Raw genomic sequence first — 142,439 nt, 5'->3', positions numbered from 1 at the left:
TCTAAACCTCAACAGGATTTATCTTCTGTGCTGGATTATTCTATATTATGGAAACCTTTTGAATTGTACCAGGTACAGCAGAATCTCTGGCCTCCATTCAATAGAAGGGTCTCAATGACACCACCCAGTTGTGAAAATTTTATTTTTTTGATTTGGATATATTTTAGTGTTTCTTCTGATTACTACTTTAGACTAATATACAATTTCTATATCAGAATTCCTCGTGGGCTGGGGATGTGGCTCAAGCGGTAGCGTGCTCGCCTGGCATGCGTGCGGCCCAGGTTTGATCCTCAGCACCACATACAAACAAAGATGTTGTGTCCGCCGATAACTAAAAAATAAAATTTTAAAATTCTCTCTCTCTCTCTCTCTCTCTCTCTCTCTCTTTAAAAAAAATCATTCTCATATTTTTTATTATTATTGTTTTGTCTCTCATGAACCAACTTTGGGCCATGCTCTACAAACTTATTTAGATCAAGTTCTCTTTGTCATATATCTCTATAAACTCATATAGTCCTTTCAGATAAATTTATTTAGATACCTATTTCCCATGCAAACTCCTTTAAATTATCCCTCACAGAAGAAGATATATATTCCTGAAAACTTGCAGGACCCTAAGTTCTCCCACTCCCAGGATACTTCTTCTAAGCAGGTTCCTCTAAACAAAGCTCTGTAGAAAGAGCATTCTTCCTATTACCTCAGTATCCACATGCATAATATGTGCAGTGGCACAAAATTTCCTCAAAAATATTTTTCCCATGAACATCTGACAAAACCTGGGTCATCTGCTAGAAACCTTCCATGGAAAACATCATTTGCACTTCCCCAGATCTGCAGACATGCCTGCTGATGGCAAACCAGCCCCTCTGGCCTCCGGAGAGCTCATCTGGGGAGACACAGCACCCTTATTTCTACTCCATCTCCCTTTGGTATCTTGTCCTAGACAAAATCAGTTGCTTTATTCTCTGGGGGCTTCAAAACAGCAATTAAAATTAAATTCTCATTTCTGATGTAATTCTTGTTTCATGGAAAATGTAAGTGAAGTCAACAGCAGCTTTAGAAACATTTTTTATGAAAGTTAACTCAGTCGAATGACATCTCCCTCTGCTCCATGATTATTATCATAGTCCACAACTTTTTTTAGAATGACAAAGTATAGCAAAAATTATAGTTTTTATTTGTTCAACAATTGTCTCTTAAATTTCTGCTATGCTCCTGTTCTTTGCAAAGTTGAAATACCCTTTTATTACTCTAACCCCATAAGAGAAGCAGGTAGATTCTAGTATTAAGTCCCTTGATTACTTACTTTGTTATATTCTTTCCAGAGATATCATATGCATGACTTTTTCATATATATTGAGGAAAAGACTACAAGTGCTTGAAATTCACTTCTCTCTTTTCCACAGGAGGAGACACATCTAGCTAGAACAAGTATTTCATCATGTCTAATGTTATTACAATATCCCAATATCCTATAAAAATAGGTGCTGTTCATTATTCATAGAATGATTTCTTCTTTGTTTCACACTATTTTCAGCAATTCATTCTGAATCTCATATGTCTACAAAATTCAAAATTCTTGATTCATTTCTCCATCTTCAATGGTATTTATTTAGATTCTGCTTTTATTACCTTTATCTTTATACATTCATTTTCATATATGCCTATGATGATGTTACTAAAATCACTCTTTACAAAATACTAATAGATACAAATAAAAATCATTGGATATATATAGTTTTTTTTTAAAACATGGCTGAGAAGAGAAAATAGACAATGTGATTATATCACTTGTTCCAACAGTAATTGTTTCAACTAAATCAATACAAATCGGTGAATGCTTTAAATAATGATGAAGTTATTCTCCAGTTTGTGAATCTGAGTGCATGTTTAAGATCCTAATACTGGCTCCCCATGTCTGCTCTAGTGAACTTAATACATCTGAATTTTCTTTACAAATTTCAGTTCCGGTAATTATCAGTAACTATCCATGAACCTATTTACCATTAATGCAACTTCTCACCTATCTTTCGGGTACCATTTATTTTATTTATATGTCAAAACATCACAGAGGTGGGACAACTAGAAGTTTTATTAGGCAACATTTTATTATTCCTCAAGACTACATTCATTATTCACATATTGTCACATTTTCTGTGAATTAGTCCACACTTAACCATGACTCGGACCTTGGTGAGATTGAGTTATCCCTATATACATTGGCATAATTTTCTCTCCAATCAAAATGTGGATTTCTGGTGACCAGAAAGGGTTTCCCCTGCATCTGCCCTCCTCATAGAATCCCATGCTCTCTCAAGAATGGACATTATATAGGAAAGTATCAAGAGGAAAACTTGTCTTTATTCTCTTCATCTGTAATATTTGCTCTCACTCTGATCTTTGCCTTGTTAGGAATAAGAATATGCCCAGAGTTAAAGAACATGTATTAATTGCCAAAGCCACTCTGAATCACAAAGCTTATCTTCTACTCTTCTAGGTTTTTCTTAACCAATATTGCCCTTGGTATTATGGTATAATAGTCATGAAATGGAAAGTCTTGGGTGAAATATGAAAATTCAGTATACAGTTAATGAAAATATGGAATCAATATGGACTCATATTATTGTTTCTCCTGACAGAAATCTATATAAACACCTTGATATTTGAATCTGTACCACATTTTATCTATTCTAAGGGAGTTTCATCTCTTATAAAATCTCTGTGGTTGAATATATCTCATAATTAACAGTAAAAACATATTTTTATTTCAAATTATTAATTAGCAAAGTTTATTTCTTGTGTAAATAATGTTAATAGCACTGAATATATATTGTCAAAATTTAATTTCAATTAAATCCCTTAATGTTAGAACAATGAGTGGTGTTGAAATGTAGAGAACCAAGAATTGAAGAAGTGAAGTTAGATTTTCCAAATTAAAAAAATTAGGGTTGAAACATCAATCCTAGTTTTTACAAAATCAGTCTAACATTTCTCTAACATTTTCTAACATTTCATAGTTACAAGAAGTGCTCCACATGAGAAAAGGCAGAATCAAGAAATGTTGCTTAGATATACAAAAAATGACAAAGATATTTTATGAAGACCAAATATACATGCATAGATCACAATACATAGGAATCTACTTATAAGTGAAAGTATTTTATCCTCAGTGCATTATAGATGGACATGAATGTAAGAAGTTCAGACATGATAAAAGTAGAAATCTGTCATAAATGTAGCTACTTGTAACAGTGATTATTAACTGATTAACAGTGATGAATAAGAAAAGATACAGAACATATAGGGACAGAGATAGAATGAATTATAAATAAGTGGTTATAAAAAGTGTTTGCACATACATGTAACATTTCTCCTAAGATTCATGTGAAATTACTATTATCATGGTACTTATTTTTCATCCTTTAACCAAATTATGTTAATATAAATGATAATATTTTGGAATCCAAAACTTTTCTGAGAGCTTCTTTCACATCCTTGTTCCTCAGGCTGTAGATCAGGGGGTTCAGCATGGGGATCACCACAGTGTAGAACATTGTGGCCACTTTATCAATATCCAGACCAGTGCCAGAACTGGGCTGGCAATAAATGAACAGGATTGTTCCATGGAAGACAATGATGGCTGTGAGGTGGGAGGCACAGGTGGAAAAAGCTTTGCGCCTCCCCTCTGCAGAGCGCATCTTCAGGATGGTGATGAGAATGAACAGGTAGGAGGTGAGGATGATCATGATGGTAAAGACCTCATTGAAACTGACCAAAATGAATAACAGCAACTCATTTACAGTGACATCAGAACAAGCAAGATTTAAGAGTGGGGGTAAGTCACAGAAGAAGTGATTGACCACATTTGAACTGTAGAGTGGTATCTCAAGGGTTAAGCACAAGTGAATCAGAGCACACACTGATGCTAACAGATAACAGCCAGAGACCAGCCCTGCACAGAGCTTCTGGGACATGATGACCATGTACAGCAGTGGACTGCAGATGGCCACAAAGCGGTCATAGGCCATCACTGCCAGCAGGAAGACCTCTGTAATTGCATAAGTACAAAATAAATAGAGTTGCACCATGCAGCCCTGGAAAGAAATGGCTTTGTCCTTGGTAAAGATGTTGGCCAGCATTTTGGGCACTATGATTGAGGAGTAGCAGAAGTCCACAAGAGACAAGTGGCTGAGGAAAAAGTACATGGGAGTGCGCAGCTGAGAGCTGACCTGGATCAGTGCCACCATGCCCAGGTTGGCCAAAACCGTGACTCCATAGATGAGAAGGAACACCAGGAAGAGGAGGACTCTCAGCTCGGGGACATCTGACAATCCCAGAAGAATGAACTCTGTCACAGTGGTGCAGTTTGTCTCAGCCATTTGTCACAAGTCAAGCTAAGGAAAACATGGAAAATTTTGAGCTAGTTTGGGGAGGAGATCAAAAAGAGAATATCATATTAATATTAAACACATAATCATGGATTGCAAGACAAGCATAACTTTCAAGTTTTCAAAATGTTCAATAATTTTAAGAATAATCTGGCATATGTGTCACTCTAAATCTCACTAGTAAAAGTTAATTTAAGCATCAGCAACAATCTTGTATGATTCTGAGTCAATAACTACCCATTGCAGTTCAGATGATCCATTGAAGTTGGTGGTTTGGCAGACCTTGAAATATATTTAAAGACATGCTTTAAGGCTACACGGAGATTAACTTGGATTCACTAAGGGGTTATAGTGAATAATTATAAAATGAGTATAAAAAATATTGTTATACTCATGTTAAATCATGTTAAATATTTCAGTAACATAAATTTGCCCATACAAGTTATCTAAAATTCTATTGTGTGTGTGAACATTTTCTCTGAAACTTGAAGTCCATGAAGACTCTAAAATTGGAATTACTCAGAGTGTAAAAGGAGACTTACTACGCACACTTAAGAGTTTTATTTATCAAACTAGTAACATTGTGAATTCATTGTAATGATAATTAGGAAGTCCTATAATGTCTCAGAAAAAAGAAATGCTGGTGTAATTATTTTTAACAAATTGTAAACATTTATTGAAAGTATTAACATTTTGAACAATAAAAAGTCAATTATTTTTAATTAGATATTTTTAGTAATACTTTATCAGAAATGATTATACTGAAAAAATATGAAAAGCTATGTTCAATGATACATTATTGTTTGTGACTGTTTTGAAATAGAAAAAAATGGAGTTGAGTCTGGGGCTGTGGCTCAGAGGTAGAGTGCTCACCTAGGACGTGCGGGGCACTGGGTTCCATCCTCAACACCAATAAAAAATAAAATAACAGAAAAAAAAATCTTCAAAAATGGAGTTGTTAGCTGAGTGCAGTGATGCACACCTATAATCTCAGCAGCTCGGGGGCTGATATAGGAGGATCTAGAGATCAAGGCCAGCCTTAGCAAAAGCAAGGTGCCAAGCAACTCAGTGAAACCCTGTCTCTAAATAAAATACAAAATAGGCCTAGGGATGTGTCTCAGTGCACGAGTGCCCGTAGATTCAATCCCTAGTATGCCCTCCCACACACACAAAAAATGAAGTTGTTAAACTATGATTCATCATATCTATGGTACAAATATAGTTTCAAGTTATGTTTTAAAATGACCAATTTTAAAAAACAGACAGCAGTAATATATAGGGTGAGAAGGTATAGTTGTAAATGAGAATATATGTGTAGAATTTTGAATACATATAGATACACCAAGTGTCTTCATCTTAATTTGGATATAAACCTGATATAAAATATCTTAACCACATTAAAAAAGAGGTAAGTGAAAACTTTCTAAGGTCCCTTATTTGAATAAAGGGGGAAAATTATGTATTTCATGTAAGTGGAAACTCCTATTCAGACCTTTCCCTTAATGAAGAGGCCTTTGAAAGTTGAATGATCTTATTCTCTTCCTTCTTACCTTGTAGGAATAGATGTAGAGCCCAGGGTTAGTGATAAAACCTATAATATAGATGTTTCTTTCCTTTAACTGAAGGCGTTAGATGTGGATAGAATGCAATAAAATATTTTATACTATAAATTATGCTCCTGGGAAATGGATCCATTGCCTAAAACAATTACTGATCTCAATGGCATAAGAAAATAAATAAAACCTGAAGTAAAAATTAATGTCATAGGAGGTTCAAACATAATTAATCTCTGTGGAATGTGATCAGAAAATCTGTTTTTAAACCATAATAACCTGGTGTTCTATCGCAGAGTAGGATGGACATAGTTAAAAATAACGCACTGTACACTTTAAATGCCCAGAAGAAACAGTTTTCAATTTTTCACCACAAAAAAGTGACAAATGTTTGAGCTGATAGATATACAATTGCACTCATTTGATCATTACATCATGTACATATGCATAGAAATAGCACACTGTGCCCTATAAATATGTACAACTATTATGTGCCAATTTATAAGGAAAAAATACTAAATTGAGAAACAATAATTTGAAATCAAACCTTCTTTTTTCCAGACTTCATGGGTGATTGGAATTCTGTATCTTAGTATCCAATATGTGAGGCACAGCTTGTATTGCCATTTGGAATTATTATGAATATTTCTGATGAACTTTCCTTTTTTCATAAGATTACAAAATCCCTTAGCTTCCAAGAGAGCAGACCATGTAGAGCCACACTGGAGTTTCTTCAAATATAGTAAAGGTGATGGGTCTTCTGACCAGATAGCTCTAATCATAGGACTCACTTATTGGAACATGCATTGTGTTAGAATCTATCTAAATCTTTTTTTTTTTTTTTTTTTTTTTTTAGGAGGGGTGATTATTGAGCCCAGGAGTGATTTATTATGTAACTAAATTTCCACCCAATTTCTGTTTTTTTTTTTAATCTCACTAAATTGCTTAAGATCTTCCTAAGTTGCTGAGTCTGGTTTTGAACTCTCAATCCACCTGCCTTAGACTCCAGAGCCTAAGGTGGAATTAGATGAGTGGACTACTGCACCTGTCTCTAAATCATATCTAAGTGTTAGCTCATGTAATCTTAACACCAAATGAAGATAAAATTTTGTTTTTATGCATTTCTTACTAAGGAGGTGATGAAGGTATCATCAGTTGTAGTTTGAATAAAGCAATGAGGGTTGATGGAAAAGGCAACTTCTTCCTCTTTTTTTCCCAAATATGTGACTGTATGGAGCAGAGACTGAGAGTCAGTGTTAAGACCTGTCTCATTCAGATATGTGGAATGTAGACCAAAATAAGAAAAAAGAAAGATATACAAGGGGAACTTTTCATGCAACATTTTTGGATTCTTTCAGACCATGTTTATTCTTCTATAATAGTCACAATTTCTATGAATTAGCTCTTATTTTATTGATGCTACCAGCTCAGTGAAACTTTGTTATTTGTATATACATGGGCATGGTTTTTTTTCTCCAACCAAAATGTGGGTTTCTGGTGTTCAGAAAGTGTTTCCCCTGCATCTGTTGCCCTCCTCACATATTCCCATGCCCTCTCAAGAATGGACACTCACATAGGAAAGTACCAAACAGAACACTCGTTTTTATTTCCTTTACCTGGAATATTTGCTCCCACTCAGATTTCTGCCTTATTAGGAATAAGAATGTCCCTGGAGTTAAAGTACAGTTATTAACTGTCAAAGCCATTATGAATCACAAATATTATCTTTTACTCTTTTTGGTTTTGCTTACCCTATATTGATCTTTATTTTAATTTATTTTATTATTTTATATTTTTTGAGAGAGAGAGAGAGAGAGAAAGAGAGAGAATTTTAATGTTTATTTTTTAGTTTTCGGCGGACACAACATCTTTGTTTGTATGTGGTGCTGAGGATTGAACCCGGGCCCTGTGCATGCCAGGCAAGCTTGCTACCACTTGAGGCACATCCCCAGCGCCCCTATATTGATCTTAATATTAAATGGGTGATAATATGAACCTCAAGGTGTTCTCTTTCTCCTGACAGGATTTTATATAAGAACACTGATATTTGAATCCCTATGATAATCTATTTTAAGACAGTTTCATGTGTTATAAAATCTCTATGATTGACTATATCTTACAATTAATAGTAAAGAAATCATTGTAATTTCAAATTAGCAATGAATAAACTATTTCTTTTGAGCATGTGATCACTATTGAATACATGTCATTAAAATTTAATCTTAATAGGTGCTGTGACTGTCTCACACATACTAGCACTTGCCTAGTATGTGTGAGACAGTAGGTTCAATTTTCAACACCACATATAAATAAATAAATAAAATTAACAGTTCATTTACACATAAAAAATTAAATATTTTATCTCAATAAAATGCTGTGAATTAGCCATTGTTAAAAATGCAAGACACAAAGGATTGAAGAAATTAAGTTCCAAACTAAATAACTGAGGTTGAAAAAAAACAATCCTAGTTTTTATGAACTGGGTGGGTCTTGTGATTTTCTAATGTTTTATGGCAGGAAGAATCTTCATTTAAACAAGTGAGCACAAAATGAAAATTTAACTAAATTATAAAGGGTTTATAAAAGAAGACTCAATGCTGCATATGTGTCAGGACTGAATTGAGAAATGCTGCTTAAGTACATAGAATACAGTAATAAAAGATCATAATATGAAGTACAAATCACATGCAAAGAACAGAAACAAAGGTTAGAAATGCATTTAAAAGGTACAATAAGTATTTCCTCCACAGTGTATTTAAGAGGTACCTTGACAATAAGAAGATAAGACAAAGTTAAAAAAGGCTAAGTTACAGATGCAGCTACTCATAATAATAGTTATTCATTGACTAATAATGATGAAGAGATACAGATACAGAATCAAGGGAGAAAGAGATACAATGAATTATATATATCGGGTTATAATAAATATTTGCACCTGACATGTAATTTATTTCTTCTATGATTCTTGTGAAATAATTATTAATATTTTTCTTTTTTTCCAAAGAAAATGATGTTTAAAGTTTTAAAAATAATGTACACTGGAACAACTACAAGAGCAATAAAGAAAAGGAGAAGAAATAAAACAGTTACCCATACATGTACACATATAGGATTCTATGCTTGCATTAACTAGTAGACAAAGGGGTGTTTACAGAAGTTTACTAAAACAAATAACTCTTGGGAGTTCTTCATGAAAACCCCATAGATTAAAACAAATTAAACATTCATGTCATCACAGTGCTAATCCCCATATCACTTTACAAGGTTGTAAATTGAAGAACAATAAATCAGCAGACTGAATTTTTGAACATGCTGAATCCTATCTTTCTGAATTGAATATTCCCAAACATTAGAAAACAAAAAGACTCACTAATACCTGCCTAATTCCTCCTCATCTTCTGCATTCCAAATTCTCTGCCCACCTATTTATTCTTTACCCAAATTATGTTTTATCAAATTGTCTTTGATAATATTTTGGAGTACAGCACATTTTTGAGAGCTTCTTTCACATCCTTGTTCCTCAGGCTGCAGATCAGGGGGTTCAGCATGGGGATCACCACAGTGTAGAACACTGTGGCCACTTTATCAATATCCAGACTAGTGCCAGAACTGGGCTGGCAATAAATGAACAGGATTGTTCCATGGAAGACAACTATGGCTGTGAGGTGGGAGGCACAGGTGGAAAAAGCTTTGCGCCTCCCCTCTGCAGAGCGCATATTCAGGATGGTGATGAGAATGAACAGGTAGGAGGTGAGGATGATCGTGATGGTGAAGACTTCATTGAAATTGACCACAATGAACAACAACATCTCATTCACAGTGACATCGGAGCATGCAAGATTTAAGAGTGGAGGTAGATCACAGAAGAAGTGATTGATCATATTTGACCTGTAGAATGGAATCTCCAGAGTTAAGCACAAATGAATCAAAGAACAAATAGATGCATAGAGGTAACAGCCAGAGACCAGCCCTGCACAGAGCTTCTGGGACATGATGACCATGTACAGCAGTGGGTTGCAGATGGCCACGAAGCGGTCATAGGCCATCACTGTCAGCAGGAAGACCTCTGTAATTGCATAAGTACAAAATAAATAGAGTTGCGCCATGCAGCCCTGGAAAGAAATGGCTTTGTCCTTGGTAAAGATGTTGGCCAGCATTTTGGGCACTATGACTGAGGAGTAGCAGAAGTCCACAAGTGACAAGTGGCTGAGGAAAAAGTACATGGGAGTGTGCAGCTGAGAGCTGACCTGGATCAGTGCCACCATGCCCAGGTTGGCCAAAACTATGACTCCATAGATGAGAAGGAACACCAGAAAGAGGAGGACTCTCATCTCAGGGACATCTGACAATCCCAGCAGAATGAACTCTGTCACTGTGGTGAAGTTTTCTTTGGCCTTTATCATCAGAAATCATGTTACGAAAAGTTTGGTAGGCGTTTTGCTCATTCAGGGAAGAGAACACAAAGAAAATAGATTAACATTAAACACACATATTGTTGGATTGTAAAAGAAACATATCTGTCACATTTTCAAAATATTAAGTAATCATGAGAATAATTTAAAATCTGTGTCTCAGTAGAACTGACTTGTGAAACTTAATTTAAGTATCAGCAATAATCTTACATGATTCTCAGTCAGTAAATACCCTGTACAGTTCTGATGATACATTGAATTAGGTTTTTAGGCAGGCTTTAAAATAGATTCAATGATATGCTTTGATGGTACATGGAAATTTACCTCTATTTACAAAAATATTTAAAATTTAAAACCTATAAGTGTAAAAGTTATCACACACTTTTGATTTTTCTTTAAAAATCAGTTACATATTTTTTAATTATAAAGTTACCTAAAGTGTATTGTTGGAAAATGTATTCTCTTTCAAACTTGTGTTTCATGAGGACTTGTTAAAATTATAATTATTTGGGAAGAGAAAGAAATCAATGTGTACACTCAATTTTATCAAATTATAAAAATTATGATTTCATTGTAATGATAATTATGAAGTACTATAAAGTCTCAGAAAGAAAACACACATATATGTAAATGTATATATATATATATATATATATATATATATATATATATATATATAGTAAAAGCAATTAGGCAACATTTATTGGAAGTCTTAACATTTCAGCAATAAAAACTAAATGAATTTTAATTAGAGATTTTATATTGTTAGCAATATGTTGTTGGAAATGGTTGTATGAAAAAATTATTAAAAGGCACGTTCAATGGTACATTGTTGTTTCAGACTATTTTGACAATAGTCAAATGTGGAGTTGTTAAACTATGACTCATCATACCTATGGTAGAAATGTACTTTCAAATTTTGTTGTAATATGATATGATCAGTTTTAAAGAACAGACACCAGTAATACATACAGTTAGAGGTTTTCATTGTGAGAATCTATGTGTAGAATTATGAATACATATAAAAATACCATGTGTCATCAACTTAATTTGGCTACAACAATGATATAAAAATATTTTAACCACATTAAAAAAGAGGTAATTGAAAACTTTCAAAGGTTCTTCAAAGAGTTATTTGGGTAAAGGGGTAAAACTATGTATTTTATGGAAGTGGAAACTCTCATCCAGACCTTTCCCTTAATAAAGAAGCCCAAGGAAGTTGTGTGATCTTATTCTCTGCCTTTCTTCTTACCTTGAAGGAATAGATACTAACTTAATTAAACCATTTTAATCAAAACTGAGTGAGGGCAATCTGGGCCAGGAAAACTGCTGGTTTCTCTGCATCTTGAATCAAATTTAGTGAAATGAAAACACATTATTCTCCTGAAGTCATGCTTTTCTTGTGTTTTATTCATTATTAAAATTAAGATATTTGACTGAATAAAAAATACTCTTTGAAATTTTTATTCTCAATAGTCTGTGGTAATAGGAAACAAGTCTATGATGAATCCATATTAATTCCAAAAGTATCCTCCTATGCTGAGCAGAGAAAGTTCATGACCACCTGCAGACACATTCACACAACCCTTAAAATTGAGGTAGTGGTGGCAATAGTGAGCTCAACTTTGGTCATTGTAGATCTCATGAAGGATTCTGGTGTGGGCAAAGTGGGGAAAAAGAGAAAAAGAGAAAGTCTACCATTTTTAATTTGTATTTTTTAAATATATTAGTGTTTGATATTTCAAAAAAATTGTGACTTTTCTCTTGTCTCTTAAAAGAAAAAAAATTAAAATATAAGGCATGAGATAAGTGTTCTTGTAAACATTCTCTGAGTCAAAGACAGATAAGTTAAACATATTAATTATTTTTTCCTCAGAAAATATATGTCTTTTCATTTTCAAGTAACTAGAGTCTATATTTAGTAAACAAACCTGTGGTATAGACATTTCTTCCCTGAAGGTATTAAATGTAGACAGAATGCAATAAAATATTTTATACTATATATTAAGCTCCTGGAAAATGTATCCTTTACCTATAACAACTTCTAATCTCTGTGGCATAACAAAATTTAAAAAATGATGTCATGGAAGGATCAAAATTAATTAATCTCTGTGGAAGTTGATTAGAAAATCTGTTTTAAAACTACCATTACTTGGTCTTTATTGCAGAGTAGGATGAATATAGTTAACAATTATTCACTGTATACCTTAAATGGCCAAAACAACAGATTCTTAATGTTTTTACCACAAAATAATGGCAGTATGGCACAGTGGGCAATACCTGTAATCCCAGCAGCTTGGGAAGCTGAGGTGGGAGGATGGCGAATTCAAAGACAGCCTCAGCAAAAGTGAGGTGCTAAGCAACTCAGTGAGACCCTGTCTCTAAATAAAATATAAAACAGGGCTGGGGATGGGGCTCATGGCCAAGTGCTCCTGAGTTCAATCCCTGGTAGAGAAAAATAAAAAGACAAATCTTTGAAGCAAGGAATATACAAATCACACTGATTTGATCATCACATCATGCATATATGTTTAGAAAGAAAATGCTGTGCCCTATAAATATGTATAGTATCTGTTTTTTTTTTTTTAATTTGTACCAGGGATTGAACCCAGGGGAACTTAACTATGGAACGACATCACCAGTCCATTTTCTGTTTTATTCATTTATGTATTATTTTGAGAAAGGGTCTCACTAAATTGTTTAGGTTCTTGTTATGTTGCTGAGGCTGGCTTTGAACTCATGATCCTACTACCTCAGCCTCCTGAGCCATTGGGATAACAGGCATGGATTATTATACCCAGCTGTAAATCCCATCTATTTAAATGTTAGCTTGTAATCTTCCTAACAACCAGTGAATCGGCAATTTTGTTTTTATACATTTCTTACAAAATAGGTGATATGAACAAAGCAAAGAAAATTGCTGTTTTTTCCCAACTACATGATTTTACAGAGAAAGAAAAATGAGAGAGCCAGTGTGAGAACCTTCCTCATTTCAATATGTGAAACTGAGACCAAAAATAAGAAAAATAAGACAGAAAAGAAAAATGAGAGCCAGGGGGAACCATATATAACATATTCTGTTTCCTCCAGACTGCATTTTATTCTCTTGTAGTTACAATTTCTGTGAATTTGTTCCTTATTTAACCATTACTCAAACCTTGGTGTGATACAATTATGCACAGATACATTGACATGGTTTTCTCTCCCATCAAAATGTGAATTTCTTATGATCAGAGAGGGTTACCCCTGATCTGTTGCCCGCCTCATATATCCCCATGCCCTCTCAAGAATGGACGCTTACATAGGAAAGTATTCAGCATAACACTTCTCTTTATTCCCTTAAGCTGGAATGTTTGATCTCACTCTGATGTTTGCTTTGTTAGGAGTAAGAATGTGCGCAGAATTAAAGATCATCCATTAATTGCCAAAGCCACTCTGGATCACAAATCTTATTTTCTACTCTTTTGGGTTTTGCTTACCCTCTACTGGCATTAGGTTTTTAGTGCAAGGATCTTATAGTCATGAAACGGAAAGTCTTGGGTGAAATGTGAAAATTCAGTATAAAATGGGTGATAAGCTGAATTCAAATGCTGTTCTTTCTCCTGACACAATTCTGTAGAAGATCATTGGCATTTGAATCCCTATAATATTTAATCTATTTTCAAACAGTTTTATCTGTTATAAAATATCTGTGGTAGACTGTATCTTACAATTAATAGTAAAGAAACTATTATTATTTCAAATTATTAATTAGCAAGGTTTATTTCCTGAAAGAATGTAAACACCACTGAATATATATTGACAAAATTTAATCTCAAAAAATGCTGTGAGGTTAGTAGATTTAGGCAGTGTGAAAATGCAAAAAATATAAGGATTGCAGAAATTAAGTTACTTTCCAAATTAAATAATCAAGATTGAAACCAATCCTAGTTTTTAAAAATATCTTTATTTATTTTTATGCAGTGCTAAGGTTCGAACCCAGTGCCTCACATGTATGAGGCAGGTGCTCTACCACTGAGCCACAGCCCCAGCCCCCAATCCTAGTTTTTATGAACTGGATCTTGTGATTTTCTAATGTTTTACAGCTAGAAGAAACTTCATTTAAAAAAGCAAGTGCAAAGTAAAAATTCATATAAATTATAATGAATTTATAAAGGAAGACTCAATGCTGTATCTGAGTCAGAACTGAATTAAGAAATGCTGCTAACATCCACAGAAAACAAGGACAAAAATCATTATATGAACAATAAATATACATGAAGTTATAAAGTACAGTAAGTATTACATCCAAAAAATATTGAAGAGGTATCATAAACATTAGAAATTAAAATAAAGTAAAAAAGAAAGCTACTCATGATGATGGTAATTCAATCACTAAAAATGATGAAGAATGACGATATAGAATCCAGATAGAAAGAGATAAAATGAATTATATATAAGGGATTTTACTGATATTTGACATGCAATTTATTTCTTCTAAGATTTATATGAAATGATTATTAATATTGTCTCCATTTTTCAAATAATATGTTATGAAGTTATATAAAGAAGTTGTATAATGTATGATGAAGTTGTATAATGTTCATTGCAATAACTACCATAATAATAAAGAAAACAAAAAGAAATAAAAACAGTTAACAATATATGTACACATGAATCCTCATGCTTGTGTAAGCTAATTGACAAGGGGGTGTTTTTTACTATAAAAATCAGGAACTCAATTTTTAAAAGTATTATATTTTCAATAAAGTTTACTGAAACAAATGAATATTATGAGTTCTTCATTAAAACATGTGATAGATTAAAACAAATTAAAAATTCATGTCATAACAGTGCTATTTACCATATCACTTTACAATGTTATATATTGAAGAACTACAAAACAGACTAACTTGAGAACATGCTAACTCCCATCTTTATGAATTCAAGATGTACAAAGATTATAGAACAAAAAGACTCACTAATACCTGCCTAGCTCTATCATTCTCTGCATTCCAACTCCTCTTCCCACCTATTCATCCTTAATCCATATTATGTTTTATCACATTGTCTGTGATAATATTTTGGAGTATAGCACATTTTTGAGAGCTTCTTTCACGTCCTTGTTCCTCAGGCTGTAGATCAGGGGGTTCAGCATGGGGATCACCACAGTGTAGAACACGGTGGTCACTTTGTCAATATCCAGACTAGTGCCAGAACTGGGCTGGCAATAAATGAACAGGATTGTTCCATGGAAGACAACGATGGCTGTGAGGTGGGAGGCACAGGTGGAAAAAGCTTTGTGCCTCCCCTCTGCAGAGAGCATCTTCAGGATGGTGATGAGAATGAACAGGTAGGAGGTGAGGATGATCACAATGGTCATAGATTCATTGAAAGTAGCCAAGATGAACAGCAGCACCTTGTTCACAGTGACATCAGAGCAAGCAAGATTTAGGAGTGGTGGTAGGTCACAGAAGAAGTGATTGATCATGTTTGACCTGTAGAATGGGATCTTAAGGGCCAAGCACAAGTGAATCAGAGCACACACTGATGCTAACAAGTAACAGCCTGAAACCAGCTCTGCACAGAGCTTCTGGAACATGATGACCATGTAGAGCAGAGGGTTGCAGATGGCCACAAAGCGATCATAGGCCATCACAGCCAGCAGGATGATCTCTGTGATCACACAAGTGCAAAACAAATAGAACTGTACCATGCACGCGGGGAAGGAGATGGCTTTATCCTTGGTTAAGATGTTGGCCAGCATTTTGGGCACAATGACTGAGGAGTAGCTGAAGTCCACAAGGGACAAGTGGCTGAGAAAAAAGTAAATGGGAGTGCGCAGTTGAGAGCTGACCTGGATCAGAGCAACCATGCCCAGGTTGGCCAAAACTGTGACTACATAGATAAGAAGGAATACCAGGAAGAGAAGGACTCTCATCTCAGGGACATCTGACAATCCTAGGAGAATGAACTCTGTCACAGTGGTGCAGTTTTCTTCAGCCATTGCCAACAGATGTCAGGATAACTTACATATTATAACTATTGGTTTACTTCTGGGAAGATATGAAGGAGGAAATGGTAGGTGGACATTAACTTCTGTATCAAATAACATTAATATGAAACACATATGCATGAATTATAAGAGAAACATAACTATCAAATTTATTTAATGTTCCATAATTATAATATTATAACCTATGTTTCTCAGTAGAGTTCACTAGTGACAATTAATTTCAGAATCAGTAATAATCTTGAAGGATTCTCAGTCTTTAACTACCTTGTATAGTTCAGATGATCTATTGGAGTAGGTGGTTTGGTTGACTTTTAAGCACTTAGAATCTAGTTTTAGTGAACAAACCTGTGATATAGATGTTTCTTTCTTGGAATTGAAGGTGATAGAGGTGGATAGCATGCAATTAAAGACTTTATATTATAAATTATGCCTCTGGGAAATGAATGCCTTAACTAAAATAATTATTAATCTCTGGGGTTTAACAAAGCAAGAAAAAATTGAAGTAAAATTGATGTCATAGAAGGCTCAAAAATAATTAATCTCTGTGGAATGTGATCAGAAAATTGGTTTTAAAACCACCATAACTTGGTATTTTATTGCAGAGTAGGGTGAACATATTAAGAATAATGCACAGTATAATTTAAATGGTGAGAAGCAAGAGTTTTCAACACAAAAAAAAATGAAAAAATAAATATGGCAAATGATTGAGGTGATAGTTATCCAGATCACCCTGATTTTTATCATCACATCATATACATGTATACAACCAGCACACTGTGTTCTATAAGTACAACTATCATGGCCAATTAAAAAGAAAAAATATTCTAAATTTGGAAACAATACCAAAACTTTTTATTTCCATATTTCATGAGTGATTGAAATTCTGTATCCTAATATCTGATATGTGAGGCACAGCTTATATTGCCATTTGAAATTACCATGAATATTTATGATGAACTTTCCCTTTCTCATAACATTACAAAATCCCTTAGCTTCCAGGAGGGCAGACTGTGTTGAGCTACACTGGAGTTTCTTCAAATACAATAATGGTAATAGATCTTCTGGTCAGATAGCTATAATCACAGGACTCACCTATTGGGCATACATTGTGTGTTACAATCTATCTAAATCTTATTTAATGCTTAGCTCATTTAATCTTCCTAATAACCAGCCAAAACACAATTTTGTTTTCATGCATTTCTTGCAAAGGAGATAATGAAAGCACAATCAGTTGTAATTTGAACAAACAAATCTGCTGGAGAAGGCATATAGACTGTATGGAGAGAAGCACATATTCAGAGTCAGTGTTAAGACTTTCTTATGTAACATAATTGTGCCAAAGGCAGTAGGGAGGGCTGTGGGTAGGCCAAAGAAAGTGCCTGGAGACAGCATGGGAGACACATGGTTTATTGGAAAAACTTTCAAGAGATCACTGACTACTCCAAAAAAGAATTCAGTGGCAACAGGCAGAAAACACCTCCATCCCTCTTGGTACTTTGGCAGGCGCAGCCTCCATTCCCTGGTGGAGTTTTGTCCAATGGCAGCTATCTGGATGAGCGACATACATCCTTTCCACCCTGTTGAGAGCCACAGCCGAAGGGGCCCCAGCAAACTTCCAGCTGCCAACAAACTTCCAACTGCCAGCTGATTGTCTCCTCTGCGGTGATGCTCATTGGGCTGTTTCCCCGCCCTTTCAGACCATGGAGCTGTTCATTGGGGGACTATTTTTGGTTCCATCCACCGGCCTAGCCAATCGGCCTCAAGAGCAGGAGGAGTGGGGAGGTTGAGAGTCTTGTGGGAAGCCTGTGGTGGCAGTTGGGCTCTGAGGGAATTCTTGAAGAGCTCCTGTGTTGTGGCCTGTGTGTTCTAAAAATAAAGTTTATTTCTGCTTGATAAGTGGCTTGTGAATTGTGCCCAGCCAAGACTGCAGCACCACCCAAAACCACTCAAACAGGGTTTTTGTAAGTTAGGCTGCAGACACAGTGACATTATCAACATTCCTTTGCTTAGTTTTCTGACCAGCATCCAAATACAAGGAGTGTCAAGAACCAGCACGATTTTGATCAGTTCCCCAAACTCTAGGGCAAATGAGAGGATTAGAAATTACATATATATTTTATGAAACTGAGGCCAAAGAGCAGAGGCAGATTTGTCTCAAATATCAGAGAATAACAAAGGAAAAGTCTGCAATAGAAATGCAACTTTAATTGGTAGACTTGTATGTTTTGTATGTTTTTAAAATAAATATAATTTCTTAGTCATTTAAAAATTTAAAACACACTCCTCTTCCTAGTTAAGGATGATTTTATTCTCACTTAAGCATTAAATTTTATGAACTAGCTTCCATTTCAAAGCTGGTTTTACTTAAATTGCAAAACCTTCATAATAGTCTTAAGAGTTAAACTAGTTGGTGGATAGGATGAATATTTCATTCCATGGGTCATTTTAATTCAGCAATATGTTTCTCCAGGGCTTAAGTAGGACAATAATTGAAATGTTTAATGGATTTTTAAAAATTTCTGAAGATAGATTTTTATTATTTATTTTTTATTTTTCTCTTGTAAATTGATTTATAGCCTAGAACAAATATATACTCAGATATTTGAGCTAATTTATGTCTGGGAAAGTGAGTATTGAAACACATCTACTACTATGCCCAAGTATTTTTTAGGAACGACTCAATTTATTCCCAAGTGATGTTGAATCTTCTTTCATGTTATATTGATTCTCTTCCCCTTCCAAGTATTAAAATAGCAAGAAAAAAGGCATAGTATAATTATGACTAGGCATTAATATGCCAACACTTCATTTAAATGAGACATAATATATCATTGTCTTACATAATGGTGGTTCTGTCAGATGAAAATTTGAATATTAATGCTAACTTCCTTTTTAAAGTAACATAACCTTACTTTTCCTTCAGAAAGGTCGATTGAGATATGGGATATGATCTGACCATGACCATGACAGCAAAATCAATGCTAGAACATAACTTTTAAAAATTATAACATATAGTAATTGATATATTGCACACCAAGAAGGAAATAAAAAATTCTCAATAAATGATTTCGTGGGAACAGCGGAATATTGAGGAATGTTTGTTAAAAGAGTTACCTTATAAGCACTCTCTCATTCAACATACACAAGTTAATCAAATGAAAACCAATGAGAGTTAAGACTTCAAAGTATAAGTAAAATCTACTAATACAAGTAAAAGCATGAAATAAGCAGGGCTTATTCTCATTGTGTTTATTCTCTAAGTTGCAAAAACTTGAGTAAATATATTACAAATGTAAACTACATATTTTAAATATGCCTCATGCAGAAAAGTGAATGATATTTCCTAATTTTGTCATTTTTTTTTCAAATTGTATCCTTATAAGCCAATTCTTTTCAATTGGAATGTCTTGCAAATCATTACTAAGAATATTAATACTTTTTTAAATTGTGAGCACAGTACTGGAATGAAAATCTTGTAGAAAATAACTGAAAATGTCATTGAAGATTAGATGTTTCCACTTTGAAAATCCCTTTTTCTCCTCTACCCCTAATTGTGTAGCTGTCAAATAAATAAATATATTACCTTATATAAGTCATTATTAGGATGTTTTCTTAAGTGATATCACATCAAAATCTATTATTATAGAAAAGAATTCCTTTCCAATTTTCTTATTGAATTTATCAAGAACAACATATGAAATATAGGTGAACATAACACCAAATCTGCAAACTTATGTTTCAATCATATGTGCCTTTTCTTTGCCTCCTTCCCAGATTTGAATCACCCATCCCATTCTATCAGCACAGCAGATCACCAATAAAAGAAGTTATTGCCAATGGTTATAATTCCTTTGGACATACGCTTCCCAGTAGACCCTCATATTAGTTACTGTGACCAGAACAACCAAGAGAAACATATGGATAATTGCTTTATGGAAATTGTGGGAAAAGTGCTAGGTTTACATGATTTGGAACCAGAAAGTTTTCCTCAGCTACACTGTAGTAAACAGTGGCATTACCTTTATCACATAAGGTGTATGGTAACATGGGTCATGGCTATTACTAAAAATCAACCTTATCTATTTTTATCAATCTCTCTTATAATTAAGAAAATGTGATAAAGACTGAGAGTTTTGGTGTTTACCTAAGTGTTCAGATATAGAGAGATACACAACACACTCCTCAAAAGATGAGGAGAATCCAAGCCCATTCTTCTATTATAAATGGCAACCACCTAAGCCATTTATAATAGAAGAATGGGCTTGGATTCTCCTCATCTCATGAGGAGTGTATTAGATCTGATCTCTTCTAAATGCCACACTTCTGTTCTTTGTGATGCTTCTGGTGGGATTTGTCACTGTGTTCCTGGGTACTGTTTCTATGGGCTTCCAGTTACAGTCTATGGAAGGAAGGAAAATACAAAGAGTGAGAAAGAAGGAATATGGGGAGGAAGGATGAAGAACAAAGACATGAACCCCTTCTTGTTTTTGCAATCCTTTTAATGTGAATACAACCACAGTTGATACTCAAAGATTTCCTATCTCAAGATACTCTCTTCTCAGGTAGGAACAGCAATCTAGCATCACCCACTTTGGTTTCCAAAGACACTCCCTTAGGGTGTGCCTGCAGAGAATTTAACCCTGCTGGGTCCTAGTCTGGTCTTATTGGCTGATCTGAGAACAACATCTCTTCTTCAAGCCTTCCAAGCCAGCTAACAAAAGTGTTTCCTCTTAGCTCTAATGTTCTGGTGAAGATATCTCTTCCATATTGTACCCTGATATCAAAAACTGTAGCCTCTCTCTGCAGTTAGTAAAACTGAAATTAACAGTGTTCCCTTCATGCTCTTTTAGATTTTAATACTCTTCACACCTTACTTTGAATCTTGGTGAGATTTTGTTTTCCCAAGTGACCTGATTAATTGAACATAGGTGTAAATATATGGGCAATTTTGAGCCAATTCTCAATTCTTGATGGCTTCCAAAGTGTTCTGTATTCATCTGTTTTTCTCAATATGAATACTGTTCAACCGTCAGTGTTGAATCACCTATCTATTCAGTAAAAAGATAACTAAAGAGAATTTACTATATGCCAGAGACAGTAAAATAGACAAAAAATTATATAGCCCCAGAAACATATGATACACACCAAAAATACTTTCCAGAATTTGGTGAGTAAATATATATTTTCAAAATTTAATTTTAATGAAATACTGTGAGGTTAGTAAAGTTCGTAAACATTAGGATGGAGGAAATTGAGGACTGAAGAAGTTAAATTCTGTCAAACTAAAAAAATCAAGTCAAAGTACCTGTCCAGGCTTTCATGAACTGGAGCCTATTGTTTTCAAACAATTATTATACATAAAGCTTCATTGAAGTAAGTGAATATAATTGAGACAATGAAATCATAATGCAGCCTTAAAGTGTCAGCGGTGTACATCAATCAGGAATGAATGAAGAAATATGATTTAGATGTGTAAAGAAAGGTGCAAAAAAGAGTATTTCATCAAGACCAAAGATGCATCCTAGGAATGTGAACAGAGCTTAGAAATACACTTGTATCATTAATCATTTAATCTACAGTGAATTGAAGTGTTATCAAGAAAATAAGAAGAAAACATAAAGTTAAAAAAGAGACAATTCAGAAATTCTGTTACCTTTAATATTTTTTTTTTTAAATGGTTACAAGTATATAAGAGGAGGAGAAAGAACGACAGATATAGGGGGACTAATCATCTACTAGGGATCAGTCTAAGCTGATGTTCTGAGGTTCTATAACACAATGTTCCTAAATACTTATGAAATTATTATCATATTACACATGAAATGAGATATTATCCAAGGTTCAAGCACTGGACATTAGGACAACTGCAGCACAAAAAGAAAAAGGAATATATAGTAAATAATATTATACATGTGTATATATAGCAACAAAAGAAAATAAAAGTATAGGTTTACATATATATTTCTCATTCTGTGTACACACTGTCAATTGTGTGATCTTCTTTACAAAACTACTATTTTTAAAAGATAGTTTTGTGGGTCAGGGATACTAATATAAAGTACGATTCTTATGTTATTCTTTAACTTACAAAGGCTTTACACCAAAACAAGTATGTGTGTCTTAATCGTGCCATTATTCATTTAAACTTTACTGATTATTTTAAAGTTAAAACCAGAAAAGAACAGTCTGAAAGTTTTGAAACATGTTTAATCCCACAGCTGGAAATTGAAAAGACACTAATATAAATAAATCAAAAGACTCACTTGTGACTCCTTGGCTTGTTCCTGTGTTCTCTCCATTTCAATGCTACAGTCCACTAATCATGCCTTCCACCTGCCTCTACTTTGCAACCTAAGTCCTGGTAAACACATATTTTCTAGGAATGCATTTTAGAGCTGACAACTTTTCTGAGAGCTTCTTTCACATCCTTATTTCTCAGGCTATAGATGAGGGGATTTAGCATGGGGATCACCACAGTGTAGAACACCGTGGCCACTTTATCAGCATCTCCACCATTGCCTGAAGTGGGTCTGCAGTAAATGGAAAGGATTGTTCCATGGAAGACAATGATGGCTGTGAGGTGGGAGGCACATGTGGAAAAAGCTTTGCGTCTCCCCTCTGCAGAGCGCATCTTCAGGATGGTGATGAGAATGAACAGGTAGGAGGTAAGGATGATCACAATGGTCATAGATTCATTGAAAGTAGCCAAGATGAACAGCAGCACCTTGTTCATAGTGACATCAGAGCAAGCAAGACTTAGGAGAGGGGGTAGATCACAGAAGAAGTGATTGATCACATTTGACCTATAGAATGGGATCTCAAGGGCTGAGCACAAGTGAATCAGAGCACAGACTGATGCTAAGAGGTAACAGCCTGAAACCAGCTCTGCACAGAGCTTCTGGGACATGATGACCATGTACAGCAGAGGACTGCAGATGGCCACAAAGCGATCATAGGCCATCACAGCCAGGAGGAAGACCTCTGTAACCACACAAGTGCAAAACAAATAGAATTGTACCATGCATGCTGGGAAGGAGATGGCTTTGTCCTTGGTTAAGATGTTGGCCAGCACATTTGGCACAATGACTGAGGAGTAGCAGAAGTCCACAAGAGACAAATTGCTGAGAAAAAAATACATGGGAGTGTGCAGTTGAGAGCTGACCTGGATCAGGGCAACCATGCCCAGGTTGGCTAAAACTGTTACTCCATAGATCAGAAGGAACACCAGGAAGAGAAGGACTCTCATCTCAGGGACGTCTGACAATCCCAGCAGAATGAACTCTGTCACAGTGGTGCAGTTTTCCTCAGCCATGTTCCTACTATCTATGTGGCTGGGGAGGAAAAAGAAACCTAAATATTATACTTTATTATGCAATTCAAATATGATTTGGCTGGTAAAAATAAGTAAAAAAATAAACAAATAACAACAGACTCAATAGGATAGTTTAATTTTACCTATCAAGAAATTAGAAATCTTCCACATGAAATTTGACATAAATTATAGCATTGCATAATAGAGATGTATGAAGCCTATAGTTTATTTCAGAGATCATATGAAATAATTAATATTTACAAACACTTGTATACATGCCTTGATTAGCTTTTCAAAATTGCAAGCTTGGCATAGAATCATGAGGGGTGATTCCAAAATATTATTTGATTGGACTCATTTCTCTATAAATTTCAAAACCATTTTACCTAGCTTACTCTGTGATCAATACTCTAACTATTATGATCCAAGGAAATAGATTTTAAAATCTAGGGTAACATTTTCTGAGTTTTACACTCTGACAACTGATAAGATAGGCAGCCTCTTTGTTATTATTTACCTACAGGTGTTTATGTTTTATTGATATATTTTAGAGATTCAGGGAAATAGTTCTCTTGAGAATAGCCTTCCTCTATTTATGAGTTTTCTTTCTTCAAGAGAGCTATTTGATAATTTATTTCTCTGATTCTATCTCAAGAACTTGTCAAATGTGTGCATAGGATGTGATTGAGAATAAAGACCATGAACATAGCAGCATTATTTATGATACAGAAATTTCAGAATTGAAGTATCAGATAGAGGGAAAATGTCCAAAATTATAATACATATATGAGAGAAAATACATTTCTCTTTAAATGATCACATCAAATAATTTTAATGACATGATAATTGCCATGATAAAGTGAGAGTAATAAACAGTAAAACTGAGGGACAGAGATATTATGTATACGTAATCATATGGTTTTCTTTCTCTAAATGACTAGGAAAAGTGAGATGTCTTTCTCTGAGTTCAAAGTAATGCATAGTTTTAAAAATGTTTTCCTGTATTTAAAAAAAAATATATCAGGGGGTTGTTTGCTCACAGACCACTGCTTACTAACCAGGAACGAATGTGACCACTTTGTGACACTTTATGACATTTGTCAGTGACAGTTTTGGTTTTCCCAATGGTCAGTGGGAAAATATATATATTGTTTAGCAATATATGTAGATGTGTATATTGTTGCTAAACACTCCATAATGCACATAGCCATCCCTCTCCATCACCCCAATGACTGACACCACCAAACACTCCCAGGATGATACTGTCAGTCATTTCACACAGTTGAGAAATTCTGCAAGGGACACTTCATTTGGGCAGAGCTAAAGTAATTCCTCTCTTTTCCACTTCAGAGATGATTCACACATCTATGTGTCTCAATGGAAATCCTCATGGGTTTCTCATGGCTACTCTCAGCATTGTGGTGACTGTCAGGAGACTCTTCATACAGGCTCAACCAGGTTGCAGAGATGGAGTTCTTGTGAGAGAGATGTAAAGGAAGGATGGTAAAAGGCATTCATTTGCATTATTTATGTTGACTTTCCTCTCACACTAGCCTTTCTTATGATACATGTGATTTTGCAGATTTGTTCCCATTTCCCGTTGAGAATGTCATTTACTATAGAAGCAGCAGTATATTTTCTTAAAGGAGTGCTTAAAATTTGGCATTTCTCAAAGCATTCTCTAAGAAAAGGATAATATATACACAGATTTTTTTAAAAAAATTATAATACTATTTCCCTCCTTTATACATCATTCTTCTCTCACATGTGATTACAATAGATTTCAAACTTAGGAAAATATATCAAGTTTTCAGGTCCCAGAAAATATTATTAATAACCACAGTCCCCCCAAATAATGAGCTTGTAATCCAACCTACCTGTATAGTAGACATTCAACGGTTTTCTCTTTTTCTGAAAATGTTATGATGGAAAATGTCATAGAATTTATGTCTATGGATGTTCTTCTGGGATCTGTGTTCCCTAAAATTCTCAAAACAATCACTGATCTCTGTAGGATATCAACACAATATCAAGAAAACTCTTGGGATCCAAACAATTTTTTCCACTATGAGATACAAAATGGGGAAAATAAATAATGTGTTACATATTATAATTCTGATTTTTTGTATGTTATTAAAAGCTAACACTATTCATTGAGAATTTTGATGAATTTGAAACACTGCATGCTACATCCAAGCATTGCCTCTATGAGACCTCACATTGCTATTATGAAATATATGAATGCATCTTGTAAGTTTGTCTGCCTATCTAACAGCTCTTTCCTGCAAGGTAATGGGTCTGAAGATACATTATTCTCCAAAGAAATAGTGGGGATAATGAACCTCTATTAGTGAGAATAATAGCCATTGCTTACATTTAGTGAGCACTTTCTATGTGCAAGGTACTTTTATAAATCCAACTATTAAAATATTTCTTCTTTATTTTTATAAAAATAAAAGTATCAATGATTTTATGTCCCTTACAAATGAAGTGACTGAAGCACACCCAGGTGTAATTCGCCCATAATTACAGAGAATCCTTAGTGGAGATGGGCCCCATGATACTTTTCAGTTTGTACTACCACTTGACTATGGGAAGAGCATAGTTTCAAGGTCTCTGGGAGGACAGACTCCATGTGCAATTCCAGAGGCCATTGTACTGGGGTGCGTCACCATTCTTCCTGTCTTCTCCATTCCTGAATATAGAACTTTAACACGAATTCAAGATGTTCAAACCACAGTCTATGTGCCCCTAGGTAGAACAAACATTTAACATTTTCATGGAAGTAAGTAGTTTCATATAAGCCATTTCTAAATTCCAAAAAGAAAAAAAAAGAAAAAAAAAACCTCTTCCAAATTTGATCTGAAGATTTTTTTAATTTAAGGAATCTTGGGTTTCCTCTTAAATTTGCAGCTAGAATATCTACATTCCTTTTACCCTATACTTTAATGGGATTTTCTCTTATCCATCACATTTTCTTTGTGAATTACTCTAATGAGAAAAAATTACAAAATCTAAGACACATCATCAAGAATACAGGCAAGAACAAATATTGTCGAGGATGTGGGGAAAAAGGGAAGCTCATTCATTGCTGGTAGGACTGCAAATTGGTGCAACACTATGGATAGCAGTATGGATCTTCCTCAGAAATCTCTTGGAATAGAACCACCATTTGACCCTGCTATCCCACTCCTAGGTTTATACCTAAAGGACTTAAAATCATCATACTACAATGATGCAACCATGTCAATGTTTATAGCAGCTCAATTCACAATAGCTAAACTATGAAAGCAACCTAAGTGTCCTTCAATAGATGAATGGATAAAGAAAATGTGGTACATACATTCAATGTAATATTAATCAGCTTTAAAGAAGAATGAAATTATGGCATTTGCTGGTAAATAGATGGAGTTGGAGAATATCATGCTAAGCAATATAAGCCAATTCCCCAAAACTGAAGGCTGAATGTTCTCTATGATGTGCAGATGTGAATTCACATTAAGTGGGACACTAGGGAAGAATAGAGTTGCCTTAGATTAGGTAGAGGGGAGTGAAGGAAAGGGAGAAAAGGGTATATGGGGATAGTAGAAGGAAACAGAATGAAACTGACACTATTACTTTTATCTGCATGACCAATTTGATTCTATAACATGTACAATCAGAAAAATGAGAAATTATACCTCATCTATGTATGATATATCAAAGAAAATAAATGCATTCTACTGACATGTATAACTAATTAAAATGAATTAAAACATTTTTTGAAAAGGACAACTTGAAATATTCATGATGTCTGAAGTCTTCTTCAGCAAGACAATTCAAATATTATTTTCCCCTGGGGTATACAAATGTATTTTCATGGAAAAGAGCATGTATTCTAGTTCATGGAGAAATATTTTGAAATCAGACATAAAGTAGACTGATGGAAATATTTGTTGAATACTAATTCAGTGTGCTCTTAGTAAACTCTAAAACTTTTGTCACAAGATGAATACTACTGAAGAGAACGTCACATGATACCAAAGCAAAAAGAGTATTTGCAATGAACATGATTGACTATGATGAATGTCATCCAACAAATGCCACACAGCAAGCTATTTGCATTTCAATATCTCATACTTAAAGACCAGTGAGGTATTTGTAAAAGTTGGTTGATTTTTATTTCTGGAAGAAAAACGTAGGGTCAACACTAAAACATATTTTTACAGGAATCAACTTCCTTAACAAGATTCCTAAAGTGCACAATAGAAAACTAATAAGTGGAATGGAATTAAACTAAAATTCTTCTGCATAGCAAGAAAAACAAGTAAAAGCATGCACAGTGACACTCTAGAATGGAAGAAAATTTTTGCCACCTGTTCCTCAATAATTAATATCTAGAATATATAAAGAACTAAAAAAAAACCTTAACACTAAAACACCAAATAATTCAATTAATAAATGAACAAAAGACCTATACACATACTTTTCAAAAGAGAAAATGCACATGGCATACAAATACATGAAAAAATCCCCTCAAATTTCTAGGAAACAGGAATTTATTTCTCCTGTCTGACTTTTCTCCCTCCCCACTGCCTTCTATTCTTCCCAGTCTCTGGTAACAATTATTCTATTCTCAATTTCTCTAAGATCAACTTTTTAAATTCCACATAGAAGTGGGATTATGTGATAACTGTGTTTTTCTGTCCTACTTTTCCACTTTATATAATATTGCCCAGGTCTATCTGTGTTTTTGCAAATGAAAGTTTTTCATAATATATATCTAAACCACACAATATCATACAATATGCACAATATCATATAGATAAAATAGTATATATGCAAGGTTAAATGTGAATGTTAAATCTTATAAACTGTTTAATTACATTGTTTTGAATAACAAACTTACATGTAGAAGAATGATGGATATCTTCAATTTGCATATGGTAAGACCTGAGAAATCTTTGCAGTAAACTTTAATGAGATTGAAAAAGTGATTAACTCTAGTAACTTTGAAACCAAATGCTCTAAAATTTATTTGTTAAAAATAACAAGCCTTATTGAATTGGTCAGCTGCAATATTGTCATTTACAACAACATGAAATAGAAATGATACTGAAAACACTTGACTCCTTAGAATTAAGTTAGTTTTCTACAAATACATTATTTAATTGAAATTAGAAATCCAAACCCATATCCCCATGAAAATAAATATTTTCAGGAATATTTAAGAAGTTTAATCATATTTTATCAAAATGTATAGTTCTTATATTTAATTAGTGATGTAATGTGATTATTATTAATAATTACAAAACAAAAATTATAAAGAACAAAATAACATTATCAGAATTAATACTTTATTTGGCCATATGAAATTGTGTACCAGATTACTCTTTTTCTTAATAAAATAAATGGAAATTTAAAAAAATATATCAATGATTGTTCAGAATTTTATCTAAACAAATTTAGTAAAGAAGAGAAAAATGACACCCAAGTTATTTTTTAAAAAGTGAGTTTATTAAAGAAGAAATTTGGTGTTTTTAATCTGCAAAGTGAATGAGACTTCATGATTTTATCTTATTTTGAATAATCATATGGTGATATTAATTATCTTTCAACATTTAATACAATCCAAATACTTTTCTTTCAAGGTGAATGAGAATTCTGTTGGGAAGAACTCATGAATTATGCCTTTATTTAAAAAAAGTACATAATGCATTGATAATATCTGTGACATCTTAACATATAGAATGGCAGCATGAATAACAAGTTGGGCAGGTGTGCATCAACATTGCTTTTGCTGGTAAGATCTTCTCATATCCAAGCCGTGAGTCATAAATCTCTGGTGAAGTATAAAATAGATATTGTGCTGCCACATTGGAGCTTCTTTACAAATGCATTGGGGATATAGACCAGATTTTACTCAAATTTCATGCTAAGTAACCTGTATACACTACACAACAGATGCACACACATATACAAGTACATGCAAGTTATATCACATTAATTTATAAACTATTTGTTGGTTCTTAGATTCAGTATCACATTCTCTCCAAGCTGAGTATATTTATTCTATTTTACCTTGAATAAAATTCTTTCTTAACTGAAAGATATCGGCAAAACTCTACTCATTCTCATTTCCAAGGCAAAGTCCAAATTACACCTACTTTATGAAGACATTGTTCAAATAAACCTTAATGCATTTTAGCATTATCTTTATGATAAATCTTTATGGGTCTTATTATTTTCAACATCATGAAATGATCATATGCTTCAGTGTTGTACTATGCATTATTGTAACTATTATTTCTAATTTGTAAATAAAATTCCTATGTTTATTTATAGGCTGGATTACAATAAGTATCTAATAAGGAAGTGAGATTAAACTAATATTGAGTTATACAAAGATCACAGATGAAATGCATGATGTCTTTTAATCTTCACAGTTTAGAAATTATATTGTGCTAACTAAATTTGTGATTAAATATATTAATGATAAGAGAGATTGCTGACATTTTCAGTACCGAAAAGAGCCAAGTTTATTCCTTTGGAAGTAAAATCCATTTCCTCTCCATTGCACAATATTAACTAGGTCAATATTAATGGTATCCTTAAAACCAACCTTCAAGAACACACTTTATATATGAGAACAAACTTTATGATACTATGATGCTCAAAAAGAAGGGAATTTACCAAAAAATAATTTGCTGACAGTGTCCTTAACATCCTTATTTCTCAGACTGTAGATCAGGGGGTTCAACATGGGGATCACCACTGTGTAAAACACAGAGGCCACTTTGACCGTGTACCTGGAGTTCTTGGAGTTGGGCACACAGTAGAGGAATAGGATGGTGCCATGGAAGATAGAGATGGCAGTCAGGTGAGAGGCACAGGTGGAGAAGGCCTTGCGTCGCCCACTGGCTGATCGCATCTTGAAGATGGTAATGATTATGAACAAGTAAGACATGAGGATGATGAGCAGTGTGCTGACTCCATTGAATGTGGCAAAAATGAAGAGCAGCAGAGAGATGATGTGGGGATCTGAGCATGAGAGGGAGAGCAGGGAGGAGAACTCACAGAAGAAGTGGTCAATGGTGTTGGAGCCATGAAAAGACAGCTGCAGAGCAGAGCACGTTAGTATCAGGGAACAGGCCACCCCCCATGCATGGGATCCTGCCACCAGCACAGCCCAGAGTTTCTGGGACATGGCCACTGTGTAGAGCAGAGGGTTGCAGATGGCCACAAAGCGGTCATAGGCCATCACTGCTAGCAGAAAAGCTTCAGTTACTACGAAGGTACAAAAGAAAGAGTATTGTACTATACATTCTAAAAAAGAGATGCTTCTGTCTGTTGCAATTAGGTTCACGAGCATCTTGGGAGCAATGGTGGAGGAATAGCAGAAATCCACAAAAGAGAGGTGACTGAGGAAAAAGTACATAGGGGTGTGAAGTTTGGGATTAATTTTGATTATGACAATCATCCCAATGTTCCCTACCACTGTGATGCTGTAGATATCCAGAAAAACTAAGAAGAGGGGCACTTGCAGTTCTGGGTAATCTGAGAAGCCTAAGAGGGTGAACACGACCCCACTTTTATTTCCATCTGAGAGTACCATGGCTTCTTTAGGTAATAATATTAAAGTTAGTCTTTCAAATGAAAATAATAATGAATAATGTGAAGAAACAGGAACCTTGTTTCATTCCTTTACAGAACCTGTAGGATGAAGCAAATTTTCTTTAGGATCTAGATTTTCATTATACAAAATAGACCATGAGCTCAAAATATTTATGGCTATTTTAAAAAGATCCTTGCACAAAAATTTCAGCTATTATTGAATTTTGCATATTCATGAAAATGAAGCCTACCAGTTTTGTGATTGATTATGTCAGCTCTGTATCTATGAGAAAGCTTTCAACAAATTAATTTTATATTATGTTTACATGGTACTGTTTACTGCCAGCACTATTTCTTGCTGCAATATTGCTAATTCCATATAGCACTTTAATCTGTTTGACCCAATAAATATGATGCTGAAATATATAACAATCATATTTCAGAGGATACTCTTTTCAACTCTTTTAACACTACGCACTGAATAACAAATTTAGAACAAATTTTAAAGATGGTCTAGTTGATTGTTTCATTGTTTTTGAGTTGACAAAAAAAGCCAGGGAAAGTCTGACCTTCCAAATGACACAAAAAGACCAATCTTCACCTCTGTCTTAAGCTCTGATCCACAGACTCCTAGTCATGAGTCCATTCCCTGCACTAGACTAATCCACATTCTAGGTCTAGATGTTAAGACATTTCCTTTGTTAATAATCACACTTTTAATTTGTGAGCAAACCGAAGACTTTTATGCATAGAAATAAACCCATGACTGTGAACCTGTCACAGAGCACCAAAGGAAGGAATAGAATGAGATCCAGGGAAATGTTTTCACCCAGGAGTATCAAGAGTAACTAATTATATTTAGGAATCTGCCAGAAACTTTCCAAAGACAATCTGTTTACTCTGTGTCTCTGTCTTTCTCTCTCTCTGGTTCCTTGTTTCTGTTTCTGTCTCTTTCTCTTTCTCACTGGACCCAGTCACAATTAGATGCTACCATACCACAAATGTCTTTCTCTAGTTTTTTTTTTTTTTTTTGGTAACATTGTCTATGTTCACATAACCAAAGAGATAGTTTTCAGGTAGTGCATCAATAAAATTGGCAAAATATATGCATGATTAAGACATTCAAAGGCTCCAAGCTTTTTTATATTCATAAATACAAATCATTAGTGTAAACTCATAACGAAAATATTTAGTGTGACCTCAAAAGGAGCAATCACAAAGCCAGAGACTCTGAGTATCACATTTTTAATAATAACATTTTATTTATCTAAAGCTTTAAAAATTCATCTTAAACCTGTATTACATAGAAGATAATGACTCTTATGGTCCATATGCTGTCATATGGCTAGTAACATTATATATCTTTGGGTTAAGGAAACACAATGGCACAAATTTTCTTCCCCATTGGTTTTTCTTTTCAGTGTGATTACTACATTTGTTCACAGGAATCACATTTCCTATATTATAATCTTAATAAAGTTGATAGCTTTTACTTTTTTTTCACTAGAGTCTATTCTATCAGAATGTATTTCATTTTACTTATACCCTTGCCTATTCTACATTATCCATGCCTCTAAAATTTGCAGAGGTGAAACAATACACATTCCCCAGCTTTTCAGTGCTGTTGTTCCTCCCTGCACCATACCTTCTTTGAGGAGCTTGGCTGAGCCAGGGCCTCTAATACAAAGTCTGACAGTCGGTGCTTTCTTGTTCCTTGCAAATTCACATTTCTCAAGGATCGTGTCATTCTAGTGACTTTCTTCCATCTTCACTTGTCCTCCTGATTGAAATAATTTTAAATCTTTCTTTTGAATTTTAAACCTGATAAACCAAAATTAGGCTTTCTCCTGGTTGGGAGGTAAATGTGTGTTGTTATACCTGTAAGACCCTTGGAGACAAGAACCCTAGAGACCAGATATTGTCCCCATTCTCTAGAGGTGACAAAGCAACTATTAAACTAATCACCTTATCTGATAGTTATTTTTTAATTATGTATTTTAAAATTATCAAAAATAAATTCTGCATTATGGACTACTCTGTGAAATTTCAATATGTGTACACAATATGTAATGGTCAGATTAGGGTAGATGTCAAATCTATTACCTCATGCAGTTATAATTTCTTTATTTTGGGAACATCCAAAACGCTCTCCACCAGTTTAGGAAATGTTCACTAATTATCGCCAACTGTATTCTATCATGCTATGGAGCATTAAAAGTTCTTTGTTCCACACATCTCTAATCTATGTAATAGCCTTTCCAAACTCTCCTTCCCTGACACCCTTCCAAGGCTCTGGTAATGCTTTTCTGTTCTTTACTACTGAATCAGCTCTTTAGCTTCCACATATAGGTAAGAGCGTGCTGTACTTTTTCTGTATTAGTTTGTTTCACTTAGTATCATATTTTCCACTTCCATCCTTGTTCCTGCAAATTATGTGATTTCATTTTTTTCTAGCTGAATATTACTCTATTGTTTCCTTTACCACTCCCCATCCATCAATGGATACTTAGTGTGATTCCATATCTTGACTCTTGTACATAGTGCTGCAGTAAACCATGAGGGCAAAAGTCACTTGTACATACTGAGATTAGTTTCTGATTTAACTTCCCAGTAGTGGGATTGCTCAATCATATGTTAGTTCTATGTCTGGTATTTTGAGAAAACTGTTCTTTTCCATAATGGGCTGTATTGATTTTCATTCCCACCAACAATGTACAAGAAATCCTCTTACTTCTCACGTTCATTAACAATTGATACTTCTCTTCTTTTAGGTAATTGACACTCCAAATGGGATGAAATAATATATCACTGTGGTTTTCATTTGCATTTCTTGATAATGTTATTGAACTATTCATATCATTTGCTCAGAGTTAATGGAATTATTTTTTGGGTTTTTCTGAGTTGTTCTAGTCCCTACACATTGTGGATATTAATCCCATGTTGCAGGGATAGTTTGCCCCTATTTTCCTTCCATTTGGGATGTTGTCTCTTTGCTGTGTTGGTCATTTCCTTTGCTGTACAAATGATGCTTTAGTTTGTGTCATTTCATGTGTCATTTTTTTCCTTGTTTTGACTGTGCTTTGGAGATCATACCCAAAAAACAATTCGCCCAGACCAATGTCCTGATACATGTCTTTATGTTTTCTTCCATTACTTTCATAATGAGGGGTCTTTAGTTTAAGATATTAATGAGTTTTCACTTTGATGTTGATATATGGTGAATGATCAGAATTTGTTGTTTGTTTTTTAATTTGTTTCTGCACATGGATATCTGGTGACCTCAGCACCATGTATTAAGGAGGATTTCCTTTCTCTAATGTAAGTTCTTTTTTTTTTTCTTTTTCTGTTTTGTTTTTGTCGTTGCAAAAAGTCAATCAGTTGTAAATACTTGGACTTATGTTTGTGTTCTCTGTGGTGCTCCTTATGTGTATATTCTCATTCCCAGTAGCATTTTGTATATTTCTGGTACAATTCAGCAATGGAGACATGTATCTGATCCTGAGCTTTACTTTGCTGAGAAGTTTGTATTACTGAAACAACCTTGGTAATTACCGTTGTTCTGTCAGGTTTCCCACGTATACATGATTCAGTTTGCATAGTTGTATGTGTCCAGAAATTTATCCATTTGTTCTGGGTTTCCTAATTTGTCGGTGCATAGGTGTTCATCACATTTCCGAATGATCCATATTTTTTATGTAGAATAAATAATTTTGAAGAGTTCAATATTAAGAAATAATAAACATTTGAGGACACAGATATATTTATCCTGATTTAAACATTATACAATATATACATGGTACCCTCATTTATCTACAATTTGTTTTCATTATTATGTATAAGTAAATTAATTTGAACCAAATGTGATGTGGAATGGAGGAGGGTTGATATTTTTGTTTTGTTTTGAATAAAGGACATATAGCTTCATGGCCTTCAACATATTATAAATGCAAAGAGGGTGAGATGCCTCACATTCATTCTCTCTCCCCAGCCCTTGGTAGAAACACCCAGGTCTAATGATATTTTTCTGATTACATGCTTTTTCTAGTATCAAATGGCCAGGAAAATAGATTATTTGTCTTTCCTTGAGTTCAATGCAAAATATAATTCTGAAAATTTATTTGTATTTTCAAGACTGAAGATGGAGAATCAGGCTTCTGGTTCCCCATGGAGTACTGATCTTTTACAGAAGAATCTGATTGCAGCGGGACATTTGTCAGTGTCTGAAGAGAGTCTGGTTCCCACAACAGGGAGTAAGGGCTACTGATGCCCAGGTGCAATGCTGCTTGGATCCTTAGTATGCACTTCTATTCTCTCCCACTACACTACCTAACTCAGCACACAATGCATTATCTGAATTGATTTCATGGTCACTATCAAGAAAGCGAAATATAAAAGTTCAACTTTAAAATTTCTCCTTGTATTTAATTCTTTATTCTCATAATATATTTGTATGCATTTATGAAATGCAATGTGAGACTTTTATTCATGTGCATATTGCGTGAAGATCGACCTAAGCTAATTTTCATCTCCATCACCATTTATCATTTCTTTATAGAGAGTGCATTTGAAAACATTATTTTTGAACTATTTGGAGATATACAATATTTAGTTTTAATTAATGTCACTCTTCTGTGCCCTAGAGCACTGAAACTTCTTCCTCCTTCAAGGATTAAAGCTCCACTTTCCCTGAACTCCCCAGCCAATGGTAATTGCTATTCTATTCTTGTGTGTGTGTGTGTGTGTATGTAAACTCAGCGGCACTCTACTACTGAGCCACATCCCCAGCCTTATTTTGTATTTTATTTAGAGACATGACTTCACTGAGTTGCTTAGAACCTTGTTTTTGCTGAGGCTGGCCTTGAACTTGTGATTCTTCTGCCTCAGCCTCCCAAGCTGCTGGAATTACAGGCATGCACCATCGCATCCCACTGCTATTCTTTTCTTAACTGGCATGAAATCAACTGCTTAATATTTTACACATGAATAAGATTATTAAGATCTTGTTTCACTGTGCCTCCCATATTTCACTTAACAAAAATCCTGCAGGTCTATCTCTGTTGCAAATGACAGTGTTACATGAATTACAGTTAAGCCCTATAATGTTATACCTTATTATTAAAATATTGAATTGGTGAAGTTTTATTGAAACAGATGAATGGATCCAGATGTGGTATGTATACACAATAAAGTTCTACTCAGCCATAAAGAAAGTGAAATCATATAATTTGCTGATAAAGGGATAGAACTGGAGAATTATGGTCAGTTGAATAATTCAGACTGAGAGATGAAAGCTCAAGTGGATACTTTCCTATGTTGAAGCTAGAGACAAAAAGAGATATAAAATTGGGGAATTCATGAAAATAGAAGGAGAACAGCAGAGCAGAGAATGTTTAGGGAGGAGAATTGGAGGGAGGTAGGCACTTGGGAACTAAATCAACAAAACTCTGCTGTTTGTATATGTGATTATATTACAGTGAATCCCATTTTTATCTGTAAATACAAGGCAACAATTAAAAAATAAACTGGATTATTATGTTTCTGAAAATGCACTAAAAGTAATAAAAATAAATGATCAAATAAAGTGAAATATCATATTTTTAATAGGTAAGCCATTATGCTTGAAAAATCTTCGTGGCAGCTTTCCCAGATTTGAGAAAGCGAGTGACTGTAAAATTTGAATACCAAGGCCCTGTAAAACCCACTGGGTAGAGATAGCAAACATCTATTTGGATGTGTCAACTGGATAATTTAATGCAGATCTGATCTGGACATGGCAGGTGTTGGCTTGGTTTGTTTATTGATATAGAACATGAAATATTCAAAACATTCTTTATTACATTTAAAATGTGTCTGCTTATAAGATTATTATTATTTATTTCATGTATGTGGTACTGAGGTTTGAAACCAGAATCTGCACAAGCTGGGAAAATTCTCTAACACTGAGCTACGTCCCCAGCCATTTTAAAATATTATTTTGAAATGGGACCCTACTAATTTGCCCAGACTGGCCTAGAAATTCTGATCCTCTTGCTGCAATCTCCTAAATAGCTGGGATTTCAGGTCTGTAGCATTGTGCCCAGGTCACAGGATTATTTGTTTCCTTGTCTAATACTGTACATGGAACAAATATTTTTCGTATGGATAAAGCATTTAAAATAATATCAAAATAACAAATAACTCTATTAAACTCACATAAAAGTATACCCGGGTTTTTTTCTCCATTAATAAAATATATGGAATTTTTTTTTGCTTTGTATTGATGAATATTTGGAATTTTATCTGGACACATATAGGTAAAGAGAAGGAAAAGGCAGAGCAAGTTATTCAAATAAAAGTAGTTATTAACACCAGCATTTTCATATTTTAAGTAATGATATTAATTAGAATGATGCATTTTTAAAAATTTATTTTGAAGAAGCTTATATAGATAGTTAGCTTGGAACACTTAAAATGAGATAAATGAAATTTTTTTGAGAAGAATTCAGAGTTTATGTTCATGCATAGAACAAAAGTTTCTGTAAAACTGAGAATATGTGATAGGTTTCAAGACAGAATAACAGCTTGAAGTACATGTTTAGAAGGAACCCATCAACCCACTCTCTTATAGCTTAATGTAAGAGATTTTCTAAGGTTCAGTCTATCACTCCTGAGCCTCTGGTGGGGTCTCTCATAGATTATCACATTACCATGAAGAGCTACTTTAGAAATATTTCAAGACACACAGCATCTCTTTTTTTTTTCAAATTTCTATTCATACCAAGGAAATTGTTCACATTGCACAATGCACATAGACACATAGCTGCACATACACAAATGTGTCATATTAGCCCAATAAAATATATATTAGAACTTTGACTTAACTCCTGTATTTAATGTATATATTGTCTGTCTTTTCTTAAACAAGTTCACACAATACATATTCTACAAAAAAAATATCTTTCAAGTTCCTCAGTGCATTAAAACAATCATTTCTCTGAAATTCCCTATGATAGTTAAACATTTTCTGATTTATGAATTGGCCACTTATTTAATGAGATAATTGAGAACTTTGTTTTTGTCAGATATCTTATAAGAAATGGACAGTAGTGATATTTATTAAGCTACAAACTGTATTCATATGATATATATGTTTTTCTTTAATCTTCACAATATGATTATAAGCAATCTCATATTATTCCAATTTTATAGGTAAAACAAGGAAAATGAGAAATATTACTAATGTTTTCCAGCAAGAAAAAGAACCAATTTTATTCTCTTGAAAGCAAAATCAATTTATATTATATTATACAATATTAACTATATTAATTTAATGTTACCTTTATAAACTCCATGATGATATGATGCTCAAAAAAAGAGACTTTACTACCCAATACTTTGCTGACCGTGTCCTTGACATCCTTATTTCTCAGACTGTAGATCAGGGGGTTCAACATGGGGATCACCACTGTGTAAAACACAGAGGCCACTTTGGCCGTGTGCCTGGAGTTCTTGGAGTTGGGCACACAGTAGAGGAACAGGATGGTGCCGTGGAAGATGGAGATGGCGGTCAGGTGAGAGGCACAGGTGGAGAAGGCCTTGCGTCGCCCAGTGACTGATCACATCTTGAGGATTGTGACAACTATGAACAAGTAAGTCATAAGGATGATGAGCAGTGTGCTGACTTCATTAAATGTGGCAAAAATGAAGAGCAGCAAGTAGTTAGTGTGGGGATCCGAGCATGAGAGAGAGAGCAGGGAGTAGAACTCACAGAAGAAGTGGTCAATGGTGTTGGAGCCATGGAAAGACAGCTGCAGAGCAGAGCACGTTAGTATCAGGGAACAGGCCACCCCCCATGCATAGGATCCTGCCACCAGCACAGCACAGAGTTTCTGGGACATGGCCACTGTGTAGAGCAGAGGGTTGCAGATGGCCACAAAGCGGTCATAGGCCATCACTGCTAGCAGAAAGGAATCAGTTACCACGAAGGTACAAAAGAAAAAAATTTGTACCACACATCCTGAAAAGGAGATGCTTCTGTCTTTTGCAACTAGGTTCAGCAGCATATTTGGAGCAACAGTGGAGGAAGAGCAGAAATCCACAAAAGAGAGGTGACTGAGGAAAAAGTACATAGGGGTGTGAAGTTTGGGATTAATTTTGATTATGACAATCATCCCAATGTTCCCTACCACTGTGACACTGTAGATAGCCAAGAAAATCAAGAGTGGGACCTGCAGTTCTGGATAATCTGAGAAGCCCAAGAGGGTGAAGGTGGCCCCACTATTATTTCTGTCTGTCAGAACCAAGTTTCTGTTGTTTGGAATCTGAGTTGATCCTGAAAACAAAAATATTAAGTTTGTGAGGACAGACACAGTGTGGTTCACTGCCCAGTTGAAGTTTATAAATTAACACTTCCAGAATCTGCACATTTATTTATATGTGGTAGACAACATATCTACAATTTAAAAATATGAACCCATTTTTTAACATTAGAAACATTCAATTATTGAATTAAATTATGAATTTCAAAATATAATTTTTAATCCAAAGGTGAAAAATTTAGATCAATGTATTAATGACTATTTTAACAAGTCTTCGCATAAATCATTCAACTGTCATTGAAAATTATAAATTCATACAAGATAAATCTAATTATCAAGTGATAGCTGATGATCTCAGCCCTTTAACCATAAAAAATCAGAATTTTCCAAATAAATTAATTTTTGTAAATGATCATTGACAGCCTTACATGCAAACTCTTAACCTTGTGCATTTGTTTTTAATTCCACACATCATTTAAATCTTCCTCTCTGACCCAATAGCCATTATATCAACATAAATCTGAATCCATTTTTTAGTAGGTGTGCTCTTTGACTTAAGAAGTTCTATTACCAGTCTTTGCATTGGCCTGAAGGGGAAAAAAGTAACTAGAACAGCTTATAGAAAAATTTTAGATTACGTTCTGATTCTAGAGTCAAAATAACCTTGAGTTTCCCAATGACATGCAGACTAAGAATCCTCTTCACACCAATGATTGAAGCTCAGATCCTCAGGGTAGGGATGTATCAATTTCTCCACTATCAGTCTCTGTTCCTGATTCTAGATTTTGATATTAGCATGTATCTTGTATTAATAATCACATTTTCAACTAGTGAGCAAACTGGAGATCTTAATTCTGTGAGAAATAATTCTGTAGCAGGCTATCCTATATGCCACAGGAATGAACTAGAAAGCAGTATCATGATGAAACACATTAGAAGGGGAAATAGATACTTTTCTCAGCCAGGAATAATTAACAAACATAAAACTCTGACATAGAAACACCCCTTTCCTGGAGATCATGCTCTCTGTCTCTCTTTTTCCCTCTTTTAGATACTCATTATTTTCATTCTGTACCTATATTATCTGTGAAAGTGATCCACTAACAATTTTAGGTAGTACTGCACCATAAATACATTTCAAGGGGGGTTGATAATAAAATAAACATAATTCTGTTATTATTGCCCAAATCTGCCGCAGTCTGGCTGGGCACAAATCACGAGCCACTCAAGCAAGAACAAACTTTATTTTTGAACTCCACCAGCACATTCCACACACGCTCCCTGGGAACTCTCCCGAATGCCACACACACACACACACACACACACACACACACACACACACAGAGCTCCTCCAGGAACCCCACACACCAACCGGAACTCCCACCACTGGAACTTCACCAACCAATAGGAACTCTTCAGGAATCCCCACAAGAGCTCAACTGGAACTCAACGGGAACTCCGGGAGAACTCAAAAGTCATCATCTTAATGGCGTCACCTCTCATCCACTACTTCTGGCAAAAATGCCATGCGTCATCCCGACTTGGCTGTGACCCTCAACACAAATCCTCTCACATCTATCCATGCCAGCAACCTTGCTCTATTATTTCTACAAAACTTATCTTTAGTCACACAATCTAAGAAATAGTTTTCATATAGCCCAACAATAATGATGTATGGTCACATGCAAGACTGAGACTTTCAATGACCATATCTGTTCCTGTGCTTATGAAATTATTTATTAAAGACAACTTCAAAGAAAAACCTTACAAGACAGACATTCTAATTACCACATATATCTACCACATTTTATTTATCTAAATAATTTTAAATTTTATAAAACACTATTATTATATTTAATGCAATGGCTATTATCACAAATGATATTATTAAATCCCTGTAAAAAATGTTTATTTTTTTAATAAACATTTCTTCTCACTATCATCTTCTTCTCACTATTTTTTAAACCAATTTTGGTTGTTACTTTTGCTATCAGTGGTTACCTTGTAAACTTAATCAAATGGGGTTCTTTAATATTTTTAATAGATAGTCTATTTAGTGTCTATTTTATTTTACTTAAATATTCTATCTTGAGAACTCCTTCAAAAATTTGCCAAAATGAAACAGTACATAATACCAAGATCCTCAGAGGTCTTTCTGAACTTCCTGGTAACTTTTCTTGTGTGTGTGATGTTGTTGAGGGACTATTTGAACTGGCCCCCTAGCATGAATCTTTGAAGCAAGAGTATATTCACTGTTCCTGGATCATTTATATCTATTTCTCAAGAAATTTAAGAAATTTCTGGTTTAAAGAGGGTCAGTTTCCCATATTGAAATTTAAGTCGATCTGTCTTTTGAATTTGAAAATATACCTGCTTATGGCTAAGACAGGAGCTCTCCTGGTTAGGGCAATGCAATTATTTTTATATCTATCTTGGAGATATCTATCTTAGAGACTATCTATCTTAGAGACTATCAATTGCTTCATTCTCTTGAGGTGAGACATAAACAATTAAAATTAATCACCTCAACTTGTTGCAATTTTGCCATCTGAGAAAATATACAGCAGCATCAGGAGCATTTCATATAAAATATATATTAAATTCACCTTTCCCATACTCTGATCACTGTCATATGTACCATAAATTTCATAAATTTTATGCTTCACATATATTTCATAAATTTCCATTTATAAATACACAAACACACACACACATATATACATATATATATATATATACATATATGTATATATATATCATGATCATTTTCAAACTGATTTGCTAATAATGCTTTTCTATCATATTAAAGAATTTGTTCATATTGGAAAATTGTGACTATCCAGCTGTTCAGGTTTTAATGCTTCATTGAAAGAGAAACCAGAAAGATTTACAAAAGTTAACATTCAAATGGTCAAGTCACTGTTAAGTCTTGGACCTATTTACTATTCCTTTCCCCAACTGTTGTAGTTCACATGTTGGCCGGTTGCCGGGGGTGGGAGAATGATTACATATTGAGAGGTGTGGATTAGATATTGGATTAATCCACTAATATCAATTATCTGGGCAGTAAGTGTAGACAGGATGACTAGAGGAAAGTGTTCAGTGGGATGTTCCCTGGGGGTTTATATTTTTTTAATGAACAGAATTCTCTGCTTCCTTGGTGTCTTCTCCTGTGCTCCTTCCCTCATCACGACCTACCACCATTCCATTCTGCCTTACCTCCAGCCCTCAGCTGCAGAGTGGGCCAACCATGGACCTAACCTCTGAAACCGTGAAGCTAATAAACTTTTCCTACTCTAAGTTGTCCTTGTCAGATCACAGTCATTAAAAGCTGACTAATACACCAGCTGTGCATGCAGATACTCTGACTTTCTCATTGTTTCTTAAAAGAAGAGCACACTTCTTCACTATTGGCTTTTACATTTCCTCTGACTGTACTTCTTTAAATTTACGCTCATATGTCTTTTTAGTGAAATCTTATATGAACCCACTACTATATTGAACTGGATTACTCTATTCCCCAATATTACCATTTAAAGTGCTTAGCACAGAAAAAAGTATTTCTTAAATTTGTTTGTACTGCATTTAAATATATAGTTTGTTTCCCTTTGCTAAAACATTTTTTTGAGGAAAGTGAGAAATTCACTTTTGAGTTCATTAATATATAACTAGCAACAATTGTATGAAGAACAATTATTTAATAATAAATATGACCTTCCATGCAGCTGGGATAGAGCCAAACCTACCATAATTGTGGGAACGTTAGAGAGCAGGGAGAAGAGAGCTCACAAAAAGAAATTCTGAATATTTCTACATTAAATGGTAATTTAAAGTAAATATATACAATTATAATTTACCTTTCAAATAATATTTTTTAAATGGGGAGTCAAAAAAGTCTTCTGTACCTATATTTCTACCTCTAGTAAAATTTATTTCAATAGAAACATTGTATTTTCAAAATAATATGTAAGATTTATGGTTTTTATTAAAGTTGAACCTGCACTATAAAACGGGCATGTTTACCGAACTTAAGTTTCATGTGTAGAATTGAACAATCTTAAGTTTGAGAACCATGTGGTCAGAATGGAGCCATTTTAAAAATTCCCTAACAAGTATCCAATCACAACTGTAACTTTTCTTGCAATTTTGCCATCTGAGTTAGTTTAAGTTAGCTAATCCTGTAGATTCTAACCTAGAACTCTTCCTATATGGAATGAGGAACTATGCGTAGTACCTCTTTAGGGATTAATATTGATGTGGCTAAGTGGTTAAGTACCTGGTATCAATGAATAAATAAATAAGAAAGAAAATGAAGAAGAAAAAAAGGACTGAATCAATGAAAAATTTTATGAAAAAGTGTAATTATTCATAAAAATAAACATTTGATTAAACACTCATGTCAAGTGGCTGGATTGTAGGTTAGGGGTGAGTATGTGCAAGGACAGGATTTCATACTCTACACCAAAACCAAAACAAAGAACAAAAATTACTGATGTCAAAATTGAACATAACAATAATAAAAATGTATTCTTAATAATATTCAAAACTCAAACCATTATTTAAATTCTTCCATTTGTCCCAAATGTGTATTTTTCCAGTGAGGTTGAATCATGTCAAATTTGATTGTTACCATTATGTTCCATTTATCATGTCACCAATCTGTGTGCAAGTGAAAGAATGTGTGTGAGTGTGTGTGTGTGTGTGTGTGTGTGTGTGTGTGTGTTTGGGAATTTTGGGGGTGGGGGGTTGGAAATCGGACCATTTGTGGAGCATTTTGTTTTCTGTATTTAACTGACTGCTTCTGCTTCATTTGATGTCAATTAATTGTTTCTTCCCCAATTCTTTTAAAGGGATATTCAGATGAAATATCATTACTGGTTCAGATTCACTCTTAGTTTCTTTTCAGCAAGAACTCTAGCAGTGGGTTCTGAGCACTTCCAGGTACAGCTCACTGGGAACCACCTGTTAACTGGCACTTTGGTTTATGGCAATAATACTCATTCTTATTTGTGGGTTCAGTTAGTATCAAGTTGATTACTTCATTTTAAAATTACCCACCAACATTTGCCTAATAATTTTAATACCAAGTAAAATTATTGCCATGATCCTTTTTTTCCCCAAATTAACAATTCTAGAGTGGTGATTTTATAATTTCATGTTTTTTTTAACAACGTTTGAAGTAAGGAGTTGCTATCCCAGTAACTTTCATAGTAATCAAATGATTTACTTATTGTATTTTTAAATATTGAGATTTAAAATTATTTGGTACCTTTAAATCAACTGTGGTCAATATAAGTTTGCATTAAGCATTTCTCACCATGAATCAGTAGAATTCATTTCAAATCATCTTCTATGTCTCTTTGAGATGATCTGAAGAGCTTTTATGGCATTCTTACTTTCCAGACAAGTAAAACATCCAAGGTTCATTTTATATATTTCTTTATTTAGACTTAAATTCTGCTGTTTATCCAACAAGCTCTATTTCGGGACAGGACAAGTTTGTTTTTAGAGGAAAGTTGTAGAATAAGGATGTTGAATGCTACTGGTTTGTAGTTTTTTAATGATCCTTGTTTTTAAGAGAAAAAAACAATACTTCAAACTAAACTCCTAATTCAAATTAAGATTTTCACTTATCTTCTTTTTAGAACTTGAAGTCATTTTTTTTATATTCCGGAAATTGTGGATTCCAAATAATTATTTATTTGTTGTTATTTATTTTATTATATTTTAGTTCATATTTCCCTAATTTTATTAGTCTTTGTTTAATATTTTCTCTACTTGCACAAATTTTAGGTTTTTATTTAATATGTTTTTAGTAGTACATCATAGTACTTTGTAGAAACATTTCTCTTTTATTCAGTTAGAGACTTCCTAATTACAATGATATATAAAGTATTAGTTTATATTGGTATATATGTTAGACATATATTTGTTCATCATATTTATTCAAATACCTTCATAGTGAATTTCATCCTGTATTTTACTGTGATAAATAACACCTGTAAATATGTGCGTGTGTGTATGTGAATATATATATAATATATATATATATATATATATATATATATATATATATATATATATTTTTTTTTTTTTTTTTTTTTTTGCCACTTCATCTTTGGGATAGATTCCTAGAACTGTAACTCCTTAAGAGACGGTTAAGTGCATATGAAATGTAGCTCATACTTCAAATTGCCAATGACAGGTTCTGTAGCTTGTAACCTTCTGCCCAGATGTATAAAATTGTCTGTTTCCCTACCACTGAACTCATACAATTTCTGCTATTCTGATGGGTGGGAAATGATATGTTTACATTTGTGTTTCAATTGTTATGAGTCCAGTAAAACAACTCTCCTCATGTTTAATAACTTTTTCTATTTTGTATAAAGACTTTTATTATCCTTTGTCTGTTTTTCTATAGGAGTGCCCATTTTCCACTGTTGTTCTTCATATAAATAAAGAATGTCTCAGTTTCATTTTATTTTCTGTTGGTTTATAGAGAATGTTTAATATTCACATAATCTAAAATTTATTTATTTGTATATTTATTTATTGATACTAGGGGTTGAAACTAGAGGTGCTTTACCACTGACCACATCACCAGACCCTTTTAAAAAATTAGCATTTTGAGACAAGTCCTCACTAAGTTGCTTAGGGCTGTGCTAAGTTGTTGAGGCTTGTCTCAAATTTGTTATTCTCCTATCTCAGCCTCCCAAGCTGCTGGGATTACAAGCCTGCACTACCGCATCCAGCTCTACTCAAGGGCTGAGCACAAGTGAATCAGAGAACACACTAATGCTAACAGGCAACAGCCAGAAACAATCTCTGTACAGAGTTTCTGGCACATTCTGACTATGTACAGCAGAGGGTTGCAGATGGCCAAAAAGCGGTCATAGACCATCATGGCCAACAGAAGGACCTCTGTAATCATACAAGTGCAAAACAAATAGAATTGTACCGTGAATGCTGGAAAGTAGATGGCTTTGTCCTTGGTTAAGATGCTGGCCAGCATTTTGTGTACTGTGATTGAGGAGCAGCAGAAGTCCACAAAGGACACGTGACTGAGGAAGAAGTACATGGGAGTGTGCAGTTGAGAGCTGACCTAGATCAAGGTAACTATGCCTGGTTTTCCAAAACCATGACTCCATGAGAAGGAACACCAGGAAGAGAAGGACTCTCAGCTCAGGGACATCAGACAATTCCAGGAGCATGAACTGGTGACATAGGCTTCTTTGTGCTTATTTACCCATAAATGTTTATGTTTTATTGATGCATTTTAGATGGAAAAGTACTTACTATACTCCATATAATTTTTATTGTTAAACAATTAACTTAGTGTTTTAGTTTAATTGAGAGTCTAATGTTGGCTATGGTTCAGTTAATTAGTACTCTTGAGAACAGCCTTTCTGTATTTATGAGTTTTCCATCTTCAAAAGATCTATTTGCTGACTAATTTACTTCTCTGAATCTATCTCAACAACTCATCAAAGATGTCCACAGGATGTGATTCAGAAAAAATAACCAAGGAACATTGCAGCATTATTTATGATATGAAAATTTTAGTAATTAAGTATGAGAGGGAAAATATATATATATATATATATATATATATATATATATATATTTTTTTTTAATGACATGAGAATTGACCATGAAAAAAAATGAGACTTAGTGAACAATAAAACTGAGAGATTTATCCTGTATTATGTATATGTAATAATATGGTTTTCTTTCTCTAAATAACCAGGAAAAAATGAGTAGTCTTTCTCTGAGCTCAAAGTAATACATAATTTTGAAAATGTTTTTCTGTTTTTAAGTCTTTCAAAAAATGGATAAATAAATCAGGTGATTGTTTGCTTATGAAGCACTGCTTCTATACCAGGAATGAATGAGACCACTATGTGATATTTGTAACACTTTTTTGTCACTATGGTTGGTGGGGTGTGCTTCTGCCATCTACTAAGGATGCTGCTAAACACCATACAATGCACATGGCCGACCCTCTCTATCACCAACACATCCAACACAGCCAAACACCACCAGAATGATACAGTCAGTTGATCCACACAGTTGAGGAACCTGCTTTCAAGGGACATTTTAAAGTGCTTTGTGCAGAGCTAAAATAATTCTTCCCTTTTCTACTTCAGAGATGGTTCACATGTCTGTGGCCCTACATGGAAATTTCCATGGGCATCTCATTGCCACCCTCAGCAATGTGGTGACTGTCAGGAGACTCCCCATGCAGGCTTGACCAGGTTGCACAGATGGAGTTGTGAGAGAGATAAAAAGAAAGGATGGAAAAAGACATTTATTCCCACATTGATGTTCATTTTCTTCTCACACTAGCAATTTCTTATGAGATATGCAGTTCTGCAGATTAAATTGTCCCCCTTTTCCATTGAGAATGTCATTTACTACAGAAGGAGAAGTATATTTTCTTAAAGAGGTGCTTAAGTTGATACTGACAGTTACCAGTGATGAGTTCTGCTTCCTCACATACTGAAGTATAACAGTAGAGAAGCACATCAAGGCAAGCATGTAAAGCAGGGCTTATTTAAAAAGGGGTAACATAGACTTCTCCTGGGAGGGAAAAGGGGTCCAGAGCTGGTATCCTGGTATCCCAAGAAGCAAGGTATTCTGCCTTTTTTTTTTTTATATGTCCTAGGCTTTGTTTGTTCTCCTGTTCTCTTCTCCTTACCTCTCTCCTTCTGGTATACCTGACTGGGCCCAGGAGATGCTTGGTGGGAAGGCCAAAAAGTGAGAAGCAGTTGGGCCAGAGGGGCTAAAGTGGTATTATCTGAGCAGGAAGGGGGCATAATTAACAACTCCCTGTAGGGAAGGACAATCCCTGGGACAGGTTATTTTAGCAACAGGTTGGAGCAGGGGCAGGCTATCTTGATAAGGGTAGAGGAAGGGCTCTGATGGCATTAGCATTTCAATCCCTCTCCAACTTCTGGGACTCACTAAAATTGGCCTCCTTGATCTGACCCGACTCGATTTACCTATTTATACTGACTGTCTATCTAATTCTGGCTTCATTCCCTCTCTAATTTTAGGAAACCCTTAGTGCTGTAAGGACAAGGGGAGACAACCTCTCTGGCTGCGTAGAGCTGAGAGGGGCTACATGAGGTGGGGCAAGCAGCTTTGGCGGTCCCTTTTAGAAGTTGGGTCAGATCAGTAAAAGACTGGTTGGGAAAGAACAGGTTGTAAAGTCATCTGGGAATGGGTGTTTCTGTGAAAAAGAAACAAAAGACTTTTATTGAAATGAGAACAATACAAAAACAAATGTTGCAGCATCTGGAACATGTTAATAAATATCATGAAGATGACTGAAGCCAATATTATTCACCAGGATGTATAAGATCTGCCAGTTTTTCTTGATAGTGATCAGGCATTCCTGCCTAAGAATGTCTCTTTTGTAGCCTCCAGTCTTACTTATTCTTGGGGGCTTGGCCGTTCTCAAAGGATTCTCTAACAGAGGAATTTTAGTTTTTTTTTTTTTAAACTGTAATACTATTTCCCTCCTTTACACATCATTCTTCTCTCACATATGATTACAATAGATGTCAAACAGAAAAATAAATCAAGTTTTCAGTTCCTAGAATATGTTATTCATATCCATATCCCTCCAAAATAATAAGCATATATTTCAACCCTGAAAATGTTATGATGGAAAATATCATGGATCTGTGTTTCCTAAGCTTCTCAAAACAATCACTGACCTCTGTGGGACACCAAAAAATTATCAAGAAAACTCTTGGAATTTAAACAATTATTTCCATACTGCTTTCCGGAGTGGTTGCACCAATTTGTAGTCCCACCAGCAGTGTATGAGAGTACCTCACTCCCTACATCCTTGCCAACATTTATTGTTAGTTGTATTCTTTAATTGTCATTCTGACTGAAGTGAGATGGAATATCAGTGTAGTATTAATTTGCATTTCTCTAATAGCTAGATATATTGAATATATATATCCATCCTATTTCTTCTTCTATGAAGTGCCAGACCAGTTTCTTTGCCCATGTATTTTCTGGGTTATTTGTTTTTTTAATTTTAATTTTAATTTTCTTTAGTTCTTTATATATCTAAGAGATTAATGCCCTCTCTGAAATGTACTGTGGTAAAGATTTTTCTCTCATTCTGTAGTCTCTCTCCTCACATTCTTGATTGTTTCCTTGATAATAAAGAAGCATTTTAATTTGATATCATTTCATTTATTGATTCCTGATGGTACTTGTTATGCTTCAGGAATCTTGTTGAGGAAGATGGTTCCTAAGCTGACATAAGGCCTACTTTTTCTGCTAGTGAGCAGAGGGTTTCAGTTCTAAGGCCTAGGTCATTGATCTACTTTGAGTTGAGTTTTTTGCAGGGTGAGAGATAGGGGTTTAATTTCATTTTGTGACATATGGATTATCAGGTTTCCCAGCATCATTTGTTGAAGAGGCTATCTTTTCTCCAGTGTATGTTCATAGTGCCTTTGCCTAGTATGAAGTAACTGTATTTGTGTAGGTATGTCTCTGTTTCTATTATTCTGTTCTATTTCTCTTCATCTTCATGTCTGTTTTTGTGTTAATACCATGCCATTATTGTTACTGTAGTTCTGTAGTATAATTTAATGACTGGTATTATGAGGCCTCCTGCTTCACTTTTCTTGCTAAGGATTCTTAGGCTATCCTGTGCCTCTTATGTTTTCAAATGAATTTCATGACTGTCATTTCTATTTTTATGAAGTATGTCACAAGAACCTTATTTTAGGAATTGCACTAAATCTGTATAGTGCTTTTGGTAACATGGCCATTTTGACAATATTATTTCTGCCTATCCAAGAACATGGGAGATCTTTTTCATCTTCTAAGGTCTTCTTCAATTTCTTTCTTTAGCATTCTGTAGTTTCATTCTAGAGTCTTTTCATCATTATGTTAGATTGAAGACATATTATAAATATGTCTGCTTTATGCTTAACAGCTCCTTCCTGTATATTATACAGTCTGAAGACACATCATTCTCCACAGAAAGAATGTGGACCATGAAGCTCCATTAGTGAGAATAATGACAAACATTTATTGAGCAATTCCTATATGCAAGGTACTTTTCTAAATCCAACTATTATAATATTTCTTCTTTATAATATAAATGATATCAGTGATTTTATGCCCCTTACAAATGAAGTGACTGAGGAATAGACAGGCATAATTTGCCCACTGTCACACAGAGAATCCTTGGTAGGGATGCATCACATGCTAGTTTCAGTTTGTACTACCACATGACTGTGGAAAGAGCATATTTGCAAGGGCTCAGGGAGGGCAGACTCCCTATGTAATGCCAGAGACCATCATACTGAGATGCCTCAACACCCCTCCATGTCTGTGCCTTTCCTGACTATATATATTTAACATGAACATTGTTTAAACCACAGTCTGGGTGCCCCTACATAACACAAACATTTTAAAGTTTCATGCAAGTAAGTAGTTACAGATAAGCCATTCCTAAATTCTCAAAACAACTATTCGTAGATAGATAAGATTTTCTGAATCTAAAGATTCTTCGGTTTCCTTTCAAAGCTATCATTCCCAGAATAACTTTTCTCCTATTCTGCAAATTCATGGACTTTTTCTTACTCATTTTCATCTTCCTTTGTGAATTACTCTCATCAAAAAACAAGACAAAAACAAGCAAACAAACAAACAAAAAATGTTATTTTGAAATGAGACGCTTCTAAGTTGCCCAGGCTGGCCTTGAACTTGTGATCCTTTTGCTGCACTCTTCCAAGTAGCTGGGACTACAAGAAAATAGCATTGTGCCTAGGACACAGGATTATATGATTCCTTATCTAATAGTGCACATAAAATAAACATTTTTAGTATTTGTGAAACATTTAAAATAATATCACAATAACAAATAACGCTCTTAAACCTTTATAAACATATACCCCAGGTATTTTTTCTCACTTAGTTAAATATATTAAAAATGTATTTTTTCATTGTATTGATGAATATTTGAAATTTTATCTGGACACATTTAGTAAAGAGAATGAAAAAGCAGAGCAAGTTATTCAAATAAAAATAGTTATTAACACCAAAATTTTCATATTTTAATTAATTATGTTAATTAGGATGATACCTTGTTTTCAAATTTACTTTGAAGAAGATTATATAAATAGTTATCTTGGAACACTTGAAACAAAATAAATAAAATTTTTGTTGAGAGAATTCAGAGTTTATGTTTATGCTCAGAACAACAAGTTTCAGTAAAATCGAGAATATGTGTGATATTATCCAAGATAGAATAATAGCTTAATAATAGCAGGAATAATAGCAGGAAGCCATCAACCCAGTCTCTTAGCTTAATGTAAGAAATTTTCTAAGGTGAAGTCTACCACTTTTGATCCTCTGGTGGGTTCTGTCATAGATTATCACACTACCATGCAGAGCTACTTTAAAAATATTTCAGGACACACAGCATCTTTCTTTCAAATTTCTATTTATACCAAGAAAATTGTTTACATTGCATAATAAACATAGACACCTAGCAGCACATACACAAATGTGTCATATTAACTCAATAAAATAAAATATCACATTCTTACCTCCTGGATTTCATGTATACACTGTTTTCTTCTGACTAAAACTCCTTCTTCACTGAACTATATCTCCAAAATCCTTTCTTTCTCTTTTCCTTGGACAAGTTCACACAATACCTATTTTAGAAAAACATCCCTTTCGAGTTCCTCAGTGCATTTAAATACTCCCTTCTCTGAAATTCCCTATGATAGTTAATATTTTCTGACTTTTATCCCATATGATATGTAGGCTTTTTGTTAATCTTCACTATATGATTGTAAGTTATATTATTCCAATTTTGTAGGTAAAACAAGGAAAATGAGAAAGATTGCTGATGTTTTACAGCAACAAAAAGACATCTAAGTTTATTCTCTTGAAAGTGAAATCCATTTCAATTCCACTGCATAATATTGGCTCTATTCATTTTAATCCTATCCCTAAAACCAACCTTCAAGAACACAATTTATACATCAGGAAAAAATTCCATGATAATATGATGCTCAAAAAGAAGAGATTTTACTGCCCAATATTTTGTTGGCTTTGTCCTTGACATCCTTATTTCTCAGACTGTAGATCAGGGGGTTCAACATGGGGATCACCACTGTGTAAAACACAGAGGCCACTTTGATGGTGTACCTGGAGTTCTTGGAGTTGGGCACACAGTAGGGAACAGGATGGTGCCATGGAAGATGGAGATGGTGGTCAGGTGAGAGGCACAGGTGGAGAAAGCCTTGAGATGCCCACTGGCTTATCGCATCTTGAGGATTGTGACAACTATGAACAAGTAAGACGTGAGGATGATGAGCAGTGTGCTGACTTCATTAAATGTGACAGAAATAAAGAGGAGCAAGGAGGTGATGTGGGGATCCAAGCATGAGAGGGAGAACAGGGAGTAGAACTCACAGAAGTGGTCAATGGTGTTGGAGCCATTGAAAGACAGCTGTAGAGCAGAGCTCATTAGTATCAGAGAACATGCCACCCCCCATGCATAGGATCCAGCCACCAGCACAGTACAGAGTTTCTGGGACATGGCCACTATGTAGAGCAGAGGGTTTCAGATGGACACAAAGTGGTCATAGGCCATCACTGCTAGCAGAAAGGACTCAGTTATCACAAAGGTACAAAAGAAAAAAATTTGTACCACACATCCTGAAAAGGATGCAACTAGGTTCAGCAGCATATTTGGAGCAACAGTGGAGGAAGAGCGGAAATCCACAAAAGAGAGGTGACTGAGGAGAAAGTACATGGGGGTGTGAAGTTTGGGATTAATTTTGATTATGGCAATCATCCCAATGTTCCCTACCACTGTGACACTGTAGATAGCCAGGAAAACCAAGAGTGGGACCTGCAGTTCTGGATAATCTGAGAAGCCCAAGAGGGTGAAGGTGGCCCCACTATTATTTCTGTCTGTCAGAACCATGTTTCTGTTGTTTGGAATCTGAGTTAATTCTGAAAACAAAAATATTAGGGAGAGTGAGGACTGACGCAGTGTGGTTCACTGCGCTTTCAAAGTTTATAAATTACCACTTTCAGAATCTGTGAGTTTATTTATATGTGGTAGACAACATATCTACTATTTAAAAGTATGAACTGCTTTTTAACATTATAAACATACAATTAATGAATTAAATTATGAGTTCTGAAAGATAATTTTTAATACAATTATGAAAAATTCGGATCAATGGTAATGGCCATTTTAACAAATGTTCACATAAAACTTTCAACCATTGTTTAAAATTATAAATTTGTATAAGATAAATCTAATTATCAATGATAATGGATGATCTCAGTTCTTTAACCAGCAAAAAGATTGTAAGCTTTTAAATAAATTAATTTTTATAAACATTCCTTGATATATTGACACGCTAATGCTTAACCTTGTGCCTTTGTTTTTAATTTCACATATCACTTAAATCTTCTTTTTTGACCCAATATCTGTGATATCAACACAAATCTGAATTAAATTTGCAGCAAGTATGCTGTTTGACTTAATGAGTTCTATTACAAATCTTTGCTCAATGATTAAAAGAAAAAAATATAACTGGAACAATTTGTAAACATATTTTAATTTACTTTCTTATTCTAGAGCCAAAGAAATCTTGAGTTTCCCAATGAAATGCAGACTAAGAACCCTCTACACATCTATAACTGAAGCCCAGATCCTCAGGCCTCCAGTGATATATCTACTTCTTATCTACTAGTGTCTGGTCCTGATTCTAGATTTAGATATTAGAATTTTTTTTTAATAATCATGTTTAAAACAAGTAAGCAAACTGGAAATTCTAATTCTATTGGAGGTAATTCTGTGATGGGCTATATGACAAAGAAATATACTAGAAAGCACTATCAAGATGATATATATTAGAGGGGGAACTAGGTACTTTTTCTCAGCCAGAAGTAACTAACTATAATATAATTCTGACATAGAAATATCCCTCTCCTGGGAATCATGCACTCAGTCTCTCTTTTCTCTCTCTTTCTCTAACTTTAAAATACACTATATTTTTATTCTGTGCTTATGTTACCTGTAGAAGAGTACAATTAACAATTTTAGGTAGTACTATACCCTGAAGATGTTTCATTGCAGGGAGAGGAGGGTAATATAAAAGAAACATATTTCTGTTTTTAGTGCCAAAAACCTCTCATATCTAACCATGCCAGCAACCTTCCCCTACTACCTATGAAAAGTCATCTTTAGTCACGGAATCTATGAAATAGTCATTACATAGCCCATCAATAAAGATATCTGATCATACACTGAGACATTCAATGACCATATCTGTTCCTATCTTTATGAATTTACCTATTAAAGTCAACCTCAAAAGACAATGCACAAGCCATACATTCTATTATCTATTTTATTACTACCATGCTTTATTTATCTAAAGAATCTTAAATTTTATTTAAAACTATTTTTACATTTAATGCAATGACTGCATTATCAAAAATGCTATTATTAAATCCCAGGTTAAAAAAAAAAACTTATATGAACTTCCAGTCCAGGAAGAAATCATAGCTGAAATCTTTATCCCAGTATTTTTTCTCAATTGTGCTTGTTATTTTTTGCTATCAGTGGTTACATTCTTCTAACTTTAATCAAATAAGATTCTTTATTTTTATAGACATTCTATTCAATGTCTAATTTATTTTATTTAAATGAATTTATCTTGATAACTCCTTCAAAAATTGCAAAAGTGAGACAATACATGATTTTTTTGTTTTTGTGATTCTGGTGAGGGGCCAGTTAAGATGGTCCTCTAATATGAAACTCTGTAGAAAAAGTATACTCACTGTTCCTGGTTCTTTCACATCTATTTCTCAAGAAATCTCTAGTTTTAAGAGGATCGGTTTCCTACATTGAATTTAAACCAATATGTCTTTTGAATTTGAAAACAAACCTACTGACGCCTAAGGTAGGAGCTCTCCTGGTTGGCTCAATGCAAATATTCTTATATCTATAGTTAGTTTTGGAGATAAGAACCCTAGAGACAATCAATTGCTTAATTCTCTTGAGGTCATACACAAGCAATTAAAATTAATCACCTCAAGTTGATATAATTTTAATATCTGAGAAAATTTAGAGAAAAACATCTAGCAGCATCAGGAGCATTTTATATAACACATATTAAATTCACCTTCCCCATACCTTCATTACTGTCTTTTGCCCCATAAATTTCATAAATTTTATGCTCCATAAATTTCATTTATAGAAACATATATAAGAATCATCAATATAAAAATGATTTGTATTTGTTAGGCCTAATTATTTAATTTCTACCAAATTAAATAATTTGTTCATATTGGAAAAGAGTGAATATCCAGCTGTTCAGGTTGTAATGCTTCACTGAAAGTTAAAGCTGAAAGATTTAGAAAGGCCAATATTCAACTGGATAAATGATCAAATCACTGTTAAATCTTGGACCTATCTGTGGTTTCTTTCCCCCAACTGTTTGGTTCAGATGTGGGGGGGTCCCTGAAAAGTTCATTTGTGAGACTATGCACAACTTTTCAGAGGTGAAATGATTAAATTATGAGACATGTCATTTAAATGTTGGATTAATCCACTGATATAAATTAACTGGGTAGTAAGTGTAGACGGGTAAAAAGTGGCTAGAGAAAGGTTTTCAATGGAATATTTACACACTTTAGTGTGTAGAGTTCTCTGCTTACTGGGTGCCTTGTCATGAACTCCTTTCCTCCAAACTATCCTGCTACCATGTTGATCTGCCTTATCTCTGGCCCTCAGCTTCAGAGTGGGCCAATCATGCACTGACCCTCTGAAACCTTTTCCTCCTGTAACTTGTCCTTGTCATATCACAGTGAGTACAAGCTAACTATTACACTAGCTGTGCATGCAGATACTCTGACTTCCTTGTTGTTTCTTAAAAGAAGACCACACTCCTTCATTGTTGGCTTTTATACTCCCTCTTACTGGAATTCTTTCCTTTTAATATCTGCTTATATATCTTTTTTTTTTTTAGAGAGAGAGAGAAGACACACACATACACACACACACACACACACACACACACACAGAGAGAGAGAGAGAGAGAGAGAGAGAGAATTTTTTAATATTTATTTTTCAGTTTTCAGTGAACACAACATCTTTATTTTATTTTATATGGTGCTGAGGATTGTACCTAGTGCCTTGTGCATGCCAGATGAGCACGTTACCACTTGAGCCACATCCCCAGCCCAATATATATCTTTTTAGTGAAGTCTTATATGAACACACTACTATACTGAAGGGATTACCCTATTCTACAATATTACCATTTAAAGTGTTTAACACAGAAAAAATGTATTTCTTAAATTCTTTTGTACTGCATTTTAAGTATATAATTTCTTTTCCTTTGCTAAAATAAATTTTCTGGGAAAGTAATAAATTCATTGTTGAGTTCACTGATATATTATAAGCTGCTAGACGAATAACCAGCACAAAGTATACCATGAATTATTGTTGAATAATAAATATGACCTTTCATGCAACTGGGTCAGAGCTAAACCTACCAAAACTGTGGGGAAGTAGAGAACAGAGAGTTTAAAAAACTTCTGAATATTACTATATTGTAATTATTTAAAGTAAATGTATACTATTATAATTTACGTATTAAAATAATATTTTAAAAGTTGGCAGTAAAAATGAAAAAAGGTCTTCTGTACTAATATTTCTTTAGCCAAGCTTATTGCAATAGTTATATTGTATCTCTAAAATAATATATGATATTTATGTTTTCCTTTCTATTATAGTTGAACCTGCAATGTTGCACATGCATGTTTACTGTAATATGTTTCACCTGTAGAATGGATCCTTCTTAAGTTTGGGAACCCTGTGGTCAGAATGAAGCCATTTTTACAATTCTCTAATATGTATCCAATCACAACTGTAGCCCTGTTTAATGCCCACCCCAGATTTTAAATTAGCTAATCCTGTAGAGTATAACCAGGGACTCTTCTTATCAGGAGCCAGGAACAATAGGTGCTATCTTTTTAGGAATGAATATTATCCTACTGCCTTCCTAGATGAACTTGTCCTTCAGATTCTCTTTGGGAGTGCACCTTTCTGCAGAAGTACAATTGTGCTTTGCCAACCCACTTCCCACCATGTGTTTTATTTTGTGGCACCTCAGTATTTTTAACAAATGTACAACATGGAGAAATTATTTGCAAATGGAAACTGATATGTCAATTATTCTCCTTCAGAAAATACTAAAATAGCTTCTTTAGAATATTTTCATGTCCAGTCACTCAGCGTGTTTGCATACCAATTATGTCCAAGGATATGCTTTTGATATAAGAATATAAAATGAAATCTCATTAAAACATTCCTCTCCAAAGATATCTAATCTTTTTCTAGTAATAAGCCATAATAAGTAATAACCATTGAGCACATACTGTTTGAAAAGTATGCATTTCATAATCAGTATTAAATTAATTATTATTCCATGATCATTGTTTTCTGGGACAGGAATCAGGGAAAGAAGATTGAGTTCATAATGATGATATGTGATTTACTCATTTAATTGTTCATTGATTTATTCATTCAATAAATATTTATGACAGACTTACCTTGAGCCAGGTACTATCTTAAGAGTTGGTGAGACAGCATTTCTTTGCTCATCAAAGTTATATTTAAAGTAGGATATAAAAATAGATAAATATGTGATCATTTCCTTTAGTGCCAAAATAGATGTTAACGTAGTTGTCATTTTATTTAGACATGTCAGGCAAGGGGCTTTTGTGAAGGAGCACAGTTTTGAGTTTTTGAGTTTGAGTTTTGAGTTTGTTTGCAAAGAAGAGAAAACCCATTTATTTTCAAATAGAAGGTCTTTTATTTATGTATCTTAACTCTGGAGTAGGTGAGCTTTCTGTATATTTTCTCAATTTCTTTGTAAATATATAACAAGGACAATATAGGATATATCTGTATTTGTCCTTCAAGGCTGTATTTATGCCACTAACTTGGTTTTTCATAGGACAAATGAAGAAATATTGAATGGGATTAGTAGAGTGCTATTGTGGCACACTTTTGTTAGTCCATTACTGATAAAAATTTCAGATCAGCAGAAATAATCTGTAATAGTAAAAACAGAAACAATACATCAATATTACAGCAAATCTTTAAGTCATTTTAAGACTTCCAGGGAAACAACAATGAAATACTTTCCTCAATACTGCAAGCCTCAAACCAAGGAACTCCAGGAACTGTTGATGCATGGATTAATTTTTCCTGTCCTACATGTATTTCTTGAGCATTCTTGTATGAAGCCTATGTGGAGTGCACCCTGCATGTAGGGACAGCGTCAGGTTGATTACTTTATTTTAAAATTACCCACTCTCTTTTGCCTAATGATTTTAACACCCATTGAAATCATTGTGATCACCATGGTCTTTTAAATTTTTTTCAGATGAACAGTTCTAGAGTTGTGATTTTCTTATTTCTGCTTTTTCAGGCTTGATTTCTTCTGAACTTCCTCTCATGTTTACTGTTAAATGACCTTAAAATGCAATTCATACAGGAAAGATACACTGAATACAGTTTCTTTATTTAACAGAGTTGAGAGGAATGAGTTGCTATCCCAGTAACTTTCATAGAAACCAAATGATTTATTTATTGCTTATATTCTGGATAAACTGGATTAGACAATGTTAGAGATTCCCAGGTATGAAGATTCTGGGACTGCAACATTTTGACTAGTAGTACCAGTGTGCTACCTAGAAATATTGAAGATTCCAATGTTTGTCTTTTCCGAAAGACATAATTAATTTTTATGCACTCTTCCACTAAAAGTCTCAGCAGCACTAAACAGAAAGGGCACTAGATCTGTAGTCAGAAATAGAGTTCAGTTCCTGTTTCAAGTCACATCAGTCATTCGAGGTTAGTGTAGCCATGTACCCAACATCTCAACAGAAGATGATTTGAATGTTTTAACTGTGAGACTCTTAAGTTCTAAAATTCACAGAACCATGGCATGAAGGTATCAGAAAGGATTTTATTTTTTTAAATCTCAGAGCATATCTACCTTTATCTCCCCACATTGACACAATACTTCTGTGACACAACTCAAATGACCTTAAAGGCCAGGCACTCATTGTCATACACATTAATAAATGAGAAAAAAATTCTGTGGTAGTTAAAATTATTCTTGTATTGACTGTATCCCCCATACTACATGATCTATCATATTTTGTGCTTTTTAAAAAATATTTGAGTTCAGAGGCTTCAAAGAAGTAGATGTTTCATGGATCAGAATCTTATGAAATTCATCTCAATATTACACTTCTTTCTTTTCTTCATGAGATTTGAATTGATCAGTCCACGCTTCCCAATCATCTATACAAACCTCATAGAAACACATGCTATAGGCTTAGAAACAGGTTCTGTTCCATTGTCTTATTCATTAGGATAAAAACGTTTCTTGAGACTGGTTCAGTGAAACGGTACTTTCTTTCCTACCAATTTCCAAACAGCCTCTTTGACATCTTTGTTCCTCAGGCTGTAGATCAGGGGGTTCAGAATGGGTTGACAACTGTGTAAAACACAGAGGCCACTTTGACTGTTTGCCAGGAGTTTTTGGAGTTGGGCACACAGTAGAGAGAAAGGATCGTCCCAAAGCCAAAAAGCAGCAAATGTGGGACACAGATGTCAGAGCTGGAGACAGCAATGAGGGCAGTATATTCACAGAAAAAGTGGTTAATTACATTAAATCCAGAAAAGCTCAGCCGAAGAGCATAGCAAAGGAGGACCAAGGGGCCAAACATACCCCAGACATATGACCCAGCCACCTGTAGGGCACAGGACCACTGTATACAGCAGGGGATTACAGATGGCCACAAAGTGGTCATAGACCATCACTGCCAATAGGAAGGACTCAGTCACTACGGCTGTGCAGGACAGGAAGTACTGCAGCAAGCACCTGGAGTAGAAGATGCTTTTATCCGCCAAGACCAAGTTCTCCAGCAGCTTGGGGGTAACGATGGAAGAGTAACAAAAGTCAACGAAAGAAAGGTGACTGAGGAAGAAGTACATGGGGGTATGGAACTTGGAGTTGATGTCAATGATCACTATCATCCCAAGGTTTCCCACCACGGTGATAATGTACATGAGCAGAAAGATGAGAAAGAGAGGAATCTGAAGCTCTGGGAAGTCTGTGAAACCTAAGAGAGCAAAAGTTGTCGCCAGACTCAGATTTCCTACAGCCATCACATAACTTCCTTCCATGGGAGAGTGTAGTTGAAGACACTTGCTCCTGTCAAACATAAGATTTATGGGGATGAGTGGCAATACTGTCGATAAGCATGAAAGGCACATAACTGATAGGAAATGGATATAAATTCACAAACCAGGGACGAGTTCGTGAAAAAAAATGAATTATTTGCTTCAAAGAATAATATGCATTGCAACTGTATTTTATTTGCACAAATCAATTAAAGTCAGTGAGAGTGAGAGAATATGCTTTATATTAAACAAAAATAAAATATTAGGGGGTCATCGATAAAGAGAGGAACAATCCCATTTCAGCACTTTTTTCTCTCATAAGCTTATTTCTTTAATAGAATATATTAACTGCTGAGTGGTCAAGGAGAACAATGAACACACACTTTATTAGGGCTTATGGGTTAGCTTCCAGTTTAGTTTGACACCAAAGAGATAACTTGTAAACAGCCCAAGTTGTATTGGGTCCAAGATTTCTCAAAATTAACTAATTTTCCTTCTTACAAAATCCACATACCAATTTATGTTTCATATAAAACGAACATAACATGTTTATTTTCTTTGTGAAATGGATGTCTAGATACCTAGAGGCCAAATATTTAAATGCGTTTGAAATATTTACATGATTATTCCATGGATCAGAATTCAATTGCATTTATAGCAACTTAGCATAAAAGGAAAAAGTCAAAGAGAATCCCAGTTACAATATTAGGAAAATAATATTTTCACAATTTCATAGGAAACCTGAATAAACTTACCTGCCACGGAGAAACAGGTCACCCCCTCCTGTTTCTCTGTAGGCTGAGTATAATGGGTCACCAAACATCTTATATCTAACTTTACAACCCCAGGGACAGTAACTCTAGAGAATCAACAGCAAATCATTCCTCACAAGCACCTACACAGGCAATTAAGGCAAGTCTCTTATACCATCCTTAATAAGTGGTATTTTCTTGAAATCACACAGAAAAATGGCAGCATGGAGTTAACTATCATACTTTGTTTACATATAATTAAAATGCCCTCTCTGATTAAAAATAAATAAATAAAGCTGAAATAATGCCTCATCTACTTCAAAAAATCAGGGTATCTCTAGAATTTGAAGTAAGCATATAGGAGATTCAGGTATGTTACTCTAGCCTCTCTATAAAACTCATCAAAATGTGGTTCCTACTAAGTGGGTACCATAACAAAAGAAAACTCTATAACAAGTGCAGTCTGCCATACAGGCTGTTCAGTTACTTGGGGCACAAAACCCAGTGTATATGATTGTCCTTGGAGGATACATGGCAGATAGAAGTTATCAGAATTTTAACACATCCTGCTAGCAACAGTGATTGGTAAAAGGTCCCCAAGTTACCATGCAACCCAAACATCCCATTTTGAGCAGGATGTTGGTGATCCTACCAATCTATCATATTAGGCATGGGCAGCAATCAATTGCACTCCTCTTCTTAAAATCACAAGAGAATGTGGCACCAATATCCAGGGTTCATACTCTTACTTCATGGCTTCCTTCTGCTCAGCCTCAACTCATAAGTTCAAGAGTTTATGAACTCATTATCCTGACAACTTGAATATGCAGACAGCACTGAGACCTTCTTTTCCTAATATTCCCCATGATATGCTGGCACAACCTAAAGGTAGATAGCTACAGCACAATCGTCCATCTCTGGGGTAGCCATGAAGGACAGCAGGGAACAAAGAAGGCTTCGAGGAAGAACTGGAAATTTAAAATGGGGTTGTCTTTTCAAATTTGGCTGAGAAAATTTGCATGGTAATATTTCAGAAGAATGGAAAAATAACCTCTAGAATACTATCCACTGGAATGTGATACATAGGCTCAATATATAGACTCTTCATCCAATATGCATTGTAATTTCTGTAATAATTTCTGAGACCAAAATAATATATGAGCCCAAAGTGTAAAGGGGGTGGCTTTTCTACCTATTGATGATCCACCCACTGAAACCTTGCTTCCTGTGAGTGAAATCATGAACTCCAGTAGTTAGGAGGTCTTTTCTCTCCAGAGAGTATGTTCCTGCTGGGGCACACAGTACAGTGATGGACACATTAAGTCAGAATTGTGACTTTCTTGACCAAGAAAGTGTGGTATGAGTGTCTTGCAGATTCTGGAGGGAAGCAGCAAGATGTCTTATAGCTTCTACTTTCACTCTCTTCCAACTCTGAGAGCATCATATAAGGAAACCAGTGGAACTTAAATGCAGGTTAAGTTGCTGCTAGAAAAAGCACCCTGGCCAATACCCAGCACCAGATCACCTAACTATAAGCAGATACCATCTTGGAGTGGAAGTATTAGTACTAGCTCTGTTCACATAATCGCAGCAGTGTTCATGGGCCTTGGTGATAATGGCACAATATCTACCCTGTCAGTTTACAGAATGGCAAGAGATCGTTTTTAGTCACTAAGTTCTGAAAGTTTTTTTCACCCTCAACAAAAATAATTTATTTAGCAGAGGACTTTCAAAAAGCATGAGCTGCCCCAGATACAGAAAAAAGAAGCAGCAGGGAAGCCAGAGGGCAGGACAGAGGAAGGCAGGAGAAACCACAGGGGGAAATTCTAAGCTTACTCTGTCCAATATGGTGGCCACTCACCCCAGGTGGCTTTTGAGACCTTGTAATGTGTCAGCTCTTAATTGGGGTGTGCTGGAAGTATGAACTACACACTTGCTTTCAAAAACTTAGTTAGGAAAAGAGAACGTAAAAATATTGCAAATTTATTTTCTGATTTTATGTGGGCATTATAATATTTTACACATATTAGGTTAAATAAATGTATCATTAAAGTTAAATAATTAGAATATATTCTAGGGTACATTTCAATGAATTCATTGGTTTAAAAAATATTTGTAATGTGCATGTGGTAGATTCCAAAGCAACAAGTTTATAGGGCAACCACACACACACACACACACACACACACACACACACACGCGCGCGCGCGCGCGCACACCCCCCACACATACCCTTAAACATGCACATTTATATATAAATATACAAACTAAGAAACAGAAATCAGAATATAAGAAGACTATACTAATCATTTCTTGTTATTAGGAAATTATTGAAGACTAAGATAGAATTGTATAAAATGGAGATGAATAGATACATGCATACCTTATATCTTTAATATGTCCAATGTGTGTACTGATGTGGTTGTATTTTCATAAATAACATTTGGCCAGAGGTGTGCATATGTGTGTATGTGTGTGTGTGTGTGTGTGTGTGTGTGTGAGAGAGAGAGAGAGAGAGAGAGAGAGAGAGAGAGATTTAAAACAAATAAAACAATATCACAGTGAGCCATTCTGTTAGTAGTGACTTACAAAATGGAGCTGTTTATAGGTCATTACTATCCTTGTGGAATCAGAAAATAATACAATATCGGTTATCTCTACATTAATAAATGAACTCACTGTTATCTATTTTTTCATCTAATTTGCATAATATATTGAAAGTGCTAATACATTTTACTTTTCATATAGCTTAAAACATTTTTGCCAACTGTATGAAACCGTATCTTACTTTCTAGTTGCTTCTGTGAGTTATTTTGTAATTCTTTGTAGGCTTTGAATAATATTCAAATGTATTTTTTTTATATGTCAAACAAAGTTTTAAGCCTTTTTTGATTGATGATGTTAATTGAGAGATTTAGACTTCTCTGCCAGTTTCCTGAAATGGTATAGTGCCCCCTCTCTGGCATCACTACCACCTGGTGCTCTTCACAGGAGCAAGTACTTGCTCCATACTCTCTTCAGGAGGCCACTCTCCATTTTCTTCATGCTTTTCCTGATTGGAGGTCAGGCAAAGTAGTGGAGAGCTGGTTTTAACATCATGTCATGGAATGGGAGCAGCAGACACTCTTCATGTCACTCAGATGTCCTGATTTGCTTGTGTTCTTTCCTTATTGTCTTCAGGTAGTAGGTTCATCAATGTCTTGACTTGTGCTATTATTTACTAACATTTACTAACTACTACCTTTTAGAAATTTAATTTAAAAATATTCTTACACAGTTGCCTCACTATACTGAACAGCACACCTGGGCCTCTGGTCTGTTACCTGATATTTATTCTCTTCTTTGCTGCCTATTATGGGTCCAACATAGTTAGATTTGATATAAATATTCTGTTGACCTTTTGTACAATGTTCATTTCATCCAAATAGCTTTAAAATTTTAAGTTTAGCCAATTTTGATGAGTTAAGAAAGCTTATATCCCTTGCTTCTTTGCTTTTATTTTCAACTCAGTCCTTAAGATACCTCCTACCAGTGGGCAGCAGAGTCTCTGAGTGCTCATACCCATGTTGAACTCACAGACATTTAACATGAGGTATGGAAATGTGAGAGAGTCTACATAGAAGTAAGTAGACTCAAAAACATTTTAGCACTACATGCAATTTTAATAAATATATTTCTGTGAAATTTTGTGTATTCCTTTGTAAATATCTATAACTAACAAATTATGATCAGAGGATAAACCATTCTTATTATCTTACCTAATTTATGTACTTTCAGAGTTGTAGAGAAATATTTTAGTACATTTAATAATTTAATCAGTAATTAAAGATGTTGATTACCTTGGGTCTGATAATTTCTGCTGATTTGTGCTACTAATAATTAAATAATCACAGATTTTTCTGACTTCTTTTCTGCATTGTCTTTTATCATTATCTTATTGTATTCACAATAAAAAGATCAAAAGAAATTCATCCCCTCTCCATATACAAGCCAATATACCATAAAGAACTTAACAAACTAGTTTATTCCTAAGGATATCCATTAAAAATACTCAATTTTACATCAATGTTTCAGAAGAGGGAAAATATGTTTCTCATTCTTCAATAACTATAATATCACACCCCTAACCCCACCACACATACAGAAGTTCAGGCTTCAGTAGTGGAATTAACACTGGAAGTTTCATTTTGTTCCTAGAGTGAGCCATTCTTGAGTTGCTTTTCCATACCTCATTGCATAATGTGTAATCCAGTATAACACTAATTGTCCAGAATCATGGTGATGTGTGTGTGATCCCTGCATTACAACTAAAATATAAGTGAAGTACCTATTAAGTTTATGCTTTATAATTATCTACTCTCATATAAAAGGGAAGGTTTGGTGATACATTTTTTTTAATAACAAAATGAAGTTAAAGGTTTGTTTGAGATGAAAACAGTTATTCTAGGGAACTAATTAATATTTAATAATTAAGATTATGTAGGCTAAATTGGTGCAATCAATCTGGAGAGCAGTATGCAGATTCCTTAGAACACTTGGAATGCAAGAACCATTTGACTCAGCTATTCCACTCCTCAATCTATACTATAAAAACTTAAAATCTGCATGCTGTAGTGACATAGCCATCTCAATGTTTATAGCAGCACAATTCACAATTGCTAAACTGTGGAAGCAACCTAGATGCCCTTCAATAGGAGGAATGGATAAAGAAAATGTGGTACATTTACACAATGGAATACTACTCAGCATTAAAAGAAAATAAAATTTTGGTATTTGCAAGTAAATGGATGGAGTTTGAAAATATCATGCTAAGTACAATAAACCAATCTCAAAAATACAGGGGCTGAATGTTTTCTCTGATGAATGCATACTAATAGATAATGGGCGGGGGATGGGATGAGTAGAGAAACTTTGAATGGGGCAAAGGCTGGGGGTGGGCAAAGGGCTAGGAAAGACAGTGGAATGAGACAGACATCATTGCTCTAGGTACATGTATTATTGTACGAATGGTGTGAGTCTACTTTATGAACAACCAGAGAAGTGAAAAATTCTTCTCCATTTGTGTACAATGAATCAATGAGCTTTCTAGTGTCATGTACAACTGAATAGAAGTAATAAATAAATTTTAAAAATATATTCAAAACACTGGTTAAATTTCAAAACTCTGACATCAAACAAGTCTGGATTGGATCCAGTTTAGTTGTGTTCCTTTAGTAAAAAATCTACCAAAATTAATTTCACTAGTATGAGTAATGCCCTAATAAAGGTAGACATATTTTCTATTAAAAGAAATGATGCAGAGTAACATATCAGATGTATGCACAGGACATACCCTTGAAACTTGGTAACACAAAGTATAATTCATAAAGGAATAGAAAGATCAAATTTTGTTTGATCTTTTTTCAGACTCAGACAATCTCTGGTTTAAGCCAAACATGTGAATAATCAATTCAGAGGATATTTGTATCAAAAGAGTTTCAATAATGCCATAATTATCTAGCAAACAAAGTTATTCTATGCATATTTAATGTGTAATCAACTAAATCTTAAAATTTTTGCAATATTTATACAAACAGATTATTAATTTCATTGTGCTTTCTATTCTATTAGTAAGTGGAATTTACAGAATCAACTGTGACAATTCAGGTTTTGAGACCAATATTTTCTGCTCCCCCCCCCTCCTCTTGGTAATTTCTGAGGAACATCACATAAATCCAATGTTGTATTTATTTATTTATTTATTTAACAGTGCAAGCTACTACTAAACTTCATCCTCAGCTGAAGTAAACATTTTTAGTTGAAAGTGAGATGTTATGTCTAACATCACTTTCTATAGCATAATACAAGTATGGCAGGCTGTGGCAGGGAAAGGAACAAAGAATTTGGTAGAATTTTAAGATAAGGTGTTCCAGCTTCTCCTCAGTAACTCTTCCATACACACATTCCTATTCAGCCCTGATGGATCTCTGTATGTGCAGACTTCCACTGTAATTTTGACATTTTCATGGTTAGAATGAATTTAAAGAATATTTTAAACATTATTTACCAAGCCACTGCATAAGATAAGAAACTTAGATTTTATGATTAGATATTTACTTATTTCCTACATTTCCTAGGACTGCTGGAATAAACTACCACAAAATTTGGTGACTCTAAATAACAGAGATTCATTTTCTTACAGACCTTATGACAAAGAGTCTGAAATCAAGGAGGTGGAAGGACTATGATCCCTCTGAAGGTGCTGAGGATAATCCCTCCTTACTCCTTGGTTGGTGACTAAAATACCAAATGGCTCCCTTCTTTCTATGGCCCTCTTCCTCATTTGTCTCTGCATTTTTTCTTTACTCTCTCTTATAAGGACACTTTTACTGAATTTAGGTTCCCCTAGACCTGCAGGATTTCTTTATTGCTCCTTACCTGAATTGTAACTGCAAAAATGCTATTTCCAAATATGGTCTTTAGAGGTTCTGAGTAGATATTTCAGGGGAAACTATTCAACTTGTAACACATTAATTCATGGAGCTATTTTGCTAAATATTGAAATGGGAAAAAAAAATACCAAATAATTGTCTTAAAACAGATTTCAACCTCTGACCAATGAACCGACTAAATAGTTTGCATCAGGGAGCATGAGAAACACCTAAAACTTCAGCCAGCAACTCAAATTCCTTTGGAAATCTGAGCCTTCAACAGTATAGTGGGAGGTGAGTCATTAACTTCCTAAAATTCTCCTTCACATCTTTGTTCCTAAGGCTGTGGATCAAGGGGTTCAGCATGGGGATGACCACTGTATAAAATACAAAACCAACTTTGACCATGAGCCATGAGTTTTTGGAATTGGGTACACAATAAAGGAACAAGACAGTCCCGTGAAAAATGGTGATGGCAGTCAGATGGGAGGCACAGGTTGAGAAGGCTTTTTGGCGTCCACCAGTGGAGGGCATTTTCATGACAGTGACAAAGATGAAAATATAAGTACTGAGGGTGATACAGAGGCTGCTCACCTCATCAAATATGGTGATAACCAAACAAAGCATTTGGCTGACAGAAGGGTCTGAACAGGAGACAGAGTCGATGGCAGAGTGCTCACAGACAAAATTGTTGATGATGTTTGACCCACAGAAGGATAATGCCAAGACAAAATAGGTGAGTGTCATGGAAGAAACTATACCCCATGTGTAGGTCCCAGCCACTAATGATGCACACAGCTTCTGGGACATGATGACTGTATAGAGGAGAGGGTGACAAACTGCCACGAATCGGTCACCGGCCATCACTGCCAACATGAATGTTTCGGCTACTACAAATATACAAGCCCAGAAGAATTGTGTGATGCATCCTGCAAAGGAGATGGTTCTGTCTTCCACAAACAGGTTCTCCAGAAGTTTGGGGGTCACCGTAGTGGAGTAACAGAAATCAATAAAGGACAAGTGACTGAGAAAACAGTACATAGGGGTGTGAAGTTTGGGATTGATCCTGATAGTCAGGATCATGCCCAGATTCCCCACTGCTGTGACTGTGTAGATGATCAGGAACACCAGGAACAGGGGCACCTGGAGGTCTGGGTATTCTGAGAAGCCCAGGAGGATGAAGGTGACTTCAGAAGTCTGATTTGCTTCAGTTAACAGCATGATTGTTGTTGGAAGAAAAAATCTGAAATAATAATAAAAGTAATAATGATCAAATATTCATAGAATATTTACCCTATATCAGGCAATATTCTAAAACATTAAAAATATTCATTTAGATCTCTAAATGGAACAATGAATTGTAAACAAGTAGCTCCATAGATATGTGAGGAAAATGTGGCAGATACAAAATGTGGCACTTGTTTACATTTAGACAGTTTGTTAACTATGAGCTGAGTTGTGGAGTGGATCCTCAGTGGCATCAGTTAAGAGAATTTGTTTATGTTAGGAGAAAGAGAAAACTCTTCTGCCGTGTTATAGAAAACATGTTTTGTAGTTCCTCATAAACTAAGAAGCACTAATGAAGCAATGAGTATACATTTAGCACTGAAATGTTTAAAGGAAGCAGTGGGAGAGGAAAAGCAGAGAGGAGTGGGTACTGCTGCAGGTAGGATGCCTAGACTGAGGTCATAAATATTTATGAGTTGCCCTAGAAATCTATGAGACATAAAACATGTGGACATTAAAGAAAACCTAGACTTGTATGCCTCCAAGCTTTCTGTTGATTCCTACTTATGTCACAACACTTGCCTCAGTGTTCTAGAATAAGGTAGCAACCTATAAAAGGAGAAGGACATACTTTTGACCTGTTCTTTCACTATTTTTTTTTTCTCCTTACAGGTTTTCTCATAAGCCCTGATGCTTCTAATGTGCTCATCCAGACCTAGTTTTATTTTTTTAAACTTTCTATTAAATTTCAATCTCACAGCTTTACTAGTCAAATTATGTCATTATTTTGCAGAATCTCATTATTTAAATAAAAATAAAATGCATTTTTCTCAAGTCATCTGTGTTCTATAGAGCAAGTTAGAAAATACGGAATAATGACCAATGGCTAGATAATTACCCTCACCCTCTCTGGCAACAGGGACATTTTTACTCCAGATATTGAAGAAGGGTTTGATTGAAGACACATATGTGATTATCTTAAGAATTTTGAGTTATGCAATCATCGTTTTGTTTGTATATGTTGAGAAAGAAAAACATGTTCTGTTTGTAGCAGTTCATAATCACAATTCATTTCATAGTTATTTAAAAAAGCAAATTGATTAATAATAAGTGCATCTCTGAAATGTTCAAGTTTACACAAGATCATTTCTGTAAATCCCATAAACAGGAGACTCTAGTTTGAATTATGTACTACCAGCTCAAGGTAAAAAGAACATGCACCTCCTTTATACCTAGCTGCTATATTTTACACTCAACAATGTACTTCCTTCACAGAGAAAAGAAAATTATCAGGAGAGTGCAAACAGCTCATCACAGACCAGCATCAGGAGTGAAGCACAGGCTTCCCCCACAGAGATTTACTATCATTTCCACACTTTGGCATTTGCCATGTTATCTTTTATTATTTAGATTTTCTGAGCTCAGCTTCTTTATCAATAGAACATGACTAATAATGGAAAGATAATACCTATTTCAAACATGTGTAAGTATCAAATTAGGAAATAATGTTCATGTGTTTAATTAGGTCTAAAAATTATGCAATCCAGGAAACAGAGGGTCCCAGGGCCTGACCCATTTTAATTTTTAATCAATAACGAATTAGTGCTATTTCTCAACCTTCATATTATTATAAAAAACACTGCAGAAACAGAACAAGCATCATCGAGGGCAGCAATAAACCTGTGGGTGCAGTTTAGTATGTCAAAGCCGAGTTCAGCTCTCATTCCCGGGTTTCCCTCACCTTCTAATTCACAGTCATCCTGCAATAAGCATTTTCTGATTTCCCCTTTGTTTTCTCAGGAGAATCTTACTCTTTCTGGTTGTCTACTTCTTATCTCAGGTTTTTGCCCAGGGAAGATTTATCAAACTGGGAGCAGAGGCTTGGACTCAACCCTGTAGTGCTTCCACCTTCCTGTGAAACATTGTTTCTACACCCTCAATTTATGTGGTTCTTAACAAGCTATGGCTTTAAACACTTCAATTCCTCTCTATCCCTTAATTTATTCAATTTAAATGTATCACTTGGGGTTTACCTAAGACCATAACTCACTGATCCCAGTGTTCAGCCTTCTTCAATCATGCCAATATTCTTAGTTTATTCTTTGGTTTATTTAATTATCTCTCACTTTTACTTAAATACACTGTTTCCTTGGATTACTGATGCAACATTTGTAATACATAAGGTCTTAGATGAAAATCAATATCACAAAGAGATATTCAGTTTTTACTTCAATAATAGCTTCTTGGTGTAGCTACAGGTGTTATTATCAGGACATGAGAACATCATGATATGTCTGTTTCCTATTACTTACATATAACATACTCTTATTTCTATAAGATTTTGAAATGTTGAGAGAGTACTCCTAGATTTTATACCATCATTTCAAAAATTTTCAGCGTGACTTTATTAGGCACATGGTAGATATCCCAAAAGCAAAAAGCAGAAACAAAAACAAACAAACAAACAAACAACAACAATGAAAAACCAAAATTGATACCCAAGAGAAAGAAAGAGAGATCAGAACTTAAATATCAGTTCCCCTAGAAGACAACTAGGTAGTATGGCCTTCAGTATAAGAGAGTTCCCTACTTTAAAAGGTTCAGGACTTCAATGATTCATAAATAGTATAAAATAGCAAAAGACATATTGTCTTACATATAACATCCTCTTATTTCTACAAGATTTTGAAATGTTGAGAGTACTCACCTGAAAACTTTGTTCTTATTTTTAATAGACTCCAGGAAATTCTTGTTCAGATTTCAAATATTATTTAAATATTAAGAATGAGCAGATACATCGGGCACCTGCAATGAGTTTTGGTTAATTTTCTAGGAATATGTTTCAGAAAACACAAGGTTAAAGGGGACAGACAGGAGCAGGAGGAGGGGTGGAGGAGAGACAGAGAGGGAGGAGGGGGTTGGGGAGAAATAGAAAAATTTAGAAGTTTATTCTGACTTCTAGGTAGAAAAGAAAATGAAGGTCTTACTTATACCTCTATGACCTGGGGGGATTTAGACCCTAGAGAAAGTTTACTAAATTACTTTGAACACAGAAATTAGACTTAGTATCTTATGTGGCATTGCACAAGAATTTAATTTCTTCTTAATCACTTGAGACAGTGCCTCATCAGGCCTACTCCATTAATTTATTTTACATATTTTAACTATGGAAAATTTACACATTGACTTGTCAAACATGCTAACTATAATAAAATATAAAAGAAAAGGTAAATAAATGGTAATGCAATGATTAATAATTAACCAAAAATTGTTAGCAATATGAGATGAGGTTAATTACCTTAGTCATGGTAATCATTATGCAATGCATACTTATTTTTTTCTTTTCACATTTTTATTGGTTCATTATAGTCGTACATAATTATGGGATTTGTTATTACATATTCACACATGCACATAATACAAAATATAACAGTGTAATTTGGCCACTATCACTCCCCAGCACTTCCTGCCCACCCTCACCTCACATATCCTGGTCCCTTTCCTCTGCTTATCTCCCTTTGCTTTTCATGAGATCCCTTCTTCCCCATCTTTCTTTTCCTTTTTCCTATCTTCTACATATGAGAGAAACCATGTGACCCTGACCTTATGAGTTTGACTTACTTCATTTAATATAATCATCCCTATTTCCATTGATTTTCCTGCAAACAATATAACTTATCTTTGTGGATGAACAAATCTCCACTTTATTTATATACCATGTATTCTTTATTTATTCATCCATTGATGGACACCTGGGCTGGTTCCACAGTTTGCCTACTGTGAATTTTGCTGCTATGAACTATATGCATGATACATGCATATAACATGCTTTAATTGTATTCACCTCTCCTGTAAGCCCCTCTCCGCATTAGTAAAAGTTCCCCTTCTACTTTAATATTATATTTTTGTTATTGTTGCTCTATTTTAGAATCCACATATGATCACAATGGTTATACAGCTATGATTATACATACAGCCATACTAGTGTCTGTGATCCTGCAATCTTTACACGTGGAAAATAAGAATTCATACCCCATTTGAATCAAATGTATAATATGTCAAGATCTTTGTAATGTTTTGAGCAACTAATATAAATAAATAAATAAATAAAGATTTCACATATGAAAGAAAAAGAATAATACAATACTTGTCTTTTTGAGTCTGGCTTATTTCACCTAACATGATCTCCAGTTCCATGCATTTTCCTTCAAATGACTTGGTCTTGTTCTTCTTTATGGTCAAATAGTACTCCATTGTGTGTATGTAACAAGTTTTCTTTACTCATTCTTTCATTAGTGGGAATATCGGCTGATTAAATAACTTGGCTATTGTGACTAGTTGGTATCAATCTATATCAGCTTTTCAGATCTTAGGAAGGCACATCCATATTAGGACTCAGTGAAAACCCCTGGATAGGATAGCCATCCCTAATACACACAAATAAATTATGAGATGATTTGAGTTATAAAAATTTTTGTTGCTCCATTTTAACGGTGTCTTAGTGCTCCATGGAAGTCCTTTTTCTCTCCAGCAGTCCTTTCAGCACTTTTAGGATAAATCACTCTTCTAAATACGCTGTCTTAACAATGAATAGCAGTCATTTTCTTATATTGATAAAACATTGGCTGATACACAGTCTATCTTTAACAGAATTAACAGCAATGGACAAACCATTTGTTTTTGAACAAATTATACTTCTTACCTTCAATCTCTGTTAGGGCAATTACATGGGAGGAAAATTATGCCTCATCAGTCAAATTCTTCAAAGTATAAGAAAGTGGTTATTATGAAGAAACTGTAAAAAGCACAGTGCTGGTAAAGCTTTACAAATGTTACTGAATATTTTTACATTGTACCATATATGAAATGTGCACAATTATGATTATATGCTTAAATATGTATATACATACATATATTATATAATTACATGCAGTGTATATGTAAGTAAATAAGTAAATTATAACTATCTACATCATTTTCTATGATAAAATGATGATTCATCTATATTTTTTCTACTTTTGCCCATTTATTCTTGATAGGCCTACAGCAAAAGTTCTTCATGAAAAAAAATAAAAGTTGCATCTTCCAAGAAAATCAATTTTTAAAATATCTGGGCAGAGAAAATCTCAGCAGTATCTCCTACTACACTCCCTTCTCTTTTCCTTATATTGCTGAACAAGCCATAGAGAAGAATTTATCCTGAAATATTTGATTTCACTTATCATGGACAGACACTATGAAAATAAATTGCTAAGTTCTTTGAGAATTTTTTTCTAGACCTTCATATGGCATTTTAAAGCTTAGAGTTTTTTTTTTTTTTTCTTTTACCCTCATCTGAAATGTATGAGCATTCCTGGTGCTCACCAAGAGTTGGTTTTTCAGTTGTTCTCATTTCAATTATTCATTCATTTCTAACTGAAGAATCTGAAGTTTAAAAATTGTTTATTTTTTTAGACGTAGAATAACAAATATAATAAGATTATATTGAGTGACAAAGAGATTTGGTGACAACTAATTTTCGGAAAGTGTCCTTCACATCTTTGTTCCTACAGCTATAGATCAACGGGTTCAGCATGGGAATCACCACTGTATAAAACACTGAAGCTACCTTAACTGAGAGCCAAGAAGTTTTTGGACTAGGAGCACAGTAAAGAAATAGGATGGTTCCATGAAAGATGGTGATGTTGGTCAGGTGGGAGGCACAGGTGGAGAAGGTTCTCCGACGCCCACTTGCAGAAGGCATCCTCATAACAGTGATGAAGATGAATACATAGGACGTAGTGATAATTATCAGGCTGCTCACCTCATTGAATACAGCAATAATAAAACATAGCATCTGGCTGATATAAGGGTCCGAGCAGGAGACAGAAACAATGACAGAGTGGTCACAGATGAAGTTATTTATGATGTTAGATTCACAGTACGACAGGGCAAGAAGAAAATATGTGAGTGTCAGGGAGCACACTACACCCCATGTATAAGACCCAGCCACCAGAAGAACACAAAGCTTTTGAGACATAATAGTGGTATACAGCAGAGGGTTACAAACTGCCACAAAACGATCATAGGCCATTGCTACCAGCATGAAAGTTTCTGTCACTGCAAAAATGCAAGCAAAAGAAAACTGCATGATACAACCAGAAAAAGAAATGGTTCTCTCTTCCACAACCAAGTTTTCTAGCAGTTTAGGTGTAACTACGGTGGAGTAACAGCAATCTACAAAGGACAGGTGGCTAAGAAAAAAGTACATGATTGTGTGGAGTTTTGGGTTGATCTTGATGATTATTATCATCCCCAAATTTCCCACTATGGTGGCGATATAAATGGACAAGAAAACCAGAAATAGTGGCACCTGGAGACCTGGATATTCTGAAAAACCCAACAGAATAAAGGTGGGCCTGCTGCTTCTATTTCCTTTAGAAGACATCATAAATCCTCTTGGCTGAAAAAACAAAAGAGAACCACAAGTTAATCCTGACAATCAGAATTAATAGAAAATAAAAAGTAGAGGGAATAAAGAGGTGTCCTGTGTGATGAGTGACATGAGAAGTGTGGTACCCAAAGAACAGCCACAGCTGAACCTGGCAATTTCTTAAGATATAAATTCTCCAGTCCCATCAACCTTCTGAATCAAACACCCTGAGATGATGCCCACACTTTGTGATTCTAGAAAGCCTCCAGAGGGTTTCTATCTATGCTAAATGTGAAAAAATATGTGGTAATATTTTTATTATTTAAAAGTCAGCCTTCATTACTATCATTCATGTGTAACTGAAATAAATATAGCATAAAGTAATCATAAAATTGAAAAGGGAAGCAGAACCAAAGAGCACCTTGTTATGATTTGAAGATTTACACTAAGGATTGAAGAGAGCTTGACATCACCATTGGTGACCCACATATGGTAGTGTTAATTGCTTTTGCATTTTACACCTTTCTAAACATAATACAAAATCAAATCACCATAGAATTTAGTAGTTGGACTGTGCCTAGACCAGCGCAGCCAAATTAGCAGGTTCCATCAAGGGGCAATGGGAAATCGGAAGAAATAAGAGTCAACACATGCAAATCTTGAAGATAAATCTGGGGTCCAATGGAATGCTGCTCTCTGATGGAGAAGCAAATCTAAAGAATTACACCAGCAATGTTTATTATATATGTCTCTAAGTCAGATTAAAGACTATGCAAGCATTATTCTTTGTATTCATGAAAGTTACAGAGTTAGCAACAGTATTAAGCAATTTCCTCAATTACAATTTACAGTTGCAATGTGCAATATTAGGAGCATTGTGCAGCTCTCAAGAATGTTCATTGTTTAAAGTTACTGATTCAGTTGAACTCGTGAATTGTTGTTTTCTTAGCAAGAAGTTTCCTTCATTCCCAGGAGCTGCTATGCCTGAGATTAAGGTCCAGGCTGATAAGATTCTAACATGGAGGACATTTCCCTAGCAACCTGGCATCCTATGCCTTTGCACAGAAACTTTCATAGTCACCAAGTATGCCACAGCCATGAAGTTATCAGAGACTCCAATCTCAGACACTGGTCTCCCAGTCATTGTCACCAATCTCCACAGGAATATGTCTTAAAATGTCTATATTTCATAATTCCACATAGATTCCTTTCAACATGATTGATTCTGTAGAATTTGCTACAGAAGCTCAATTATAATGTGTTCACATCGTTGCCATTCAAACTTCAATGCACACTGCTTCCTTGGATATTTTTATGGGTGTTTTATTGAGACATTGAGTCAACTTTTTTTCTTTTATTAGAGGTTTTCAAACAAATTTTCAATAAATTTATTGTGCTTTAATTCAGGTATATATACACATATATATACACATAGAGAAGATCTAATGAGCTGACTTAAAGCACATTAATAAACAGTTAAAATATTAACAAAATTATATATATACACACACATAGAAAAAATGATCTTATAATCACCCGTAATATTTCCATACAAAATATATTCTATGAAACAATGAAAATTTTGTAATAAATACTACACATGTTCTTAGCCCCAAAATATAATCCTTTCTTTAAGATGAGCAAACTTGGAGAAGAGGAGGAAGTGTAAACAAAAGGCAATGAAATGAGAGGTCTTGATGTGCGAGAAGAAAAATGTAAAAAGATAGACACAAGGCAACAGCAGAAATACATCTGCAGACGGTCTTCCACTTTTTCACCTTTACCTGGATTGAGTGTCAAGATGTAGCCGTGGCCCCATAAGTTCCCACCCTCACTTAAACAGAAACTTGACACTTAAAGCATCTCTTAGGAGCAGGTTTTTCCCATAGCGAGGGGCCTGGGTGGGCACAGTTTAAATATCCATTATTTTTCATTCTGTTTAAATACATAAACTTCCCTTCAAAATTTAAATATATTAGTAAAGTCAGCTACTACTACTCTGGTCATGTGGCATACTTTTTAGGTTAATAACAAAAAGATACTCAGAAAAAGACTTGATAATTAAATCCTAGCAACTTCCAATAGATTTCATAAACATAAATGTGTCAGGATTAGGCTTGTACCCAAAGCAGAACTAAACCTAGGGGAGCTCAAAATTAACAAACATCCCACAAACTTTCTGTGACTTTCTGCATTGATACCTGGTAGTGTCACTGTCGCCAGTTTCTGTAGAACAAAATTAAATTTTGAGAAACACTTTAAGTACTGTTCGTGAAAATCAAGAGGTCCCCAGCCATAGAAAGATATCTACTTAATTTTATAGCCACCTATGTGAACTGAACCCCTGTTTTCCACCTGAACTGAAAGATCAAAAGATAAATGAACTGACCTGGAACCAGAAGTTCTTGATTAATCCACTAAAAATTTCTTCTTAAGACTAATGAAGTTGAGGTACTTCTGTCCACAGTGAGCAAATATTACTTAACAGAGCAATATGCTTAAGATTTGTTATGAAAGTGGAAGTGTTTCAGTGATCATGTCAGTAAAATGGATTTTTACAAAGAAACATCTGAAAGTTGAACTCATAGTCTGAACTCTGCCAAACTCCAGCAATTATACATGTCCCCAGACTATGGAGATAGTGACATTAGGGAATTATAATTGGAGTGGGCTGCAAAAACATAAAATTAGTTAAACAGTCTTACATCATTGTATATCTGTGTTTTCTTTTGAAGCAGTAGGGATAATTACATCATAGTATTTATTCCATTAACCACTTTGGGGTATTGAATTAATTAAATAGTGAAAGTTCACTCGTGGAAGGAAACATTGACTTTACAGCTTGAACCATAACTAAAAATAATATCCCATTTTTTAATTTGCCTTTCCCTGATAATTAATAGTGCAGAACATTTTATTCATAGAAATGTAGTTTATTTGCATGTCTTCTCTGGAGAATCATCTACTCAAGATCTTAATCCAATATAAATTGTGATATTAAGTCATTACTTGTTATTGAGTTGTAGGAGCTCCTTACATGTTTTGGATGTTAGTCTCTTATCAGATATAAACTTTGCAAATATTTTCTTTGTTTCTATTTTCCTCTATGAAAAACCTCAAAGATAACTTCTCTCATTAGCTACATTTATTTAGGCATTGAACTTCCATTTAAATTATATTTTTGAATTAAACTTTTTTATAGCTTTAATTTATTTTATTTTTTTAAAATTTTTTTGGTGCTGAGGATCGAACCCAGTGCCTCACATGTGCTAGGTGAGTGCTCTACCGCCAAGCATCAACCCCAGCCCCTGTATGAATTCTTAATGCCAGTTACAAGATTTTTATTCATTTTCTATTTCTTTTTTTTTTAATAAAAACACTAGTGTCTAGTTTTCTAAACATTTTTAAATGTTTCATTTTGTTGTATCTTTTTTATTGTTTAGATATTAGGTGTCCCTCAAACACTCATGAGTGAGAAAATACAAGAACTTCAGAGGTAAATGATTGGATTATGAGAGCCTTAACCCAGGGACCAACTGGGTACCTACAGGCACCTGGGTGGGGGTGAGTGAGGTAGTTCACAGGGGACCTGCCTTTGGGGTATACATTTTGTCTCTGGAGAGCAGAGCTTTCTCTCAGCTTCCCAGTTCTCAAGTCCTGAGCTGCTTTTTCTACCACACCCTCTGCTGGGATATTTGTCTCCCTCAGGCCCAGAGTAAAGGCGTTGGTCATCTGTGGACTCAGAACTCTGAAACCATGAGCCCCAAATAAACTTTTTCTCCTCTAAAATTGTTCTTGTCGGATCTTATGCTCACAATGATGGAAACACTGACTAAAATAATCTTCTTATTTAAGGAATGTATTGTTGATGTATAATATGTTCTGAAGAAGTTTTGATGATTTCTAAAGGTTATTGTATTTTATTTCATAGGCTTTCTTTATACCCCCCCTCTCTCTCCCTCCCTCCTTCCCTCCCTCCCTTCTTCTCTCTCTGAAACAGATTTATTTAGGAAATCAATAATTAGATACACATGAAAGGTAGAATGCAGATAGATACACCTTAAAGGAAGAATGCAAGAATACAACAGACACTAGTATGACAATATGTAAATCAATGGATGTGTAACCGATGTGATTCTGCAATCTGTATACGGGGTAAAAATGGGAGTTCATAACCCACTTGAATCAAGTGTGAAATATGATATATCAAGAACTATGTAAGGTTTTGAACAACCAACAATAAAAATTTTTAAAAAAGGAAGAATGCAGGCTATCTCAAGAGAGAGACATCTTTTGGAGTAAAGCAAGAAATACACATTTAAAGGAGAACTGGTGCCATCTTCAGAGAAAGAAACTCTGGGCTGAAGCAAAAATAATACACTCAAATAAGATTGCAGATTCTCTACCTCCAGAGGTAGAGACTGCCCTTCTCCTATCTTTGATGTGCTTTGCAAACTTTGAAAATAGTGAACAATATGTTCAAAACTCAGGTGTGAAGATAATTTGAGGTCTCAAAGGATTTAATCAGGACCAAAATGTTTCTGCTTCTAATATTTATTTAGAGCACAGGCACTCTAGTACGCTTTCATCCAATCTCCAGGCCTAGGGTGTCCTGGCCCCTGAAATGAGTCACATCTCAGTTTCAGTACAAGTGTGGACTATCATGTGATACTTTTTATACCTGTGGCATCAGTTCAGGGTCTCAATCTGGAAAATCTTCAACTTTGATTACCCTTGAAATTTTACCCTTTCCCTATATATGTCTATATGACCATAAAACTTGTAGCTTATACTTTCAGTGAATGGTTTCCAGGGAAATACAGGTGCAGGTATCTGGCTCATCTTTCTGTGACCCTGGTTTATTGTCAAAATTGGCCTACCATACATTTTTCCTTGAATTATATAAATTCATTTTTCTACTGACTGTACATGATAGCTATGCTTGGGTAGAAATCATACTATTTCATGTACTTCATAAATATTTCAGGTATATAAAAATAATCTCTCTCTCTCTCTCTCTCTCTCTCTCTATCTATCTATCTCTATCTCTATCTCTATCTCTATCTCTATCTCTATCTCTCTCCTTTAATTTGAGACTGAGTCTCACTAAGTTGCTTAAGTCCTTGCTAAATTGCTGAGGCTGGCCTTGAACTTGCATTCCTCCTGCCTCAATCTTCTGGTACATTGGGATTACAGAGTACTCCACCATAGCCAGAAATAATAGTCTTTAGAAGTGTGGGAAAGCCAGGTTTGGTGGTACACTCTTGTAATCCCTGTGATTTGTGCAACTGAGGTGGGAGGATTACAAGTAAAAGGCCAACAAGATCACCAAGCAAGACCCTGTCTCAAACTTAAAAAGAAGTGGAGTAAATTCTACAATATACATAGCATGCAAACTACCACAAACAATTGAAATGTGAGTTGAGGATTTTTTTAATGTTGAGGACTGAACTCAAGGGCATTTTATCACTGAATCACATTCTCAATCTTATTTATTTATTTATTTACTTATTTATCTATTTATCTATCTATCTATCTATCTATCTATCTATCTATCTATCTATTTATTTATTTATTTATTGAGACTGGTACTCACCAAGTTGCTGAGGCTGACATTTTGGAAGTTCTTAGTATAGACTTGGGAGACCTTCAATATTGTCTCTTGACCTATTATTTTTCTGACACTTTCATTAGTTTTTTTAGGTAACTTTTTCAGTGCTGTGACCAAAAGACCTGAAAAAAAATTTTAGAGGAGAAAAATTTTATTTGAGGGCTTGCAGTTTCAGAGGTCTCTGTCCATATGTGGTCAGTTCCATTGTCCTGGGCTTAAGGTGAGTCATAATATCATGGCAGAATTGTAATGGAAAGCAGCACAGAATATGCTATCAGAGAGAGGGAGAGAGAGAGAGATCCCCTGACCACAGAAAAAAATATGGTATACTCCCAAAGAGTACCCTCCTCCAGATACACCCAACCTTACTAAGGTCAACATTCAGTTAATCCCTATCAGGGGATTAATGCACTGATAGGGTTAACATTCTCATAGACCAATGATTTCACCTCTAAAGTTTCTTGCACTATCTCATATATGAGTTCTTGGGGGACACCTCACATCTAAACCACAACCCATAGAGAGCCAACAACTCTAAAGATGATGAGAGAGATTTGAGAAAACCCATACTCACAGCAATGTGCTAGGACATAATGCTTTCCTGTACGACATAGCATGAAACAGAGACACATAAGGTTACTGGCAGTTTCTGGAAAACTAATTAATTAAACTTTTAAGCCACTGACTCTGGAATGGTTTTGAAGAGTTGCTGAGGCAGTAGCTTATGGTAACACTGAAATCACAGACATGGATGTTTCCTTCATAACAAAGTTGGCATTTTTAGAGCAACAGGACAGAAGCAATATTTTATTGAGTGAACAGGATGTGACAATGGGATATGGGTATGAGTAAAAATGCAGTAGTTAAAGAGTGTTGATGCTGACTGCATCTCTGCTCTTCTGGAATTTGCTAAGGTTGGTTAGTTTCCTATAAATGTCCATTCCAGAACTAGGGTTGAAGGAATGCTCGCTCTTTGTGTTGTGCTTCTCTCTAGGTGAAAGGCATAAGCTCCAGGATGAAAGAATCAACCATGAAGAGACATTTAAGACCTGTTCTATGTACTAGCTTCCAACAAATTCACCAACTTCACATTGTGTAGGGTGAGTCACAGGGGAAATGTCTGTCTACCCACAGGATACATGTAGACAAGAGAGTACATAATGATGAAACCTATATCATTTGCCTCTACCCAAACCTCACACTTTCCACAAAAATGACATACATGAGGAAATTCATAGAACAAAATACAAAGAATTAAATAAACTCCTAAACATGGTACAGTAGAAATTTTCCCTCACTTCAAGGTAGATAAGTAAAATATTAAATAATTATAAAATCATTTTTTAAAAAGATATGTTTGAGTTAAATTTAACTTTCTCCTTATCAAAGGATATAAATCATTGAAAAATAATGCAAAATATAAAAAGTTTTCATGTTGTAAAAAGGAATAATATCCAAAATTTACATAAAATAATTTCAAAAAGAAAATAATTCAATGGGTTGGTAGCATGGCATACAAAAACAATTTGGAAAAAATATATCCATGCAAATATTAAAATCTTCCCAACTTCAGTAACCACAAATATTTAATCATGTTCTATAATGAGCAAATTATTAAATTTCCAAAGGCCTGAAAATACTAATAGCTAATGGAGTATATTATAACATTGGAATATTCAGACACTGCTATTTATTGTAGTTTAATATGCCCTTTTTGAAAATTTGGACCTACAAATATGTGAACAATACTTCTAACTATAAATCTCATTGTCATAAATATTTCTGAACATTGTAACCATATACATGTACTTATAACTGAAAAAAAACAAATGAACTTCATAATTGTCTGAGTAATAGAAAAGTATTTGAAACTTTTACAACAAAAAGTTACATAGGGACAAAAAGAACAAATTATAAATATATATAAAATTTTGAATGATTTTTTCTAAAGTCATAGAGTACATAAAGTAGTACACAAGAAATAAGCCCTATATCATTGTAAAGCATGCAATCAGGAAATATCATTTACTATTTTGGGGGATGTATCTTTAAATAGATAGTGAATCTCTATACCAAGTACAACTTCATTGTAAAAGTCTTAATTTTGTCTAATGCAGGAGCCAGAGGAAATAGCTTGGCATTTATTTTTATAGTGATGGAAATAGTTTTACTCTGATCTATTTGGGAGTTACTCAGTTATTTTCTTAAAAAATGCACACCTGTATGTCTTAAATTTTAAGTGCTGATACAAGAGAGGCAAATGCCATTTTTTCAAAGATACTGATTTTCATTTTATGTATTACACAAAATGGTTAGATAATTCTAACCTAGGGAGGGAAATAAACAGATTGCATGTTTTACAAAACCATGGACAATCTATGAAAAGTAAAGAAAAAGGAAATTAGGGTAATTTTATATTAACTACTATAAGTCAAATGTATTATTATGATAGTTTTGAGAGCAGAGAAGTGAAGAAATTTCCTATTTTGTAGATGTAAAAAAGTATGAGTTATTGGCAGATACGTAGAGACTGTGTGGGAATCGTTAAAATTTTCCAAATGGTTTAAGTAATTAAATAGATGCAGATGTCATTGATAAAGAGTAGATAAGCTGATGGTGAGAATGTGTAAACAAAGGTACAGTTTTAAAAAATATAGTTTAGTATCACTAAAAAATGGATATAAGTAGAATTAGAAGTGAACTGGTCTTAATTCTTGATATCAGTACTTCAACATTTATTGAACTGTAACATATTACCTTTATATTTGAGGAAAATGAGTGACACATAGATAGTAGCTACTATTTCCAACATGTTTGCTTAAATCAGAGAATCATTTCTTAATATAAACCTGATATTCCTATTCTACTTGAAATAATATAAGATGAAATTAACAGTTATGTTCTGTAGAAACTGCTGAGTCAAAAGTGTGAGTTTCAACACTTGAAGACATTTATAATGTGTGTGTGCATTATTTTAAGAGCAACATAAACTGGGCAGGGTGGCACATGTCTATAATTCCAGCAGCTTGGGATGCTAAGGTGGCAGAATCTCAAGTTCAAAGCCAGCCTCAGCAAAAGTGAGGTGCTAAGCCACTAGTAAAACACTGTCTCTAAATAAAATAAAAAGAAAAGGCTGAGGAAATGGCTCAGTGGTCAAGTGCCCCTGAGTTCAATCCCCAGTACCAAACAAACAAACAAACAAACAAAAACATAAAATTATGCCATAAGATGCAAATACCAAAATAAATATTTCTTCATTTTTCCTTCCCTAGTGTACAGTGAGGAAATGTTGAAACATAATTGTTTCATAATCTCAGATGAAGTAGAGGTAAGGGCACTATATTTGTATGAAAACAGAGAAAACAGTAGGTCAATTTGTACACTGAAAACCACTGCATTTTTAATATTCAATTGATCTAGAGTATAACCATATATTAACTTAAAGCTAAAGTACCATCAATATTCATTTGAAAATTTCAATATGGCTAGAACATAAATAGCCTTTTTAAAAATTAAGTTGGATGAGAATGCAGTTTGGAGTTGATCAGCCTCCTGACTGTCTCTTTCACATCTTTGTTCCTAAGGCTGTAGATGAGGGGATTCAGCATGGGGATCATGATGAGTAAAGTGCAGTCGCCACTTTAAACAGTAGCCAGGAGTTTTTGGAGTGGGGCTACTGTTTAAAGCAGGCTACTGGCTACTGTTTAAAGGAGGAGGATGATACCATGGAAGATGCTGATGGCCATCAGGTGAGAGGTACAGGTGGAGAAGGCTTTGCGGAGGCCCCCCTTGGAAGGCATCCTGATGACAATGACAACAATGAAGACATAGGAGGCAAGGGTGATCAGGAGGCTGCAGGCCTCACTCAGTATAGAAATGACTAAACATGCCATCTGGCTGAAGGAGGAATCAGAGCAAGAGACAGAGATGATGGCAGAGTACTCACAGCCAAAGTGGTTCATGGGGCCTTAACCGAAGAATGACAGTTGCAAAAGGGAATATGTGATTATATTAAGGAGCAGAGGACACCCCACACGTAAGTTCCAGCTACCAGAAGGGCACAGAGCTTGTGAGACATGACAACTGTATAGATAAGGGGTTTACACACGGCCACAAACCGGTCATAGGCCATCACTGCCAACATGAACATTTCTGTAATCACACATGCACAGCCAAAGAAAAACTGTGTCATGCATCCATTGAAGGAGATAGTTCTGTCTTCCACAAATAAGATCTCTAACAGCTTGGGTGTAAATACGCTGGAGTAGCAAATATCCAGAAATGAGAGGTGGATGAGAAAAAGTACATGGGTGTATGAAGCTTGGGATCGATCCTTCTCACTACAATTATGCCCACGTTCCCCACCACAGTGATGTGTAGATGCTGAGGAACAGCAAGAAGAGAGGTGCCTGGAGCTGTGGGAATTCTGAGAACCCCACCAGGATGAATGTGGCCACAGGGCTCTGGTTTCCTGTGTGGTGTACCACAAGTACCATTATTATTTGTGAAGATGTTGAGAGAGAGACACAGAGAGAGAGAGAAAGGGAGAATAAAATTGAGCATCAGAACTTGAGCATTTGGAGATGCCCAGTATAAACAAATGTGGTCAAATTGCTCCTGAGTGTTCTGCTTCACTTTGGATTCTCTTTAGAACACTCATTGACTTTTTATAACAGAAAATAAATTTTATCCTTCTTCAAGTCTGCAGATGCTGTGTAAACAAATGTGGTCAATTTGCTTCCTAGTATTCTGCTTCACTTTGGATTTACTTTAGAACACTCATTGACTTTTTATAACAGAAAATAAATTTTATCCTTCTTCAGCATTGCAATTTTCTGTAAAACACAGTAGTACCTATCAATATTATTTTTCTACAAAGCATTTGTAAATGTATATGATGCTTAGAATGCTCATGATAAATATAATTCTGTAAAAGAAAAATATATATAGCAAACTCAGGAAGCACTGGGAAGATCATACCAGGTATCAGTTGATGGAAGGGCAGATCCTTTAAGAAGAAGAAATATTCTTAAAGGAAAAGAAAATAAAAGAAAACCTTAGTAGTAACCAGGCGAGGCAGAATATTCAGACAAACTGAAGTGTTTGGGAGGAGGATGACAAGCGGTCATGATTTCAAGACCTACTATGGCAACACAGCAAGATCTCATTTCAGAAACAAGCAACAATTAAAACAAACAAACAAAACGTATTAAGCAAAAGAGTATGAAATGTACTTTCCACACATTCACAGTTGTGTATTAATGGATTGAAATTTTACTTCTTCTACACATATTCTATTTTCAAAGACTCATCAAACATCCAAGAGCATTTTTAAATGACCTGAACAACAACAACAACAACAAAAATTCCACTGTTTGCCTTGAGATGTGGCTTAGTGGGACACTTCCCTGTCACCTGTGAGGCTCTGGGTTCCATCCTCAGCACTGTATAAAAAACAAACTCTACTGATAACAATGTTCAGTAGAATTATCACCATTTTATAATATTTTTAAGATCATAAATTTAATATATCAAATAAATCCTAAGGAAATATCTGAATATATTCTTAATATATTCTTCATGTAACTTTATAGTCTTATATAGTCTGATTTTAGTATATAACCTATAAAACATGAACATTGGCTTTTTATCAGCAATTAAATACTACCAAAATATGTACTACTAAAAATTAATACTTCATACAAATCAAAACAAAGCTCTTTTTTCCACAATTAGATCCACAAGCCCAGGTAATTCTACCTACACTTGGGAGGATTAAAGTCAGGAAACTGCTGTTATTTTCTATATACCAAACAACTTTAAACTACTTGTGCTTAACTATGTGAAACAAGCACAATTCACTACAGAAGCATAATTATTTCAAGAGTTACTGGTTAATTATGAACCCCAAGCTTACGCATTTTGAATTTTGAGGTCAAATTTGAGGATTATGCATTATTGTTACATTTTATGCCTTGTGAATCTCCTGTAATTTCCCATTACTGCCTGCATGGTCTTTCATGGTACCTGGAGGAACCATTGAGATCCTTCTTGCCTTAATCATTACTCTCTGTCTACCAAGAATCCCTCACTATAATTTCAGTTTCCCTTATTCTTACTGATCATCTGTGACCATTCTGGGGTTCTATACCTTAATATGACTTTCAAAATGTATGAAACCTTTTCAAAATGTTGTGTCATCTCTACTTTGTGAGAATACCTGCATTGTATAAATTATATGATTTAGTTTAATAAGTACAGAGACGTAAATATGTGAAAGGATTTCAGACAACATAAAGGTTGTCAACTGACAATTATTTTGAGTGTAATGTGTGCATTGTGTATTTATTTGGTTATAAATTATCAGGTACATAAAAATGCTCAGAGGGCGTCATCATTGCTAAAGTATCATTTTGGTGGTTGTTTTGTGAAAGGAGTTAGGGTGGTCCTTGCAGCTAATTAAGCTAAGTACTTTCAGGACTTCTGGGATCATATATAATAACTACATGTATATTAACCACATTTATGTCTTGGACATTAGCTAAGAAAAAATAAAAGGTCTTGGGAATTTACATTCTATAGTTTTTAGTTGTAACTGACTTACTGTCTAGTCTAGGCCTCCACGGTCCACTCATTACTCAATCCAGTTGTGTATAATCTTTGTTTCCCAGTTTCCAGTCAGTGTCCAGTGCTTTCTGCTCATGACCTCATGTCGTGGCTACAGTAAAGGCAATCAGGAAAAAGTGAAAAGCAAAGAAATTTGAAAGTATTTCTTCTTCTTTACTTCTAGTGTGATCATCTGCATTTATCTATGAGGTCCTTGCAAGCATCAAAATTCAACCTAGATATCCTTTCACCTTGAATACAACAGCATAGTTGTGACTGAAAGCAGTTCATCTCAAAAGCATGAAATCAACAATGTTCTATGTGGGTCTCTATAATATCCTCAGGAAGTATTAAATACATTAATATGTCACTAAATATAATGCTCAAATCATATTATTGTTTTAAAATTTTACTCTATAAAAATAATTGTTTCCTGTAACTGTCTGAAATGGCCCCATTTTTTCCCCTAGTATTTTATAGTATGTCCTCCTGCAATGACAAGATCCTTAAGTAGCTCTCCCAAGAAAACTTTTCTGGTTATCCAAACCTCATTGTTTCTTCTGTCTCAATTTAAGGGGTATCCAAATATCACTAGTTTTTCTGGCTCTATTTATTTTGCCCTTATGTTATTACACCATTCATTAAATGCTTGACACATTTTGCTATTTTATCTGCATATTCATGTTTGTGCATGGTATTTTTCCTGAATTCATTAATGCAATGAGGACAAAGCTTACAATTAAAAACCTCTCATGTATCTCATACATTAAAGAACATAGTTTCATTCTCAGTAAAATGATGTTAGGAACAATGAGAGTAAAGTTTGACACTTTTTATAGGTGAACTTTGTAGACATTTCTCTCCCTCAATCCACATAGATGTTTTTTTGACCACAATTTTTTGGGGGGATTTTAATATACCCCAAAAGAAAGAAAAAGATTCCCAATACTGAAGCAACTCACCAAAACACAGATTTTCTTAATGTACACTTTTAAATTACTGACTTTCTTGCAAATGTTAATGAGCTGATGCACAATCACCCTCTAAATTATAATGTTTCTATAATATTTTTATTCCTTTAAAGGCAATGAGTGACTCTTGCAAAATAGCCTTCAATGAAGAATCCAACTCATGATTTTTACCCAGCTGTTAAACATTTTTAAAGGAGCATAGAAATTTCTTTAGTGAAGAAACAAAACATTGGATTTGTTTTCCATGCTCAAATTGCTTGTTTTGTATCTAACTGCTTAACTTTGGGGACCCAGACCCTGGAGAATCCTGACCAGTTTGTTGTCATGAACTGCATGCAAAATAATTGGAGATATTTTCCTCTTCTATTAGTTAGAACATAAGTTCTGTATATCAGTTATATGTTGATATTCACATTAAATAAAGCAACTTACCTCTATATAGATTGTAATTCTAAAAACTAAAGGGAAAAAATAGCAATAAAACATAGCCATACTTTCTCTTTTAATCTCAATACAGTAACAGTTCATGTGTTGTTCCTCCTCTCTTTGTTGAATATTTGTACATTATTTACAGGGAAACATACTAAACAATGTATTATACCTCTTTTTTTATACTCGATTTTATAGACCCAATATAATCCTGATTATGCCTTCACTGGAGAATCAGAGAATTGAGATCTGTTTGGTGTCAAGACTGTGCTGCAAATCTGCAGCTCCTTCTCTTTCTCACCATACCCCTAAAGTTATAGTGTTGATATTTCAAATATAGCCAATGTAATTCACACAACACTTCCTAGAATAAAAAGCAGTACAAAAAAAAAAAAAACAGTGGTTCCAAAGATTGACCCGTTAAAACCATGAGACTGGGTGCTGACCATAAAATTTTGAGAAGTACACATACATACAAGCATTTGGAAATAAAATGTAAAAATATTAATTCTACAAATTGAATTATCTGCTACAGGTAATTTGGATCATCCAGAACAGCTATTCTGAAATTAAGCATCAAATTAATGTTTGCCTTTATATGTAAGAATTTTTTTAAAACTATGGATAGCAAATATGAAATGTTTGGTTGAGATGCTCGAATGCCTGACCAAAACCAACACATTTGGTCTGGTATGTCAACTGAAGCCATGGAAAAGATTATATCAATGAGAATACTTTTAAAGTTTTAAAGCACTACTTTAAATCTGATCCTTAGAAACAACTGCTTTTTTATTTTTCCTTTTCTTTCTATTTAAAAATTTGTTTGCTATTGTCTATAAAGCAAATCTAAAACAATAAATATAGCTGAAATCTACGTGGGCCCAACAGCAATTGTACAAGTTACATGTTTGAAATTTTGCTTATATAAAAAAGTTTTAATGGCACATTTTTTTCCAGAATGATATGCAGGTTTTTGGTTTGATAATCTGGGCATATGGTGTTAACTTCTTTTCATCATCCAATATGTGGTTTCTTTATGATTTTAATTCATCATTTTTATAAACTATGACATTGCTTTTAGATTCAGAAACCCAGTCACTGTCTGTATCAATAAAGAAGTAGAATTTTATCATATAAGCAGATAGGAAGTACAGATGTTAACTGTGGATTACATGTCCTCTGCTTGACTTAAAATATAGAAATATCTCAATGATATCCTGCATAATCAAAGGCAAAATTTTTTTAAAAGAAAAATGTTGCTTAGGGAGGTGGCTCCCATCTGAATAACCAACTCTGGAAACAGAGATGTGAGAATTGCATGTTGGATTCAAGGTTTGGCAACTTAGGGACATGCTGTCTCAAAATGAAAAATAAAAACCTCAGTGTAACTCAGTGGTAGAGCCCCTGCAACCAAAGAGAGAATGGACTTAGTTCTACCATTGTCATTTTCATTCCCACAACAAATATAAACAAAGAAGAAAAAATAAATAAAAAATAGGTTACTCAAAATATTTTTTAAGAAGGAATATGATCCAAGAAGCAAGGCTCAAATTATAAGAAAATTCAATGTACCCAGTCTTACTGACAAAAATATTAGAACAATATAAAACAGTTTTCAAAAGGAAGAAAATATCTTATTTGTTTAAAGTGCCAATTTGCCCTCACGGAAAAGGACTCTAATAGAGGAAAATATGAAAGCAGACTTGGATCATAAATCCCAGACACTCAGTCTCAAGACCACATGTTCCATGCCTTCTTGGATTTTTAATAAAATTTTCATGACAGTAATAATTATCAATCAATTAATGTTAAACAACTCTAAAACCAAATAAATTTAAAATGTAAAGACACATGTCCATATAAATATTTTCAGAAACTCTACCTTTAAAATGTAATAGCAATTCATGTGGAAATTTTTTCAGCCAAAACAAAATAAGAAGTGTCTCATTTTGATAAAGTATATTCACATGACAACTACAGAAATAGTATACCTTCTAATGAAACATCAAATAAGTTTGAAATTATAATCAGGTATTATTCTCATTTTTTCATATTTGATCAATTATTATACTATGAATTTTAAAATGTATAGTTGAAAATATAGGTATACATTTAAACAAATGATAAATAGAAGATTATATAAGTAGATAAGTGTACCATTGTCAGAAGACATGATATCTTACAGATAAAATACATAACAATGCACAGATAGATGTTATATAACTGATGTGGCAAATACTTCAAAAGCATGGATCTGACCGTTGTGTTAAATACATGTGTTTTGAAAAATGACACTATTTTTAAAATACGTAAAATTGTACACAATTATAAGCAAAAATTTCAGAGGTCTTTATTAAACTATGTACACTCACCTATACATTTTCTAGGATAATAGATTGGCAGGTAAACCATAATCAATGATTGACAATTTAAAAATTGAAGTGATTTTTTTTAAAAAAATTGCAATACTTAATAAGTTTGAATATATGTAAATGGTAAGTTGTATAAGACATGTGTCTTGGGATAGTGTTATAGTAAGAATTTTTCAAGTTTTATTTGGTAGAAAAAGGAAATCTTGGGAAAACAAGTATCTCCTAATAGGTTAGAGTGAACCTATGAAGTATGGATATGTTCCCTATTCTCCACTGGTATATGGTGGACAAGACACAATGTCAAATGAGTTTTTATATTTAATCTCAATAAGCCATTAAGTGAAGGCAATCAAGTAAACCATATATATATGAATGCTTCAGGAAATCAAGCTACATTCATGGGTTATATTTTACCCACAGTAAAATTATATGGCACTATGAAGCAAGAATGTGTTCAGAGTTGTACTAATTTTCATCAGTTTGGAAATTTTGAGCTAAATTCCTCACTCCTAACAGTACTCCTGACTGATAATATATAAATTTCTATTTCCATAAGAGGGGGATGACTTTCTCCCTACTTTAATTTTTAATTATCCATGTTATTTGTACAGACTCATTAAATGTTACCATTGAAGATTGAATTTGTGACATGCAGTATTTAATTATTGCCAACACCTATAGTAACTTCTGCTATAAACAAATACAAGTAAGTAAATAGTCCAGGGAGGATGCAAGAAAGAGCTAAACTGAAGGTAGCTGAGCAATTCAGCTCCTTCTCAAGCCAGAGCAGCTCAACTGATATCAGCAGAGCTACCTCAGTCATTGATCCAATAGTTTATGCATGCATATTACATTTTCATCTAAAAATAGCTGATAACTGAATAATATTTGGATGTTACATTAGCATTCTTGTTTCACTGAAATAAATAAAATGGGGTGTATATATACACATCTATTCCATGATCTCATGGAATAGATGAGATAAAAAAAATTGAGATCTCTACATTTTTTTTCACAAATGAAAATGAATCTAAAATCATTCTAGTCAAAGTTTTAAAAATGATGGATAATTGATGCACAACTATGTTAACATGAATAGCAAAATTATGTCATGAATGAACATTTATAAAACATTTTACATTTTCTTGTGCTAGCACATAGAAAACATGATTTACAGTGCCAATCAGAATGGCGATTATCAAGAATACAAGTAACAATAAATATTGATGAGGATGTGGGGAAAAGGGAACGCTCATACATTTCTGGTGGCATTGCAAATCGTTTTAACCTCTCTGGAAATCAGGATGAAAATTCCTCAAAAAAAAAAAAAAAAACTAGGACTAAAACCACCATCTGACCCAGTTATACTATATATATATATATATATATATACATACATATATATATATATATATATATATGGTACATATATATATATATATATATATATATGGTACATATATATGAAGAAGTTAAAAATCAGCTTACTAAAGTGACACAGCCACATCAATGTTTACAGCAGCTCAATTCACAATAGTTAAGCTATGGAACCAAACTAGGTGCTCTTCAATAGATGAATGCATAAATAAAATGTGATGTATATATACACAATTGAATATTACTATCCTTAAAAAAGACTTTAGACATTTGCTGATAAATGGATGTATCTGGAGACTATCATGCTAAATGAAATAAGCCAATCCCCAAATACCAAAGGTTGGATGTCCACTCTGACAGCAAGATGGGAGAGAGAATAGAAGTTAAGTGCATTAGACAAAGGGGAGTGAAAGTAAGAGAGGGAGGATACAGTGGAATGAATTTGACATAACTTCCCTGTGTTCATATATAAATACACCACAGTGAATATCAGCATTGTGTACATCCAAAATACTGGGACCCTACCTAATTAGAATAAGATAAACTCATTGATTGTATAAATATGTCAAAATAAACTCTACTGTCATGTTTAGCTAAAAACAAAACAAAAAACAAAAATAAATACATAAAATTCCAAATAAAATGTGACTCCTTCAAAATCTGACATTTTAAAGACAGATGAGATTTTATTTTGGTTTGTCTCCCAAATGTTCAATGCTAAGAACTAAAGATTAAATAATTTTAGAAGTTTCATGTTTTATGATAAGCAGCTCTTAAAATACTAGTTTTATACTATGTGGTAAATTTTTAGACAAATTATAATTTTTGAGAACAACCTGCAAAAACTAATGTTTCACAAGATTTAAATTGAACTTAATATTGGCCTGAAAATGACATGGTAAAATAGAGTAAAACAGAAACCTTTGTTATAACATCTAAATCAAAGATTTGATTTAAGTCTTCTGAGACTTGAAGCAAGATAATTTTTGCTATTGAAAGTATTTTAAAGAATAGAGCCAACAGACACTGGGATACTTCTTGGAGATTTACCATAGATTCATGGGCTGATTTGTTGTTGAAAAACTGCACACTAGTCTCAGAAATAATTAGTGTCTCTAACATGTTATGATGTAACAATTGGGTTTTGGTAATCTTCCTGATGTCTTCTTCACACCTTGCTCCCATGGCTATCCATGGTGGACAGAGCATGGGTATGGCCACTCTATGATAGACAGGTCACTTGGCAACAAGCCATTGCATTTTAGAAGGAAGAACACAGCAAAGGAAAAGGACCATGCCAACAACATAGCAGTGGCAGTGAGATAGAGATTCAGGTGTAGGAGGATTTGTAGCTCCCCCAGTTGAAGACATTTTCATGATCAAAATGAAACATGGGACAGACAGTAACCAAAATCTTCCATATTTCATTAGAAAATTAGAGGCATAAGTGCTCTTCTAAATTATGTAGGGGACAGAGCAGGAGAAACATCAAGAGCACCATGCTCACAAAGTTAGATGTCAACATAGCCACACAAAAGACAAAGCCAATCAAAAGTACAGGGATATAAAGGGAGTAATGATAGCCCTAGAGCATGTCACAGTTGATAGAAAGGTCAGAGCTTTGGGACATTGCAACTGTGTGGAAAGGATGGTGAGAAACACCACAAACCACTCCTGACACATCACTGCTGATATAAATATATCTGTCCCCCAGAGAATGCACACAAAGAATTGCTTAATGCATCTGTAAAGGAGATGATTTTTTTCCCTTCTACAAACAAATTTTCTAACAATTTGTAAATAACTCAATTAGACTAACAGATATCAACAGAAGACCTTGAGAACAATGTTCATGGAAACACTTTCATTAAGAGATTGAAAAGAAAACAATGCTAGACCAAAATAAACAGAAGTACAAATAAGCTAATTCTGGTAAATACATTTGATGAAACACAATTCAGTTAAAAAATGAAGAATAGTTACAATTTATGAAAAATTCCTCAAAAAGACACCAGATAAAATGGAATGTATAATTTAAATGCATTTCAAATGCAGAAAAAAAGTAAAATGTAAACATTCTAAACCTATACATAGAGATTGGAGCTGGGAAGAAAAAAGTTATGAATTCCACGATCTTCAGGCAAAGCAGGTAAAGGGAGTGGGAAAGTGCTTACATGCAAATCGAATAGTGTTGCTCATGTTCTTTCTCTACTTGGTTGGAGGAATAAACAGAGAATTATTATTAATAAAGTTCTGTGTATAAGGTTGCCACATTGGGAGACAGAATAAGAGAACACTAAAAAAAGGAAATGAAAGATTGGGTGGGGAAAAAATGAAGAGGAAAGAAAGGTTGAAATAAAAAGAAACATACTTAAGCTCTAAAAAATAGACTATGGACATCATAGAAAACCATTGTTTAACCTACTACATTCTAGTTGAGGCAAAAAAAAAAAAAAAACACACACACACACAGAATTTCCTTTCTCATTGTTCCCCTTTGATCATAAGTGGTTATCAAAGTATAACTCGATTTAACAATCAGATATATTTAAATTATCTCACAAGTTCTCTAAACAATTGCATACCATTATTTGAAGAAACAATTAAAATCAATGCAATGTTTAATCTACATTAAAAATTTTGAGGTTAGCAGGGAAATGTGTGTGTGGGAGGGGTGTAACTATCACGAGTGAGAAAGCACTTTAAAGTGCATTAACTTGCTTAAGGTCTCCTTGACATCTTTATTTCTTAGGCTGTAGATGAGGGGATTTAGCATAGGGATGACCATGCTGTAAAACACAGTGGCAAATTTGACGAGGAGCAAGGAGCTTTTAGATTTGAGCACACAGTAGAGAAGGAGGATGACTCCATGGCAGAAGCAGATAGCAGCCAAGTGGGAGCCACAGGTGGAGAAAGCTTTTCTGAGGCCACCCTTGGAAGGGATCTTGATGACCGTAATGACTATGACGACATAGGAGGTAAGGATGATCAGCAGACTGCAGATCTCATTGAACATACAGATGACTAAACATGCCAACTGGCTGAGGGAGGAATCCGAGCAGGATGCAGAGATGATGGCGGAGTACTCACAGCAAAAGTGGTTGATGATTCCAGATCCACAGTAAGATAGGGCCAAAAGAAAATATGTGAGTGTGGAGGAGCAGATTCCACCCCATAGGTAACTTCCAGCCACCAGCAGAGCACAGAGCTTTCGAGACATAGCAACTGTGTAGAGTAGGGGGTTACAAACAGCCACAAACCGGTCATAGGCCATCACTGCCAAAATAAACGTTTGTGTAATGACACATGTGCAGCCAAAGAAAAATTGTGTTATGCATCCTTTGAAGGACATACTTCTGTCCTCCACAACCAAGAAATCTAAAAGTTTGGGTGCAATTATGGTGGTGTAGCAGAAATCAACAAAGGATAAATGGCTGAGGAAAAAGTACATGGGAGTGTGGAGTTTGGGGTTAATCCTGATGATCAGTATCATACCAAGGTTTTCCAGCACAGAAATGGTGTAGATGGTCAAGAATATCAGGAACAAGGGCACCTGGAGCTTTGGGTATTCTGAGAAGCCCAGGAAGATGAAAGTGAAGACTGTACTCTGGTTCCCCTCATCCTGCATTTGGCTCCTGTTGGAGGAAATCCGAGAGTTCATCCCAAGAAGCTGAAAGAGCAGAGAGAAGGTGTTGTGAAAGGAAAGCAGAGGAACATGTCTTAATTCATGACATTCTACCACAGAGATGGCTCAACCATGCCTGCCAATAGGGATCCTAGGAATGGGTTTCACCAGGTATTCCTTGTTTATAATCCAGTCAGGCAGATATGCATTCCCGCAGCTTAATTGGTACTGAACAGTTCAGTATGGATATTTTAGTATTACTATTCTAGAAATACCATATAGTCAAAGTTGCATAGAATCCCATTTGGTCATCTGAAGCCTTGATTTGTCTTCTCTGAAATCATTGACACTTCAGTTTCTCAGTGATGTTGCTACCCTATCCTTTGAGCATCTGTAAAAGCTATATAATCTAAATTATTTTACTTCTAAGGAAAAATGTTGAGCATTCTTTAATTTTGAAAACTTGAAAAATTTGAAAAATATCATGTGCAGTAACCAAAAAAAAAAAACATATAAATTGTATACATAACATACAAACAAGAAAATATATATATATATATATATATATATATATATATATATATATATATATATATATATATATATATATAAAGGAAGAAATTCCATCTAACAAAAAGCAACTTTTGATGTTGGGTGTAAAATACTATGATATAAATGCATTTAGTAAGGATATAAGTCTATACCAGAGTTTGGTTCACAAGCATAAATAATTCTAACATTTTCACACATGAAATCTGAGGCAATATTGATCTGTATTAAGCGACACTTTACTGGCTTTTTACAATTATACAAAATCATGACTTTCTACATATTTTGCCATGGCTAATTCACCTTACAAACAGTGCTCCCATGTCCAGGTCATGGAGTCATTGTGTTGTTTCATTTTTAACTTTCTGTATTGTTCATGTGATTGAACAAATGGTTCTTTTCAAATATAGAAATGATTTGTTTTATTTTTGAAGTCCTTGCAGATTTGGAAGGCTGAGATATACATTATTTCTACCAGAAATCCTAGATATTTAGACCAATCTATGTAATCAACACATGATGCAAAACTTGAGTTTTACATTTATGGGTGTGGTACAATTAAGCAGGTTAAACAGATGAAGTCTGTGAAACAAGGTTGGGACCTACTCCAGGGTAGAAGGAAACAAAAGGATCCTTCTGTTTTCATGTCTTCAGCAATTATTTCTCCTCTGTTTCTTAAAGTTTACATCACACAACAGATAATGTTTAGTTGTCAGGAAACCCTAAGCTGGTTTCTTGCATTGTCTGCAAAGGGACAAATCCAGCCCAAACACACCACTTTTATAAGATTTTAAACATTTATTCCCCTTGTGTGGTAAACGTGTCTGAATCTTCACATCGACCTGAATTATTTCCTCTTTCTTCAATAATGCTTCCTTTAATGGGCCATATCATCTTGACATCCTTGTCTCAGATTACCAGTGCTGCAAATACTAGTAATCATTTTGCTGATTGGCCAAACCTTGTTAATAGATCATTTACATTTCTTCTTGAAAATATGTACAAACTTTGTAAAAATCTTAGACTTCAGATCAGAATACCCTGTAGAAATTCTGCCTCAGCAGCCTGTTTGTATGTGGCTCTGAGAAGCTATTCATGCTCTCTGCATCTCTTCTCTTATCTATAAAAATACAATGATCCTACAGGCATTAGATTATCATTATTACTGTATTGAATGATAAAATAATATATTTTATATAAATAACAGGGGATCCTCAGGTGACCAGTCTACTCCCACCCTGCACAACTGAATTTAAGTCTTACATTATTGTTGTGCTCAAATTCTTATATATTTACAAAATGAACTTTTCACAACATACCTGTAATCTATGAACTTCTGTGTGATGACCTAAAATCTCTAATGTACCTTTCATCCCCATAGGCTACTGCTGTTCCTTCTGTTCATTCAGCATTTTCAATCTCTCATGCATGTATTATTTTATCATTCAATACATTCATCAAAATTTCACTTCCAAATAGGATAACAGATTTCCCCTCAAATTCTAAGAACTATTACCTCCTACTGTCAGATTCCAGGTACACTCTTATAGAAAACTTCTGTGATAAATAGGGACTTCAGTTACACCATTTACACCAGATTTGCTTTCACCCATGTGACTTCAAAGTAAAAATTATATACAAGGCACATTGTAGCTCTTTAAAGTGTTACAATTTATTTAAAATCTCCCTCTTAAAGATTTTTAAAAATTGAGAATGGATAATTTGCATAACATTAATATCTGCCAGAGTTATTAAACGTTATTAAAGAACACAGATGAAGTTTAAAACAAGATCATGCCAAGGTCTTAAAGGTGTAGGAAAGAGAGTTCAATACCTGGTATTCTTATTCTCAGTTGATGGACTGTCACTAGGCTCAAAAGATGTTCCTCTGACCAAAAATAATTGTAATTTTTTAATATAATTTTCCCCACCCAAATCCTACTACAGTGTTTAGATTAAATAATTCAATTAAATCCAGATTTATTTATTGAAGTCTCATTTAGCAAATTATTAAAAAAAAATTTCTCAAATAAAGTAGCTGTTTTACAAATCATTTTAGTTGGTAATTAAGCAATGAGAATACTATTCAAAATATACCACTGTAGGTACCAAGGATATAAAAATTATCTCATTATGAAAAACAAATCTGGGCATCACAGAGTCTCTTAGGTGAGTCAGACCCAGAAGTCAAATTCAGGCCTCACGTTGAGTATTTTACCTGGAACTGACGGACCTTGGGGAATCATACCTTAGAGAATCTTCACCAGGTGTTTTCTCTGAGTATAAACAAGACAATTTGGAGAAAATCCCTTATTTCTAATTTAAACTATAATTAATTTAAATCACCAAATCATATGAGAAAGTTCTACATGTTGATATGCTGGTCATTAGAAAAATACAACCAATCCATAACAATAACTCCGTATTTTATACCATTTGTAATTGATTATTCAAAATCTGAACCTTTTGAAATTCACAAAAAAGAAAATCACATTCTGCTTTAGTATGGATGAATTTTTGTTGGTTTTGGGAGGAGGTTGCTGATGTTTTGGATAAATGAAATATGTTGTTGTTTGGCAGAAAAAAATTTTCAGCAATTCTAAAATGATAAGTTATAATTTAAACTTGCTCTTTGTCAAAGGATATTAGTAACATGAAAAATGAAGAATGATATAAAAAAAAATTTCAAGGAACACAGCTGACAAACAGATAATTTTCATAATGTATATGAAACTTTTCAGTTATAAATAATATAAATCACAAATAATTCAGAATGCTGGCAAAGCATCATACGTAGACATTTAGAAAAATATCAATAAGCACATTAGAATATGCCTTATCTCAATAAACACAAATATTCAAATTAAAGCTGCAATAAAATATCTACAACAAATGGGTAAAATAATGACTAATAATACTGAGTGTTGATGAGAAAATACATAATAACTTTTTAACTTTTGAACATTACTGTTAAAAGTGTAAATTGATAGGAACAATTTAAAATATTCAGATGTAAACACGTGTGCAATTTCATTATAATGAGTATTTATGCACTGTATAACAGAATATATTTCCTAATTTGAAGGATGCCAAATGTCCTTCAATCTATATGGACTTACAAAAATTTCTGGAATATTCACTTGATGAAATATTAAATAAGAATAAAAATTTTAAAATAATAAATGCATGCACCAAAATTAATGATTTGTAAAATCATATGGATAATTTATAAAAGTTGGATGCATGAAACACACACTACATGATTGTGTTCCCTTAAAGTTTGCCAATGGCAAATGTTAATTTGTGTTTTTAAGAGATAGACAGTTAATACCTATAGAAGTCGTAGTATATCTTAATGATTAAAGTAATAATTTTATTATTGCTGGGAGTTGGGAGAACGGGCTGTGATTGGCTTTGAGTTACTGGTGATATTTCATCTCTTCATCTACTTAAGAGCTAGTTAGGCATTTAAAAAATATTTTAGAACATGTTTTTAAATTTTAAAGACAATATCAGAGAGTCAATTACTACATTTTTTTACAAAGAGAATGCTTTTCATTATAAATGTAATAGAAATGTATATTACAGTTCTAATCAACAGAGGGAAATAAACAGATTTAAAATTTTCTAAGAACATAATAGCTAATCTCTCATTAATAAATTTCTTGTAAGAAAAATAACAATATTAGGATTGCATTAACCATTAAATTCCAAATGTATTACAATGATCGATCAGAGAGGATGGAAATCAAGAAACAGATGTGTACAAATGAATAAATAGAATAAAGCTTTTTTTTAAAAAAAAAAATCCCTCCTTAAAAAAAATAGATCTATTTTGGAGGTATAATCAATGTAACCTACAGATGTTCAGGAAAGAACAGGGAACATAAATAACATTGACTCCTCTGTTTAACCAACTGAATGGTATATAAGGGAATTTACTCATAAGCACTTACATAAGAGATGAGTTTATTGTTAGAATGGATGATCAAAGGTACAATTTCATAACTATTATGTCATGTCCCTCAAAACAGGATACACGTATTGTTAGAAGTAACCATAAATTTCCATTGCACTCAGCCTTACCTCAATACATTTCATTGAACTGTAACATATTGCTTGGATACTCAGAAAATGGGTGGTGCATACAGATATACCTCTTATTTTCAAGATACTTTACTTCATAAAGCCAGCCAATACTTTTCATATGTAACAAAAGATTCTTATTGCACTTGAAGCATTAATGTGAAACAGAAAGCTACGCTTCACAGAACTTTCTGAATAAACCCAGTGGGTTCTGAAGGCTTGAGTACTATTCTGGTGTAGGAAGATGTCGTTTGTGTTTTCACCACTTAAAGAACAAGAACAGTCAGGCGGTAGGAATGGAAGTAAGTCCTAAACATGGACTTCTCACTCCTAATTCTGGACTTCTACAGTGTTCCGTGAAAATGTTTAGAAGCATGCTTTCTGAAATGCTCAGAAGAAATATACAGAAGCAGGATATTTGTAATGAAACAAGAAAATTAGAAAGCCCTCCGAATATTTAAGAGCATTTCTTATTCAATATTGAGTGGAGAAGACATATTATATATTTAGTTAAAACTTAAGTATCACCAAAAACATTTTTAAAAGTTGTGCACTGTTAGGATATACAAAAACATTTATCTGAATTTTATGTGGAGAGAATGCAGTTTGGAGTTGATCAGCCTCCTAACTGTCTCTTTTACATCTTTGTTCCTGAGGCTGTAGATCAGGGGATTCAGCATGGGGATCATGACAGTGAAAAGAACAGTGTCCACTTTGACCAAGAGCCAGGAGCTTTTGTCATGGGGCACACAGTAGAGAAGGAGGATGACCCCATGGAAGATGCTGATGGCAGTCAGGTGAGAGGCACACGTGGAGAAGGCTTTGCGGAGGCCACCCTTAGAAGGCATCCTGCTGACAGTGGCAATGATGAAGATATAGGAGGTAAGGATGATCAGGAGGCTACACACTTCATTGAATGTAGAAATGACGAAACATGCCATCTGACTGAAAGTAGTCTCAGAGCAGGACAAGGAGAGGATGGCAGAGTACTCACAGCCAAAGTGATTTATGACGTTAGATCCACAATAGGACTGTACTAGCAGAGAGTAAGTGAGTATCAAGGAGCACAGGCCACCCCACAGGTAAGTTCCAGCCACTAAGAGGGAACAGAGCTTGCGAGACATGGCAACTGTGTAGAGCAGGGGGTTACACACAGCCACAAATCGGTCATAGGCCATCACTGCCAACATGAACATTTCTGTAACCACAAGCATACAAATAAAGAAAAACTGTGTCATGCACCCATTGAAGGAGATAGTTCTGTCTTCCACAACCAAGATCTCTAACAGCTTGGGTGTGAATACACTGGAGTAGCAAATATCCAGAAATGAGAGATGGCTGAGGAAATAGTACATGGGTGTATGAAGCTTGGGATTTATCCTTATTAACACAATGATACCCAAGTTCCCCACCAGAGTGACTGTGTAGATGCTGAGGAACACCAGGAAGAGGGGTGCCTGTAGGTGCGGGAATTCTGAGAATCCCACCAGGATGAATGTGGCCACAGAACTCTGGTTTCTGACTTCACATACCATGATCCTTCTTGAACAACAACAACAACAAAAAAAAAAAAAAAAAAATAGGAAGGAAAAGGAAAGGAAGGAAAACAAAATACAGCAGCAAAACTTGACATGGTGGAGAGGCAGACACTGAGGTGATGCTCAATGTAGGCCAGTGAGGATGAACGTGATCATTGTGCAGTGATGACCTTTTGCTTCCCTTGGGAATCTTGCTGGCTGGTGCTTCAGACCAAGTTGCTGCGTTCTTCAGGATGGTAGTTGTCTTATCTGGAATTTAAAAAAAAGTGGTAGTGTTCAACATCACAATTTTATAAAAATTGTCTATGTATGGAATTTCTGAGGTATGGAAGACTTCACATTAAAATATAATTTTATGACAGACAAGGATACGTGTACTAATGTCAGACTGTCATTGAGATAACTGTCTTATATTATCAACCACGTAAGTCCTTGGGAATAGTAAATGCTTTTAACATGCAAATAAGTACAAAATAATAAAAAGCTTAAAAACCAACTCAAAGTGGATCAAGTATCTAAATGATAGAACGAACACTCTGTGCCTACTAGAAAAAAAAGTAGGCCCAACTCTCTATCATGTTGGCTTAAGAACCAATTTCTTCAATAAGATACCTAAAGCACAAGAATCAAAATCAAGAATCAATAAATGAGGTGGTATCAAACTAAGAGGCTTCTTCACAGCAAAGGACACAATCAAGAACATGAACAGAGAGCTTACAGAAGGGGAGAAAATCTGTAACACAAGCTCCTCCAGGATATACAAAGAAGTCAAAAAACTTAACGTAAATAATAATAATAATAACCTAATCAATAAATGGGCTAAGGGTCAGAATAGGCATTTCACACAAGATAAGGTACCAATGGTCAAAAAAATATATGAAAAAAATGTTTAACATCTCTAACATTTAGATAAATCAAATCTACACTAAGATGTAATATCACTGCAGTCAGAATGGCAATTAGCAAGAATAAAAGTAATAAAAAATGTTGGCAAGGATGTGGGAAAAAAACATACACTCAGACATTGCTGGAAGGACTGCAAGTTCATGAAAACACTCTGGAATGCAATATGGAGTTCCTTAGGAAACTTGGAATGGAACCACCATTTGACCCAGTTGTCCCACACCTAGATTACACTCAAAGGATTTATAATCAGCATAGTATAGTGATGCAGCCACTTTAATTTTTATAGTACCTCAATTTACAATAGCCAAGCTATGGAATCAATGTAAAAGCCCTTCAACAGATGGATGGATAAAGAAAATGTGGTAAATATATACAATGGAATTTTACTCAGTCCTAAAGAATAATGAAATTATGGATGGAACTGAAGAAGTGCAATAAGCCAATGCCAAAAAAATCAAAGGCAGAATATTTTCTCTTATATTTGATTACTAACCCAGGACAAGGGAGGGGAAATGTAAAAGTTTATTGGAAGTAAAAATAGGACAATGAAGGTAAGGGCAGGGAATAAAAACGACAGTAGAGTGAATGGGACCTATCTTTCCTATTGTATATGAATACAGGAACAATGTAACTCCATGTCATATATAACCACAATAATGGGATCCTAATTGGAACAAGTTATATTTCCTTCTATGTATGTGTAATATGTCAAAATACAATCTACTGTCATGTATATCTAGAAAGAAAAAAAGTAAATAAAACCAAATTCTAAGAATTCTGTTTTGCAAGCTTTGTGTTGAGTCTCCATTAACAAAATTCCTGCCACTCATTTTCACAATAAAGCCACTGAGCTCACATTTCAGAGTTCTCTTGAATCCTTGTCATGACAAGAAACTGAGGCACTAGTCATCATAGTCAATTTCATATTTAAATGTGTATACCTTGTAATGTACGTTATTAGTAATGAAGTTTAGAATTGTTCTTTCTCAGTATATACATTTCTCATTCTAGGGAACAAAGAAAAATAAGGATAATTCTCAGAATATAGACTTTCACATATTTCAAGACACTTTAGGCAGTCTTCTTACTTTGCCTGGCTAAATAACCTTATTGTATATTTATTGAATATTTATTTACTTTCTTAAAGGGTTAAAACATATCCCAGAGTGTATGTTCAATATTCTTATTACAACATTAAACTTTATCTGACGTTAAGCACTAACACTAGACTCACTATCCCAAATAAACCATCAAGGCCATGGAGGAAGAAACTCAGGAAACTATTATTTCTATATATCTACAAATATACAGTTTGCAGTTAATTGTTTGAACTGAGTCAGGTTAATTCACTACCAGATTTTGTCAGAGTTACTGACAAAAGCCATGAATCGCAGATTCATACTCTAATGATCTTAGAGAAATTTAGAGATTGTGCATTGATTTTAAAATTTTATGCTCAGCTTGATTCTTCTCTTATCTCCCATTACTGGCTTCATGGCCTTTGATCCTAATTGTATAACCCCTAACTCTACTTCTTGCCTTAATTTAGGTTGATGTCTGCCTAGAATCCTGGACTGTAATTTCACTTTCAACTAACTAATGATCATTAGTGACCATTCCAGTCTTCTACATTGCATTATGATTTGAGCAATTAGTCATTCAAGCAATTATTAACTCTTCTTGCATCCCATCTATTAGGTCAATAATGTGATTTTAGTATGCTACCATAGGAAGTCATCGAAAAATGGAAGGGTTCAGGAGCACATAAAGGTGTTCCTTCCCTACCTACCTCACTATCATTTTGAGGTGGTCTGCAGTGTGTGCTCATTATTTACAAATAAAAAGGTACATAAAAATGCACACGAGGCAATTATTGTTAGAATAATAATGTAGTGTTGGTCCTATGAAAGTTATAGTGTTCCTTGGAGGTCATTAGGATAAGTGCCTGCAGGATTGCTAAGATTGCAGCATTCATATGAATATTTAGGGCACCACAAAAGACAACATAGTCTTAAAAATTTATATGTGAACACCTTTCAGATTTTAATTAACATTCCCTTTTGAATTCCAGTGCCCACTGACTGCTCCCCCACCACAGCCTGGTGCTTTTTGCATTTGCCTATACTTTCCAAAACTCAGGCTGAGGCTGCTGTAAAATCAATCAAGGTTAAAGAAAAATGAAGAAATACCAAGCTGACTCTCATTCTTCACTCCCACTGTGGCCAGCAGGCATTTCAACAGAACATATTTTGTTAACTAATAAAAAATATCATCTAAGCTGGGGATGTAGCTCAGTAGTTGAGCACTTGCAGAGCATGTGTGAGGTACTGGGTTTGATCCTCAGAGACACATATAAATAAAACAAAATAAAGGTATTGTGTCCATCTACACTTAAAAATATATTTTTAAAAAGCCTATCATTCAAACAAACCTTGAATACAGTCATTGAAGTTTTTGTCTCCACTTTCTTTCAAAGTGCACAAACAGAGGCTATGGATTTTGATATTTCCTTAATACATCAATAAGCAATTCTATCCATTCATACATGTTTCTTAAAATTATAATCTATGAAAATATTTATTTCTTCTAATCTACTGAATTGACTTCATTCCTCCACTTATGATTTAAATTTGTCTTGTTTCTTCACAATTTCCCTACACAGCTCTTCCAAGAAAACTTCTATAGTTATCCAAATATTATTTTTTCTCATGCCCAATATTCTTTGCACATATCATCAGAACATTTAAGAAAACATATAAGATTTATTATTTCTATGTTTGTGTTCATGTGTGTTCTCTATTTTACTAAATTCAATAAATTTAATGAAAAAACAAAACCTACCTTTAAGATTTCACTTAAATCCTCTAGTATGATATAGCAATTAAGAACAAAGTTTCAAACTCTGTCAAATTATCCTAGGAATCACAAAAATACAATTTAGCACATTGTATACGCAATGCTCACTGAACTCAATAGACAATACTCTCCCTCAGCCCTGATAGTTTTTTTCCCCCTCTCAAAGCAATTACTAGATTTAAACACATCACAGAAGAAGGAAAAGATGCCCAACATTAAAGTAAATTATCAAAAGACAGATTCTCCTGATATATATTTTTAATCGTGGCCTTCCTTGCCATTATGAACATACTGCATATACATTCTGCCTCACGATTAAAATATTCTGATACATTTTTGCATCCCTTTAAAGGCAATGACTCTTCCAGAATAGAATTCAATAAGGGATGGAACTAACAACATTTTTCCAACTGTCAAACGCTTTTGGTAGGAGCATGGGGATGCCCGAGAAAGAGGCAGATCTTCAACCTATATTCCATGATCATGCAGTTTGCTCACATCTAGCTGCTTACCTCAGGGGACACAGACCTCTGGAGAATACACACTGTTGAGAAGAACTAACAAGAAAACAATTAGAGAATATTTGTCTTCTGTTCATTGGAGTATAATTTCTTCTAAATAAGAAATATGTTATTTGACTTGTCCTAAAAATATGTCACTTCTATATAGAGGTTACATTCTGAAAAGCACACACACACACACACACACACAAATCAAAGTAAAAGCAGGACCCTATTTTTTGCAATAACCTCAATGTAAATATACACTACACTATAAGCAATTTTATTCTTTTTTGATTTGTTTGCATGTGTTTATATGTATTTGCAGAAAAATATTCTATATTTGAACTATATGTTCTTGTATATTCAATCACATTATGGGTATCCTAAATATGTCTTCAGCTGTGGGGGTGGGGTCAGAGAATTGTAATATGTTATATATCGGGGCTTTTATTATAGACCCAGCTATATTCTTCAGAACATCCCTATAGATCTGGCACTGATAGTTTTAATCCTTCTAGTGTAAACAGAACATTTATTCTTATAGGATAAAAAAAATAGTGATGTCAAAATCTTATCAATAAAAATACCACCAAGACTCTCAACTGACTATGAAGTCTTGAGAAATGTACAGAGGCACTAGTATTTGAAAACAAACACTGCTAAGTGCAGTTACAATTGCAACAGTTGGAAAAAACAGTAGGCAAAAATGAAGCAGCATTTTATTTTCATCTTTACAAGTGTCAGCTGTTTTTAATTGGGGGTAGCTAGCAAGTATAATTATAAATAAAATAAATATAAATTCAAGTGTAAATATTTGCTTGGAAGCACTTTGACTGCATGACCCACATCAACACATCTGGTCTGGTATATGAGTGCAAATGACAGCAGAATTTAGTCACTAAAAATACTTCTAAATCAAAACAAATAATCACTTTAAAACAAAATACTGAGAATCAAATCCTTTCATTTTCCTTTTCTATTATTCTTATATCTTACTGTGGCTAACAAACTAAACTAAAAAAATGATGGAAGCCCAAAGCCATGCGTGCCTAGGAGCAATTGTGCAATTAGTTCTACCTTTTAAAAACTATTCATTCTTAATATTATTAAGTTGGCAAAAGGTACATATTCTTTTCTAAATAGCATTCAGGTTTTGGTTAAGGAATCTGTGTATCAGATACTAACAGTTTTATCATCTCATACATAGTCTCATTAGATTTTTAAGGCATTATTTTCAATTGTGTTCCTATACTCCAATGACAAATCAGCTGAAAGAGAAATCAGGAAGCCATCCTGTTTACCATAGCCTTAAAAAAAAGAAAGAAAGAAAAGAAAAAAAAAAGAAAAGAGGGAATGAATCTAACAAATGAGGTGAAAGACTTGTACAGTGAAAATTACAGAACACGAAAGAAAGAAATTGAGGAGACCTAAGAAGATAGAAAGACCTCCCATATTCTTGGATAGGCAGAACAAATATTGTCTATATGGACATATAACCAAAACCACTTTCCATAATTAATGCAATTCCCATCAAAATTTCAATTATGTTCTTTATAGAAGTGGAAGAAGCACCCATTAAATTCATCTGGAAAAACAAGAGGTGCAGAATAGCCAAAGCAATCTTTAGTAAAAATAAATAAATGAAACAAAGCTGAAGGCATTGCAAACAGACCTAATATTATAATATAGAGCTATGGGAATAAAATCAGCAGCATGTATTGGAACCAAAACAGGGAAGAAAACAAATGGAACAGAATAGAAGACAAAGAGTTTAAAACACAAAAACAGCTGACTCACATTAGATAGAAACCAATAACATACTATAGAAAAAAGATAACCTCTTTAACAAGTGGTGCAAGGAAAACTGGAAATAAATATGTAGTGGAATGGAATTATACCCCTATCCCTCACCTTGCATAAATCTCAGCTCAGAGTGGATCAAATATTTAGATATTAGAGCAGAAATACCCAATACTTCAGTATATTGGAACAGAAACTGACTTCCTTAAGTTGGGGAAATAGGTCGGGAAAAATGAAGCAGCATTTTATGTTCATTTTTACAAGTGTCAACTGTTTTCAATTGGGGATAGCTTGCAGAATAAATATTTTTGCTTGGAAGAACTTTGGCTGGCTGACCCATATCAGTGTATTTGATCTAGTATATTAGTTGAAGTTACAGCAGAGATTAATCACTAAAAATACTTTTAAATCAAAGCAAATGATCACTTTAAAACAGAACACTGAGAACCAAAATCATTTAATTTTCCCACTCTATTCTACTTTCATTTCACTATGGCATGTAAAAAAAATAAATAAATAAAAGCAAAGAATAAGAGATGCCCAAAGCAATGTGTGCACTATAGCAATTGTGCAATAAGTTCTATGTTTTAAAAAGTATTAATTCTTTATCACAATAAGTGACAAAAGGTACATATGCATTCCAAAACAACATGCAGATTTTGGTTTCGGAATCTGTGTCTCTGATATTGACTGTTTTATCATCTGATTTGTAGTCTCATTAGATTTTTAAAGAATTATTTTTATGAGCTCTAGTCACGCTTTTTTGATCCAGAAACTAAACCGTTGCTGTATCAACCAAGAAGAGATATTTGCAATATAGAAATAGATAAGAATTGTATATCTTCATTGTGATGATGTGTAACCTTCAGTTAAAATACAGAAGTATCCCAATAACATTCTGCAAATTTACAGATAATGTTTGTTCAAAAAAGATGTCAAATAATCTTTCGTGAAATAATGAATGAAAAGATGGATATGGTTTTATAATTTTTTTTCAATTTTACTAACACAGCAAATATAGTGAGAAGCAAGAAGAAAATTTAAAAAGATACAAATAAACAAAAACAACCCTGAATGACTGGTTAATGTATCAGAACATATTCTTAAAGAACATATGCTGTGATCCAAAGTGAGAAAGTTTTTTATGTGTTTAGGATACAAGAGGTCTCATGCTAAAAAAATGTGGCATCTATACACAATGGAGTATTATGCAGCACTAAAAAATGACAAAATCATGGAATTTGCAGGGAAATGGATGGCATTAGAGCAGATTATGCTAAGTGAAGCTAGCCAATCCTTAAAAAACGAAAGCCAAATGTCTTTTTGATTTAAGGAGAGCAACTAAGAACTGAACAGGGGGAAAGAGCATGAGAAAAATATTAATATTAAACTGAGACAAATGAAGGGAGGGAAAGGGAGAGGGAAGGGAAATTGCATGGAAACGGAAGGAAAACCACATCGTTATACGAAATCACATATATGAGGTTGTGAGGGGAAAGGGGGGGAGGGAGAGAATGGAACAACAACAGACGAGGTAGAGAGGGAAGATGGGAGGGGAGAGGAGGGGGGATAGTAGGGGATAGGAAAGATAGCAGAATACAACAGTCACTAATATGGCATTATGTAAACATTGTGAATGTATAACTGATGTGATTCTGCAATTTGTATTTGGGGTAAAAATGGAAAAGCATAACTCACATGAATCAAATGTATGAAAGATGAAAAAAATAAAAATAAATTAAAAAAAAAGAGGTCTCATGCTTAGGAAAGCTCTAAGCAACGTAAATATTTAGATAAATGGTCAATGATAGTATTAATTTGAAATGGACTAGTGATTTTTTCAACATATTCAAACACCAGTTGATTTCAAGGGTGAACTCCAGAAATTATGTAAAGTTTGAGAATTATTTATTTTAAATTTTAATATCAACAAATGTACACATTCTTTACCCAAGAAAATTAAAAGAGATCTACTCGATGAGGGGGATTCACATAACAGTTCCAGAAGAAACTACTAATATTGTTTAAAAGCTCAGAAAACTGTAAGTGCATTTGTAGTAGAATGAACTTTTACTTCTCTTTCTCACCCTGCACAAAACTCAGCTCAAAGTGGATCAAGAATCTAGGTATTAAACCAAGAATCTTGCATATACTAGAAGAAAACATAGGCCCCAAAACACTTTACATACACAATGCAATTCCCATCAAAATTTCAATTATGCTCTTCATGGGAGTGGAAAAAGCACTTACCAGAATACCCAAAGCAATTCTTAGCAAAAGTAAATGGATATTAAACAAAATTAAGCAAGAGGTATCACAATATCAGATGTATATTATACTAAAGAGCTACAGGAATAGAACTAGTATTGGCAGCAAGACAGGGAAGAAGACCTATGGAATAGAATAGAAGACACAGAAATAAAAACATAAAAACACAGCTAACTCATCCTGGACAAAGGAGCCAATAACTTACATTGAGGAAAAGACAGTCTCTTCAACAAATTGAGCTCAGAAAACTGTAAATGCATACAGAGTAGAATGAAATTTTACCCCTCTTTCTCACCCTGCACAAACCTCAGCTCAAAGTGGATCGAGAATCTAGGTATTAGACCAGAAATCTCGCATATACTAGAAGAAAACATAGGTCCAACACTTCAATATATTGGAACAGGACCCATATATCAAAAATTAAAATCAATAAACAATAAATGGAATTGCATCAAACTAAAAAGCTTCTTCACATCAAAGAAAAAACACTCAAGAATGTAAAGAGAGAGTATACTGAATGGGAGAAAATCTTTGCCACTTGCCCCCAAGATACGGCGTAAATTTTCAGGATAAATATCAAGAACCCAAAAAACTTAACACCAAAAGAAAACCAAATAGCCCAATCAATAAATGGGCAAAGGAACTGAAAAGGCAAGTCATAGAAGAAGAAATACAAATGGTCAATATGAAAAACTCTTCTCTAGGAAGTAGAGAAATGTAAATTAAAACTACACAGAGGTTTCATTTCATTGACGCCGGAATGGCATTATCAAGAGTACAAGTAGCAATACATTTTTGGTGAGGATGTGGGGATAAATCTACATTTATACATTGATGGGATGAGTGCAAATTGGTCCAATCACTCTGGAGAGCAGTATAGAGATGCCTCAAAAAACTAGGAATGGAACCACCACTTGACCCAGATATCCCACTCCTGGGTAAGTACCCATAGGATTTTAAATCATCATACTACAGTGAAAGAGTTCCATTAATGTTTATAGCAGTCATTTTACAGTAGCTAAGTATGGAGCCAATCTAGGTGTCCTTCAGGAGATGAATAGATATAGAAAATGTGGTAAAGATACACAATGGAGCCTTACCCAGTCATAAAGAAGAATGACCTTATGACATTAGTGCTGACAAATGGATAGATCTGGAAACTGTCACGTTAACTGAAGTAAGCAAGTCCCAAAAAACCACAGGTCAGATGCTTTCTCTAATAGATACAAGAAAGGTAACTCACAAAAAAGTGCAGGGGCAGGGGAATGAGGGAAATTAGAAGTGCAGTAGATTAGATAATGAGGAATGGAATGAAGTGAGGAAGGATAGGACACACATGAGATTGCATATTCTATATATTTAGGGTTCAGAGACCAGGAAACTCTGACTCTTAAATCAGATTTCTTGCAATACATTTTCTAACCAATTGTTTAATTTTTTTTTTCTTAGTGACTGTCATTCTATAAATTTTGGAAGAAAAGGAAAGATACACCATACAACACTGACTCCTTTGTTCAAGCAACTGAGTGGGTACATAAGGCAATTTACTGATGAAGACTTACAGAAGAGATGAGTTTATTGTTAGAATTCATGATCAAAGGTACAATTCCAAAACAATCATGTCATATCCCTAAAAACAGGGTACAAGTTTTGTTAGAGGTAAGTATAAATTTTTATTGCACTCAGCATTATCTCAATACATTTCATTGAACTCTAATATATTACACTGGAACTCAGACAACAAGGGATGCATAAAAGTAGTAGCTCTTATTTTTAATACCTACTTGCTGAAGTCTGCCAATAGTTGTCATAATATAACCAAGGGTTCTCATTGTACTTACCCTACTAAGGTGACACAAAAAGTGATGCTTTATAGAACTGCTGGGTCAACACCGTGAGATCTAAAGACTCACATATGAATCTGCTGCAGTCACTCTTCATTCTTGTTTGTGGCACCTCTATTAAGCCCAAGGAAAAGCTAGGCTGTAGCACAAGGAGTGAGTTCTAGATATGGACTTCTAACTCCTTATTCTGACTTCTGTAGTGTTCACTGGCGAAGTTTAGAGCATACTACCCTCTGAAATTCTTCAAAAAATATATATAAAAGCAGCATTTTTTAATCAAACTGAAAATCATAAAGCACTCTGAACATTTATGATCATTTCATATTCAATATTTCATGAATGTAAACATATTAAAACATTCAGTTGAAACAAGTTTCATATAAATATTTTTTTAAGAATTGTGCATGGTTCAGTTATACAAAAACATATTTACCTAAATTTTACATAGAGAGAATGCAGTTTGGCATAGAAGAGCCCCCTGACTGTCTCTTTCACATCTTTGTTCCTGAGGCTGTAGATGAGGGGATTCAGCATGGGGATCATGACTGAGTAAAGTGCAGTCTCCACTTTGACCAAGAGCCAGGAGCTTTTGTCATGGGGCACACAGTAGAGAAGGAGGATGATCCCATGGAAGATGCTGATGGCAGTCAGGTGAGAGGCACACGTGGAGAAGGCTTTGCAGAGGCCACCCTTAGAAGGCATCCTGCTGACAGTAGCAATGATGAAGACATAGGAGGCAAGGATGATCAGGAGGCTACACACTTCATTGAATGTAGAAATGACGAAACATGCCATCTGACTGAAAGTAGTGTCATAGCAGGACAAAGAAAGGATGGCAGAGTACTCACAGACAAAGTGATTCATGATGTTAGACCCACAGTAGGACAGTCTTACCAGAGAATATGTGAGTATCAATGAGCAGAGGCCACCCCACATGTAAGTTCCAGCCACCAGGAGGGCACAGAGCTTGTAAGACATGGCAACTGTGTAGAGAAGTGGGTTACACACAGCCACAAAGCGGTCATAGGCCATCACTGCCAACATGAACATTTCTGTAATCACACATGCACAGCCAAAGAAAAACTGTGTCATGCATCCACTGAAGGAGATAGTTCTATCTTCCACAACCAAGATCTCTAACAGCTTGGGTGTAATCATACTGGAGTAGCAAATATCCAGAAATGAGAGGTGGCTGAGGAAAAAGTACATGGGTGTATGAAGCTTGGGATTGATCCTTCTCACTATGATTATGCCCACATTCCCCACCAGAGTGACTGTGTAGATGGTGAGGAACAGCAGGAAGATAGGTGCTTGAAGCTGTGGAAATTCTGAGAACCCCACCAGGATGAATTTAGTTACAGTGCTCTGGTTTCTGACTTCATGTACCATGATTCTTCTTTAAGGAAAAAAACAGGAGGAAAGAAATAAAATTGGAGCATCAGAACATGACATGTTGTAATGGCAGAGACTTAGGTGATGTTCAGTGTGGCCCAGTGACGGAGAGAGCTGTCAGTTTTTCTGTGGTAAGTCCTCTGCTTACCTTTGCATTCTTACTTGACCCATTACCTGGTCCTGGATAAAGAGGAAGTTACTATTTTCTTCAGGACTGTACTTTTTTTTTTTTTTTAACCTAACTAAAAAAGTGGTAGTGATCATCATTATTTTATGTATATAAATGTGTATAAATGTATCTGATGCATGGAAGGCTTCATGTGAAACTATTTTGTGACAAGCACGGAGACAAGTAGAAATGTCGGAAAATCATTGAGCTAATTATATTTTTTATATGACACATCAAGAGAATCCTTGGGAACAGGAAATAGTTCTAAATGCAAATGCAAAGAAATGAATAAAAATTTGAGGAACAGAATATACCTCCTCAAACTTTTACAGTTCTTTATCAACATAATTAATTTTTCCATGTTCAAGACATATTCTAGTATCTTATTGTTTTTTCTTTCCTTACTTTTTTCTATTTCTTTTCATGTTTTTTTTTTTTTTTTATTTGGTTGGTTAATTGGTTACAGAGTCCTTGCATGTAATACCACTGAACTGCATCTCAGGTTGTTTTTTGGGACAGGGCCTCACTAATTTCCTTAGATTTGGGGCTAGCTCCCCAGGCTGTCCTAGAAGTGCAATTATCCTTCCTCAGCTTCCCAGGTATCTGGGATTGCAGGTGTGCTTTGACCTAGCAAACCTTATTTTCAATTTATCATGAAGCATCTACTGAAGAGGACTTTTAAATATATCATCAACCCTTCCACTGATAAATACATTCTTGCAGTTATATAAAAAAACTGCATGGTCATTTAGAAAGTTGACAATGCTAAATATTTACAGCGATGTGCTGAGTATTTGTAAAATACACAGTTTCATGTGGATTAACTTCCATATGTGCATTTTATAGCACATATTTTATTAAACACAAAGAAACAACCCATTATCAGCACTTAAATAGACTACTAAAAATAGTAATTTTTCATTCCAAGTATCTATCACCCTTGCTTCATGAGTCATTTTAGGAGTGCTGACCAAAGAGAACTAAAAGCATATGTAAGACTGAATAATAAAAACATCCTATTTTTGTAATCCACACAATGTCCGAGTGAATACAGAGATCAAAAAACTATGATGTTAACACATCTGAGAACCAGGACAATTTTTTTGTTAATGTGTTTCAAGTGACAGGATCTGTGAAACCTACCACTATTTGTCCCAGCACAGAGCACTGCTATACCTTGCAAACTTGACATGGTGCAATGGCAGAGACTTCTTAGGTGAGCTGGTGACCTTTGCAAACAGTCACACATAGGGATACTGGTAAACCATAAACCCCATATTTATACCTTAGGATCTTGAACAACTAGACCTAGACATTTATATTCTAACTTCTTTTTGTTTTCAAATTCAGATTCCTTTTTGAATTCCAGTGCCCATGCACTCCTTTCCCAGTGCTTAGATAATGCTCACTTTGCATTGCTCCCCAACCACTGCCTGGTGATTTTTGCCTTTGCTTATCCTTTCAGATGCTCAGGTTGGGGCTATTGTAAAATCAGGCACAGTAATGAAAAATGAGGAAATATCAAGCTGTCTCTCATTCTTCACTCCTATTCTTGCCAGCAGGCATTTCAACAGAACATTGCTTACTATCTAATAAAATCTATTCTCCAACTAACCCTTGATTACAATCAGTGACGATTTTGACTCCACTGTCTTTCAAAGCGCATAAATGGAAGCTTTTGATGACATTTCCTTAATACCTCAACAAGCAATTCTGTCCATCCATACAGGTATCTTAAAATTGCATTCTCTGAAAATATTTATTTCTTCTAATCTATTGTATTGACTCCATTCCTCCACTTGTGTTTTGATCTTGTTTAATCACAATTTCCCTGTATGTCTCTTCCAAGAAAATGTATATGGTTATCCAAATCTGAGTTTTTCTCATGCTATACATTCTTTGCACTTATATTATCAGAACATTTATGAAAGCATAACAGATTTGCTATTTTATGTTTGCATTCAGGTGTGTTCTCTATTTTACTAAATTCAATAATTAATGAAAACAAAACCTTACCATTGACAGTTCACTTAAATCCTTTAGTGTGACATAGAATTCAGAACAAAGTTTTAAACTCAGTCAAATTATCCTTGGAGTCATGAAAACTGAATTTAGTATATTGAATATGCACCATTCACTGAACTAAGGAGACATTCCTCTATCTCAGACACCACAGTTGTTTTTGTTTTTGTTTTCTCTCCAAGCCATTTCTGGATTTCAACACACCTCTTGGAAGAATGCAAAGATGCCCAGCATTGAAGCAACTCACCAAAGGACATATTCTCCTGAAATACATTTTTAATCTTGTACTTCCTTGCCATTATGAACACACTTCATGCACATTCTGCCTCATGATTAAAATGTTCTTATACATTTCACATCCCTTTAAAGGCAGTGACTCTTCCAAAATAGAATTCAATAAAAGGAGGGAGTTAACATTGTTCCAACTTTCAAAAGCATAGTGATGCTGTGATAAAATACAGCTCATGAACATATATCCCATGATAACGCTCTTGGTTTTACATCTAGGTATTTAACACTAGGGACACAGACCCTGGAGAATCCTGGTTATTTTGAAGAAGTATAAACAAAAAGAATTAGAGAAATTCACTCATCTGTTACTTGGAGAATAGTTTCTTCTAAATTGGCAATATATTGATAGACTTGTCTTAAAAATGCCTGACTTCTATATGGAGGTTATACTCTGAAAAATCACAAAAAAAAAACATCAAAGTAAGAACAGGACCATATTTATTTCAATCATGCCAATATAATTATATGTTATAAGCATTTTAGTCTTGTTTGATTTGTTTGCATAACATTCTGCCTAATCATAGATAAAGTTTGTTCAAAATAAAAATGTCAAAAATAATCTTAGTCTTGAAATAATGAAAAGATGGATATGGTTTTAGAATTTTTTCATGTACCAACCTAGGTACATGTATTTAGACAGAACTCTACACTGTGGTATATTTTCTGAATATGCCTTCAGCTAGGGAGTTCGGAAAACTTTCATATGTTAAGTATCTGGCTTCTACTATAGACCTAGCTATATTCTTCAGAAAAGCCCTATAGATTATAGCACTGGTATTTTTCATTCATCTATTATACCTGCTGCATTTACTCTTGTAGGGTGCAGGTCATTGTAAAAACAATAGTGGTGTCAAACACTTACCACAAAATAATACCCAGTTTCATGACTGACTATGAAGTCTTGAGAAATGTGCATAGGCACTGGCATTTGAAAATAATAAATACCAAGTTATTTTTGTGGTTGTTGTTGGTTGGTTGTTTGGTTTTTACAGGGGATTGGAAATTCTGACGCAGTTACACTGGAGGAATTGGGGAAATAGGTAGGGGAAAATGAAGCAACATTTTATGTTCATCTTTACAAGTATCAACTGTTTTCATTTGGGGATAGCTTGCAGAATAAATATTTTTGCTTGGAAGCACTTTAGCTGGTTTACCCACATCAGTGTATTTGTTCTAGTATATTAGCTTAAGTTACAGCAGAGATTAATCAGTAAAAATAATTTTAAGTCCAAGCAAATAAGCGCTTTAAAACAGAACACTGAGAACCGAAATCATTTCATTTTCCCTCTCTATTCTACTTTCATTTCACTATGGCATGTAAAAAAAATAAAATAATAAAAGAAGCCCAAAGCAATGTGTGCACTATAGCAATTTTGCAATTATTTCTATGTTTTAAAAACTACTAATTCTTTATTAAATTAAGTGTCAAACGGTACTTATGCTTTCCAAAACAACATGAAGATTTTGGTTTAGGAATCTGTGTATCTGATATTGACTGTTTTATCATCTGATTTGTAGTCTCATTAGATTTGTAAAGGATAATTTTAATGAGCTGTGAACATTATTTTTGATCCAGGAACTAAACTCTGGCTGTATCAACCAAGAAGAGATATTTGCAATATAGAAACAGATAAGAATTCCATATCTTCATTGTGATGATGCTTATCCTTGAGTTAAAATACAGAAGTATCCCAATAACATTCTACATAAATATAGATAAAATCTGTTCAAAAATGATGTCAAATATTCTCATTCATAAAATAATGAATGAAAAGATGAATACGGTTTTATATTTTTTTCACTTTTACTAACATAGCAATTATAGTGAAAAGCAACAAGAAAATTTAAAAAGACCCAAACAAACAAACAATAACAACCCTGAATGACTGGTTAATGTATCAGAACATACTTTTAAAGAACATATGCTGTGATCCAAAATGTGAAAATTTTGTATGTGTTTAGGGGACACATGCTTACGAAACCTCTAAGCAACATAAATATTTAGATAAATGATCAATGATATTATTAATTAGAAATTGAGTAGTGTTACTTTAAACACATTCAAACACAGTTGATTTTAAGGGTGAACTCATGTAATGATGAAAACATTAAGAACTATTTATTTTAAATTTTAATATCAACAAATATACATATACTTTACCCAAGGAAATGAAAAGGGATCTACTTGATAAGGGGGATTCACATAAAAATTTCAGAAGGAACTTCTAATATTGTTTACATGACAATACTACAAAAACCAGTTTACATACTCAATGCAATTCTCATCAAAATTTCAATTATGTTCTTCATGGGAGTGGAAGAAGCACTCACCAGAATACCCAAAGCAATTCTTAGCAAAAGTAAATGGATAAATAAATAATAAATAAAAAACCAAAATGAAGCAGGAGGCATCACTATATCAGACTTGTACTAAAAAGCTATAGGAATAGAAATAGTATTGGCTGAAAAACAGGGAAGAAGACCTATGGAATAGAATAGAAGACACAGAAATAAAAACACAAAAACACAGCTAACTCATCCTAGACAAAGGAGCCAATAATTTACACTAGGGAAAAGACAGCCTCTTCAACTAATTGAGCTCAGAAAACTGTAAATGCTTATGGAGAAGAATGAAATTTTACCCCTCTTTCTCAACCTGCACAAAACTCAGCTCACAGTGGGTTGAGAATCTAGGTATTAGATCAGAAATCTCGCATATACTAGAAGAAAACAGGCCCAACACTTCAATATATTGGAACAGGACCTGATTTCCTTAATAAGAGACCCAAATATCAAAAATTAAAATCAATAAACAATAAATGGAATGGCATCAAACTAAAAAGCTTGTTCACATCAAAGAAAACCCTCCAGAATGTAAAGAGAAAGTGTACTGAATGGGAGAAAATCTTTGCCACTTGCCCAGAAGATAGAGCATTAATTTCCAGGATAAATATCAAGAACCCCAAAAACTTAACACCAAAAGAAAAGCAAATAACCCAATCAATAAATGGGCAAAGGAACTGAAAAGGCGAGTCATAGAAGAAGAATTACAAATGGTCAAAATATATGTATGAAAAAGTCTTCTCTAGGAATTAGTGAAATGCAATTTAAATCCACACAGAGATTTCATCTTATTGACGTCAGAATGGCATTATCCAGAATACAAGTAGCAATAAATTTTTGATGAGGGTGTGGGGATAACTCTATACTCATACATTGCTGGGGTGAGCACAAATTGGTGCAATCAGTTTGGAAAGCAGTATTTAGATGCCTCAAAAAACTAGGAATGGAACTACCACTTGACCCAGATATCCCACTGTTGGATAAGTATCCATAGGATTTAAAATCATCATACTACAGTGAAGGAGATCCATTAATGTTTATAGCAGTCATTTTACAGTAGCTAAGTATGGAGCCAACCTAGGTGTCCTTCAGGAGATGAATAGATAAAGAAAATGTGGTATAGATACACAATGGAGCCTTACTCAGTCATAAAGAAAAATTACCTATGACATTTGTGCTGACAAGTTGATAGATCTGGAGACTGTCACGCTAAATGAAGTAAGCAAGTCCCAAAAAACCACAGGTCACATGCTTTCTCTGATACTTAGAAGAAAGGTAACTCACAATAAAGTGCAGGGGCAGGGAATGAGGGGAAAATAGAGGTGCACTAGATTAGATAATGAGGAATGGAACGAAGGGAGGAAGGATAAGATACACATGAGATTGCATATTCCATAGGGTTCAGAGAACAGGAAATTCTGACTCTTAAATCAGAAGTCCTGAAATACATATTCCAACCAACTGTTTAATATTTTTCTTTCTTAGTGACTATCATTCTATAAATTTTAGAAGAAAAGGAAAGATACACCATACAACATTAACTCCTTTGTTTAAGCAACTGAGTGGGTACATAAGGCAATTTACTGATAAAAGATTTACAGAAGAAATGAGTTGATTATTAGAATGCCTTATCAAAGGTACAATTTCAAAACAATCATGTCATATCCCTCAAAACAAGGTACAAGTATTGTTAGAGGTAAGTATAAATTTTTATTGCACTCAGCATTATCTCAATACATTTCATTGAACTCTAATATATTACACTGGAACTCAGACAACAAGGGATGCATAAAAGTAGTAACTCTTATTTTTAATACCTACTTGCTGAAGTCAGTCAATAGTTCTCATCATATAAATAAGGGTTCTCATTGTACTTACTCTATTAAGGTGAAACAAAAAGTGATGCTTTATAGAACTGCTGGGTCAACACAGTGAGATCTAAAGACTCACATATGAATCTGCTGCAGTCACTCTTCATTCTTGTTTGTGGCACCTCTATTAAGCACAAGGAAAAGCTAGGCTGTAGCACAAGGAGTGAGTTCTAGGTATGGATTTCTAACTCCTTATTCTGACTTCTGTAGTGTTCACTGGCGAAGTTTAGAAGAATGCTACCTTTTGAAATTTTTTAGAAGAAATACACAAAAGCAGCATATTTTTTTAAAAACTGAAAATTTTAAAGCACTATGAACATTTATGATCATTTCATATTCAATATTTCATGAATGTAAACATGTTAAAAACATTTAGTTGAAATAAGTTTTATATAATTTTTTTAAAGAATCATGCATGTTTAAGTTATACAAAAACATATTTATCTGAATTTTATGTAGAGAGAATGCAGTTTGTTGCAGATTAGCCTCCTGACTGTCTCTTTCACATCTTTGTTCCTGAGACTATAGATCAGGGGATTCAGCATGGGGATCATGATAGTGAAAAGAATAGTGTCTACTTTGACCAGGAGCCAGGAGTTTTGGGCATAGGGAACACAGTAGAGGAGAAGAATTATCCCATGGAAGATGCTGATGGCAGTCAGGTGAGAGGCACACGTGGAGAAGGCTTTGCAGAGGCCACCCTTAGAAGGCATCCTGCTGACAGTGGCAATGATGAAGACATAGGAGGCAAGGATGATCAGGAGGCTACACACTTCATTGAATGTAGAAATGACAAAACATGCCATCTGACTGAAAGAAGTGTCAGAGCAGGACAAAGAAAGGATGGCAGAGTACTCACAGGCAAAATTATTTATGGTGTTAAACCCACAATAGGACAGTCTTACCAGAGAATATGTGAGTATCAATGAGCAGAGGCCACCCCACATGTAAGTTCCAGCCACCAGGAGGGCACAAAGCTTGCGAGACATGGCAACTGTGTAGAGAAGGGGTTTACACACAGCCACAAAGCGGTCATAGGCCATCACTGCCAACATGAACATTTCTGTAATCACACATGCACAGCCAAAGAAAAACTGTGTCATGCATCCATTGAAGGAGATAGTTCTGTCTTCCACAACCAAGATCTCTAACAGCTTGGGTGTAAATACACTGGAGTAGCAAATATCCAGAAATGAGAGGTGGCTGAGGAAATAGTACATGGGTGTATGAAGCTCGGGATTGATCTTTCTCACTATAATTATGCCCACGTTCCCCACCAGAGTGACTGTGTAGATGGTGAGGGACACGAGGAAGAAGGGTGCCTGGAGCTGTGGGAATTCTGAGAATCCCACCAGGATGAATCTGTCTATAGTGCTCTTGTTTCTGACTTCATGATCCATGATTCTTCTTTAAAGAAAAAATATGAGGAAGAAAAGAAAATGGAGCAGCAGAACTTGACATGGTGGAGAGGCAGAGACTTAGGTGATGTTCAGTGTGGCCCCAGTGAGGACGAAAGCAGTCAGTTTACTGTGGTGAGTCTTCTGGTTCCTCTTGGGTTGTTACTTGATAACTTGCTGCCCATTGGTTCAGAGCAATTAGCTGTGTTCATAGGACTGTAGTTTTCTTATCTGGAATGAAAAGTGGTAGTGATCATCATTATTTTTATAATGTAAATTGTCTATAAATGTATCAGATCCATGGAAGACTTTACATTAAAATATTTTATGACAACCAAGGAGACCTGTTCAAATGTCAGACCATCATTGAAATGATCTTATTACTCATATGATAATGTCATGAGAGTCATTGGGAATAGTAAATACTTTCAATATGCAAATAAAAAAGAATAAAAATGAGGGGGGCAGAATATATCTTGTCATACATTCACTTTTCTTTATCAATATAAAGAAGAATCTTCACATATTCTATTCATATCCTATTTTCCTTTACTTTCTTTTCTTTTTGACTGTGGAATGAATCCATGTGTGCTTTACCACTAAACTCCATCTACAGTTGTTTTGATTTGGGGGGACAGAGTCTCACTAAAGTGCTGCTGAGGGTCTGCCTAAGGTCTTAAGGCCAGCCTAGAACTCACAATTATTCATCCTCAGCCTCTCAAGTACCTGGAATTACAGGTATACCCCACTGTCCCTTGCCCAACAAACCCTATTTTCAAATGATCATGAAACACCTACTGAAAAGGACTTGAAGTGGTTCCATGAACAATTCTACTGAAAAGCATTTTCTTTCTGTTATATATCAAATGTATGGTAATTTATAAGGTTTACAATGCTGAATAATAAAAGTGATTTCTGAATGGGTATTTTGAAAATTTCTTAAAGGTTTCACATTGATTACTTTCTTCCATGTGTGCATTTTGTAGTACATATTAAACACGAAGAAACAACCCATTATCAGCAGTTTTGCGTAAGAAAAAATGTGATTTTTCATTCCAAGTAATCCAAAACACTTTAGGCATGAGGTCATTTTTGAGTGCTGACCCAGGAGGCCTGAAGGAACATGGAAGACTGAATAATTAAAAAAATATAATTAAAGATTATATTTGTAATCCCCAAGGATTCAAAGTATTAGAAATTTCTCACAGCTACACCTGAGGAAAAGATTGACTCTGAAATCCAACAACTGTGATGTGGCCCATCTTAACACATACAAGAACTGGCACAACTTTTTGTGCTAATGCATCTAATGTGCCAGTCTTCCATGAAAGCCACCACTATTAGTCCCAGCACAGAGCACCAGCAGTACTATTGCACTTTTCATTGTACAGGAAAGCCAGGGACCTATGTGAACAGCATTCAGCTGGTCACACATGTTGATGAAAATGTGTTGTTTTGATATTCAGGAATTTAGCTTATTTTATTAAGCTAAAACAGCACTGGTTCTACAATTTGGCTTAAATGATGAATTCCTAGGTGGTTAGTGCGGATTCTGCTGAATGGTTAATGCATACTAAGTGCCCTTCCTGAGAGTCTCTAAACCAATATCTGAACACCGTTTAGACGAAGCACCATTTAGAAGTTGTGAATTCTGTTTTCACAAGCTCTGTTCAATGTCCATTAACAATATTTTAAATGATCATTTTAATAATAAAATTCAAGTTCATATTTAAAAGACTTCTCTTCAAACCTTGTCATGAAAAGAAATTAAAACACTAGTCATCATAGTCAATTCTACATTTAATTATGTACATTATCATATTCTTTATTAATATTGACTTTTATTTATTTTTTGGTTACCATTACATAAGCCTCTCATTCTAGGGATAAAGGAAAATAAGGCTGATTCTCACAATATAGACTTTCAAATATTTTAAGACACTTTATGCAGTCTTCTTCCTTTGTCTGTATAAACAACTTTATTTAACATTTATTAACTTTCTTATACATATATTTAAGAGTGTCAGATCAATATTCTTATCATAACATTAACCTTCTTTATCCAACACTAAAGTACTAACATAATTTCACTATCCCAAGAAAATCTATCAAGGCCAAGAAGGAAAAAACTCAGGAAACTTATTATTTCCATACCTCTAAAAAGGCACACTTTGTAGTTAGCTACTTGAAATGAGCCTGGTTAATTCACTACCTTGTCAAATTTTGTCCATGGGTTACTGGTGTACAACAAACCTGACACTTATACCTTAGGATCTTGAAAAACCAGCCCTAGACATTCATATTCTGACTCCTTTTGGTTTTCAAAATTCACATTCCCTTTTGAATTCCAGTGCCCATGGACTCCTCCCATAGTGCTTAGATCATCCTCATTTCACATTGCTTTCCCAAGACTGCCTGGTGCTTTTGGCTTTTGCTTATTCTTTCAGAAGCTCAGGTTGGGGCTGTTGTAAAATCAGGCAGGGTTAATGAAAACTAAGAAAATGTCAAGCTGTCCTTCATTCTTCACTCCTACTGTTGTCCCAGGCATTTCAACAGCACATACTTTGCTATCTAAAAAAAAAAAAAAAAAAAAAAAAAAAAAAAAAAAAAAAGAAAGAAAGAAAGAAAGAAAAAGAAAACTATCATCCAACTAACCCTTGAATATAATCATTAAAGTTTTGACTCTTTCAAAATGAACAAACAAGAAATTCTGTCAATTCACATGGGTATCTTAAAATTCTAATATGAAAATATTTATTTCTTCTAACCTACTGAATTGACTCTATTCCTCCACTTGTGTTTTAATCTATATCTTATTTAATCACAATCTCCCTATATAGATTTTCCAAGAAAACTCTTATAGTTATCCAAATATTATTATTTTTCTCATGCTATAATTTCCTTGCACCTATAATTCACACTTATTTAAAAAACAGCTTTTTAAAAAAATTTTATGTGTATATAAAAATACACATATTTTTATATGCATGTCTGTCCTTTACATTATTTTCCTGAATTCATTAAATTTCATGATTAAAAAAAAAAGCTTTTAACCCCTAGCATATGCGACATAGGAAATAAGGGCAAACTTCCAATCTCAGCAAAATGATCCCAGGAACAATTAAAATAGAGTTTAGCACTTTGTATATGTACCACTAGCTGAACTAAATAAACATTACTCTCCTTCAACCCCACTGGGTGTTTTCCTCCCCAAACAATTTCTGGATATCAACACACCTATCTCACATATAAATGAAAAAATGCCCAACATTAAAGCCACTCACCAAAAGACAGATTCTCTTCATATACATTTTTAACTGTGGCCTTTCTTGCCATTAGTAACAACTACATGCACATTCTCTCTTACATTTAAAATGTTTTATATGTTTTCACATTCCTTTAAAGGTAGTGACTCTTCCAGAATATAATTCAATAGAGAATGGAACTAATAGCACTTTTCCAATTGTCAGATATTTTGGTGAGAGCATAGGGATGCCCTGAGGAAGAGACAGATCTTTAACTCATAATCCATGACCTTGCTGTTTGTTTATGTCTCTTTCCTTAACTCTGGGGACACAAACCCTGGAGAATCCTGACTATTGTGAAGAACTAAAACTAAAACCAGAATAATTAGAGAAAATTCCTCTTCTGTTACTTGGAGTACAATTTCCACCAAATAGGTAATATGTTGATTGACATGACTTAAAAATACCTGACTGCTGTATGGAGGTAAAACTCTGAAAATCACAAAAACATCAATGTAAAAACAAGATCATATATATTGCAATAATCCCAATACCATTATATGCTATAAGTGCTTTTAAGCTTATTTGATTTGTTTGCATGTGTGTACAAGTATTTAGACAGAATTCAACTCTACATAGTATTATACATCTTTTCATATGCAACCAAAGTGTGGATTTAATATTGTTTTCTGAATATGCCTTCAGCTAGGGGGTTTACAGAATTGCCTTGTGTTAAATATCAGGTCTTTCACTATAGACTTAGCTATATTCTTCAGAACAACCCTATAGATCATAGCCCTGGATATTTTAATCCATCTATTGTAACTGCTGAATTTACCCTTGTAAGGTGCATTTCAGGGTAAAATAAAAAGATAATAATATCAAAGACTTACCCATAAAAATACTACCCACACTGATGACTGACTATGAATTCTTAGAAATGCACATCTGTATTGACATTTGAAAACAAAAACTACCAAGATTTTTTCAAGATATTGAAAAGTCTGGCACAGTTACAATTGGAAGAGTTGGAGAAATTGGTAGGAAAAAAAGTGGTAGCATTTTATGATCATCTTTACAAGAGTCAGCTGTTTTTAATTGGGAAGAGCTTGCAAAATAAATATGTTTGCTTGGAAGCACTGCGGCAGGTTGACCCACATCAACACCCTTAGTCTAGTATATCAGTTGAAATCACAGCAGAGATTAATCACTAAAAATAAATCTAAATCAAAAAATTATCACTTTAAAATACAATGCTAAGAACCATAAAGCCTTTTGTTTTTATTTTCTATTTTACTTATATCTCAGTTCGACATATAAAGCAAAACTAAAAGAAAAAGACACCCGAAGCCATGTATGCATGGGAGCAATTGTGCAATTAGTTTTACATTTTAAAAACTATTAATTCTCTATATTATTAAATTGACAGGGGTATGTATACTTTCCAAAACAGCCTGCAGGTTTTGGTTAAGGAATCTGTGTATCAGATACTTTTTTTAATCATCTTATACTTAGTCTCATTAGACTTTTAAAGCATTATTTTCCTGAGCTCTGGATGTGTTATGGCTGTAAAAACAAAGAAGTGATATTTGAATATATAAACAGATAAGAAGTACAAATTTTCATTGTGGTAATGTGTATCTTTGAGTTATAATACAGAAGTATCTCAATAAGAGTCTTCATAATCAAAGATAAAGTTTGTCCAAAGAAAGATGTCAAATACTCTCAGTTCCGCTGTGGTTGTGGCTCAGTGGTAGAGCATGTGGCTAGCACATGTGAGGCACTGGGTTCAATTCTCAGCACCACATAAAAAAAAATAAATGAATAAATTAAAGTTTTAAAAAATTAAGAAAAATATTCTCAGTTGTGTAAACAATGAAAAGATGGATATGGCTTTATATATATATATATATATATATATATATATATATATATATATATAAAATATAGTGAGATACAATGAGAAAAAAAAAGCCTGAGTTGACTAGTGAAGGTATCAGAACATATTTTTAAAGATAATATGCTGTGATCTAAATCGGGAAAGTTTCATTTTTGTTTGGAATATGAGACTTGACTGTATTTGAAGGGAGTTGATAGGATGTAAAAAGACATCATCAAGACAGACTGGAATGGAAGAGCTAAGGGTCATAGACTTAAGAAAGGTCAAAGCAATGTAAAGTTTTAGATAACTGTTCCATGAGAGCAATAACTGGTAATCAACTAGTGGTAGTTTTAACGTTTCCAAACACTAGTTGATTTTAAGAGTGATCTAATGTAATAATGTAAACATTTTTTTCAAGAACTACTTATTTTAAAATTCATTATCAATGCATATACATATTCTTTACCCAAGAAAGTCAAACGTGATTAACTTGATTGGCAGGGGTTCACATAACAACTACAGAAGGAAGATACATAATGTGAAAAAAAAACATTTTTTTTTACTATAACAATATAGTATTCTCAGATTTTATTAGGAAGTCACTGAACTAATACCAGTATAGTTCTAAATACTTGCATATATACAAGTATAAATATTAAGATGAGAGCAACAAACAAAATGATACCTGTTATTTTTTCTCAAGATATGATATTTGACAGACAAACATACACAATAATGTTGAAATGAAATATATGGGAGCAAAACTCTTAAATTCAAAATGAATAAAAAATAATACATTACATGTTTCTATAGTAATAGCATGTTAAATTATGTATTTAGGGAAATAGTATTTATAATAGTATCAAATATACCAAATATGTAAAAGGAGGCAAATTACTCTAAACACAATTTTAAAAAATGTATCAAAATATTTAGTGTAGTCCATGCAAACATGTAGTATATACACAGATTGGAAACAAATAAATATTATAATCATGTCATTTTGACCAATTCCAATAAAATGTTATGACTATTATTGTTATTTCTTTTGAACTGTGGGATAATAGTTCAATTTTTTTTCTTATATTCCTTTTTTTTTTAAAAAAATGTTTTTGTTATTGCTTTATCATTGGTAGGTGAACTTTAATTTTGCATATAAATTGACTGTGTCATGCGTTGTGCACATATTTGGTCAAACATTATTCAGTTGAATTCTGTGAGGAGGTTTTTCCTGCCGCTCACTGTCCTGCAGATCTTGGGACTTGTCAAATTTCATGATGACATGAACCTTTTCTTTAAATTTAATTCCTTATATAGACAGATTCTGATAGATACAGTGATATAAGTATGCATGTAAACACTACCGGTTCTATTTATCTATACTAATTGATCAATATATTTACTATGCATATTGAAATAAATCTGTGATTTTTTCTTATTTTCACAATGCAATAGATTTATTAATGAATTTTAAATGGCATGCCAATTTCTAATTTCTAAAATAAATATATATCATATTTTATATATTGTTAAAATTTATTTCAGAACTTTATTATTAGTATTAATGTAATATACTTTTGAGTTTGTGGCTATAAAACCCAGTTACCCCAAAATAAAACTTTAATTTTGCTTCTCTCAAATCCACAAATAAAGTCTTGTTTATTCATCACAGTTACAAGTTTTCTGTGTTCTGAGTGCATGAGTTCAAGTTTCATGGAAATTGCAAGACATACTTAATATCACTTTTTCTATAAACTTGGGGTGCAGAGACCAGGAAATACTGACTCTTGAGTAAGATGTTCCTCAGTATATTTCCTAACCAGCTGTACATTTTCCATTTCCTTTCTTATGACTTTCATCCTATAATATTTGGTAGGAGGAAAAGACACCTAATGAGATTTTTGTCCAATAGAAATACAATTACTGAACCCTCATTTATTTTATCAATATAATACCAAAATTGTCATATGCATATTTTATAATTACTGCTATAATAAAAAGCAAACATTAAGCAGTTTAAACATATTTATCAGGCTGGAGATGTAGCTCAAGCGGTAGTGCGCTTGCCTGGCATGCATGTGGCCCAGGTTCGATCCTTAGCACCACATACAAAAAAAGATGTTGTGTCCGCCGAAAACTAAAAAATAAATATTAAAAAATTCTCTCTCTCGCTCTCTCTCTCTCTCTATAAAAAAATACATATTTATCACTGAATGTATCCTCAACAAATATTCTGCACATCTCTTCAGGTTAAAAATCATCTTCATATCTAGTAGATCCCATAGTTTAAAAGGTAGGTGTGTGTGTGTGTGTGTGTGTGTGTACTATTCACAATCACCACTTAAAACAAGAATTAGCAAAATAACATATAGAATGTAAAATACATGTATTTTCACAGTTAAAAATGTCTACTTCTAGACTGAAAACAAAATTTACTATTTTTTAAAAAAGGCACATTACATTTCTGTCAATACATATCCCCTCAGGAGTATTTGAAAAATGTTTATAGCAACTCAATTCACAATAAGTAAACTGTGGATCCAACCTATGTGCCCTTCAACAGATGAATGGGTAGAGAAAAAATGTAGTATATATAAATAATAAAATATTCCTTAGCCATAAAGAAGTTTGAAATCATAGTATTTGCCTCTAAATGAATGGAACAGAAGACTTTCATGTTAAGTGAAATAAGCCAATCTCCAAAACCAAAAGTCAAATGTTCTGATATGCAGATGCTAACACATAATATGGGGGTGGGAAAGGAAGAATAGAAGGGCTTTGGATCAGACAAATGGGAATAAAGATAAGGGAGAGGAATGAGAACAGGAAAGACGGTAGAATGAATTGAACATAACTTCCCTATGTCCATATACACACGACCAGTGTAACTCCACATCATGTACAATAAAAAGAATGGGAAGTTATACTCCATATAAGTATAATATGTCAAAATACATTCTACAGTCATATGTAACTAAATAACAAATAAATATTAAAATATATACTAATTTGAATGAATTTACAACTATTTTTGTATTTGCTTAATTTCCCACTATTAAAAAACTCATTAGATTTCCATGCTTAAAGGTAAAAACATCAAAATAAATGTAAATATAACATTCCAACTTATAACCTAGTAAATTTATTGAATATACAAGTGTTCCATGGTACATACTCAAACTTCTTAAATCTTTTTTTATAAGAAGCATCATTATTGAACAGCAAACATGCTTCTCACACACATTCCTACACATAGAGAAACTGGAATGGAGCATTTAATGATTTCTCCTCCTTTATTAGCCAACAACTAGAATTAAAGTAGCATATTAAAATTACTATTTAGCATGCTCGAGTAGGATCTAACCCAGGAATGCGAGAATAACAAGAAGAATATTAGCGTGACATACAACATCAACAGAATGTAGGATGAAAACCATATGGCCATCTCAATAAATGCAGAAAGGACATTTTTTAAGATTCAACAACCATTTATGATAAGTAGTACTGAACAAATTAGGTGAAGAAGGAATACACAATTACATAACAAAAGTCTCCTGTGACAACTGACATTGTTCAGAATGGGGAAAGCTGAAATCCTTCTCTCTCTGATTTGGAAAAAGCAGGTAATATTTTCACCCTTGAATTTGGGGATTAGCTATGTAACTTACATGGAGTCAAAAAATATTAACACTTGATAACCAGGCTAGCTCCAAGTATCTTTTATGGATAGTAAATTCAATTGTGACTCAAGAATTCCAGAAGATGATGGACATGTAGGCTTAAGGGCTGAAGGTTAATTAGTCATGTTAATTCACCCTTGCAGCCCAAAGAATTCAACCGATATCAGCAGAAATATTTTAGTCAATTCATCGATACAATTGCTTAGTGAATATGACTGCAGGTTATGCTTGCTTCTATATTATCAGCAAGTAACTGTTGCCTGAATAGTATCTGTTTGTTACATCAATATCAGTGTCGTATATTGTACTTTAATGGAGGAAATTGGAGAAAAACAAAATGAATTTAAAATCACCTCTGAAATATTTAACAATAAATAAGTAATGAAAAAACACATGAACATAAAGTTCCAGTCTAGAATGATGGTTGTATATTTGCAAATTATATCAATTCCTTTTGCAAATGCATAATAAAATATATATAAATTGTCAAATAAAATTTTGATATACTATATTCTAGCCTTTGGAATAATTTGTGTAATTTATTTTGTTTTTATCTTTGTTGCCTACAAATTATCCAATGCTAAAACGACTCATTTTTTATATTAAGTATTTTATTTTGAATAGCTGTTTAGGTCCAAATTTTGAACGATGAGATTAGCTTCCCTATTGTAAAGTGAAATTCTTCAAATCATCTTAAAATATCACACTTTATAAGACAAAAAATTGAACTGGAAGACTTCCTGAACAATCACATGGAAAAATATGTTAAAACAAATATTTCTATTTAAGTATAATAATATTGTATTGGTCTAAATTTTCATTTCTAATAATATTAAAATTTTAAAATTCACTGTATTAGAGTGAATAGATGTTGAAATATTAGGTGAAAAAAGCTTAAAGATACATTTAAACATATTTAATTTGTTAATATTTGATTTGTTAGTAAAATAGAACACCAGTACTCAAAAAAAAAAAAAAAAAAAAGCTTCTAAAATCACATTTTATGACAAAATAATTGGGAGTTGATTAGCTTCATAACTGTCTCCTTCACATCTTTGTTCCTGAGGCTGTAGATCAAGGGGTTAAGCATAGGGATGACCACTGTATAGAAGACAGAAGCAACCTTGACCATGAGCCATGAACTTTTGTTGGTGGGAACACAGTAGAGAAAAAGGATGGTACCATGGAATATAGTAATGGCAGTCAGATGGGAGGCACATGTGGAGAAGGCTTTGTAGCGCCCCCCAGTTGAAGGCATTTTCATGACAGTGACAAAAATGAAAACATAGGAAGTAAGAACAATCACCAGGCTGCTTATTTCATTGAATGTGGCAAAAGCAAAAAGGATTTTCTGACTAATAGAGGGGTCAGAGCAGGACACAGCAACAATTGCAGCATGTTCACAGACAAAATTATTTATAAACTTAGTCCCACAAAAAGATAAGTTCAACAAAAAGTATGTGAATGTTAAAGAGCAGACTATACTCCAAGAGTATGATGCAGCCACCAACAAAGAACACAGCTTCTGGGACATTGCAACTAAGTAGAGAAGAGGGTTACAAACTGCCACAAATCGGTCATAGGCCATCACTGCCAACATGAATGTCTCTGTCACCACAAATATGCATGCAAAGAAGAATTGCATGATGCAGCCTGTGAAGGAGATGGTTCTGTCTTCCACCACCAAATTTTCTAATAGTTTGGGAGTAACCACAGTCGAGTAGCAGAAATCGATGAAGGACAAGTGACTAAGGAAAAAGTACATGGGGGTGTGGAGTTTGGGGTTGACCCTGATGACCAGGATCATGCCTGTGTTCCCCAGCACAGTGACTGTGTAGATGGTCAGGAACACCAGGAACAGGGGCACCTGGAGCTCTGGGAATTCTGAGAAGCCCAGGAGGATGAATGTCACTCCAGCAGTCTGGTTTCCTTGGATCCTATGGATAAAATCGAAAAGAAGTGAGAATCAATAATTACAATAGTAAAGGTTAGGAAGAAATGTGGAGAGGTATAGTTAGTCTCATAAAAAGTGTTGCTGAAAATATTGGGTTAATGCTGCTGCATTATTTTAAAAATTATTGTTTATTTACGTCACATCTGCACAGCAAATAATTTTGAGATTCAAATAATTGAAAACAAAGGCAAGAAGAACAAAAATAGAATATATTCTGCTATGTTCAAAAAATAAGTTTCACTATTTAAACAGAAGTTTCCTGAGAAGAGCTTCTATATTTTTGCCTGAATCTGTTAGTAAATACAATTCTGTAGGAAGAACACATACAGCAGATTTCTGTAGCTTCTTCATTGCCTTTCCTCTTGAGTTCTGATAGAATTAGCTCAGAACCATTCAAAAACTTGTAAAGTGTTAACCTACCTGTAAAATAATGAATTTAGAATGTTATTAGTTCTTTTGTTTTCCTTTTCACTGTCTTTTATGACTCCATATTTCAACACATTTTGGAGTTGTGCTATGGCAATACTAAACATTTCCCTTTATATTGTACTAGTCTTGAAAATTTTAACAATATCTCCTTCCCAGAATTTTATATTACTCAGTAAAATGTGATCACAGCAAAATGTAAAATGTGCTGGGATAAAATAGTGAAAGCTATAATTCTTCAAATCTATTCAATTTCTAATATGGCAAATTTCAGAAGATGAGTAAATGAGAAACAATAGAAACTGTGAAAATACTAGAAATTCTTATGTTTTTTTTAAGTCATGAAAAAAATACATTCTTTTTTGACTCAAGTTTAAAGCCTTGTCAAAAACAAGTATCAGAATACAGACCCATTACCAACAGGACATCATGATATTCCTTAATGACAAAGTTGTTTCAACGACAGTCAAATGAGGATCTTATTAAATCACTAGTTAGAAACTTCTGTAATAGATTTAAAGCATAAGCAACTTGGTGTGATTCACAGTAGATGTGCAGATGAGAAAGTAGCATTGTTTAAAAACTTTATAACTTGGGAAAGTCAGTCCAAACCATCAGCAGCAACTATTCACAGGTAGGCACTTGGGAATACAGTGTAGAATTATATTTTTGTCCCTGAACCCACACAACAGAAGCACTGCAGGATTTCAGTTGGCCAGTTTATCTAAGATCACATCACTCTTCCTAGAGCCCTATGTAATAGATATCACACACTCTTCACTTGCACAGGCTTCATTCTGTAGGAAAGATGCATCACACAAAGACTGGTTGCTCATCAAATAATCTTTATCATCTCTTTGCAACACAATGCTAGTCTAATGGCTGTACTTCCCTGATACATTTCTACCAATCTAATTATTCTATGGAGCACTGTGAGAATAATTTTCCATAATCATTTTAAACTGACTTTAGTGACTTAAAGGATTCAAGTGTATTTATCAATGAAAACATGGAATTTTCAGTGTGCTTTCTTTTTTATCTAAAGTGGTCCCGATGTAGATATCCAATCTCATAAACACTAGCCTAACACATTCTTCTCTAGATGCTATATTTATCAACCAGCTACATAGCACATATTCATTTGCAAAAAGTATATTTTCCTGTTTTATTCTCACTTGTATAATGAATTATTTTTCCACTTTCATTGTAAACTATATTCACTTTTCTTTCTCTCCTGTGCACAGGTAAAGAGTAAAGTTTATAATTGACAGTTATCAATGGCTGCAGCCTATCATTTATATAGTTGTTACTCTTACCTCCTCAGAGATTGTGGGTATTGTAAAGGTGATTTTTTTTATTACTCTCTACTTACCAAAATGTTGATTTTATTCATGTATACATTGTGGATATTCGGTGAGAAAACCAGAAGAACTCAAAAGTCTCCCTTCTTGAAATGAATTGGATATGGGGGTATTGGGACCGATACATCAATTTGTCTCCTGTGAATACTATTATAACTTGAAATTTTCCCACTAAAGGGAAATAACAGAAGAACTGAATGAACTCACCTAAAAACAGAAGCCCTTGAGTGCTGCATTTACTGAAGAACTTTTTCCTGAGATCAATGCAATCCCCAAATCATCTGTATTTAATAGAACAGACCCCAAATAGTAGAGTCCACAGTGTATTTCATTGAATGTTTCAACTGTTGCTTTATGTCCCCACCTTTGAAGGAAACTGAGAGATATTACACCAAATACTTTATCCTAGTACGTAAAGTGTCACAAATATTTATTATCCAACCTTGGGGACATGTAATTAGAGAATATCACTGAAGTATTGCCAAGGAGGCTCCAATTTGAGCAATTAGATGTAACATTCACGGTCCCCTGTGGTATCTTGATTGTATATTACTTTTTTAAACCTCTGGGGTGTTTTTAATATAAACTTTACTCATTAAATAACATAATGAATAGCCTTTGACTTTATGTGGATATAAAATTAAGACATGTGCAATGGAAATATCTATAAAATTAGTCCAGTTGTAACTATTAGTAATCCTCATCATTCATTTTCTTAATAGAAAATAATTTGTGGTCAAAGGTGTTTAGGTATATTATTGTATCTGAAAATATTGATTTCTGTATTTCAAAAAAAATACAGGGAAATTTTTATATAAAGGATAATATACTCATTGTGTACTTAAAAAATAAAATTAATTAAAAAAAGTAATATGTGGTTCTGTTATATGAAGACTAGTGTCAAGATGTGTTCCATTTATACATAATCTCTTAAGAATTTTTATAATGAAGGGACATTGAATTTCATTGAATGCTTTTTATACACCTATTAAGTTATTTATGTGGATTTTGTCCTCATAATGTTGAAGTTATGTGTTTTAAGTATTTACTTGCATATGTTGAACCATCCTTGATTCCCTGAGATAATTCCCACTTGATCAAGACAGATGATTGTAGTTAGTTATTGTATTCAGTTTTCCAGTATTATGTGGAGAAAGTTTTCCTCTATATTTACAGGAGTTACCTGTTTGTAGTTTTGTCATTATTGTTGTGCTGCTATTGATTTTGGTATCAGTATAATAAGGTTTCATAGATTTAGTCTTTAGAGTTTTCATGAGTTAAGCAGTGAAGTCAGCCAATATTTTTTAATGGTGTAATTTTGACTACTCACTGAATTTTTTACTCATTATTGTTTCAATTAGATTTTATGTTTCTTCAGAATTCAATGATAGTAGGTTAGTTTCTTTTAGGTTTTCTAATTTGTTGCTATATAGTTGTTTATAAGACTTCCTAACAACCCTTTGTATTTCTATGCTATCAGTTATGTCACTTTCTCTCTTTTTGTTAATGCCAACATTTTTTTTAGGTCTTCTCTATTTTTTGTTTTAATCTAGCCAAAATCATTTTTGTTTAACTTTTCAAACATAAACCCTACACTTCAATTACAACAATATGTATAACTTTGTTAATCATTATGTGTATTTTCAGAAAACGTTCTGACACACATCTTCAAAGGAAAAAAAAAAAACTCTCATCGATCCTATACCCAAAAGTTTTATAAAAGAATATCAAACAAAGTCATTTGTAATAAAAATAGCTTGTAGCCACCACTTAATCCAAAGTTAATGATGTAAATTATATTACTTCAAGTGCATTGGGCTTTATAGTTAAAATTTTTACTCTCAAATTAAAAGGAGAATTTGAGAATTTTCTGGGAAAAAAAATGTTTCATTTTCTGTAAATAAGTTGCTCATTCACAAACATTTACCAAAATGAAAGTACATTATACTTTAAAGGAGTTTTAATGTGTCGTTTGCAGCTACATATTTTTATGTGCTTTTATTTCCCACTAAAAGGCAGAAAATTAATTGGGTTGCCAAATCACAAATTATCTAATATAAACATCAATATAAAATTCCAATTTTTATTCTAGAGACCCTATTGAATGTACCAAATATTTTATGATACATGGTCAACATTTCTGAATACTTTTAGTATTTATAAACATCTCATTGAGATGTTCTGAGAAGATGGCAGAGCCAGATGGCAGTGTAGGTCTCTCTAACCCATCCCCCCACAGAAAAAGAGTATTAATGTAAAAGAAATATTTTAAATTATCTAAAGATCCCAAAATAGAAATGCTATCTTCTTTTAGCAGAAAACTGTGGGGAAAAAATGCATTGAAGATATCTTGAAGTGCAGTCTCACATTGCTTCCATTCTTCTCCCCCAATCCCAGATACCTCGGTATGGAGAAATGCAGAGTATAATTTAGGGAAGTAAAGGGAGTGTGTGAGGTACTTTACTTTTGACCTCAGCACTAGGTCCAGCTTAAAACTTAGAAGTGGTCAGAAGTCCATGTTTTCTGACTCCAGGCTACTCTCTCAGGATAGAACATGTAGACCTGCTATGGTGGCCAGCTGAAATCTGTCACCCCTACCTGGAATCCCAGAAGGTACATCAAGGAGAGAGAAGTATATCCTTGGGGGAAGGAGAGTAAAGTGAGTGGAGGTCTTTTCTTTGTAATCAAGTACTAGGCCTACTGTAGTAAAAACTAATGGTTGGGAAAACCCTGTGACACTCATCTCTGGCTGCAATCTATCAATGGCACTCTCTTAGACCTTTCCCAGCATCAGATGGACATCTGAAACTCTGGTGGGATAGATTTGTGTTCTGTTGCATACAACCCCTGGGTAACTACAGACATCTCGGACCCCAAATGGACCTTGGTGGTAGGCAGGCTGTACTGACTGTGGGTCTACTAATGGGTACAGGATGCTACTCAAGGTGTACAGCCTTTTCCTTTCAGGTGAAAAACAAAGTAGTTTGGAATTAGGCAGAAGTATGAATTGCACAACACAATATATCAAAAGCACTGAATTTTCCACATTAAAATAATTTATAGTAGGCTATAGGATTTTCACTTCAAAAAAAAGATGATGACATTTGCTCCTGTTAATGACTAAGCCTAAAGTGAAATTTTGTATTTATTTGATGTGTTGTACATTCATCATAAATATCATTCCTCCACTAAGTGACTACTAATTCTGTGTGTTCACCCTTTAGTCTGGTAAATATTCTCACCAGGAGTCTTGTCATAGGCTGTGGAAACAAAACCAAGAAGGTGCACCTATCCAGATCACTGAGAATTTGAGATAAGTAATTGATACCCAGAAACAAATAACCCATCACCATTACTCTTTAGAATACACAAGGAAATCACATATATTTGAAAAGTCACATTCTTTGTTATTTAAAATGTATATATGCAGTTTTAAATGATAATCTCTAATTTTTTGAAGAATTCTTCTGTCACATTTGTAGAATCAAATATCCATTCATTCATCGGCATTTTCAAAATTAAACAATCTATAAATTGTAACTATCCAGGTATTTTTCTTTAAAGTTTTATTTTCTCCATCATGACATAAGGCTTAATAGAGTTCTTAAATTAGAATTTACTATAACCTGTATTTTTAAAAACTTTAAGATTTTAAATATAAGAACTTAAGCAATATGTCAAACATAGTTCATTTTATATTGTGTTCACATTCCACAGATACATTTTTCCTCTGTATTCAAAATGATTTTATTAATATTGTGCAATATTGGCTAGAACATTTAATGAATTGTGTATGACATCAGATTGACAGACCTGTGAAAGATAAGTTATATAATCCTATAGTTTGTTGACATGCTGTAAACGTTATGTATTATTTATTGGATAAATAGGTTAGGTTATGCAGTTTGCTAGTAAAGCTTTAAAGTAAAGAAAATTCTATTTTTTATTTGAAAATGAAAGGCTTACAATTCAGGAGACATCAGGAAACTAGTTTATAGGCTGTTGTCAGATTGGAATCATGTAATATAAAAATTCTTCCTAGACTTTGACTTTCCTATGGAAAATCAACCATGATCAGCATGTGACTAAGACAGTCATTTATTTTCACCAAATCAATGGCTCATCAATTTATTGAAAATATTTATAGACCTAGCACAACTATATTTTTCTGGAACACAGAAATTTATTTTTTCCCATTGAAAAGTTATCATTAACTTAGATATATTGAAATATTGAGCACAATTCTTTTGTCTTCCTCCATATACACTATGCCACATAACCTTTCAATTTCTTAATAGGTAGATACACTTGCTCCTGTTAATGATTCAACTATTCATTTTGGGCTCAACTATGATTTCCATTGGTTAATGGTGTGTCAGCAAACATGGCAGAAGGAGACTCATGCTAGCTTTTGTTTTAGTACCTCTTTTTGATGACAGTGGAAGAAAATACTCTTACTACTCCAGTGATTCAGAAGGATCACAAACACTCAGAAGAGTTACCCAGTCACTGTGCAGATCTGCAGAGGAGAGACAAGGTGCCCAATCAGACCAGGAAAAACAGGCTAATCAAGAAAAGGTCTGACTGATATAAGCAGGGCTACCTAATCAATCAATCAAAAGTGTGTTATTTATCACTGAAATTCTTTTATTTTGTTATATAGGTATATAACATATATAAATAAATATTCACATGAACGACAAATTCAGATTTAGAAATATCTAATTATGAAGGGTATGGTTGTTTTAATTTTTGATGTGTTATATACAATTACCAAATAACATTTATGCTAATGCATACCATACAATGTAACAAAATAAAAATCTTCACTTTGGCGGGCAGAGATATGCCTTATGCTTTTATAGTGTACCAATGTTCTCTACATGACAATGAATAAAATATTTCTTATAAATTTTTTATCTGTGTGTTGACGAACTCTTAGATTACTCTATTACACTTGATTTTTCTCTTTCATGGTAAGGCATAAAATTGCAAAAACTCTATAAATTCATTTCTCAAAAATGACTAAAAAAGAATAGACGATCTATTTTAAAGTAAAATGCTAACTAATTTTTTTTCATGACAAACCAGATTAGAAATTTTACTTAAATAGATAAAGACTTATTATTGTATTTTTTAGAATTTTATGGCTTATTTTCCAAACTTCCATTTAAACAGACATTGAATTATGGATCAACTGGTGATTATGTTAAACATGTTCTGGTTGTTTTTTGAAAACTGGACTTTCAAATTGATGATAATTCTATGATATCTTGGACCATTCTGCATGGTATATTTTTTTAACAAACTTTTTTTTGTGTGTGTGGTGCTGGGGATTGAACCCATTGCCTTGTGCATGTGAGGCAGGAAGTCTACCAACTGAGCTGTATCCCCAGCCTCTGCGTGGTATTCTTAAACAGACATTACAATATGTGACATAATTTGGTGTTCATTAATTTCCTGACTGTCTCCTTCACATCTTTGTTCCTGAGACTATAGATAAGGGGGTTCAACATGGGGATGACCACTGTATAGAAGACAGAGGCGACCTTAACCATGAGCCATGAACTTTTGGTGACTGGAACACAAGAGAGGAAAAGAATGGTCCCATGGAAAATGGTAATGGCGGTCAGATGAGAGGCACATGTGGAGAAAGCTTTGTGATGACCCCCAGTTGAAGGCATCTTCATGATTGTGATAAAAATGAAAACATAGGAAGCAAGAATGATCACTAGACTGCTTATTTCATTAAATGTAGCAGACACTAAAATGATCTTCTGGTTAATATGGGGATCTGAGTGTGATACAGCAACAATGGCAGCATGCTCACAAATAGTTATTTATGATATTATTTCCTTGGAATGATAATTTCAGTAAAAAGTAAGTAAGAGTCAAGGAACAGACTAGCCCCCAAGAGTAGGATGCACCAACTAACAAGTAACACAGCTTCTGGGACATTGCAACCATGTAGAGAAGAGGGTTACAACTGCCACAAATCGGTCATAGGCCATCACTGCCAACATGAATGTCTCTGTCACCACAAATATGCATGCCAAGAAGAACTGCATGATGCAGCCTGTGAAGGAGATGGTTCTGTCTTCCACCACCAAATTTTCTAATAGTTTGGGAGTAACCACAGTCGAGTAGCAGAAATCGATGAAGGACAAGTGACTAAGGAAAAAGTACATGGGGGTGTGGAGTTTGGGGTTGACCCTGATGACCAGGATCATGCCTGTGTTCCCCAGCACAGTGACTGTGTAGATGGTCAGGAACACCAGGAACAGGGGCACCTGGAGCTCTGGGAATTCTGAGAAGCCCAGGAGGATGAATGTCACTCCAGCAGTCCAGTTTCCTTGGTTCCTGAGATAAAATAGGCAAGTTGATTCAGAAAAGAAGTAGACCACTTTGGGTGAGGCAGAATGAAATGAGCAAATACTCAGAGAACTACTGGTTATCAATAAAGATTGTCCTGGAAAATACATTTGGCAGTTACATTTATTCATAAGCAAGCCTTCATTCACTCCACATATAATAGAATATTAAATTTGTACAGATGGCATAATAAGCAAGTGTAGAGAGGGAGACTACAACTGCTATTAGCCCTGAAATATTTCCAAATAGCAAACTTAGCATCACCAGAGAGCACTTACCTGATGGGAAGGACCAGGTTAGATTTTTTGCATGAAATATAGTTTAATGAGGTACTTACTTTCAAGGAAATAGTCATTATGGGTTTCATGAATTTCTTCCCTCCCTCACCTGCCTCTCTGAAAATTTAAAACTCTAAAAATGAATGACTCATCAAATTGATCAAGTTTTTTTTTTCTGTAGTTTCATAGCTATTTCTGAATTTCCTATTCCATTGTCCTTCCCATGCTCTGACATACCATTCCCTTCACACATTTTCTATAAAAGAATAATTCATAATTATTGAAAAGTATAAATGCTGTTGCCTCCTCTTGGTATTTATTGCAATTTGAGGTTGAAACAAACTTAAGTACAATATGTCCTGACTATTTTTGTTATTTTTAAATATTTCTATCACATCATTCTCAGGTGGTAAATTTAGTATACCTCAAAACCTCCAAAGATGGGACATTGCTTCCTGAGGAATTATAGTGTTTTTTATTTGCTTCAGTTTTTTTTTTTTTTTTCTGAAATTCATTGGTTTTGATGGCCACATAGCTCTTTCAAAGCTCTATTCTACTGGTTGTTTCTAGGTTATTCTCCTAATCTCTGGAGAAACAACATTTTTTTTCACTTGAGTCATTCCCCATAGCCTCGTTATTGGTCTTTATGAATAACTGTAAACCCTAAAATTTCATACAGTATCTATAACATTAACAGATACTTCACTTGCTTTCTTACCATTTATCATTGTGTCATTGTCTGTTTCACTTTAAAGTGAAATCCACAATAGCACAGATGGAACAC

At 34.2% G+C, this 142,439-nt stretch overlaps 12 protein-coding genes and 5 pseudogenes across 12 annotated transcripts; all 17 read right to left on the bottom strand.

Moving 5' to 3' along the window:
* Positions 1–3,431: 3,431 nt before the first annotated feature.
* LOC143390427 (olfactory receptor 5L1-like) lies at positions 3,432–4,379 on the bottom strand. Its single transcript, XM_076842813.2, has one exon. It carries the CDS (start codon positions 4,377–4,379, stop codon positions 3,432–3,434), a length of 948 nt encoding a protein of 315 aa, XP_076698928.2.
* Positions 4,380–9,393: 5,014 nt separating this feature from the next.
* On the bottom strand, positions 9,394–10,344 carry LOC143390426 (olfactory receptor 5L1-like). The gene has a single exon (XM_076842812.2). The coding sequence runs from the start codon at positions 10,342–10,344 to the stop codon at positions 9,394–9,396; it is 951 nt and encodes a 316-aa protein (XP_076698927.2).
* A 5,050-nt stretch (positions 10,345–15,394) lies between these two features.
* Positions 15,395–16,339, bottom strand: LOC143390425 (olfactory receptor 5L1-like). Its single transcript, XM_076842811.2, has one exon. The coding sequence runs from the start codon at positions 16,337–16,339 to the stop codon at positions 15,395–15,397; it is 945 nt and encodes a 314-aa protein (XP_076698926.2).
* A 6,385-nt stretch (positions 16,340–22,724) lies between these two features.
* Positions 22,725–23,660, bottom strand: LOC143391694 (olfactory receptor 5L1-like). Its single transcript, XM_076844453.2, has one exon. It carries the CDS (start codon positions 23,658–23,660, stop codon positions 22,725–22,727), a length of 936 nt encoding a protein of 311 aa, XP_076700568.2.
* A 6,652-nt stretch (positions 23,661–30,312) lies between these two features.
* Positions 30,313–31,254, bottom strand: LOC143390423 (olfactory receptor 5D18-like). The gene has a single exon (XM_076842810.2). The coding sequence runs from the start codon at positions 31,252–31,254 to the stop codon at positions 30,313–30,315; it is 942 nt and encodes a 313-aa protein (XP_076698925.2).
* Positions 31,255–37,125: 5,871 nt separating this feature from the next.
* LOC143390422 (olfactory receptor 5D18-like) lies at positions 37,126–46,628 on the bottom strand (annotated as a pseudogene).
* Positions 46,629–52,611: 5,983 nt separating this feature from the next.
* On the bottom strand, positions 52,612–53,531 carry LOC143390421 (olfactory receptor 5D18-like; annotated as a pseudogene).
* A 6,510-nt stretch (positions 53,532–60,041) lies between these two features.
* Positions 60,042–61,653, bottom strand: LOC143390420 (olfactory receptor 5D14-like; annotated as a pseudogene).
* Positions 61,654–68,268: 6,615 nt separating this feature from the next.
* LOC143390419 (olfactory receptor 5D13-like) lies at positions 68,269–69,213 on the bottom strand. Its single transcript, XM_076842809.2, has one exon. The coding sequence runs from the start codon at positions 69,211–69,213 to the stop codon at positions 68,269–68,271; it is 945 nt and encodes a 314-aa protein (XP_076698924.2).
* A 5,485-nt stretch (positions 69,214–74,698) lies between these two features.
* Positions 74,699–75,649, bottom strand: LOC143391693 (olfactory receptor 5D13-like). The gene has a single exon (XM_076844452.2). It carries the CDS (start codon positions 75,647–75,649, stop codon positions 74,699–74,701), a length of 951 nt encoding a protein of 316 aa, XP_076700567.2.
* A 9,105-nt stretch (positions 75,650–84,754) lies between these two features.
* LOC143390418 (olfactory receptor 1165-like) lies at positions 84,755–85,738 on the bottom strand (annotated as a pseudogene).
* A 9,942-nt stretch (positions 85,739–95,680) lies between these two features.
* On the bottom strand, positions 95,681–96,658 carry LOC143391691 (olfactory receptor 1165-like). The gene has a single exon (XM_076844451.2). It carries the CDS (start codon positions 96,656–96,658, stop codon positions 95,681–95,683), a length of 978 nt encoding a protein of 325 aa, XP_076700566.1.
* Positions 96,659–101,832: 5,174 nt separating this feature from the next.
* LOC143390417 (olfactory receptor 1165-like) lies at positions 101,833–102,792 on the bottom strand. The gene has a single exon (XM_076842808.2). It carries the CDS (start codon positions 102,790–102,792, stop codon positions 101,833–101,835), a length of 960 nt encoding a protein of 319 aa, XP_076698923.1.
* Positions 102,793–113,401: 10,609 nt separating this feature from the next.
* On the bottom strand, positions 113,402–114,361 carry LOC143390415 (olfactory receptor 1165-like). The gene has a single exon (XM_076842806.2). The coding sequence runs from the start codon at positions 114,359–114,361 to the stop codon at positions 113,402–113,404; it is 960 nt and encodes a 319-aa protein (XP_076698921.2).
* A 7,139-nt stretch (positions 114,362–121,500) lies between these two features.
* On the bottom strand, positions 121,501–122,460 carry LOC143390414 (olfactory receptor 1165-like). Its single transcript, XM_076842805.2, has one exon. It carries the CDS (start codon positions 122,458–122,460, stop codon positions 121,501–121,503), a length of 960 nt encoding a protein of 319 aa, XP_076698920.2.
* Positions 122,461–132,258: 9,798 nt separating this feature from the next.
* Positions 132,259–135,241, bottom strand: LOC143391690 (olfactory receptor 5D13-like). Its single transcript, XM_076844450.1, has 2 exons — positions 135,213–135,241; positions 132,259–133,201 (listed from the first exon to the last, which is right to left on the bottom strand). The coding sequence occupies exons 1-2, from the start codon at positions 135,239–135,241 to the stop codon at positions 132,259–132,261; spliced, it is 972 nt and encodes a 323-aa protein (XP_076700565.1).
* A 5,187-nt stretch (positions 135,242–140,428) lies between these two features.
* On the bottom strand, positions 140,429–141,732 carry LOC143390413 (olfactory receptor 5D13-like; annotated as a pseudogene).
* Between the last annotated feature and the right edge of the window lie 707 nt (positions 141,733–142,439).

The sequence above is a fragment of the Callospermophilus lateralis genome, chromosome 2 (genome assembly GCF_048772815.1).
Source record: "Callospermophilus lateralis isolate mCalLat2 chromosome 2, mCalLat2.hap1, whole genome shotgun sequence".
Taxonomy (NCBI): domain Eukaryota; kingdom Metazoa; phylum Chordata; class Mammalia; order Rodentia; family Sciuridae; genus Callospermophilus; species Callospermophilus lateralis.
Note: the sequence above shows the minus strand (reverse complement) of the source record. Positions and strands in the feature narration are given on the sequence as shown.

Excerpts from the sequence above, each read along its gene's own strand:
- LOC143390427 (XM_076842813.2), bottom strand. The coding sequence starts at position 4,379 with ATGGCTGAGACAAACTGCACCACTGTGACAGAGTTCATTCTTCTGGGA.
- LOC143390426 (XM_076842812.2), bottom strand. The coding sequence starts at position 10,344 with ATGATAAAGGCCAAAGAAAACTTCACCACAGTGACAGAGTTCATTCTG.
- LOC143390425 (XM_076842811.2), bottom strand. The coding sequence starts at position 16,339 with ATGGCTGAAGAAAACTGCACCACTGTGACAGAGTTCATTCTCCTAGGA.
- LOC143391694 (XM_076844453.2), bottom strand. The coding sequence starts at position 23,660 with ATGGCTGAGGAAAACTGCACCACTGTGACAGAGTTCATTCTGCTGGGA.
- LOC143390423 (XM_076842810.2), bottom strand. The coding sequence starts at position 31,254 with ATGGTACTCTCAGATGGAAATAAAAGTGGGGTCGTGTTCACCCTCTTA.
- LOC143390419 (XM_076842809.2), bottom strand. The coding sequence starts at position 69,213 with ATGCTGTTAACTGAAGCAAATCAGACTTCTGAAGTCACCTTCATCCTC.
- LOC143391693 (XM_076844452.2), bottom strand. The coding sequence starts at position 75,649 with ATGATGTCTTCTAAAGGAAATAGAAGCAGCAGGCCCACCTTTATTCTG.
- LOC143391691 (XM_076844451.2), bottom strand. The coding sequence starts at position 96,658 with ATGAACTCTCGGATTTCCTCCAACAGGAGCCAAATGCAGGATGAGGGG.
- LOC143390417 (XM_076842808.2), bottom strand. The coding sequence starts at position 102,792 with ATGGTATGTGAAGTCAGAAACCAGAGTTCTGTGGCCACATTCATCCTG.
- LOC143390415 (XM_076842806.2), bottom strand. The coding sequence starts at position 114,361 with ATGGTACATGAAGTCAGAAACCAGAGCACTGTAACTAAATTCATCCTG.
- LOC143390414 (XM_076842805.2), bottom strand. The coding sequence starts at position 122,460 with ATGGATCATGAAGTCAGAAACAAGAGCACTATAGACAGATTCATCCTG.
- LOC143391690 (XM_076844450.1), bottom strand. The coding sequence starts at position 135,241 with ATGCAGCACTCAAGGGCTTCTGTTTTTAG. Across the intron at positions 133,202-135,212 it reads TCAAGGGCTTCTGTTTTTAG|GATCCAAGGAAACCAGACTG; the intron begins GTGAGTTCATTC and ends TTTTATCCATAG.